At 36.9% G+C, this 144,179-nt stretch overlaps 2 protein-coding genes across 6 annotated transcripts; one reads left to right on the forward strand and one right to left on the reverse strand.

The window, feature by feature from the left end:
- Window positions 1-25,847: 25,847 nt before the first annotated feature.
- On the forward strand, window positions 25,848-30,049 carry Dnajc19 (DnaJ heat shock protein family (Hsp40) member C19). Its single transcript, XM_027942106.3, has 6 exons — window positions 25,848-26,005; window positions 26,977-27,028; window positions 27,108-27,181; window positions 28,092-28,171; window positions 28,642-28,712; window positions 29,838-30,049. The coding sequence occupies exons 1-6, from the start codon at window positions 26,003-26,005 to the stop codon at window positions 29,906-29,908; spliced, it is 351 nt and encodes a 116-aa protein (XP_027797907.1). The 5' UTR covers window positions 25,848-26,002; the 3' UTR covers window positions 29,909-30,049.
- Window positions 30,050-37,769: 7,720 nt separating this feature from the next.
- Window positions 37,770-105,972, reverse strand: Fxr1 (FMR1 autosomal homolog 1). Of its 5 annotated transcripts, XM_027942105.2 has the most exons (18): window positions 105,883-105,972; window positions 81,831-81,883; window positions 79,938-80,031; window positions 66,794-66,865; window positions 66,076-66,224; window positions 65,761-65,854; window positions 65,198-65,314; window positions 63,530-63,700; window positions 60,881-60,959; window positions 57,028-57,137; window positions 52,545-52,631; window positions 51,425-51,482; window positions 51,275-51,337; window positions 46,235-46,438; window positions 43,919-44,119; window positions 43,148-43,228; window positions 39,609-39,700; window positions 37,770-38,819 (listed from the first exon to the last, which is right to left on the reverse strand). In XM_027942105.2, the coding sequence occupies exons 1-18, from the start codon at window positions 105,931-105,933 to the stop codon at window positions 38,649-38,651; spliced, it is 1,947 nt and encodes a 648-aa protein (XP_027797906.2). In that variant the 5' UTR covers window positions 105,934-105,972; the 3' UTR covers window positions 37,770-38,648. The 5 variants fall into 5 exon arrangements, with proteins under 5 accessions (XP_027797906.2, XP_027797903.1, XP_071471545.1 ...); XM_027942102.2 differs by lacking the exon at window positions 43,148-43,228; XM_071615444.1 differs by having other exon boundaries at window positions 51,275-51,482.
- Between the last annotated feature and the right edge of the window lie 38,207 nt (window positions 105,973-144,179).

Here is a 144,179-nt window from a genome sequence, read left to right on the forward strand (position 1 = left end):
CTTCATCAATACCAGTGGTGACATAAGCAGTTGGTCTCCTGGTAGGGGGGGTGAGGCACAGTCACCCGAGTCTCCTCAATTTGTCGTCGAGCCAGAGGGAAGGAGCCGGGCCGCCGCCAGCGCCCGGAGCAGGCCCAGCGGCTCGCCAGCGTGGTGACCGTGACCCCAATTGGAGAGGGGGCGGAGCGGAGCCGCCAGCCGCAACCGCAAGGTGGGCAGACCCGCGACCCAGTGGTACATGGGCGTGGTAGGAGGGGCAGGGCAGAGCCGCAGTTCGCGCTTGCAAGGTAAACAGACCTGTGTCAGCCTGGCGGGTCAGGCCCAGTGGCCTGCCAGTGTGGTACACACGTCACCCCAACTGGAGTAGGGGCAGAGCAGATCCTTCTCCCACGCCCGGATCAGGCCCTGCCGGTGTGGTGGTCACGTGACCCCAATTGGAGTGGGGGCGGAGCGGAACTGCCACCCGTGCCCGCAGGGTGAGCAGATCAGTGATCAACCTGCAGATCAGGCCCAGGGGTCCGCAGGCGTGGTAGGAGGGGCAGGGCAGATCCGCCGCCCGCGCCTCCAAGGTAGGCAGACCTACAACAGACCGGCGGATCAGGCCCAGGAGCCTGCCGGCGTGGTACAAACACCACCCTAATTGGAGTAGTGGCAGAGCAGAGTCGCTGCCCGTGCCAGGAACAGGCCCAGCGTCCTGCAGGCGGGGTAGCCATGACACCCTAATTGGAGTAGGGGCAGAGCAGAGCCTCCACCCGTGCCCGAAAGGTGGGCAGATCTGCGACCGACCAGCAGGACAGGCCCAGTGGCCTGCCGGTACGACAGACACGTCACTCCATTTGCAGTAGGGGCAGAGTAGAGCCGCCTCCCGCGCCTGCAGGGTAGGCAAACCTGCAACCGACCGGCGGATCAGGCCCGGTGGCCTGCCGGCGTGGTACACTCGTCACCCCAATTGGAGTAGGGGCAGAACAGAGCCGCCGCCAGCTCCCAGAACAGGCCCAGTGACCTGCCGGCGTGGTAGCCACGACACCCCAATTGGAATAAGGAGAGAGCACAGCCGCCGCCCGCACCTGCAGGAAAGATACGCAAGCAGTATGAAAAGACAAGGAAAGAAAGGACCACAAGCAATGCAGGTCAACGCAACTTTAGAAGAGGTAACAGCTGCAGCAGATGGAATGTCAGATAAAGAATTCAGGATTTACATGCTTCAGATGATCTGGAGTATCAAGGAAGACATTAAACAGCAAAATCAGACAATGAAAGATCACTTCGACAACGAATTACGCAAACAAATCCAGGAAGCAAAGGATCAACTATACAGGGAGATAGAGGTTATAAAAAACAAACAAACAGAAATCCTAGAAATGCAGGAAGCAATAAACCAACTTAAAAACTCAATGGAGAATACTACCAGCAGAGTAGAACACTTAGAAGATAGAACATCACACAATGAAGACAAAGTATTTCAACTGGAAAAGAACATAGACAGCTCAGCAAGACTGTTAAGAAACCATGAGCAGAACATCCAAGAAATATGGGATAACATTAAGAGACCAAACTTAAGAGTCATTGGGATACAGGAAGGTACAGAGCTCCAAACCAAAGGAATGAGAAGTCTATTCAATGAAATAATACAAGAAAACTTCCCAGACTTGAAGAATGAGACAGAACCCCAAATCCTAGAAGCCTATAGGACGCCGAATGTGCAAAATCATAAGAGATCCACACCTAGACACATCATAATGAAGATGCCCAACATACAGAATAAGGAGAGAATTTTAAAAGCTACAAGAGAAAGGAAGCAGATTACATTTAGGGGTAAGCCAATCAGGATAACAGCTGATCTGTCAACACAGACTCTGAAAGCTAGAAGATCCTGGAATAACATATTTCAAACACTGAAAGAAAATGGGTTCCAACCAAGAATTGTGTATCCAGCGAAATTAAGCTTCAGGATGGAGGATGAAATTAAAACCTTCCACGATAAACAAAAGTTAAAAGAATTTGCAGCTAGAAAACCATCTCTTCAAAACATCCTCGCCAAAGCATTACAGGAAGAGGAAATGGAAAATAACAATGAAAACCAACAGTGGGAGGTAGGACAGTAAAGGGGGGGGGGAATAATCAAAGAGGAAAACAAACCATGTTTAGTAACAGAAATAAACAAATATGGCTGGAAGAACAACCCATATCTCAATAATAACCCTAAATGTTAATGGCTTAAACTCACCAATTAAGAGACACAGGCTAGTAGAATGGATCACAAAACAAGACCCAACAATATGCTGCCTGCAGGAGACGCATTTGATAGGAAAAGACATATATAGGCTGAAGGTGAAAGGTTGGGAAAAATCATATCACTCATATGGACTTCGGAAACAAGCAGGAGTGTCCATACTCATATCAAATAAAATAGATTTCAAGCCAAAGTTAATCAAAAGAGATAAAGAGGGACACTACATACTGCTTAAGGGAACCATACAACAACAAGACATAACAATCATAAATATTTATGCCCCAAACAATGGTGCAGCTATGTTCGTCAAACAAACTCTTCTCAAGTTCAAGAGTCTAATAGATCACCATACCATAATCATGGGAGACTTCAACACACCTCTCTCGCCACTGGACAGATCTTCCAAACAAAAGTTGAATAAGGAAACTATAGAACTCAATAACACTATTAATAACCTAGACCTAATTGACATATATAGAATATACCACCCAACATCAAGCAGTTACACTTTTTTCTCAGCAGCACATGGATCCTTCTCAAAAATAGATCATATATTATGTCACAGGGCAACTCTTAGACAATATAAAGGAGTAGAGATAATACCATGCATCTTATCTGATCATAATGGAATGAAACTGAAAATCAACGATAAAAGAAGGAAGGAAAAAGCATACATCACTTGGAGAATGAACAATAGGTTACTGAATGATCAATGGGTTATAGAAGACATCAAGAAGGAAATTAAAAAATTCTTAGAGATAAATGAAAACACAGACACAACATATCGGAATCTATGGGACACATTGAAAGCAGTTCTAAGAGGAAAATTCATTGCTTGGAGTTCATTCCTTAAAAAAAGAAAAAACCAACAAATAAATGATCTCATACTTCATCTCAAAATCCTTGAAAAAGAAGAGCAAAACAACAGCAAAAGAAGTAGAAGGCAAGAAATAATTAAAATCAGAGCTGAAATTAATGAAATCGAAACAAAAGAAACAATTGAAAAAATTGACAAAACTAAAAGTTGGTTCTTTGAAAAAATAAACAAAATCGACAGACCCTTAGCGATGCTAGCGAAGAGAAGAAGAGAGAGAACTCAAATTACTAGCATACGGGATGAAAAAGGCAATATCACAACAGACACTTCAGAAATACAGAAGATAATCAAAAACTATTTTGAATCCTTATACTCCAACAAATTAGAAGATAGTGAAGGCATAGATAAATTTCTTAAGTCATATGATCTGCCCAGATTGAGTCAGGAGGATATAGAAAACCTAAACAGACCAATATCAATTGAGGAAATAGAAGAAACCATAAAAAGACTTCCAACTAAGAAAAGCCCAGGTCCAGATGGGTATACAGCAGAATTTTACAAAACCTTTAAAGAAGAACTAATACCAATACTTTTCAAGCTACTTCAGGAAATAGAAAAGGAGGGAGAACTTCCAAATTCATTCTATGAGGCCAACATCACCCTGATACCTAAACCAGACAAAGACACTTCAAAGAAAGAAAACTACAGACCAATATCTCTAATGAACCTAGATGCAAAAATCCTCAATAAAATTCTGGCGAATCGGATACAAAAACATATCAAAAAAATTGTACACCATGATCAAGTAGGATTCATCCCAGGGATGCAAGGCTGGTTCAATATACGGAAATCAATAAATGTTATTCACCACATCAATAGACTTAAAAATAAGAACCATATGATCATCTCGATAGATGCGGAAAAAGCATTTGACAAAGTACAGCATCCCTTTATGTTCAAAACTCTAGAAAAACTAGGGATAACAGGAACATACCTCAATATTGTAAAAGCAATCTATGCTAAGCCTCAGGCTAGCATCATTCTGAACGGAGAAAAACTGAAGGCATTCCCTCTAAAATCTGGAACTAGACAGGGATGCCCTCTCTCTCCACTTCTGTTCAACATAGTTCTCGAAACACTGGCCAGAGCAATTAGACAGACGAAAGAAATTAAAGGCATAAAAATAGGAAAAGAAGAACTTAAATTATCACTATTTGCAGATGATATGATTCTATACCTAGCAGACCCAAAAGGCTCTACAAAGAAACTATTAGAGCTAATAAATGAATTCAGCAAAGTGGCAGGATATAAAATCAACACACATAAATCAAAGGCATTCCTGTATATCAGCGACAAATCCTCTGAAATGGAAATGAGGACAACCACTCCATTCAAAATATCTTCAAAAAAAATAAAATACTTGGGAATCAACCTAACAAAAGAGGTGAAAGACTTATACAATGAAAACTACAGAACCCTAAAGAGAGAAATAGAAGAAGATCTTAGAAGATGGAAAAATATACCCTGTTCATGGATAGGCAGAACTAACATCATCAAAATGGCGATATTACCAAAAGTTCTCTATAGGTTTAATGCAATGCCAATCAAAATCCCAATGGCATTTCTTGTAGAAATAGAGAAAGCAATCATGAAATTCATATGGAAAAATAAAAGACCCAGAATAGCAAAAACAATGCTAAGCAGGAAGTGTGAATCAGGCGGTATAGCGATACCAGACTTCAAACTATACTACAGAGCAATAGTAACAAAAACAGCATGGTACTGGTACCAAAACAGGCGGGTGGACCAATGGTACAGAATAGAGGACACAGAAACCAATCCACAAAACTACAACTATCTTATATTTGATAAAGGGTCTAAAAGCATGCAATGGAGGAAGGATAGCATCTTCAACAAATGGTGCTGGGAAAACTGGAAATCCATATGCAACAAAATGAAACTGAATCCCTTTCTCTCGCCATGCACAAAAGTGAATTCAAAATGGATCAAGGAGCTTGATATCAAATCAGAGACACGGCGTCTGATAGAAGAAAAAGTTGGCTACGATCTACATACTGTGGGGTCGGGCTCCAAATTCCTCAATAGGACACCCATAGCACAAAAGTTAATAACTAGAATCAACAAATGGGACTTACTCAAACTAAAAAGTTTTTTCTCAGCAAAAGAAACAATAAGAGAGGTAAATAGGGAGCCTACACCCTGGGAACAAATCTTTACTCCTCACACTTCAGATAGAGCCCTAATATCCAGAGTATACAAAGAACTCAAAAAATTAGACAATAAGAAAACAAACAACCCAATCAACAAATGGGCCAAGGACCTGAACAGACACTTCTCAGAGGAGGACATACAGTCAATCAACAAGTACATGAAAAAATGCTCAACATCTCTAGCTGTCAGAGAAATGCAAATCAAAACCACCCTAAGATACCATCTCACTCCAGTTAGATTGGCAGCCATTAGGAAGTCAAACAACAACAAGTGCTGGCGAGGATGTGGGGAAAAGGGTACACTTGTACATTGCTGGTGGGACTGCAGATTGGTGCAGCCAATTTGGAAAGCAGTATGGAGATTTCTTGGAAAGCTGGGAATGGAGCCACCATTTGACCCAGCTATTCCCCTTCTTGGTCTATTCCCTAAAGACCTAAAAAGAGCATGCTACAGGGACACTGCTACATCGATGTTCATAGCAGCACAGTTCACAATAGCAAGACTGTGGAACCAACCTAGATGCCCTTCAATAGACGAATGGATAAAAAAAATGTGGCATTTATACACAATGGAGTATTACTCTGCATTAAAAAATGACAAAATCATAGAATTTACAGGGAAATGGATGGCATTAGAGCAGATTATTCTAAGTGAAGCTAGCCAATCCCTAAAAAACAAATGCCAAATGTCTTCTTTGATATAAGGAGAGTAACTAAGAACAGAGTAGGGTCGAAGAGCATGAGAAGAAGATTAACATTAAACAGGGATGAGAGGTGGGAGGGAAAGGGAGAGAGAAGGGAAATTGCATGGTAATGGAAGGAGACCCTCAGGGTTATACTGTGGAGGAGGTAGAGAGAGAGGAGGGGAGGGGAGGGGAGAGGTGGGGAGGGGGGAGGGTGGAGGATGGGAAAGGCAGCGGAGCACAACAGACACTAGTATGGCAATTTGTAAATCAATGGATGTGTAACTGATGTGATTCTGCAATCTGTGTATGGGGTGAAGGTGGGAGTTCATAACCCACTTGAATCAAAGTGTGGAATATGATATGTCAAGAAATTTGTAATGTTTTGAACAACCCACAATAAAAATTAAAAAAAAAAAAAAAAAAAAACTTAGTATCTCTGTTTCTGAGGGTATCAATCTTAATTCTAGGCTGATGACTGCCAAATTTGAATTTTATGTACTAAATTCTTTTTTTTTTTCTGTACTAAGTTCTACCACACACTCTGGATCATAATTCTAGTTGCCTATTGAGTTGCCATTGCGGTCTCAGTCTTATAGCACCAAATTACTGAAATGGAATTTGATTCCCACAAAGTCTTCTGTATCAGATCCTTTTGTGGCCTTCTTAAGGTCTCAGTTGGTGTTGAGAATCAGAACAATACTGCTAATGCCCTCAACTCAAGCAAAACCTTTTGCTTCTGCCTGGAGTTCCTCTCTGCATAGGGCTCAGACACACTCCAAAACAACAAGTTCCCCTCCCATTCCTGGTCATTACTCTCCTATCTGTCAAAGTAGACTACAAGCCAAAAATAATCAAAAATGACAAAGAAGTTTACTTCATAGTGGAAAAGGGAACAATCCAACAAGAATATATGATAGCTGGGCTGGGGTTGTGGCTCAGTGGTAGAACACTTGCCTCACATGTATGAGGCACTGGGTTTGATTTTCAGCACCATATATAAATAAATGAATAAAATAAAGGTCCATCAACAACTAAACAAAAATTTTTCTTAAAAAAAGAACATTTGATGGTTGATATTTGGGGTATATGCTTTATGCCTCAAATGTTGATATACTTAAGTACATAAAACAGACACAACTCAAAGACTCAGACTGGGGCACAATAACATTAGGTGATTTCAACACAACTCTTTCACCAATAGATAGGTCATCAAGACATAAACTTGGTAAAGACTCTTCAGACCTAAAAAAGGTGGCAAATCAAAAGGACTTAACAAACATCAATAAAATATTTCATCCAACAAGAGCTAAATTCACTTTCTTCTCAATTTCAAGCAGTCCCTAAAGTATTACCATGTAGTTTTCAATCCAAACATGTCCCAGTCACTTAGACAAACTACACAAACCTTCACGTCACCCTTGGAGAATCATAGGTATAGGGACTCACTACTGTAATAGAAGAATTACACATTCCTCAGGTGTAATTTTTATGTATTTTGATGGTGCGGCAGGGAAATCACAACCACTCTTTCCCCAAATGTTTTTGGACCTTATTACATAAACTGAGTTAATGTGCATGTATTCATTTTCTAGTGCTGTGTAATAATATTTATATCTCATAATTCATTTAGGTCAGAGGTCCAAGCAAGGTGTGGCTGGATTCTCTGCTCAGAATCTCTCAAGGCTCAAATCAAGGTATGATGTCATCCGAGACTTGGGGCCTCTTCCAACCTCATTCAAGTTGGCAGAATTCAGTGCCTTGCAATTGTAGAAATGAAGACTCCATTTTCTTACAGGCTGTGAGCTCCTTGAGCTCATCCTCATGTCCTAGCCACATGAACCTCTCACAACTTACACGATACTTCTTCAAAGCAAGCAGAAGACTATCAAACTAGTCTGCTACAACACTGTTTTACACAAAGTAATGTAACCATAGGAGTGAACATCTTAACACATTTACCATATAATGTAATCTAAGCAAAGGTGACCATCCACCATTTCTAAAGTTCCAGCTCACCATCAAGGTGATGGAATCATATAAAGGGTATATACCATTACATGGGAATATTTGGAGTCCTCCTAGAATTTGACCTACCAGAGTACACATTTGAGGGAGAAACAAACAAAAAAAAGGAATGGAAGGACACTTGAATGGACAGAGTAACTGGAATAAAGGAATAAAATAGCTTGAGGAGTGGTTCCTGAAACCTCAGGAAGAAAAAGAGCTGGACAAACAGCACTGAAAGATAACTGAAGAGGTTTATTTCTGGCAATTAATTTTGTATGAGGCAGACATTAAGAGAGATGCAATAGGTCAGTGGGTGTAGCTCAGTGGTAAAGCACTATGCAAAGCCACCTATGTTCAATCCCCAGCACCACAAAAAAAGAAGAAGAAAGAAAGGTAAGATGCAATAAGGGAAGAAGACTGTAAGGAAATTCTGAATAGTAAGAACTTACTAGCTGGGTGTGGTGGCCCATGCCTGAAATCCCAGTGATTTGGGAGGCTGAGGCAGGATGATCACAAGTTCCAGGCCAGCTTCTACAACTTAACAACATTCTCTCTCAAAATAAAAATAAAAAATGGCTGGGATGTATGTAGCTCAGTGATAGACTGCCCCTGGTTTCAATCTCCAGTACCACACTCACACACATGCAAACATACTCCCTCTTGGAGACTGCCACAAAATATCTTAATTTCTTTCAAATAATTGTATGTGTAGTTTGCTTTTGATTCTTGCTTATATTTATTTTTGCTTCACTTTTGTTAATTTCAATGCAATTCTGTGCCCAGAATAAAACTCAAATTATCATTATTACTTTGCTTACATTGGGAAGATCATAGACCTGGGATTCAAATAAACCTTAAGTCCAATCTTTACTACTTCACCTACTAGCTAAGTTATTCTTTTAAACTACCACCAATTGTTAAGCTCTATATGCCTATTTTACATAATGTTGCTAAATTTATCGTTTGATCAAAATATTGCCTCTAGTAGACTAGTTTGACTTCAGTAATCCAGGTTAAGTGACAGTTATGATCACCAGTTTATCCAGATTGACAACAAAATAACTAAATGCAGTTAATTGCTTTATAAATTCCTTAAGTGACTGTACAATAAAAGATAACATCTATAATTGTCTTAAGTATATAATAAATGTCAGCTTCTTTTATTACAACTTTTTATTATTTCTTGCACCCTGATAAACCAAGTGGCAAATACTATTATTAAGTCAACGACCTGAGAAAACAGGAAAGTGAAGTTGAGACATTGCTGAGAGCCACAGCCGAGTCTGTATGGCCCCTGGCATTTTGCCAACAGTATTGATTGACAGGCGAGGCATTACTATCCGCCTCTGCCGCAACTTTTGAGTTCTCGCACTATTTTGGAGTTCTCGTGGGGATTTCCGGGGATTCCCCGAGAGTTCCCATTGGTTGAGGAAGTGCAGGAGGAGGGATTTCCGGGAGAGATATTTCCGGCTGGGGGTTCCTGGACAAGCCTCGTGGCGTTCGGGAGGATTCCCCGGGAGCTGTGTGAAGTGTTTTCCTGCAGTTTAAAAATAAAGTTTGTTCCTGCTTCAGTGGCTAGTGATTTGTGCCCAGCCAGACTGCGGCATTTGGTGGCCCGTACGGGGAACGTCTGAAGCTTCGGGGTAAGTGAAATTGCTTGCCCCTAAGGGAAGGCGAGAGAATGGGTGACCATTTTAAAAAACAATGTGTTCTTGTTTTGATTTGTTTTGTGTTTGTTTCAAGCTGCCTATCCCTAGAATTTTCTCAGGCAGATTGGGAAAAATGGTTGGCTCAAGGTTTGAAGTTGTTCACCCCTGAGGAAGAGATAGAAATAGACCACAAATGCACATGTCAAGAAAATAGGAAAATTGATACAACGATTTTTTGTTCCGTTTTTGTTTCATTCTGTTTTCGGTTTTGTTTTGTGTTATCTTATTGGGTTGCGTTATCTTTATAACAGATTAGAAATTAGTAAAAAACAAACTGAAAGAGTGTTAAGTAAATTGTTAGAGGTTCAGACCATGGAGAAAGACATTTTAGATCAAGCAAAAGAGAAGGTCTCTCAAGCTAGTCAGACAGAGGAAGAAAATTTAAAGGAAGAAAGCTTAGAGGAGAAACAGCTATTAGGGAAAAAGCTACAACAGGAGGCTGCTACTAACACCGTTCTATCACCAGAGGGCGTAATTCAACCAACAGCTCCCCCTATGGAGATAGCTGAGTGGCCCTCAAACCCCGTAGTTGATAGATGGGATCCTGAGACAGGACCTCAAAGATTAGCATGCCCTGTACTTGAGCAGGCAGGAGGGCAGCGAATTCACCGTGCTTTAGATTTCAAAACAGTGAAGCAGTTAAAGGAAGCTGTAACAACCTATGGTCCTCAAGCACCGTTCACTGTAAGCATGGTCGAATCCATTACCAACTTGGACATGACGCCAGCAGATTGGGCTAGTATGTGTAAATCTGTGCTAAATGGAGGACAATATTTGTTATGGAAGGTTGCCAATGAGGAATTTTGCAGGGAGACAGCTAGACGAAATGCAGCAGCCGGTTACCCTCAAAGAAATCTAGATATGTTGTTAGGAAAAGGACCTTATGAGGGTCAACGGCAACAAATTGAATATGATCCTGGCGTATACGCACAAATTGCTGTAGATGCGGTTAGGGCATGGAAAACTTTACAGGGGCATGGAGGTTTACAAGGTCAATTATCTAAGGTAATACAAGGAACTAATGAACCTTACGCTGAATTTGTAGATAGGCTTATTCAAGCAGCTTCCAGAATTTTTGGGGATACAGAACAGGCAATGCCATTTATAAAACAACTGGCTTATGACCAAGCAAATCGTTGTTGCAGAGAGGTCATTAGACCATGGAGACATGAAGATTTAAACACATATATTAAATTATGTAGAGACATTAATGAACAAGGGCAAGTCTTAGCAGCAGCACAACAGGCTTTAGATTCCAGGCCAAAAACATGCTATAATTGTGATCAAACAGGACATTTTTAAAAGGAGTTGCCCCATAGGAGGAGGGTTTAACAAAGCTAGATATCAAACGAATAGAATACCAGGTATTTGCCCACAATGCCGTAGAGGGAAACATTGGGCTAATGAATGCCGTTCTCAAACCACCATAGAGGGTATTTCGTTATCAAAAAACAGACAAGGACCAAGTGTTTACCCACGATATCGTGGAGAAAGGCATCGGGCTCCATTGCCAAAAAACGGACAGGGGGGCCCAATGCTCCGGGGCCCACGACCACAAATGTACGGGGCACTGGAGGAACCCAGAAACACCATGGAGGAACCCAGCAACACCATCAGGGTAGTGCCCAGGACACATTATCCATCAGATCTCTCATCAGACGAACCAGAGGGAGCGCAGGGTTGGACATCTGCACCTCCGCCAGAGCACTACTAACTCCAGAGATGGGAGTTCAAATCATTCCCACAGGAGTAAAAGGACCTCTTCCCCAAGGAACAGTAGGCTTATTGTTAGGATGCAGTTCTTCTACGCTAAAAGGACTTATGATAAGTCCTGGGGTAATTGATCCCGATTATGAAGGTGAAATAAAAATTATAGCTAGTTCTCCAAAGGGTATATCAGTAATTTCACCAGGAGATAGAATAGCACAGTTATTAATAATACCCAGCCTGCATGATAAATTTTCCAGTAGTACTATAGAAAGAGGTTCCAGGGGATTAGGCTCCACAGGTGTAGATTGGGCTATGCTGTCTTTAAATTTAGATTCTCGCCCCATGCTAAAACTAAATATTCAAGGACATGAATTTAATGGGCTACTGGATACAGGTGCAGACCTTAGCATCATATCTCATCAAGAATGGCCAAAACATTGGCCGTTACAACAAGCCACTCAAACGCTTTGAGGCCTAGGAGTGGCAACTAATCCCCATAGAAGTGCAATGGTATTGGATTGGAAGGATCCTGAAGGATGTGAAGGAACTATACAGCCATATGTATTGGATCATCTTCCTATAAATTTATGGGGACGAGATGTCCTAGATCAATTAGGTTTGACATTAACAAATAACATCAATCCAAATGCGCCCACTATTAGGGCTAGACAAGGTTTCAGGAAAGAAAAAAGATTAGGAGAACAAGGCATAGCAGCACCAATTCAAATAGATCAGGGAATAAATAGACATGGACTGGGTTTTCAGAAGGGGTCACTGAGGCAATAAAAATTACTTGGAAATCAGATAGACCAGTATGGGTTCCTCAGTGGCCCCTGACTAAAGAAAAGATACAAGCAGCCCATGACCTGGTCAAACAACAATTAGCGGAGGGACATATACAACCTTCTGTATCTCCTTACAATATTCCCATTTTTGTCATTAAAAAGAAATCTGGTAAATGGAGATTATTGCAAGATTTAAGAGCCATTAATAATGAGATGGTTATTATGGGACCTGCTCAATCGGGGATTCCTCAATTGTCTGCTTTGCCAAAAACCTGGTACGTTTTAGCTATAGATATTAAAGATTGTTTTTTTTCAATTCCAATTCATCCTGAGGATAGTCCACATTTTGCATTTACTATCCCTGCACTGAATCATGAAGGTCCTGATCAGAGATATGAATGGAAAGTACTCCCTCAAGGGATGGCTAACAGCCCAACTATGTGTCAAATTTATGTTAACAAAGCAATCCAGCCACTTAGAAATCAAAATCCTAAACTACAAATATTTCACTATATGGATGATGTATTGTTAGCACACAAAGATAAAAACACATTGCTAGAATGTTATGCCACACTTACAAATTTATTAAAAAATTATAATCTAGAGATAGCAATAGATAAAGTACAATTAAATTTTCCAATTAATTATTTAGGAGTTCTATTATCCTCAACCATGGTCCGTCCACCAAAAATTCAAATACGAGTAGATCAACTCAAATCACTTAACGACTTTCAAAAGTTATTAGGAGACATAAATTGGATAAGGCCTTATCTAGGCATACCAACAGGAGAGTTGGGACCTTTATTTGATATCCTAAAAGGTCCATCAGATCCAAATTCACCCCGCATGTTAACGCCTGAAGCAAGAAAGGCATTAAAAATTATTGAAACATATATGGAAAATATGCATTTGGATAGAATTGATATAACTTTGCCTTTATTATTTATTGTAATACCAACAAAAAATATTCCTACAGGAGTATTTTGGCAAGAAGGTCCATTATTGTGGATACATTTATCTTATTCTCCTAACACTATTCTTACTAGGTATCCTGAGGCTGTAGGACAATTAATACTCAAAGGAATAAAAGCAGCAAAGGGAGTGTTTGGAATTTCTCCCAATAAAATTATTACTCCATATACTATGGATCAAATTGATGAGTTAGCTAATGAGTTAAATACTTGGGCAATAATCATGTGTAAATCTAATGTTTCATTTGATAATCACTTACCATCTAATCCTTTGTTATCTTTTTGGTCTTCGCATCCTGTAGTTTTTCCAAAAATGACAAGAAAAACCCCTATCATGAATGCTCCAAATATATTCACTGATGGGTCAAATAATGGTACAGCAGCAGTAGTTACCCCTGATCAAACTTTTACATTTTTAGTACCCAAACAATCAGCTCAAAAGGTAGAGCTTAATGCAGTTTTACAAGCTTTTGTGATGTTTAAAGATTCTGTATTTAATTTATTCTCTGTCAGTATGTAGTTATTCTCTGTCAGTATGTAGTCAGTATGTGGTTAATGCTATAGTATCCCTTGAAGATGCTGGCAGGATTTCCCCTTCCTCTACTGTTTTCTCTTTGTTTTCTGCTATACAAAGTCTAATCTGGGACAGAAAAGATCCATTCTTTATAGGACATATCAGAGCACATACAGGATTGCCTGGAGCCCTTAGTTTGGGCAACGATTTAGAAGATAAAACTACACATGACAGACATATTTTCTCTACACTAGAAGCAGCTACACATTTTCATAAAAGGTTCCATGTCAATGCTAATACTTTACAAAAGCGTTTTAAAATAACTAAGGAACAAGCTAGACAAATAATAAAACAATGTCAAAATTGTGTGACCTTTTTACCACAAGTTAATCTTGGAGTCAATCCTAGAGGACTGATACCTAACCATATTTGGCAGATGGACGTCACACACTTGCCACAATTTGGAAAATTAAAATATTTGCATGTTACAGTTGATACTTCTTCCGGATTTTTGATGGGCTCCCTTCATTCCGGAGAAAAAACTAAAGATGTTATAGCTCATTGCTTACAAAATTTTGCCACTGTGGGCGTTCCAAAACAGTTAAAAACAGATAATGGTCCTGGTTATACTTCTACCTCTTTTAAACAATTTTGCTCATCATTTGGCATTACTCATATAACAGGAATTCCATACAATCCACAGAGACAAGGCATAGTTGAAAGAGCTCATCAAACTATTAAAATGTACTTACTAAAGCAAAAAGAGGGAATTGGAAAGGGGTATATGTCACCCAAAGATAAACTTAAAATAACCCTTTTTACTCTAAACTTTTTAAATTTGGATTCCTCAGGGCTTAGTGCTGCGGAAAGGCATATGTGTCCGAAAAATGTACATAAGCCTAAGGTACTTTGGAAGGATATTCTAACAGGACAATGGAAAGGTCCTGACCCAGTGATTGTCTGGAGTCGGGGTTCTGTTTGTGTTTTTCCACAGGGAGAACAGCAGCCGATTTGGATTCCAGAGAGATTAACTAAAACAATTTCTACAGGCCAAAAGGAAGATAATTTGACTCAAATCCATAACAGCTGATATCCAGAACTCCAGTTTGGCTATTCTTACATCTGCGACAGTGATTAACCAGGATGCTTTTTTCAATATTTATTTTATTATTTGCCTTTTCCCACATCATAAAGTTCTATTTTATTTTTGAGCTCATACAGACCTAGGTTAATGTTTTTCTGATCAGTTTTATTTTTTGACTGTGGAGTTTTTAAGCATTGCAATGGAGATTTCACCTAGGTAAAGCTACAAGGCCTTTACTATTGTCTTATGTGTTGTATGTTATGTGTGCACACTTCTGTTTTGTGTTGTATGTCTGTATGTGCGTATGTCCATATATCATATATGAGGAGCGCTCATGAATAAATGGATCCAAATTTTTTTATTCACGTGATTTTAATGGTTTAATTTAGATTGGGTAAACAGCTGTTGAAAATTGTTTTAATATGTGAACAAATAAGGAGGTTAACAGATCTGTTTGTTTACTTTCACCTTTCCTTCTCATTATATTTAATAATTCTGTTCAGGATAATGTAAATTGTTCAAAAAATTGTTTTCTTAGTGCCTGTTGGAATGTTACATAATTTTTTTTCTTAGCATCATTGCCAGAATTCCTATCTTCATCCCAGTGCCGGTGAAGACAAAGATAAAACCAAACTACAGCTTCTTCGATAGTTATCACAACAAACTGTAAAAACTGATGCATCAATGAATAATAACTCAACAAGTAATGCTCAATTAAGGAGTCGATTTACTTTGGGAGGAAATGGACATATTGACAGATTCCTCTGCTTTGAATTGCTTGCAGACCTTGCCTGGACTATGTATCACTTGTATGCATTGTGAACTATCTGTTGGTACAGCGAATTGTGGTAGTGCTGGAGTATTTTTGCTGATGGTGTCACCGGTGGTACAATTTTTCAAAGGAGCCCTCAATTGGCTTAGTGTCATGGCATTTTGCATCCTCCTCCCTTCTACTAGTGATGGTCTAAAATTGGGGGCCAACAGAGGTGAGGCAAAGAACCTCACCCCCCCACTGGTGCAAAGGCCTATCCACAAGTATGGCTGTATGCTGGACTGGTAGTCAATGACAGGTAAGATCCAATTGCAATGGTACCAACCTAAGACAGGAGGCTGACGCCTTGAGGTCAGCTCATCCGATGACGGGTAAGGACCATATGAAGTATTGGACAACCTTAAACAGGCACGGTCCCTAAGCCACATTGCTTGTTGTTTAATTAAACAAAAAGGGGGAGATGCTGAGAGCCACGGCCGAGTCTGTATGGCTCCTGGCATTTTGCCAACAGTATTGATTGACAGGCGAGGCATTACTATCCGCCTCTGCCGCAACTTTTGAGTTCTCGCACTATTTTGGAGTTCTCGTTGGGATTTCCGGGGATTCCCCGAGAGTTCCCATTGGTTGAGGAAGTGCAGGAGGAGGGATTTCCGGGAGAGATATTTCCAGCTGGGGGTTCCTGGACAAGCCTTGTGGTGTTCGGGAGGATTCCCCGGGAGCTGTGTGAAGTGTTTTCCTGCAGTTTAAAAATAAAGTTTGTTCCTGCTTCAGTGGCTCGTGATTTGTGCCCAGCCAGACTGCGGCAAGACATATTAGGAGGAGAGCTCCTAATAACATGATGTTTCCCAGCCTACACTGCAAAGTTATACAGGGGCTGAGATTTTAGTCTGTTTCCATCGATGTTTTCTCAGAGCCTAGAATGGTGCCTTGCACATAATAACTGCTCAATGAATGCAATGTTTAACAAATAAAAACAATATTCTCTAATTACCCACTGCAGTTATAGGGTACATGACCTTACTAAAGGGTCCATGGACAGGATGGAGGTGGAAGACACACCTCTTTATAAGGAAGGGCTTAGAAGGGTTGAAAATATCTTGATGGAAAATATTATCAATAAGTTACTTATTTTCAAATATTCTTCAAGTACTTTCTGTTTAGATGCTCTAATACATGTAATAAATAAAAAGAAGTATTTGAGACATGATTTCTTCACTCAAGGACCTCTAGTCAAATGCAGAAAAAACTTATATATTAATAGCTTCTATCCATCATACAAAAATTAGTAGAGTAGCATCAAAAAATTGTACAGAAGATCAGAGAAAGAAAAGAACACTCTAGACTATGAGTTACAAACTTTGACCCATGAGCCTAATTTATCCCATAGTTTGTTGTTGTTTTGTGGGAGAGTATAACCAGGGATTGAACTCAGGGCACTTTACCACTGAGCTATCTCCTCAACCCTTTTTATTTTTTTATTTTGAGATGGGGTTCACTTACATCGCTTAGGACCTCACTAAGTTACTTTGACTGGTCTTGAACTTATAATTTTCCTGCCTCAGCCTCCCAATAGCTGGGATTACAGAAGTACACCACATCTGGCTCTGTAATCTATTTTTGAATGACCACGAGCAAGGATGGTTTTTAAATTTTAATGAAAGCAAGTAATATAAAAACTACATGTGGCCCCAAAAGCCTAAAATATTTACTATCTGTTCCTTTATATTAAAAAGTCATGAACAGGGCTGAGGATGTGGCGCAAGTGGTAGCGTGCTCGCCTAGCATGCATGAGGCACTGGGTTGATTCTCAGCACCACATAAAAATAAAATAAAGATATGTGTCCACCTAAAATTAAAAAATAAATATTAAAAACAAGTCATGAACACCTGTTCAAGACTTTAATGAACAAAGAAAACATGGTAGAAGGTACATCTGATTCGAACATTTAACTGAAGGACAAAGATGGGATGGGGGAATGGCACTTAAGAGAATGACTTGACTAAAAGCCCATGGAGCAGTGGACTTTAGAGTACATTTGGAGAATAGTGGTGACAAATTCCGTTTGAAAGGACTATAAGATTTACCAAGGGAAGAAGTGGAAGGGAAGCCTGGAAGAGCTGAGTGGTTCTGAGCTAAGGAAGTGAACTATGTAATTACTGAGGACATTACAGTTCCAAAAAAAATATGTCTGATTTTTTGCATTGGCCTTTCTTCTAATAATGACAGTGAAGATAAATTTCCACAGTAGAGCAATACAGTAATGTAATTTTTATGACAATTAGCTAGGGATGAATCCCATACTTCATTGTGACCACCAAGTAACTTCTAACAGCAATGTATATTCTCTTAACTTCCCCCTAAATCAAACAAAACTCATAAGCTGGTGCTTAAAGACATCTTGCTTTATTATTGCTCATCTCCTAAATCATCTAGCTCTCTGAAAATGTGATTTAAAGTAGAACTTCACACAGACCTTCCATTGTAGCTTTGTTTCACATGGCACTATGTTATTAATGCATGACACTATATTATTAATTATATTCACCAACAAATCTCAGACCCAGTAGTTCACCCTCATTTAGTGGCAATCATAGCAATCAAATAATTGTACTTGTCTGTCTAGTCCAGGCACAAGATGCACTTACACAGATTATTCTGTTGGTCAGTTCCATTTGCTGGAAGCTCAGCAGGGAGGGCTCAATTTATTAAATGTATAAAGCTTTGCATGCAATTGGAACCTTCTCTCAGGGAGGGGGAAAAGGCCTGAAAAAGACAACAGGAAAATTCAAGCTAAGATGGAATAAAATGGAGGGTCAGGTGGGAAATCTCCATTTGTGAAAAGGCATGTAAGCTACTTCAATTTCCCATTTCCTCTGAAATTTCAGGTATCTCAATTGTCTTCCCTTACAGCCTGAGGAAAGAACAGAGCCTTCATCCAGAAATTTGTCACCTGAACACTATCATTCTGGACAAATACACTGTCAGCCTGGTCTCTGACTCACCACTCATATGCTCCAGGCTAAGCAAGGACAACAGTTATTGCAATTAGAAATGAAAGCAGTAAGTCAGACTAAAACAGATGCAGTGAGAAAAAATGAAATAAAGAAAGGAGAGAGAAAAATCACAGGAGAAATCATCATAAATTATTTTATAATAGCCACAGAGCAGGGTGGCATTACCTGACTTGGGTGCATATGGGGCAATGGGAAAAAAGTGGTTAGACTGTAGGCTTTTCATTCTGGCTTCGCAGCATTCTCTCCTCTTCCCAATGCCAACGTTATTATCTGACTCCTATCTGGATCTGTCTTCAATCTCTTTGAATTCTAAGTCTCTTCTTCTTTCTTCCTTTTTACTCCAATTAAACTCTTCCTTTTGCTACTTACAACATCAAAATAATCTCTTAACACAATAGAAGAATCTGTTGATCATAGCTCAAAATGATTATTTACCAAGAATACTCATTTTGAGCAGGGAGTAATAGGATGAATTCCCAATAATATGCAGTTAGGAGATGACAAAATAATTGGAGCAAAGGAGGGAAAGAAGAGACAAAGAAGGGTGGAAGGAAGAAAACAGGAAGACAAGGGAAGAGAGAATTTATTAAGTACCACTGAGTTTTAGGCAAAGAGCCTTTACATACAGCATTATGTGAATAGCTGCCTACAAAAGATTCACTGGGCTTAATGATTGCTAGTTAGGAACTTGAATGCCATTAATAATGATCTTAGATAATCCCTAAAAATAGTGGTAAGAAAAGGTATATTTTATGACCCAACATTATACATATCTGAAAAAATGAAAAACGGCAAGCTATTAATGACCCTAAGGACTTTAGAAGTCAGTCAAACATTCTATGGCTCATTTTCCTCATTTCTAAAATAAAGCTCTTGAGAAAAATGGCCTCTACATTTTATTCTTAAGTTATGTAACTTGATGAATTTTGTCAATTTTTCCCCTACAATCTATTCCTATGACCAATAAACATGCTATTATTTCTTACATCTTAAAAAAAAAAAAACCTCAGTGGGACATGGTGGTACATTCCTGTAATCCCAGCAACTGGAAGGCTGAGGCAGGATTACAAATTAGAGGAGAGCCTCAATAACTTAGCAAGAACCTGTCTTTAAAAAAAAAAATGAAAAGGGATGGGGTTGTGGCTCAAGTGGTAGAGCACTTGCCTAGCATGTGTGAGGCACTGTGTTTGATTCTCAGCAATACATATAAATAAATGAATAAAATAAAATTCCATCACTAACCAAAAATATATATGTAAATAATTTTTTTAAAAAAATTGAAAGGACTGGGGATGTAGTTCAGTGGCACCTTGCAAAATGTGTCAAATGCAAAAAAGCCAACTCTCTTCTACTACCCTCCTCCTCCTCTCGGTACTGTCCATTTCTCTAGTTTCCTTTTCAGCAAAGATTCTTTGAATTCTTATAATCTGTATTCCACTATCTCTTATCATGGCTTCCTAAAACTACTACAATAAGACTTTTGTTCCCATCATATCAGAGAACTTCTCATAAACATCACATTGATCTCCAGTAGTCAATTTTTGGTCTTTTTTATTTGATTATTGGCAGCACTGGCATAGTTAATCAATCTTTCCTCCATTTAATACTTTCTTCACTTGGCTTCCAGGAAACCATACTCACCTGGTTTCTGCCCACCCCTTTTCAATCTAATTTTCTGGGGTTTCCTTATGTTCTCAAATTCCATACATGGACATAACCCAAAACGTTTATTCCTCTTCTCTCTCCACTCATGCAATACATGTTTCAGCAGTTCCATGGCCTTGGTGACTATATAGAGGCTGATGATTTCCAGATCTTTTTTAACAAAGTTGTATATCCAACTTCCTACTTGACAAAACTCTTTGGATATCTAGTTGTCATTTCAAACTTATCATGATAAACTATTATCATGCAAAATGCAAAAAAGCCCATTCCCTGATTACTCTTTCTGAAGTTTTTCTAACACTTTTAAGTGACAACTTTATACTTCTAGCTACTGACACTAATAGCTTTGTAGAAACTGCAGATTCCTTTGTTTTCTCTCAAACAGTATATTGCATCCATCAGCAAACTATCAACTATATCTTCAAAATAAAAGAAGGAATCCAGACACTTCATTACCTTCATTGCTACCATCATCTCCCACTTCAATTATTGCAATAGCCTCTTATAAAACTCACTATCCTTGCTTCAAACAAATGGTGCACTGTCTGTTTGAGCTTCGATAACAAAATGCCACAGACTGTGTAGCTTGTAAACAACAGATATGTATTTACAAAAGTTGTGGAGATTAAGAAGTTCAAGATCAAGGTGCTGGGAGATTCAGTGTCTGGTGACAGCCTGTTTCTGCATAGATAGCCATCTTCTCAATCTCAGTACAAATTAAAGTAGATTCCATGTTTGGTAAGGGTCAGTTTTCTTACTCATATATGACATCTTCTCATTGGGTCTTCACGTGGTGGAAGGAGTGAGGGTCTCTCTGTGGACCTCTTTTTTAAGGACATAAATGCTATTCATGATGGGTTTGCTCTCATGATCTAAACACCTCCCCATGACACCATTTCCTAATACCATCACTGTAGTAATTAGGTTTCAATGAATGAATTTTGGAGAAACAAACATTCAGACCATAGCTAAACGGAGAATTGAATAAAGGGACTGTTTTCAAAGGCCTGGACTGTTTTCACTGGCAAACAATGATGAAATGTCCTGTGCCTAATAACACAAGCCAGAGGAACCTGAAGGAGCAAGGGCTTGGAGTAATTACCAGAACCTACACACAGAAGGAGCTGTAGTCTTCAATGGACAAATTCACTCAGCCTAAGGCAACTGCTAGGAAGGGAGATGGAGAAATAAAGATCATGAACTCACTTTCTTCCTATGTTCTGAACTTCTAATCATAGACCTAACTGAACCCCAAGCCAGAAGACAAAAATGATCATTGATTCAGTCCATTGAAGTCATTTCCTAAGTATTTGTGCTCTTCTAGGGCACAGAGCAGGATAGAAACAGAGGAGATAAAAAGGGAAAAACAAAATATGTCAGTAAAATATCCTCATGTGAAAAACATAAATGAATGTTATTTCCACATGATGAAATGAAATTGTGTAAGGTGATGTCTGGCATATAGGTTTTTTTTACATTTTTTTTAGAGAGAGAGAGAGAATTTTAATATTTATTTTTTAGTTCTCAGCAGACACAACATCTTTGTTTGTATGTGGTGCTAAGGATCGAACCCAGGCCGCACGCATGCCAGGCGAGCGCGCTACTGCTTGAGCCACATCCCCAACCCTGGCATATAGTTTTTAAGGAGGGAAAATATTTGCCTGGCATTACGTTTCCCATTTGTGGATATTTGTACAGTAGTGCCTTCCAAATTTCAAGTCAAATTTCAAGTTGGCTATGAACTTAACAGGTTTCCTAGTATTTTGTTTTTATAAAATACAGAAGACCAAAAATATATCTTGGAGAAAAGCTAGCCTTTTAACAAATGGTGCTGGGAAAACTGGATAGCTATATGTAGAAAAATGAAATTAGACCCCTATCTTTCACCCTGCATAAAAGTCAAATCAAAAATGGATCAGATGTAGGAAATTAGATCAGAAATCTTACAACTGCTAAAAGAAAACACAAGGTAAACAACTCCATCATATAGGTGCTGTCACAGACTTCCTTAATAAGACAACCAAAGTATAAGAAATAAAACCAACAATCAATAAATGGGATGCCATTAATTAAAAATCTTCTGCACAGCTAAGGAAATGATTAAGAGAGAGCCAAGAGAATGGGAGAAACTCTTGGTCAGCTACTCCGCCAACAAGGGATTAAATGCAGAATATACAAAGAACTCAAAAAACATCTCTAGCAATCAATCAAGAAAATATGAATCAAAACTACACTAACATTTCATCTTACTTCAGTCATAGTGGCAATGATCAAGAATAAATACTGGCAAGGTATGGAGAGAAAGGAATACTTTACATTGTTGGTGGGACAACCACTCTGGAAAGCAATTTGGAGATTCCTCAAAAAACTAGGGATGGAACCACCATGTGATTCAGGTATCCCTGGGTATATTCCCCAAAGATCTAAAATCTTCATGCTACAGGGACATGCTACATCAATGTTTTTAGCAGCACAATTCACAATAGCTAAATTATGGAAGCAACTCAATTGTCCATCAATAGATAAATGGATTATAATACATATACCCATAACACACACAGAATGGAGTTCTACTCAGCCATAAAAAAAAAAAACAATGAAATTATGGCATTTGCCAGTAAATGGATGGAAATGGAGAATATCATGATAACTGAAATTAGCTAAATTCAGAAACTCAAAGCTCCAATTTTTCTCTCATATGCGGAAGCTAGAGTAAAATGAAGGAAAGGGTAAGAAAAGGAAAAGATAAAGATCCAATCAAATACAAATTATTAGTTGAATGAAAGGAAATCTAGTAGAACAGAAAAAGGAGAAGGGGGCAGGAGGGGAAAGGACAGAAAGTGAAACTGGTTTCTATGCATGTATGAGTTTGTCAGGATGACCCCAACTACTATGTATAAACATAAAGCTCTAATAAAAAAAATAAGAGAAGACCAGCACGTATCTCGTGAAATTAGGGTATTGTCTCATAAGACACAAATTTCAATTATGGGAATTTATCTGTGTGTGCGTACACATGTACATCCTCACACCAGTATGTATTTGTTCTCGGGGTCATAATGTAAAATGTACTTCTTACATAATCAAAACATGTTTGAAAGCCATAATCCAAGAAGAAAACTCTCAGCTAATCCCTCTCATTCCTCAAGAAGTTACTTGCCTAACAAATCAGAAAAATTGAGTACACATGCTCAAGTTCTTTCCTCTTCTTTTTCTTTTTTGAGGGGTGGGGGGGGAGGTTACTGGATATTGAACCCAGGGACTCTCAACCATTGAGTCACATCCCCATCCCTTTTACTTTTTATTTTGAGACAGAGTTCTAAGGCAAGTTTCTAAATTACTTATTGTAAATTGCTAGGGTTGGCCTTGAACTTGTTATTTTCCTGCATCCTCCTCCCAATCCCCTGAGATTACAGTTTTCATCTCTTTTTCCTGCTATCCCTCTTTCTTTATTTCTTTTTTCCCTCTTCTTCTCTGTAGTAAACAATGGCCTTCAAAGATATCAGGTCCTAATACCTGAAATATGTGAACATTTTCTTTGATGCTATGATTAAGAGTCCTTAGAAGGAGAGATGATTCTGGATTATACGTACCTCAACATGTATCCTTTAAGAGAGCAGTAGAAAGAGATTTTACACACCAAGCAGAATGAGATGAAGACAGATTAGAGTGAAATTTCAAAAGTTAGCCTACCACATGGAAATGACTCATAAACAAATCAAGAAATGCTGGCAGTCACTAGTTAGAAATAGCAAGGTATGATTTTTCATCAGTTAAGGGATATATTTGAAGATTGTTTTTAAAGCCTATTTCTATGATTTTAGCAGGTAGGAAAGATATTTACCAATTTGGATCCTTAAGTGAGGTGTCATGAGAATTAGGAAAGCCTTGCATACCAATTTATACTGTGGCTTGTCTCATAATAATAAGATACCAGGCTAAGTGATGACTATGTGCAAGGCACATCATGTACATAATCTCCAACCTCACAAAAAAATGGCAAAGTAATCATCACTGCCCTTGCTTTACACATGAAAAACTCAGTCAGAAATAACTTGTGCAATTCAAAGAAGTAAGGACAGAATCAGGATCCGATCACCTCAACGATGTGTGGTGCTGTATTATCTATCTCATTTTTAGACGCTAGCGTGTGGAAAGCTGTTTCTCACACAAACCACATGCCATAGTTTGTACACTTGAAAATATGCATAATACAAATTTCCAGATAGCATTCTAGTTTGTTTCAGCCAATTTGGTACCAAAGTCTTAAGCCTCCATTGATTAATTCTTTTGCAACTGTTGGGTTAAAAATTACATTAAAAAATCCCAGTGAGTCAGGAAAATGAGGTAGGAGGATAGCAAGTTCAAAGCCAGCCTTAGCAAAGACAAGGTTCTAAACAACTCAGTGAGACCCTGTCTCTAAATAAAATACAAAATAGGGCTGAAGATGTGGACCAATGATTGAGTGCCCATGAGTTCAATCCCCAGCACCCTCCCCAAAAAAATTACATAAAAGAGCAGGGAAAAAGATGTACACTTCAAACTAGTGTCTCAGTGCTAGATATCACCTGAAATCATGTATTGACAATAAATGAGAAAATCTTAGGGTCAGAAGAGTTCTTAGAGATCCAAATGCAAACTGTTTCTATAGATGAAGAAAAGAAAGCCAACTTACTTGCATATTTGCCTAATAAATCAACCAACTTATCAAAACAGAATTGCACTATGAATATTTTTAACACTCTGTTAAGTTCTTTTTAAAATTTTTTTTAGTTGTAGATGGACACAATATCTTTATTTATTTATTTTTCTGCGGTGCTGGGATTAAACCCAGGCCTTAGGCGTGCATGCAGGGTTGTAACCACTGAGTTACAACCCAGCTTTAGTACTCTATAAGTTCTAAGTGGTAAGCAACTACAAATTTATATTAGTCATCCAAATATTGCATTGTAAACTTCCATTATTGCCTTTATTATTTTTCTCCTTTTAATTAGGGATATACGAAACTGATGCCCTAAAAGGACAAAAATCAACCCTACATTCTACTTGGGGGACAGGGAGAGGAATTTTAAATAAAACTTTTCAGGTGTAGGAATTTGAGATCCTGCACCAGCTATTAACTGTCTATGAAGTAGTAATCACATTCCACAAATAAAAGTCCATTCACAGAAAGTGCTGTCAAGTCGCATCTTAAGTTCTTTTAAATAAAAGAACTCCACCCAGCAACACTTGAAACAGTAAAATTAGTTTGGTGTTCTGGGACATGTGGTTTGCTACACAAGGTTGTTACATATTTATTTAGATTCGTGGTGGAATCTATCACAGCATGTTTAGGTGTAGTCACAACCTTTGACAGGTTTTTGGTTTTTAACGCAATGTAATAGGTAGGAAAAGAAACTCTTTTTGAGTAAGGTTTCCCACTATTTATTCACTCTTCCAGAACCCATGCCCTCCTGACAAGAATTTCCAAATCCCAACAGTCTTGGAGCAAAGGACAAACGACACCCTTAAGTCCCACCCTTAGCCCAGGTTATTTGTCCACCCTTCCACTAACCCGAAGTCTCGGTTTCCGCCCGCCCACTGCTTGAGGGACGTTACATCCTGCTTCGCGTTTACTTTTACGACAGTTTTCCGACCTAGTTGGCGGCCGCTACTGCCGTATTTCACAGGGCTTCTGGACTTGAGAACTTGAGGTTGCTTCGGTGATTGCGTCGCTTTAGGGTAAAGGCATATGGTGGTGACCTTGTCTTCTGGACTGGGATGAACCGCGCTCCTGGTGAAAGCAGGGAAGCCGAGCTAAGCCATGGTAGGTTCAACCTTTGGTCTCCCGGTTAATCTCCTGCCCAGGCCTGAGCCTCAGCTCCTGGCCTCGGAGGAGTGGAGCAAAGTTGTGCTCCCTAGTGCGTCTGTTGGCGGGAGGTTTAGGTCCCCGGAGTGTCACAGCCTCCAGGACACAAAATCGTTGGCGCACCCCTCGTGGATTTTGTGTTCTTATACTGTCTTTGGGTAGGGGACGCCAGCCTTGGTCCATGGTCCCTGAGCTCTGGGCACGAAGGCGTTTCTTGAATTCTCAAGTCAGATACTACCGTCAATTTGGAGATTAGTAGAAATGCATTTAATATTATCGAATACATCCTCCCGCTATTTGCTTCTCTTTGCTCTGCCCTTCCTTTCTGGGTCCTACTGACAAAAATTCATTTTCCCTGCTTCCCGAAAATATTTGGGCTTGTCTATTCTTACGAGGCGGGACAGTGTCAAAGGCACTCTGAAAATCTCTTTGCCTATTTAAACCAACATTTTTTTTTTAGCATTGAAAACTCCCTTTATAAATAGTTTTACTTTTTCTATCATACTTTTTTTTTAACCTTTATTTTTATATGGTGCTGAGGATCGAACACAGGGCCTTGCACAAACTGAGCCACCACCCCAGCCCCTCTATCAGTCTTATTTCACTGTCATGATTGAACTTTAAACTTCATTGAAATAAGCTTTCAAAGGAAGGGAATCATTCTTTTCACTGTTGTAAATAATACTGTTGTAGAGGTAAATAATAGATCAACTTACCCTCTGATATTTACAGTGAAAATGATACCTTTGTAATGCATCTATTAATAAGTTATAGTATTATAGGACTATTGGATAGAATATATTCACCTTAAAAGATTGCTTCTCCCATTGAAATGAAACTTGTACCGAGTTAGGATGGGGAAATGGGTATGATAAGGGTAGGAATTGAAAAAGTAAATGCTTACATTACATTTTCTTCCCCCTTACCAGGCCAGCACAGTGGTAGCAGTTGGACTGACCATTGCTGCTGCAGGATTTGCAGGTTTGTTTTTGGTTTGGGGATGAAAGTGAAGTAGGGAGACTGGGGATTTACTTACTTATCCTGTTACTTTTGGTTTTAGGCCGTTACGTTTTACAAGCCATGAAGCACATGGAGCCTCAAGTAAAACAAGTTTTTCAAAGTCTACCAAAATCTGTAAGACTTACTAAACATTTGTTTGTGATTTTGCTAACTTTGCTACCTGTGTTTGAAGTGTAGAACCATAGTTTGAAGGGAGAATTTCCAAACACCCACGAAGTCAGAATATGACTTTGGACCCCTTCTCTTGCTTCCTATAAAGGGTGTAGTAGTTGCAAACTTTGTAATTGTGCTACACTAAGAAATCAAATGTTGTCTGTTGGGGCATGTGTAATTCTATTATTATGAAAGTTAATTACCACTTTGCTTTTTTACATCATCACATTTTTGCCTTCATCTCTGCATCACAAGCACAGAGGGACTGAAAGTGATCCATTCTTAAGTGTGTGACCTTGGCTCTAACATGGCATATCTATCTATTTAATCTATTAGGACTCCTTTATCTCAAAAGATCTCCAACCAGCTGTGTGTGGTGGCACACAGCTCTAATCCCAGATACTTGGGACACTAATGGAGGAACATTGCAAGTTGAAGCCCAGCCTGGGCAGCTTAATAAGATCCTATCTAAAATGAAATTTTTAAAAGGAGGACTGGTAATTGTACCTTATAACATCCCTGGGTTCAAACTCCAGTATGCCCCCCCCCCTCCTCCATCCAAATCCTATTGATCAAAATTTTTATCTAGAATATGGCTTTCTGGGAATGGTCCTCCCTTTACTTCTCAAACAACTAGCATTAATACTGTGCCTTTAACATATTCCCAAGATACTTTGTGTCGGATGGAAAAATAAAGTTTTAATAGTCACTTAAATGTTTTTTGCTACTAATTACTCTGAAATAACTGGAAATTATTCTCTGAAATGTCGAGTTTTCATCTAACTCTGTGGACAGACTCTTTAGACTTTTTGCTTTTTTAAGAAACAGTTTATTAAATAATCTTTCCTTATGAATGCATTTCCTCTTTCAGGCCTTCAGTGGTGGCTATTACAGAGGTGGGTTTGAAACCAAAATGACAAAACGGGAAGCAGCATTAATACTAGGTGTAAGGTAAACATTCCTCACGTTTGCTTTTTTTACAACTCTAGAGAATTTTATCCCTGGAGAATTGATTTGTGTCAGTAGAACCTTGCTGCTTAATCCATGTGTTTTTAATGTCTGGACGCTCCTGCCAAATGAGAAAAGCACCCTGGGAAAGCAGCACATTTTCATTTACTGAAAGAAACCTTACAGATTTGCATAATATTGCTCTCTGTAACTTAAGATGTTTTAGTGGTGAAAACCTGTCTTCATTTCCTTTCCTCAATAAAAGGGTTGTTGTAAAAAGTGTGTGTGTGTGTGTGTGTGTGTGTGTGAAATGCATTTGTGAAAGTGCAGTTTTTGTGTTGAGGATCCAAAGCAACTTTTCATTTCATACTGTTTTGTTGATTTACTATAGTTTCATTTAGTTAGCCCTCATATACATTTTTTTATATCATCCAAAAGTAGACTGAAATGATACCCTTTCCTCTTTTAATCAGCCCTACAGCCAATAAAACAAAAATAAGAGATGCTCATCGACGAATTATGCTTTTAAATCACCCAGATAAAGGTAAGTAATCACTTCATGTGTTGGAGTGACCCAACCTCCCCTCTCTCCCTGATTGGGGGTTGAACCTAGGGTAATTTTACCACTAAATTGAAAACCCACCCATTTTTATTTTGGGACATGGTCTAAGTTGCTCCAACTGGCGTAGAGCTTACAAATCCCTCAAATTCCCAAATAGCTAGGATTACAGGCATGTACCACAAAGGGCTGACAAATTTTATAATTAATTCTTGGCTGTTGAAATGCCTGAATTTGCTCATGAACAATGTTTTGATATCTATAACTGTGATGAAATGAGACTGCTACTAATGATGGTCACAGATCCGACTAGGTTTGGGGGCGTGGGGTGGCCTACATTCACAATGTTAATTTCAGTTAATGAAACTGATTCACACACACCTCCCCTTTGGACACTTTGAACTGCAGGTTGCTAGGTAGAAATCTAAGGTATGTATTACTGGTTCTGTTGAAATCAAATAATTCCTCTGAATGACAGAGTACAAAAATCCAGTGCATAATCCTTTCACTTATGAGTTTTGAGGATTCTGGATCTGAGGTATAACCCATAAACATCTTTTTCTACAAAGTTTCCTATTAACAGTGTTTGGTGATCTTCAATCCATACAGCCCGAACAGAATAGCAGTACAGCAGCTATAGAGATCTTGAAAGGTCAGTTGTTAGAAAAACCATAAAGGACAGAAGGAAGGATGTGAAGTACACTGGGGTCCTTCCAACACAGAACTTTTGAGAATAAAAGTAGGTTTATAGGATTTCAAAAGCAAACACACAGCCAGGCATGGTATTACACACTTGTAATCCCAGTGGCTCATGAGGCTCCTGAGGCAGGACTGCAAGTTATGAGCCAAAAAAGGGCTGGGGATGTGGCTAGTGGTAAAGTGTCCCTGGGTTCAATCCCTGGTACCAAAATAAAAGCACATGTGGCATTGCTAAAAACCCAACCAGTTTTTAAGCATATTTCTGTGGAAATCTCTCAGGAGAATTATTTCATTGACCACTGGTCATCTATATTATATATTTGATGATCAAGTTGCAGTCACAGTATAACTTTACTGAATAGAAGGTTAAAGCCCATTTTATAACTATTCCTTTTTTCTTTCTTCCTGTAGGAGGATCTCCTTACATAGCAGCCAAAATCAATGAAGCTAAAGATTTATTAGAAGGTCAAGCTAAAAAATGAAGTAAATGTATGATGGATTTTATGCTCATTAATTTATGTATATGAGTACTGATTTTTTTTAATAATAAAACTCCTCAGAGCTCCAATTTTTAAAAAATGATTAACCACAAGCTAAAATAAAAGCCTTGGTATAATTTCAAATTTGAGGATTTTTAAAATCAGACAATAGTGTTTACAGATTAATATTCAATAATTACAGAAAGATACATGTGATGTTAGGAGAAACATTATTCATTATTATTCATTACTCATTTATTATTTGCACGTATGGTGCCCATATGTGCTCTTAAGGCACAGTTCTTGCTCTAAAGCAGCCAGTCTAATAGGGGACTAAAATATTATGGAGTTGCACACAAACTGTTGAAGCAGGTAATTCTTACTACCTTTGAGGAAAAACTACTCAAGATACTACTGGCCTACTTGAATTCTTAAGTAAATTTAGCCACAGCTCTGACCTAAGAAATGTCCTAGGTATGTAAAACTATGAAAATATGAAAGATTTCTCAGTACAGGTCTGTTTTTAATCAGAATTATTTATATAGTATACAGCTAGTTTCTTAAAGACATACTGACCATTGATCAATTATCCCTTTTCTTTTTTACATAATGCAGATTTTTTGTAGTTATAATCAAGTTTAAACATCATTAGTGAAACTGAAATTTATTCAATGTCAAAATATTGTATGTCTTGGACTATTTAGAATTTATACACTAATTTCAATGACATTTCAAGGCAGACAATTTAACAGTCTGACAAAATATGAAAGGGTCTTAAACAACCTGTATAAAACATCTATAGTAAACTAGCCAGTGATCCTCAATTTCTATCTAAACTTACCTAAGTCATTGTAAAGTTCTTTAATGTAGAAGAAAAAGGTTTTGAGGGTGACAGTAGGGACAGTAACCAAATTTAGTGCTGAAATAGCTCTTTGGTTTACTTTCCTCCCTGTATCCTTATCTGATGAAATCTGTAGGTTATAAGGAGGCACTGGCTTCTAAGGCTTTGTGTAATATCAAAGGGTGGGGGCGGGGATAAAGATACATTTAGTCCTATTGTATTCACAGCACTTGCATTCTTTTAAGTCATTGTGAACATTGAATTACTCAACTCTAAACCACTTGTTATTAGGGGAAATACAGGCTCCTTTTAAAGTCTCTGGTCATATTACACAAACCGATCAATACTTAAACTTGTTTTATTTATGTTTCTATTTTAAGACACCCTATTTTATATTTTTGCTTTATTAATATTGAACTCACTCAACAGCACTATATAACTCACACTTGGCATATGATAGCCTTTTTTTGCTTTTAGGAAAACTAGATAATGCTTCACTGCTATGGTTGTGAGCCATCTTAAACAGAGAAATCACCAAAAACAATAACAAAAAAAAAAAAAAAACACAAAGTATGAGAGCTGAAACAAGTATGCACAAGACTGCCTTGTTTCGATGCATGATGTGATTCAGTTTTTTGCCACTATGCAAATGTTCAAAAATGACAAAGTCACAGGTATTGATTTAGAAGTTAAAAATTTCAGTGAATATGTGAATTCACAAATAAGGAATCCACTAATAAAGAAGACTGGCTGTGTTATGGCTTACTAACCTTTTATTTCAGTTCTTTGGACTAATAAACTTTCCATGAAGAAGAGCTTAAAGAGGAGACAGTATCAGTCCATTTTCCACAAATAGTGTGATAATATGCCCACAGGCAATCAAGCATTAACTATAAAAAAAGACAGACTTAATAGATACAAATACTTTCAAGTGTTTAATACAAATAGCATACCTGTTTTACCACAGGTATTAAGAAACTACGTTAATACTAAGGAACAGACCTCAATTTTCTTTCACACATTTATTTTCTCTAGGCTTACCATTTTCAAGTAGAAGAACCCATACTTAATTAAAAGCTATAAGCAAAAAATGTTTTAAATAACATATGTGAGGGCTGTAGACCATAGTGGGTAAGTTGATTCAAATGTGACTGAAACAAAGTTTTTCTAATTGGTATTTTCATATAAAATACTAGAATCTTTAAAATCTGCTAGCATTGTGCTAAAGCATTGTCACTGTATGGTTTTTAGATAAATGCCAAAGGCAAAGTTCCACGCACTTATACTCAGTACCATGGTACCATTCACAATTCCGATAACCCAAACATATTTACCTTGGTTATACCAATATGAGTCTAGTACTTGTCCTTAAAAACCTATTTTGAGACCTTTTTCCTTGCCAATTGATGTTTATAGATTTTGAGAGGAAGGGACTGGCGTATAGCTCACTGGCAGGAAGGCCCTTGTTTCACTCTGAAACCACCTATCCTTGTCTTCCCAAAAAAGTATGATAAGACACCCTTAAAGAAAACAAGATGCAGAATTCAAATCAGATATTTGTAATCATTGCTATGTCTTTCAGCAAGTTCTCTACTGAGGGCTCATACTTTCTCATCTGTAAAATGAAGGATAAATGGCCAACTTGAAAACGGTTGAGGATTCCTCATTTTATGGCTAGGGAAACAAAAACCCAAGAGATAATTTTTTTGAGATTACACAGCTAGTGCAAGTAGAATTAACCTCTGGGTGTCTGATCCAATTCACTATATTCATTTATAACTTGGTACTCTAGTTACTCTTAATAAATATTTTGGGGAAATTACTATCCACAACCTTAACAGACCTGACATATGGAAGGATTGTGTGTCCTTTACACTTTCACTTTTTTCAGGGTTGACATCATTAGGAGGTAAGTACTAAGCTTTTCTTTTCTTTTTTGGTAATGAAAGTGGGCTATGAATGGCCTTAGAACCTCTTTTCTCCCTGTTTAACAAAATTATCTTGCCTGTAAGTATTTTGCAACTGATAGGACTTATGGAAGTAAAGTCATGCAGACCACTATTCCAGAGGACACATCATTTCACAAATATTTGAGAACACTTTTATGAAAAACAGGTCGCATATAAGCACCATACCTGTACATTCATCAGCTGATCATATTTTTTAAGTGGTTTTCTGTCATTCTTAATTTCTTATTAAAAGAGGAGGATATAGAAAACTAGAAGCAGGGCTGGGGATGTGGCCCAAGCGGTAGCGCGCTCGCCTGGCATGCGTGCGGCCCGGGTTCGATCCTCAGCACCACATACAAAGATGTTGTGTCCGCCGATAACTAAAAAATAAATATTAAAATTCTCTCTCTCTCTCTCTCTGTCTTAAAAAAAAGAAAGAAAACTAGAAGCAAAATCACTGACAATTACAAAAAATTTAGTAGCTACCCTAACATAAGGCAAAAGCATAAATATGTTAACTGCCATACTGAAGTGCTATACTGTGTTCAGCACTGAAATGTATGCTCTACCCTAAAAACCTTACATTAGAAATATTTAAAAATAAAATGCACTGCAGCACCATGCTTCTTTCATTCATGGTTAAGCATTATAGGATAGAACACTTCTACTTCAACTCTGAGAGCTGACTTACCAAAAGCATTCTGCAAAAGCCTATGGAAGGCTTTTTGTATGTATATAAAACATAGCATGCATCAAGCACAAACAAGCCTCCCAACATATTATTTCTGTGGAGAAGTCAGAGGTGGGCTCAAAAAAGTGAACTATAGGAAGAAATCTGAGGTATAAGTTTAAAAAAAAAAAACTATTTAAAATGCTAGATTGTGTAAACTATGAACTGAGTAACCTTGAGTACCAAGAAACATAAATGAGCTAAGCTCTGCTTTTAGTTGTTGCAGTTATGCACAGTGCTGTTTTTATGCTCAGGGCCTACTGTTGCCTTAGAAACAGAATATAAGTAGTGCTTCTATCCTGTTAACCTATTATATCTGAGCACAATAAGGTAACAGTCCAGTATTATGGTATAACCTGGTACATGTTAACACTTTTTTATCCCCTAGAAAATAGCAAGTCATTTGAAAGATAAAGCTCATATGATTTGCAGTATAAGCCCCAGGCAACAAGTATAAATTGGTTTAGAAAAACTACTGAAAATATTTTTATGAAAATGGTCCCTAATCTAAAAAAGTAGTAGCTGCATTTTATAATTCATTAAGTGTAAAAATTTTTAAAAAAGGTAAAGTACAGAAAATATTTTACCCGAGGTTAACAAAAAAAAAAAAAACCACTGAAATAGAAATTCAAGCTATTTAGTGCATTTAATAGTGGGGCATTTAAGAGCTAGGAAGATAGAAAACGTATTTTGGCCATCTTTAGGTAGCAGTCTTACCTAATTGGAAATGCCTGGGAATGGATACATGTAAAACACATCATTTTAATTCAGCATACTCTTTATGAGAATACAAGACATATGGTTAATGTTACACTCTGTGACACATGATTAGACTAAACTTAATATTGAAATGGCCCTGGAAACACCAACTAGTCAGTCTAGCCCTCCTTGGAGGCAGAGAAAAAAATTAGGCAAGACTAAAATAGTAGTTCCCAACTGTGTACTATTAACTTATAACATCTATTTGAATCTGAGGAGGAAAAAAGACAAATGGAATATGATAAATTATAAAACTGCATTAGTTATTCCCAGTGGACTTTTCAAGCCCCTATTTTAGGAACAGCAGAAGAACCTGACTCTTTTTAAAAAACAAATGTTTTCCTACAGATTATATGTACCTCCATCATCCAGTAATCAGAAGTTTTCTGGATGCCTGGGCTCTACTGAATTTCATACTTAAAATATGCAATTAGGTTGAACCACAGGAAATTATTCATAGATTTTAAATTCTAACTATTACGTGGCAATTTTCTCTTGTTCAATACATGGACCAGCAGAGGGCAGTTTCAAGTTAACACCACTTGCCAAAAATCTGACTACAGCATATCACACTCACTGCTTTATTACAGCAGTACCTAAAATACAACCCAAAATATTACCATAGGTTAATAATGGGTTCTGAGGAAACTACAGTCCATTCAAACACACAACCTAATAAGGAACTAAAATTCTTAAAGAAGTAGTACATTCACTATTATCAATATTTAAAAAAAAAAAAACATTTTAAGAATAAAGAGTGAGACTTACTAACAAAACAAATATCCTATCCATTTCTAAGTTTCAAGAAGACTTAATAGAAAAGACATAGAAAATTCAAGTAATTTTCCAGCCAGGAAGCAGTGGTACACACTGGCAGGAGGGCTGTAAGTTCAAAATCAGCCTCAGCAATTTAGCACCTATCTTAAAATCTAAAAACAAAAATAGGGGGCTGGGGGAGGCTTGAGTTGTGCCTCAGTGCCTAAATTTAATCCCTGAGTTTAATCCCTGGTACCAAAACAAAGTAATCTTCATTTACTGTAATTTCCAATAACATTAACCATCTGATTGGCACTGGGCTTGATGCAATGTATCCAGTTTTCCATTTATTTATCCTTAGTATAATTATAAACGTAGTTCAGAGAATTACCTCCAAAAAGGCCTGAATATGCCTGCATGTGACAAAAATGGCACAATTTCCAAAACCAAGTGTAAATTTTAATTAATCTAGCAACTTGATAGACACTCTTCTGTTCTAAAACCATGGTCAAATAAGAAACAAAAATCATCTGTCAACATCTGCTTAATTAAGTGTTGGAACCTGCCTAGAAAGACTATTATCTATGAAGATCCAGAATACAAAAATTAAAAACATCAGCTGCTTTTGACTTAACCACAGCTTATGTTTCATTATTCTTCAGTTCTTTTGCTTACCTAAGCTTCACCTGTACTATTTTTTAAAATACATTTCTTTAAGCAGGGCACAGTGGTGCACACCTGAAATCAAGAGATTTGGGAGGCTAAGGCTGGATGAGCAGAAATTTGAGGCCAGCCTCAAATTTAGCACTCTGAAACTGAGTGAGGTACAAAGCAACTTGGTGATATCCTGTCTCAAAAGTGAGAAGGGGCTAGGGATGTAACATCCCTGGGGGTTCAATCCTCAGTACCAAAAGAAAAACATTCATCTAAGCAACCACCCTCAGCTTTCACCAAAAGCAGTAGTTAAGGTGTAAATTTCACATTAAAATACATGCAAATGTAAGATCACATATCCTTGTACTTAAGACAAATGATATCTAGTCAGAGGCAACACCTCCCAGAACAGTTTTTCTTTTTTTAAGGCTTTAAAAACATACCTAAAAGAAGAATCCTTAGCCTACCCAAGGTTATTAGAATGATCACACCATCCCTGCGCCTAATCTTCAGCTCCAGCATAATAGTTCAGGTTCTAAATGACTTCACATATATGCTGAAAACACTGAGATGCACAAGATCTTCCATTTCTACTTTGTTTTCCTTTTGTATTTAGTGTATATGACAAGTACTCCCCATTATATCTAACTAGGATAGCAGCCAAGAATAGACGCCTCTCAAAGTTTAAAAGGCAACCTGAATCCAACTACTTCTAGGGAGAGGACTTTTCAGGGGAGAGGACTTTTCACTAATACATCTGAATCTGAGTGTTTTTTGTTTAAAACAATCTAAGGTATGCACACCCCAAATTTGCTTCAGTACATTTTTTAAGAACAAATCACTGAGTGTAGTCATTTGTAAACTAAATGAAATCTCAAGTTATTTCTTAAAAGTATGATTAACTAAATACTGCTACTCTCATAAAGGGATTCAACTATACTCACTTTTTAAGGTAGTTTCTTCCTTTCCAATGGAACAATCTTTATGAAAAAAAGACTTTAGCGAATCTGACTGTTCTGCATGGAAGAAAATGAAAAAACATTTTTTCTTCATACCACATTTACCAATTTGGGGATTAATTAGAATTCTTCACAAACTGGGGACATAGCTCAGAGGCCCTGGATTCAATCCCCAGCACCATAAAATTTTTGAAAATAAAACTAATTGTGGAGGGCCCTTTATAGTTAATTGATAACCCACTTATGGAAAAGAACAAAAGGCCAACAATTTGTTTTTAACTTTAACAGATTATGTATACTTAAAAGGTTTGAGTAGTTTTTAAAAATCAGAATATGAATAGAAAAACTGAAGGAATTTCACTACTCATACATTACTTAAAAATTATCACTTATCAGGAACCACTAAGTTTTCAGGGGAAAAAAACTAATAACCAGCACATTTTAACCTCAGTGAGAATGTATTTGAGGGTCAGGGTTACACACACATGGGCAGGGCAAACTGTACATTTTTAACTATACCCTGAATTATCCTTTAGGTCATATAAATCAAAATCACATTTTTATGCACATAACAAACTATGCACATAAAAATCATTTTAGCTGCCAAATGACAAAACTGAGTGACTATCCCTTCTCATTCAGTGGTCCCTGTGACATCATAGAGAAAAACCCTCCCACAAATGCACATTTCACTTGACCCCACAACTAGTTATATAAATTATTACTCTATATTAAATTTCACATAAGTCTGTTCATGAAATTGAGCCTTCTAGCTAAAATACTCGTTTTCAATGAATCATTCAAAATTATATCCTTGTAATTCAAAAGGCAAACTGCTGACCTATTCCTTATTTAAAAATTGCTTACCATAATTTTTAAAAATAATTTTCAATAGAATTAAAGGCAAAAGTAAAAATCTGGCTTCTACCACCCAACTCTTGATATTCCTTTGATCAGAATTTGATACAAAGATTTCCCCCTAATATCAAATGTATTGTTAACTACCTAAACCATTTAACAGACTAAACTTTGAATGTTAAGATTTCTGAAGATTCATAACAAAATGATTAAATAGCCAACTGACATTTTAATTCTATGTATGAGCAAGGGTAGATGCTTTTTAAAAGCAATCAAAGAATACTATTCTAGGCCTATAAGTAGTTCCAACTACTTTACAACAATTGGCATAAAAAGTAGAAAGTTAAAAATCAGCAAATGGAAGATCAAAGTTTATTTACTACCTGCATACAAAAACATATTGCACATCAAACAACCAAAATCAAAAAAAAAAAAAAAAAAAATTTTAAAAAAGGAAAAGGGGAAAGATACTCTACTGAAGACTAACATGTAGTTTATACAGAACAAACCTTCTGGAAATTGATCTTTTCAGTAGTTCAGGTTATGTCTGATGGACATGACTAATTCAGCTTAGTGTTTTAACTAAAGCTATGTTTGATTTTTAAATACTGTACACTTTAATAAATAAATCAAACAAAGCCTCAATGTAGGAACAGTCACTGCCAATTTCACCCAGTGTCCCTGCAGATGAGCGTTAACAAATGTCTTCCAGTGGTCTGCAGATTTTCTTCAACATAAAGCATTTTAAAAAACACATTAAAACAGACCAGTTTCCAGACTAAACTAATGAAGAAATTACAATTCAGTGCAAAATATTTTAGACTGCATTTCATTCTAGGTTTCCTCAGGTGAAGAAGTGGTTGCATATTATTAAAAATGTAACAAAAGCAGCTAATGCTTTCATAAAGAATATTACGTTAGGGCACCCACCCCACCCACCTCCCCCATCTCTGCCATATTTTGAAAACAAAATAACATTTCCTATAGCCAGCAACTTTTTTTAATGTTACATATACTATTCTCAAGGCACATCTGATGATATATTTTATAACACAGTAGGTGTCAAAGTATGTTTAACATATGATTTCTTCAGGATCCCTCCCCTTTCTGAATTCCAAATGGAGGAACTGAAAGTGCGATGTAAAGACTGGCGATCCATATTCTATCTTTGGCAAGCTTGTACAAGCACTATTGTAAATGTAATGTAAAAGAACTGTAAACTAGGAACTTCTTCAGTTTATGAAACACCATTCAGGACTGCTGATTCTTGAGTGTTCTCTTCTTTTAAGGTATTAATCTTTTCTTCTCCTGGAGTACGCTGCAGCTTAGTAATTTCATCGCCAGAAGCACTAGTTGGGCCATTTATTGCCTTTTCTGAAGGACCATGCTCTTCAATCACATCTTTTGCCTGCCAAAGGGAGACAACTTTTTCAACTTCTTCATAAATGAAATCTATAGCTGAGGAGGAAGAAAATATCTACATATACATTAATTAGCTGATGAAATAAAAACTTAAATTTTGTATGCCATAGTAGATCAAAGAATTAAAAAAGTTCTTAAAATTTAAAACAAATACCAGTATATTCCACTCTCTGGGTCTGTCAACTCAGAATCTCTAGTACCTATGAGTGCCCAAACCACAACAGTATGCATACTACTTAATGAAAATTATACCTAATTTTATTTTAAATCACTGGAAAATTCACCATGTAAATGAATAGAAACAAACAAAAAAAAAATCCTAAGAAAATCATCACTCACCTTTTTGTGAAAGTCAAATCAAATTTCTGACAGCACTTAAAAGAATTCAAACTTTAAAAGTTTATATCAATTACTGAAAAGAGTGATACAACTTTTTGCTCATCAAATGAAGCAAATCGCTATACCCACATTTTGGGCAGACTGAAATTTATAAATGCTAAAAAGTTCTAGCTGAAAAACAGTTTCAGCTCAAGCATACGTATCTTTAGTTACCTGGGGCCAAGAAAAAAATTCAAAAGAGTTCTTTACCTAAAAGAATATTTATCTAATTGGGGGAACAAGTGATCATACAATAAAAAGAATAAATAAATAATAAAGCTAGACCATAGAAAGGGGGAAAAAAAAAACAAAGAGAAAAAAACCCAAAAAAACAAACCAACAAAATAAATAAATAAATAAATATTTTTTTAAACCCTACAGGTTAAAGTCTCCTTACCATTTCTTTCTTGTTTTTAGCCAAAGATTCCCTTGGGAGGTTTCTTTGTCTGCTCTGAGACTCAGCTCTAGAAATATAATCTGCAACTGTGACTGTTAAAGATGAGAAAAAAATTACAGGTGTTGAAAAAATACTTCTAAAATTTATTTATGGATAAAGAGTAATTCACTATTAAAATAAACTAATGGTGGTTAACCCAATTTCAAAATGTTAAGCTGGGTACCACCTTAAACTAAAAACGAAGCTTGAAAAATGTGCCTATGATTTTAGTGCTGACAAAAGAATTTCAAGCTGGAAATTGAGGAAATCTGAAGTCCTCTTTCCCGAGAATCCAACTCTTTCCTTCTGGATTTAATCTAAGGCTGTGGGGCATCTTTGGTATATAAACCCACAACCAAGAATTAGTAAATTCTCATGCAGTGTGGTGTTCTACGCTCAAACGGGTGTTTGCAGTTATTAGTAGGAAAAAAATGGGTAAATTTGGTGTAAATCCTGGGGTTGTATACTTAACTTTACAAATTTCAAAAGATTTACTCTGTGTAACTATGGTATCCAAGTGTGATATTTTGTGATCCCATCTTAATGTTTCAAAACAGAAACTATTCTGATTTAACAATCTGATTTCCTGGTTTAAAAAAAAGTACAAGCAAGCTAAAGATGACAAACCACCACTCTCAAGACGTGAACATTGCTCAGGATTAATAAAGGAGCCAAAGTGAAATCAGTCACCACCTCCCCCTCCCCGCTTTGTCAGTCTTGCTAGGGAGCAATTGAAATGTGTGTGTGTGGCGAAGAAGCAGAATTAGTGGATTAGTAAAGAACTAACCCAATAAAATACCCTAATACTGACTGGCATGCAATAAATGACTTCTGTTCTATAGATTTGGTGAACTAGCCTCATTTTGTATCTCAATTTTTTCTCAACAAGAACTTCAAACTGAGAAATCACTGATTTGAAGAAATGTCAAAAAGAAAAAAAAAGAAAAGAAATAAAAAAAAAAAAAACAGGGCTCTTTGAAATAATTATTTTCTATCACAAAATGTTTCAGGAAATCCCAGATATATTAAAGTGTGTATTTCAAATTATGAGAGCAAGTTAAGTATGTAAAGAATGAAAATAAGTGAATTTTTAAATTGCTTAGAGTCCCTAAATATGTAGAGTACTAATACATCAATTATATGGCGCTAACTAAATCATTTTGAGAGAAGCTGGATAGCAATTATGATATCTTTTTCTTAATTATGAATTATTCACTGTACTAAGATTAAAATCCAAGAACTTTATAGGAAATAAAATCATTTAAAAAGCATGAAAAAAACAACTTAGATCCAAGCATATATCATTTATTAGAAAACCACTAGAAGTGAAGTCTAAAACTCTCTCTTTCCTTCCAAATTACAAGAAACCCACTATGCATATTTTAAATATTTCAAAATAGTTTTACACTTAAATTCATTGCTGATGAATTTATAAACATATTTTGTAATAATTTACAATTTTGGTGACAGGGATTTTTTTATTAGTCTATATTTCATTACTTCTATATATATGGTAACAAAATGATTTTCAGACTTATTCTAGCCATAGTCTGGGGAGCAGCACAATGAACATTTTCTGTTCCAACAGTTCTGGCTTTAGTAAAACCTAGAAAACTCATCATGAAAACTTAACTTAAGATTCTACTAAACACAAAGGAATACTGTTAAATACTGTTAAATTTATATACATCTTGAAATAATTCATTAAGTCCTCTCATCCACTACATATACAGATAAAACAATATACTTTAAAAAGTTATGAAGAGGCACTTAAGCTGAAGTGCTCCCTCCCTTATCCCCCTAAATCAAAGTAAGCCAAAAGAAACCTTATTTTTTTCTAAGGAAAACCTGTTCGTAGCCAATCCTTCTAACAGAAGGGTCCTTAAGTATTCAATACATACTAATATCTTTTCACAATTTATGTAGTATCATTTGGATTCGAGTTTCCTTTAAGGGAGTCCAGAAACTGATGGACAATCATAGGACTGTCATATTCTAACTACAGTAAAAAAAAAAAAAAAAAATGTTCAGTGCTTACTTTATACCAGGTGTAATAAGAAATTTTGAGCAACCGAGAATAAATTCAGTGAAGATGTTTTTAAAAGAATGTCAATTAACTTTAAATGGAAGCTGCCTCCCCTTAAAACTGCTGCCAGGAACAAAGAAAACAATTGGTGCTTGTTTCACCCACTCTGTGTCCCTATCTTTTCTGAAGGAAGAAGCAAACAAGAGAATGTAAGGCATTTCAAAAGAAACACAGTAATCCCAAAGAACAGAGTAAAATAGGAACAGGTGCGGAATGCAAGACAAATAAATGTCCAAAACATTGAAAATTTATATTCATACCATTCAGAAAATTCTAATTTTCAACAAATTCTACTACTTTAATCTTCTAGACCAGTCACCTCATTAGTAAATTATGCTGTAATTCATTCTATATTAACAACATAATATGGTTAAATTTTCATAGTTATAAAATAGGGATAGGAAATGCTGTTGTAACCTTTAAAAAGTCTTATTTCTAAGACTATGTATTTCACTAAGTGAGGAAAGGCAAGTGTACAAAGAAATAAACATTTTCTGTACAGTTTTGTCTTTACTGATAGTGTTTAATCCCTTTTAAAATTCCATCTATCTTTAAAACATGAACTTTCCAGAATGGGAACTAACAATCTTAAGCGGTTTTCCAAAGAGTTTCTACAACCACTAACTTAAAATGTTAGAATTTACATTATTTGGAAAAACACATGAAAGAATTTGTTTTTGGAAAGAATGCAAAAACTGGTTTGAAAGGGGTTTATTTGTGATGCACACAATTTCTTCATGGTGAATACACATGTGATTCTCTATATAGGAGAAATGGAATTATGTTTGAAACAATTTGTGGCTACTAAAAATTATGACTACAGAAAATAAATCAACACTGTAAAACTAAGTAAATACTATTAATTTCACTAGTTAGTAGGTGTAAAGGAAAAGGCAGCACACTACAATAAAACCAAAAATATAACATGCATTCCTCAATGAGGAATAGGACACAGGTATTTTTCTCTTTTGTATTTTTTTTTTAACTGTGGGTATTAAATTTCCCACAAAAATGAGGTTCTGAATCCAGTATAGTAAGCAGGCACCATGCAAAATCTGCCCAGTTTTGCCTATCAATCTTAATTACAACCTACAAAATAGTGCCTGGGATGGTAAGACCCATCTCAAGTATGAAGAACACATCAAGTTAACAAACTAATGGTTTTCTCAACATTATTTCTGTGTAAAAAGATTAAGATACAACATTAGTTCAATTAGACTGGTTACTAAACATTTACATTGAGAGGTAAAAATGTACTTTCTTAAAGACTAGTAGTCTCATTAGTTGAATACAATTTATGCAGTGCAAATTTTCTATATGCACACGTGTACACATGTAAATATGTTTAGAATGCAGACACAGGACATTTTTTTTCATGCTTATGACCTGACGTCAACAGGTCCACTCATGTTACCTGGCTGTCTATCTTCTGCCTGACCCCTGAAACGACGCCTGCGGCTACGATTGCGTCGCTGGGGTTTTTTTTCACTATCATCTGCAATTGCAAAATTTACCATGAACTATTCTGACAAAAAAAAAAAGCAAACAAAAAAAGTATTTCTTTCCTTATTTAAAGAAGGGGAAGAGAAAATTTTAATTAAACATCAAAGATAGAACAATATTGACAGGATAAACATTATACAGTTCAAAGCAACCCAAGGAGACTGAAGACGGGATTATCCCCTGGAAATTAAAAAAAAAGTTTTGACACCTAATAAAATTAACCCTTGAACTTAAATTACCATCATTTAAAGTTCTCCACTGCAACAGGGGGTTTAGTATTTACCAATATTAATCACATTTTAGCCCTTCAAAAATTAATTATGATTCTTGATATATAAACCTTTACTAGTGCCATTTATAATAATTTTAAGAAGACAAGCTGAAAGTTTGACTTTGATTTTGGTTTGGAAACCGTAGGAGCAGTTGGAATACTTGTATTGACTTAATGGCATTAAAGGGCACTTTAATAATAAAGCTCCCAGTTTCAAATACCTATAATAAATCTGAGAACTAGATACACAAAACAGACTAAAAGCTATATAGCTTGTTTGAAACTCTAGAAAAAGTCATTTAAGAATTGCATATTTTTCAAAAAAATTTGTTAACAATTATTTTACAATTTTATATGTATGTATATATACATATTTATATATTTATATCTTTTCCCTAAATGCTTACATACCTAGCCCATTTTCATTAACTGAAGCTGTATCAGATTCAGTCATTCCATCCATCAGAACAGCATCTTCATCAGTCCTTCGTCTACGAGACCGCCTACGACGGTTAGTACTGTGATGAGATTCGCTGGCATCAGTGTCTGCAGTTTGATCTGATTCTGTATTATCAAGTAAGCTGTATGGATTGCTGTCTGGATCTTTGAGCACTATATTCATGTCAGAGGCAAGAAATATTTGTTTAAGAGGGCTGCAGTTATGAATGTTTTGATCTACAACAACTAAAGGTAAATAAACTTCAATATCCCCCAATAAAAAACATACTGTCTTCAAATAAAATGTTTTCAGTATCACTGTTTTACCTGGAAGATAACAAGGATGATTAAATAAGAAAAGATTTAAATGAAGATGAAAATTATAAAGCAGAAGTAAGCAGACAGCTTCCTAATATTTCCTTTGACTTTTTAAAAATTGCACATGTATATACAGAAACAAGATTCAACCAACCCGAGATCAAAAATAAGTGGAAAACACTTTTGTCTATACACCAGTATATAATGTATAGACTCTTTTTCCATCACTATTCCCTAAATACAGCAAAATAACTATTCAAATATCATTTACATTGTATCAGATATTACAGATTACCTAAAGATCACTTAATTATGTGGGAAGATGTGCTTTGGTTATATGCACTTTCCCATGTTGTATTATACAATGGGCCTGATCATCCAGATTTTTATTTGTAGGAGAGATCCAAAAAATCTATCCCTCACAGTACTTAGAGATGACTATATTGAGATATAGTGTTATTCTGCCAATTCTGACATTGACATTCCAAGGTAATCCTACCCCTTGAGAAATAAAAATGAAATAAAATACAAATTCAGCTAATATACATTACTTCTGAGAGCTCTTATACCATTTATGGACTTCCTTTGATGTCATGCTAATGCATATATATAAATAACATTCAGCACCTGTACTTCATGATGTAACAAGAATCTATTAATTACAAACTAATCAAAACAAGTCCACACAAAACATCAAATTAAGGTTGAAATTCTAACAAGTTATGGAAACAAATGTTGACTTATATTCTAACTCTAGGAATGAAACAAGAAGGTGGTGTGAGAGTGGAAAAGTTAAAACTTTGAAGATATAATTCAAAAGAAAATTACCCATCTTACCTATGAGCATTTACTGCCTCCAACAAGCAAATTATAGAAGAAATTCACCTAAGTCATGATTTTTCCTAAGCTTCCTTTCATAACAGCTAAGGAGCATCCTTGCAAAAGACACTAAAGCTTATCTACTAACTATAAACACTAGGTAAAGTGCATTTATTTTACAATTTGGCTTACAATAATTTTAAAGCACCTGGTAACAGTGCACAATGTATTAAAATATAAAAACTATCTTCCTGAAAGCCTATAAAACTAAAGTTAGGGTTCAATGAAGATTACAGTGGAATCAGAAAGAACCTGGAACAGCTGCCATAATTTTGTTACTAATTTGTTCTAGTTTTTATAATTTGTAAGCATACTTAACATATACTGAATGTATATACACATTTCTTCCATAATAAAATACTACATAAGCTTAATAGATACAACATTTAAAAAATATTTACTTAAATGGCTATACAAATATACTAATTATCCTTGAAATAACCTAGTCCACATATCCCTGGCAAATCTTTTCTCCAACCCAATCTGCTCATAAAGAACATTATTGGCAACACCTCTACTCCATAAAACTTTTAAAAGCATTAAATTTTTTTTGAGTAAAAAGTTGTTTTATACACCTCAATCTTTAGTCATCTATGCACTCCTCGTCACAACTGTTTCTCAAAATAGAACTGATGTCACAATTTTGCTGTTTCCAAAACAGTACATATTATAGCAGAGAATGCTTTTCAGTTAGTTTTCAATATTAAAATATACAGAAGTATTTATAATTCTGTCCATCAGAATTTTCTGGATCTGGCAAACAATTAAATAACTCAAAACACCTACAGAAAACAAGAAAAACATTCCAATTACACTCTCTGCCACCCAGCTAGCAATAAACATCTAACCCCAAAAAAGGAAAGTCAGTCCAACTGAAAAGTTATGACCTGAGTACTTTAAGTAAACCTTCACTGAAAAATACTCTACAGGACCTTTCTGCTATATGGTCTACTATTTTCCATAAGACAGTGAGTAGAAACAAATTTCCAAGAATGTGTGGCCCTGGGAAATAAATTGGCTTTTGTAGGATTATATAGTTTACAAAGAATGGATGCGGACAAAGTATATCTGACATAGTATATAAAAGACTACCAGAACTGATGGAGGATTTGCCACCACGTGGTCCACCACGACCTCGACCCCCTGAAACACTTCTGCCTCTTCCTCCTGGGCGTCTCCTGCTGTCACGCTGATGTCTGCTCTCCCGATCATCCTCTCCTGCCAATGACCAATCGCTCAGCTCATCTTTACGCTCGGATTCTGTTTCAGAGGGGTTAGACAGCTCAGAATTTGTACCTTGGGAAAGAAAAGTACACAAACCATTTGAGAATTCTTTATTTGAAGGGAGAAAAAAGATTCAATTTTTTTCAAAACTGTTCCCTACAAAGTATCATTTAAATAAGCACAGTAATTGTCTGATTCAAAGAAAGCCAACTGCATGTGATGTTTATTAATGACATTTATACTTTACTAATAGCATAATATGGACTAGTCAAGACAAATTATAAAACGAATTGTTTTGATGTATAGAAACAGCTAATAGAACAATTTAGAAAAAACACATTATTAAAATATACTTAAGGACTGGGGTTGTGGCTCAGTGGTAGAACACTTGCCTAGCATGTATGAGACACTGGGTTCAATCCTCAGCACCATGTAAATAAATTAAGATACTATGTCCATTTACAACAAAATATTTTTAAATATATATACATATATATATGAACAGTGTTAAAGTTTCTGCCCATTGAGGTTTTACTAACCTAAATTGCTGGAAATATATTTTTCAGTGACTGTACATAAGTAATACCATGTTTTAGTACCATCTCAAATTAGAATGAGGTATCTTTTTTTAAAAAAAATCACTAAACAAATTTTAAAGTTTATGAAAAGATAGCTCTCAACAACCAATGTAACCAAAGACACGAACAGTGAGATGGAAATTCATGATTTTAAAAGTTTACCAACAGTTTATTTAATGGTGACCTTCAAACTGCAAAAATTTCTACACTATCATTATCATCATACTGAAATTAAATAATCAGATATATAGACTCTACTGCTACAATACTCATTCACAATTTTCTCTGTGGGTGTGCGCGCACAATTTGTTGGGAATTGAACAAGGGATGCTTTATCACTGAGCTATATCATCAATCCTTTTTATTAATTTTTATGGTCTTGTGAAGTTGCTTAGGGCCTAAGTTGATGAAGCTACCCAACTTGCCAGGCTCCTACCTGGACCTCCTGAGTTGCTGGGATTACAGGCATGCAACACCATGCCCACCCATTTCCATTCTTTTGTAGTTCTGACATGCCATATTCTTCTTCGCATATATCCAAATCTGTCTCCTTCAGAGACTAGGTCAATTTCGAGCTTCAGACCAATTTAACTGAAAACACTCTCTTCCTTACTCTTATTTCCATAGAAAGACTGTGTATTAATCATGCATTGTGTCAAGAGTAGTTCTCTACTTTCCTTTGCCTTCACCCCAAAATTACTTTAAAGCTAGTCTACATAAAAGGTAGAACTCCATCTTTTATTTCTAAATGGCCCAAAAAGCTTAAGTAAATTTTTTCATGCCTCTGAAGTTCATTTGCTCAACTCGCAAGTAAGATTTCACAAAGTACCTTAATGCTGCTTGAAATTTCTAGTCATTTGATAATAAAAGCAAAACACGAGAGCACTTTAGACACAAAAAGTAACAAGGGACAGTGAATGAAAAATAAAGTTTAATAATAAGTCTACCACTTTCTTTCTGCTTTAAAGATAACTCAGCAATGCTTCCCTTTTCTCTTCATGTACTATTAAAATATGGGTATAACTGGTCAATTATAGAAGACTGGGTTAAAAGTTATTAGCTGAAATTACACTTTAGGAAAAAAAATACATCAAGTTTCTATTATTTGCTCTCAAGTCTTTCTCTGTAATGAGAATCTCATGAAAGAAAATGAATCTCCCTTAACACTTATAGAAAATAGGTGGAGAACCAGATGGAAGGAAAAAAAACATTTAAGGATGTCATCAATGTTGGAAATGAAGTCAAGTTACCATTTCAGGAATAGTGAAAAAAGCCTAAAGTATATAAACCTCAAATTTATTTATAAATCTATATATTGTCTGAAAATATTACCTAAATTTGAAGGGAAAAAATAACATTCTTATTTATGAAGCCCAGGGTCACAAGCAAGGAGTTTTTTTCCTTAAATTTAACCTAAAATCTAAGTATTAATTTCAGTAGGTACAAACTGAGGTCAAAAAGGCTAAATGGCTAGTGCTCAGCTTTATTCATATTTAAACACTCAAAAGCTATGATTGGACTTTGCAAATGTGACAAAGTAAGGACCACAAGAGAGAAGGCTGTCTAGGATTGGGGAAAAAGCTTTAAAAATAAAGAACCTTTCTAGCTTGAAAGAAAAATGGTAGCTTTAGAATTCTCCATAATTATTATGATGTGTGAGTGTGGGGGCTGCAATGATGAGGAAATGAACTAAGGGGTACCTTACCCCTGCACTACATCCCCAGATCTTTTTATTTATTATTTTGAGAAAAGATATAACAAGTTGCTTACGTTTTCGCTAAGTTGCTGAGACTGTGTCAAACTTGCGATTATAAGGCTGGCTGGCTTTGAACTTGAGATTTTACTGGTTAATGTTTTTTTTACATGCAGGAAGAATGGCCAAAAATTAAGAAATAGGGGTGGTCTCTAGAAGTTGGAAATGTTAAAGGAACAGATTCCTTCCTAGAGCCTCCAAAAAGGAATATAACCCAGCTGTCACTTAAAAATTTTAATGTTAGCCCAGGAGAACTAGGTCAGATTTCTGAAAGTGTATTTTAAGATAATAAACTTGTATTGTTAAAACCACTAAGTATACAATAAATTACTGCAGTAGCAACAGGAAATAAATAACACTGTTAGAATCACTACAATCATTCCAACCTCTCTGTTTTATAAAATTATAAATCATGATTTTTTTAAAAAAAGGTTTTTGACACCGCTCCAATTTCTAGTGATTTCAACAAATAAACACAACTTCTTGCCTCTAACCACATTTGAAGTCAGACTTCCCCCTTCTAAAACTCCTTTAACAAACAACAAAAAAAACACCTTATCAAAGTGCTCCACATCCATCACTTCATGGTTTTAAGTGCTAAACTAAAAACACTATATTTCATCAAATCCAAGATGTCATCTATTAAAAGATATATTTTGTGCCACTAAAACAGAAAGTGATCAATTTCGATGTCATTCAAGGTAAGGCACCTAATAACTTCAGTGATGCCACACTAACAATTTTTCTTATAGACTCAACAAATATTATGAATTAAAAATCCTTTTGAAATGAAATATTCAAGAATATCTGGCTTTTACTCCTCAAGCTAACTCAATTTCAATAGCTATTTCAAGAAATACAATGTTACGAGTTTTGTAAAGATTCAGAAGACTGCCATCTGCTGAAGAATTTGCATAGCTTTCTCCAATTCATAAATAATCTACTTTCCAAAAGAACATTTTACTGAGGGAATGCTCATCAATAAACCTCTCACAGAGACTAATAAATTTCTTCAATGAAGTCATCATACTCATGATCCAAAAAGCTAAAATGATATATATCCATGTTGGTAATTTATATTTCAAAAATCAATCAGAATATATGCAATTCTATGTAATTATTTATATTATTTTTCATATTAAGCATGCTTTCAGGTAAACAGTAATCATTTCCAATGCCCAGTTGTTTGCATGTTAAAACAATTCCACACTTTACTGAAATTTTGTTTTTAAGTTTTCAATGAGGCTTTACCAAAATAAAATACATCAGGAAAACAAAGCACAGACATATAAGGATATGATGCTAAAGGGAACAAATAAAACTTTTAACTTTCCGATTCTACACAAATGAAACAGTGTAAGTTCAATATGACCCTAGCATCATTATATTCTTTAAACATGAAATTTAAATTTGCAATGTGCACAATGAAAATTTGTACTTATTGATATTTTCCATAAATTCCTGGTATTTTGAAAAACGTTTATAAAATATTTCTCACAACAAGAAGAGCACAGAGAATGGAGAAGAGAGAAAAGAAAGAAAACTGGGTTGGGGAGGAGGAGAGAGGAGAATCAGGTAACTGCTAAGATCCAAGTCCAAATGAAGAAAAATGGAACAACACCAAAGCTGAAGAAGAATAAATGAAAATTTAGGATTAGAGAATTGTTAACTATTACCACTCCACTGGCCCCTTTCTGCTTAGATTAGGCCCCATCCTCAAAATGAAATACATTTTATAAAAATATTAATTATGCTCATTTAAACAAAGACTTCATTTTAATAAAATGTTATAAAACTATTTCCACATGCAAAATATTTATATTCAAATCTGCCAATAAAATCAATGGAGGGAGGGGGGAGGAAGGTGGGGAGAAAGACAGAAAGACACACAGACCGACCGTGTGCACACACAAACACATGCATATTTGTCCGTCTCTGGGGGTGGGGGATATAGTGGGATTGACCAGGGTCTCAAACATGCTAGGCAAGTATTCTACCACTAAGCCACACCCAAGTTTAGTTTTTTGTTTGGTGGAGGCAACTGCCCTGGTTGGCCTCGAAATTGAGATCCTCTGGCCTCAGACTCTAGAGTTATTGAGATTGCAGGTGTTCATCACCACACCTGACACTGAATTATATTCTAAAAGCTATTAGAGATTTATTATATGCCATCTTGGTCTAGTAATTAGAATATTTTCATTTTTACTTGGAGGATTGGTTGGCAAAAGAGGATTCCTAGCACTAAGTTTTTGGTGGGAAATTAAACTGTACTAGGGAAATATTAGGAAACAGTTTGATATGTATTCATCTAAGTATTTAAAAATCAGGAAAAATAAAATAAAAATCAGGATTATAAACTACCACCTTAAAAATATGCTTAATTTAATTACATAACTGCTTGGAACTACATACCTTTTGCTACCATTAATATAAAGTATACTGTAACTATTAAGACATATACCTCAGAACTACATTTCATCCTCAAAAACCAAGTTAAGAGTGATGAACTAATTATAAACAAAATGTGTTGGAGCACCTAAATTAGATAGAAATACAAAAATAAAAAATGCTTTTTACCATAACCGGAGGTGTAATTAGGGCCCCGACGACCTCTGCCTCTTCCACTATAAGACCTAGAACCTTGTACAGAAGAGACGGTACTTTCATCAGTGGCATATCCTTTCTCTTTTTCAGGCCCTCTGGTGGAAGAAGGTCTGAAACCCATACCAATCTGTCGAAGCTGTTCATCAATCTGTAGGCGTTCCATTCTTAGCTGCTCTACTTCCTATAATCAAAACAAAGGGACAAGTCTTCTTTATATATATATAGTTTTGTCTTCTTAAAGCCTAGAGCTAGAACTGTGTCCTCTACCAAAGAATCTGTGACCTTAACCAATTATTTGATAAATCAGTATTATGTTCATAGTAAACACAATTAACAAGGTCATCTGCTAATTTCCTTCAAACATTTACTGACTGTCTATACTAAGACCAACCACACTGCTATTCTAAAGGAAGATATGAAACTCTTTCCCCTCCGGTGGGAAGATGGATATTGACAGTGTTAAACTTGCTTATATAATAAATAGCTATTAGACAATATTACCAGATATTGTGCTTGTGTACTTAAAATATTACTAAATGAATGGAATTATTATTTACAAAGTTACTTTCCTATCAAAGTAGTAACACATGAGTCAGGACCTAGGGTGGACTAGCAAGACTTGATCATTCAGAAACTGAAGTTACTGCAGGATGTAAAAGCAAAATATCTAGCAAGATAAAGTTCTTGCAGAAGAGCGCACAGGCGCCCACACGCTGTCTCTTTCTCTCTAATGATGTCTATGAGGATAGTATAGCTGATTTCAAAGTTACCAAGGAAGCCTAACTTCATTTCTGATTCTATACTCTATTTGCATATATAAAATTAAAAACAAAATGATCCAATATAAAGCATGCAGATGCATAAAGTGACAAGTTCTTATAAACATTAGAAGTGACCATTTCTTAAAAAAATAAGCAAAGACTGTAATGTTTTGAACAACCAATAAAATAAATAAATAAATAAATAAGCAAGCAAGCAAAGAAATTTAAAAGCTCAGAAGAGGGAAAGCAATGCACATAAAGCCATTTTATTATGGAGAAGGTATTTTTATTCTTAAATTCTCATGTAACAAAAACTGAGCAACACTAATGGTGAATTAAAAACATCTAAAGACTTGAAACAGTATAAAGAAATAGAAAACGTTTAATGTGCAGATGTTATATTTGTTTACAGTAAAGACACATTTGCATACTAAATGCAGCAAAGATATATATAAAAATATAATATGAGCAAATATACAAACCTTGAGATAAGCAATATGATATTCTAAAAGGACTTGTACATTTCCAATGCTTTCTTTAGTGCCAACAAATACAAATGGAACCATACCCTGTTAAAAAAAATAAAAAGGAAAAAAAATATCCTCAGTATGTAATATTTAAAGAAAATCTGAATTTTTCAAAGAAAAACAATTTCTTCAACTTTTCAAAAATACACAGCAATTTACATCCATCTACTAAATGTCAACATTTGTGGGTACCATGGCAAAAAAAAATCATAATTTGAAATATTCAAGATTTTCAACACCTTGTTATTTTGTTATAATTCAGCATGTATGTGCTAAGAATTTAAGAAATTACGTTTTAAAAAATCATGTCAGGTTCTGAGTTCTAATTTAATCTGATTTTCTAACTATCCCTTTTATATTAAGCTAAATATCTGACATCAATCTGACCATGAACTTTCACACCAGACAGAGAATGAATGTAAGCATAAAATGTTTATAAAGTAGCTGGATGGGGTGGCATATTCATGTAATCCCAGCTACTTGGAAACTGAAAAAACAGGATACCAAATTCATGGCCAGTCTGAGCAAATTTATGAGACCATTTCAAAATAAAACATAAAAAGGACTGAGGGTAGCTGGGCTCAGTGGTCCCAGCCTGTAATCCCAGCAGCTCGGGAGGCGGGAGGCAGAGGCAAGAGAATCTCAAATACAAACCCAGCTTCAGTAAATAAGCAACTCAGCAAGATCACATCTCTAAAAAAGGACTGAAGATGTAACTCAAGGGTAGAAGTCCTTGGGTTCAATCTCAATCTCTCTCCCTATTTCTTTCTCTTTCTCTTTTTGGTGGCTGGGTTAATGGGGGACTGAACTTAGTTACAGACACTCAACCACTGAGTCCCACTCTCAGCCCTATTTTGTGTTTTATTTAAAGACAGGGTCTCACTGAGTTGCTTAGTGCCTCACTTTTGCTGAGGCTGGCTTTGAACTCAAGATCCTCCTATGTCCACCTCCAGAGAAGCTGGGATTATAAATGTGCAACATAGGCCCCTGGGTTTAATCTCCAATACAAAAAACAAATAAAACACACTGGTTGAAAATTGTAAAAGTGTTATAATGATTACTCATATGACTTTTAAAATCCACTGATAGTCAGAATTAGAGGAAAACAAGCACTATAGTAGATAAAACTATTGGGACGTTAAGGAAAGGGGATCCAAAATTCAAAGGCAAACTTTCTCTGTGGGATCCGAAGCAATTTAGCAAGACCCTATATCAAAAAATAAACAAACAGAAATAAACAGATATAAAAGTGATAAGGATGTGGCTAAGTAGTTAAACACTCCTGGAATAAATACCAGATTAAAAAAAGAAAGAAAGAAAGAAAAAGGAGACAGACAAAACTAAGTAGAGTTTTGTATTTGTTCATTAATGCAAAACTGATCTCAGGGCTATTTTACCAGTGAGCTACATTCTCAGTCTTTTTTTTTTTTTTTTTAAACTTTTATTTCTTGACAATATCTCACTAAACTGTATAGGATGCTGTTTGGGTGGGTAGGATAACAATAAGGTGGGGTTTTTTTGTTGTTGTTGTTGTTTTTAATTGCTGCTGGGATTGAACTCAGAGAATACTCCCATCCAAAAGATGCTCCACCACCAAGGCACTGGGAATATTATAGGGATATGCCTCTGTCCCTATCATTGAAAGATATTTGTGGGGGTGATGCTGAACCTTACATGATGTACAGTATGAAAATGAGTTTAAAAATTTGACCAACTTGTCCCTAATAGCATGTGCTCAGATAAGCTCTTCAGGTATCAGCATATTACAGGAAGGGATTCCTGACATTAAGAATGTATAACTTAGGGCTGGGGTGGTAGCTCAGTTCTTGCTTTGCATGCATGAGGCACTGAGTTAGATCCTCAGCACCACATAAAAATAAATAAAGATATTGTGTCCATGTACAATTAAATTATTTAGGAAAAAAAAGAATATATTACCTACAGAGTGTAAATACTTACACAATGTATAAACAAAAAAATTACTATTAAAAACAGGTTCTTTTATCAACCACTGAATTAATTCCTTTCTATTTTGCACTTTCCAGGATGTCAAAATTGGAATAAAAAATCTTTTTCACTTTAAATAAATAAATAAATAGCAGCTGGGCATGATGGTGGTGCATGCCTATAATCCCCGTGGCTCAATGAGGCAGGAGGATCGTTGAGTTTAAAGTGAGCCTCAGCAACCTGGAAGGCTCTAAGCAATTCAGCAAGACCCTGTGCTTCTAAATAATACAAAAAAGGGCTGAGGATGTGGCTCAGTGGTTGATGGCCACTGGGTTCAATACCTGATACCAAAAAACACAACAAGAAAGAGTCTGACAGACACACATGCCTGTAATTCTAGTAGCTCAGGAGGCTAAGACAGGAGAATTCAAAGTTCACAGCCAGTCTCTGCAACAGTGAGGCGCTACGCAACTCCATGAGACCCTGTCCCTAAATAAAATACAAAAAGGGACTGGGAATTTGGCTTATTGGCAGATTAGACTCAGTGTCCCTGAGTCTAATCCCTGGTAAGAGGGGAAAAAAAAGATACTTAATCCCAGATATTAAACTGAACCCAAGGACTAACCCAGGCTTTTGTTTATGAGGCTGAATTTCAGAACAGAAAGATTTTTAAAAAATAACAGAGAAGAGAAATAAATTTGGGGATTAAAAACTTTCTTCTTAAAAAAAAAAAATGCACTTAACTGGGCATGGTAATCCCAAATCCTGGTAATCCCTCAGCAATTTAGACAAAAAATCCTGGTGAGACTGTCTCAAAAATTAAAGCGGGGGAGAGCTAGGTATATAGCTTATTTCTAAAGCACCCCTGAGTTCAATCCCCATTACCAAAAAGAAATAAAAAATATATTAAATGCCCAATTATACCAATAAGCATTATTACTATGGTATATAAGCAGGGGACAAGTAGGGCTTCACAGTAAACTAGTTATAAACTGAGTCTCCAGTTTAAAAATGTTAACTTATAAAATGGTTATCCCTGATAACAACATTCAAATTTCATTTTAAAAATAACAATGTTGTATATCATATATTTCCTCCTCCTCCTAAAAATATCAGAAGGCTAGAGTGCTAGACAGATAGGTAACTCATTGGCAGCATGCTTGCCTGGCATGCATAAATTCTCTGAAATTCCCACAATTTTTTTAAAAAGCCATATTGTTAACTAGGTATGTAGTTCAGTGATAAAGGACTTGCCTAACACCTAGAAAGCCCAGGGTTCAATTCCCAGGACTGCAAAAATTTTTAAAGAATATATAAAAACATCAGAAGTTACAAATCATGCATTCCAACACCATAACCAGGCTGGATCTTAGCACCATAAGCTTCTAATACAAAAAGGCATTTCCTCATCCATACCTATTTTATACATCCCAACTGTTTAATCATGTACAATGATTAACTGTAATCCCAGCAACACGGGAGAATGAGGCAGGAATATCCCAAGTTCAAGGCCAGCAACTTAGTGAGACCCTGTCTCAAAGATAAAAAAATAAAAAGGACTGGGGATGTAGCTCAATGGTAAAGGTCCCCTGGATTCAATCCCCAGTACTAATTGGACAGATTCTATCCGACAGTTAACAACCACCCCAAATAGTACTCTATTGTGTAAAACTAAGAAGCTATAAGCGTATTCTTTCTGGGAAATAATTTTGGAGAAAATCCTTAGTTTATATTCAGGGATACCAAGGCTTAAGTCAAGTGTATAAGTTTGGCCATTGAATCTACAAATATGAAGTAATGTACAAAAGAGTCAACAACAATTGTGGGAAAAAAATCACCATGTGAGAAGACAGATGGAAAAAGAAATTTCAGAAAGATGGTATCAGAATTAATAACAACATAAAAGCATGAAAAATTCAATTAAAAATGATGAACACTTTCAGGTTCTACAAAAAGAACAAGGAGAATGTGACCAAAAATTCCTTTACAACACACTGTTTTGTTGAGAATCAAATTCTATAACTTTGCACCCTAAGAATAAAAAAGAGGGCTGAGGATGTGGCTTAGTGGTAGACTGCTTGCCTCCCTTATGTAAAGACTCCAGGTTCAATCCCTAGCACCAACAAAAAAAACGAACAAAACAATAAAAAACATAAAACTTAATATGATCCAACTAAAATGTTTGTATTAATAAATGGCTTAAAAAAAAAAGTATTGGGCTGGGGTTGTGGCTCAGGGATAAAGCACTTGCCTAGCATGTGTGAGGCACTAGGTTCGATTCTCAGCACCACATATAAATTAATGAAATAAAGGTCCATCAAAAACTAAAAAAAATTTTTAAAAAAATAGTATTGACAAACCCAAGGCTCATATAATCAGTGATGTAACTAGAGTTAAGTAGCTCAACAGATGTAACTTGTTTCCATAATGATTTTCAAAATATAACATGCTAAGTCATCCAAGAAAAGAACATGAATACAACTGTACTTACATCTTCTCTAGGTAGTTTATTTTCATTATCTCCTTCAATTCTCACCCGAACCACACCAGATTTGTCCACTATTTCTTGAATAACTTTGCCATTTTTTCCAATTACCTTTCCTTTAGTAAGACAAAACAAATACAAGTTAAAAAACATTTGATATCCATTTAACATCAGCCCAAGTAACATCTAACTTGCTATCAAATTTTCACCAACAAGATCCATCTTTCTACCTTCAACTAACTCACCTACAAACTACCAACAAATTTTATCCTCGCTCTGAAATTTCTTTCTCTTCAGTATGCCAATGCATTTTAACTGAGATTGACAATGCTGGTCATGCGTAAGCAATTTTCAGACTTTTTAAAATAATATGATTTTTCACTCTCAAAAATATCAATCAACTCTAACCCATTTCAAAACTTACATAAAAGCAAAGAGAAAACTATTTTAATTTGGCATTAAGCATATTAGTTTGTTCAAAACTATCAAATTATGAAATTTTGCCTTTATTTTTAAGGTTGTTTGTCCACAACATAGCTGCCTCGAATATCGCTTTAAAATGAACATTCTCTTCCATAAAATATTCACATTTAACAAGTACTACATTTTAAATCGAGTACTTCATAGTTTTTATATAAAAATACATAACATGTATACAATATTCCTCCTACCTTGCTAGGTATGAAATATAGTAAAATGACATAAAATTCAAATTATTTACCTTTTCCATAGTTGACTTATCATTATCAGTCTGTCAACCAGCAATTATTGAACATACAATAATGACATGAGAAACACAAAGGGGGATGTGAAGACTCCTTCCCCAAGAACTTACTATCTAGTTATAAAGATTAACACAAAAAAATAATAATAATAATAAAGCAACACCAGGTAGTACTACCTAGTAAAAAGTAAATATTTTGGTAACCTTCACTATATGGAACAGATGTATATCCCATATAAAGTTAAGAGCAACCCCATATTTTTTAATCAAGTGCACATCCCCATTTATATTTTTTAACAATTTATTTTCACAAAAAATCTTAGCTGCATTTTGGTAGAAAGAAGTTAAAATGTTAAGTTTTCCCATTGCATCCTTGAAAGAACAATTTCCACTGAAGAACAAATGAGGAACAATGAAAACAAACTGGTCAACACAGGAAAAGCTTAACTATAATGGATTTTCTCGCTCTTTTCCCTACTCTTAACTTTCTTCCCTGTAACCCTAAAATTAAAAGCAGCAGCAACAGAATAAAAAAAAAGTGAGAGAGAGAGAGAGAGGGAATAGGATAGGGAATTCACATGATGTAAGTCTTCAGAGAAGCCCTAGCAGCAGCACATAAAAGCAACCTTCATGTTAACACAGTGAGGCTCAAGCAGCAACTTCATCCTTGACCCTGCTAAAAATAAGCAAATTATCTATTCGAAAAACAAAAACCAGGTTAAAAGAACATTATCCCTCCCCCCAGAATCACAATCTTTGTTCTTCCTTCTTATGAATTATACCAGTGGTGAGTAAACATCCATCATTCTTCTGGGGTCCTTGGCAGGGACCTACCTGCAAGTTTTATATAGTCCCACCAGAGACTGACAATATTTTAAATGATCATTTCCATAATATAATTCCAGAGCAAATTGACAAACTGAAGCAGACCTATAGTATAAATTTAGCATTGAATATAAATGTTCAAAGGGATAGAGTAAAGTGATTAAAGGAAGGCTTCTAAGAAGTAAAGGGCTTTCGGTCCAATATGGACACAGTATTTTGTTTTGATTTAGGAACTGGGGGTAGGGGGAGTCAAATTCTAGAATTCTGAGAACCTAAATGGGTAAAGGAATCCTCTCTGGAACTTATCCACCAAGTGGTCCTCAATCTCGTTTATCAATCAGTCCTCTTTTTCTATTTACTTGGACAAAGAATGCACTATTTTTTTTTTTTCAAAGAATGCACTGTTTTTTCAAGACTGTTTCACCCATGAAATACTTGAGGGAACGATAGTAGTATTATTATACATGACAACCAACAGAAATGTTTATACTATTCTTCAGTGTTTCACCAACGGAAACAAATGCAAATCCCCATTTGCACTTCCTGTGAAGGAAGTTGTAATTAATATGTATGTCCTTAAGAGAACACAATCCATACATAACTGGAGCTAACCAAGACAGGATAGGGGAAGAAAACAGAGACATAATAAACTAACGTAACTTTATTGATATATGAATAAAGAAAAGAATTAGAGCATCACAAATATATCCCATTTCCTTATTTTTGAAATACTAGGAATTTATATTCATAATTACCAATACCACAAACTTTATTGGACCAAGACTATCTCAGAATTGAACTGGGGGGAAAAAAACTGATTCCCTTTCCCAACCCCTACCATTAATTTGTTTTTACAAATGAGAAAACCTTACTATAGTTAAATCATCATGTCTTACAAAGAAGCTATCATAATGTTAACACCCAAAAATACCAATAATTTCATGATTTAGTGTGATTTAAATGACTAAAAAAGTACGTAAGTTTTTCAAAAGCAGTTTGCCAGGGTGATTTCATTCAACAATTATCATTTGATAACATTTTGTATCAATATTTATTAAAATTATACAAAGTTCTTCAAGCTTTTATTCAATTTTAGTATCTCATCTCTGCAGCTTTTCAGTCTTTATTAACCACTGATACTCCAAGAATTGCTTAAGCAGAGCTTATCAAGTGGCATTATGACATACCTATTTCAAATGTTTGACATTAAGCAGAATTAAGAATCTTCTTACATAACTAATTGTTGAAACAAAAAACAAATTCTATGTTATAAACTATTTTTCTGCAGTATATTGGTTCTTGAGTAAGTATAATGGACAAAAATAACATTTAAGAATGAAAGTGTTTTAAAATTCTTACTATTTTTGATTGTACTACAGAAATTAACAAAACAACTAGAGCTAAGAAATTCCTAATGACTGAATGGAGTCATGTAAACAGAGCACAAAAGGCTAAAACTAATTAGTTATGCTCAAAAGTATAGAGACAATGAAGAAATAAAACATTTCCTTACCACTAAATTATTCCACATTATGTTGGTGCTTCATTTTACATTATTTAGGAAAATCCCTAAGTACTTAACACATAACCAAATCCATCCCATTTGCCATAAAATGGCACTTAAAAAGACATAGCGAAGACAAATGACATATTATTAATCACAGCCATTAACTAACTTCCCCCTGAACTACACTGCTAATTTATCCATAACTTTAAACCCAAATATTTTGTCACTTTAACTTATAAACCATGGGTAAAATGATTTTCATTAAAGGTGATAAGTCCTTAATAGTGAAACCTCCCTTCATATTATCATCACCTTCTTTCTCTCCTGTCCATGACTCAACATATGCCTTTAACATAACTTATTATTAAATTCAGGACCTACTGTGAGTAAGTTTATTACTCTATTCTTATTCCACAGTTACTTTTCTCTTCTGTACTAAACAAAAAAATCAGTCGCAACCAATTCTCAAAAAGTAATGTAACCATTCTGGTGCACATATGAATGATAAAAACACATGAAATCAAGAATAGGAAAGAGCCCCAAGGATGAACAGAAAAACTATTAATGACAAACTGTTAACAAAAATTGTGGGAACTATTATCAGGTCACACTGTAGAGAAAAAAGACATTTTTACTTTTTAACATTTGACAATGACAAGAAACAATCAATAATTAAATAAATTTTGCTATCTAGTTATTCCACATTGCTATAAGTAGAATAATGTAATCAGACTACAAGAATGATTTCAATTAATTCACTATAAGTAATATTTAACTTTTTAACATTTATTAGAAGTACCTACCAACAAGATTCCTAGGAACCTGAATAAAATCCTCCACAAATTCCAAGAAACCTCTAGCCTTTTTAACAGCATCAGCACTCTAAATGTGGGAAAAATAAAGTTTTGTTAGGGTCTTGAAGCAGCACATAATCCTAAACAAAAATAAGACAAAAAGAAAATTCTGAATTATGCTGTACTAAGAGATTCTGGTGAGGCCAGTGAAGTGTGTAAGTAATTTACACAAAGTACTTAAAAAAAAAAAAACCCGATATACTACTAAAACCTAAAAAGGCAAGGCATTTCTAAGGTCCCATTTTACATGCTGACAATATTAACAATACTTCTATTGTGCAGCTACTAAGCAGCCAAATTTTAACCCAATCCTAAACATACTCACATGATGCATTTCTCCAGGTGTGTGTTTAAAATAATAATGTTTTAATTTTTCTAAGACTCTCTATTTTTTGTTTAGGCTCAACATTAGAAATAATCTTAATGCAGGTATGATGCACACCTGTAATCCTTGTGACTGGGAACGCTGGAGGCAGCAGAATGACAAGGTCAAGGCCAGACTAGTCAACTTATTCAGACCCTGCGCCTCAATATTTAAAGAGATGTAACTCAGTGGCACAGAGCACTACTGGGTTCAATCCCTAGTACCAGGAACAGGGAGGGTATGTGATTTTAAAAGTTTTTGGAGAGACACATTTTTAGAAGTACCTAATAATAAGATTACAAAACCCTCTAAGTTTTTAATGGTGTAATTTTAATAAACTGGAAGGGAAGATGTCTTTAAGAGATTTCACACATTGCAATAAAAGTTACTTCCTCCTTGTCTGGGAATACTAGGAATTGAATCCAGGAGCTTTACCACTGGACTACATGCAAAGCCTCTTCATTTTTTTGAGATACGATCTCATTAAGTTGTTTATAACCTTGCTAAGTTACTAAAACTGGCCTCAAACTTGTAATCCTGCCTCACCCTCCTAAATCCCTAGAATTACAGGTATGCACCTCTATTTTTTGTAGTTACTTCCTCTTTTAATATTTGTTTTTTAATGACCACAGCTCAAATGTATTGTGTGCTCACTCCACCATCAACTATATGCAGTGAGACATAGTGGTGCACATCTACAATCCCATTTACAAGAGACCCTGACACAAAATTAAAAATAAAACTGACTCAAAATGTGGCTTAGGGGTTAAGCCACTTGGATTCAATCCCTGATACCAAACACAATAATAAAATAAAATAAACCATATGAAGCCAGGCATAGTGGGACACACTGGGTAATCCAGGTGACTCAGGAAACTGAGGCAGGATTCCAAGTTCAAGACCAGCCTCAGCAGTTTACCCAAACCCTATTTCAAAATAAAAAGGGCTAGGACGTAGTTCTGTGGTTAAGTGCCACTGGGTTCAATTCCTAGTACCAAAACAAAATTAAACATTAAAAAAAAAAAAAACCCCACACACTTAATTCTTTAAAAAAACAGGAATGTAGCACAGTGGTAGAGTGCTTAACTAGCACTGAAGGTCCTGGGCTCAATTCCCAGCAGCACCAAAATAAATTACAAAGGTAAATAGCATTATATATCATCATCATCATCATCATTTTATAGAGAGACACTTATTCGAGGAACTTAAGTGACTTGTCTTAAGCCCATTCTAAATGGTAAAGACAGGATTCGAACCCACAGAGTATGGCTCTAAAGCCTATCTTCTTAATGACTATGTCACACTATTCATTTTCAAAGATTTCAAAAATAAAAACGAAGCATCTTGACAGAATTATACAAAATGAGCTGAAATGAAAGGCTTGAAATTTCATCAATTAATAAAATCCATTTACTCAAATTTTAAAGATAATCTCACTGTGAGATACTGGTTTTGATTCTATTAGGTACATATTTTTAAATATCTACTAATTTCTATCCTTTTAAATGTCACAGTTAACAAGTGACAAATTACTATCCAAATTCAAGTTATATAATGATATTTGTATCATATGCTATTTACTATTACCAGTGCCTGACATACAGAAAGCGCTGAAAACAGTATTTGAATGTCTGAGCTAGGGAAACAACTCAATGGTAATGTGCTTGCCTAAGACACACAAGGCCCTGGGCTTGATTCCAAGCACCTCCACAAAAGAAATTTTTTTATTTTTTGATAAATTATTTGTAATGAGCATAAAAAAGAAACTGAAAAGCAGTTAAGGAAAACCTGAAAATGCTACTCATTTATTATCCAATAAATCTTATAAAATCAACTTCTATTTTTTAAAAAATATTTTTAGTTGTAGATAAACAGAATAACTTCCTTTAATGTGGTGCTGGGGATCAAACCCTATGCCTCACAATTCTTGGCAAGCCCCCTCAATTCACCTTCTTAAATAATGATTACTATAGTAATTGCTTCTAAATGCATAAATTTAACCTTAAAAAGTGCTTTGACAAATGAAAAGTACAGATAAAATATAATTAAACAGGGCTAAAGTTGTGGCTCAGTGGTAGAGCACTTGCCCGGCATATGTGAGACACTGGGTTTGATTCTCAGCACCACATACAAATAAATAAATAATAAAAGGCCCATCAACAACTTATTTATATAAACAATAGGTTTGTTAATATGCTGTAAAGTAAAAGCTCAGGCAGGAAGAGATAACTTACTTCTCCATAGATTCTAAATGTTCCAGTATCTTCATCTAGTTCAATGGCGGTAACTCCAGGAACCTTCCTAGCTTGTTGTATATTACTACCATGTGTACCTATTGCCAGTCCCATTAAATCTTCTCTCACAACAAATTCTTCATGAAATGCTGCTGCAAGTTGTTTCGTGCACTAGTAAAAACAAAAAAATTAGAATTTCTTACAAGAAATCAAACACAAAACAGTTTTTATACACTCAGGCTCACAGCATTATTCAAAATAGTCAGGAGGTGGAGAACAACCAATAAATGGATAAACAAAATGTACATAAAATACAGTACCTTTTAACCTTAAAAGAAATGAAATTCCGACATACACAAGGATGAACTTTAAGAACATTACTTTGATAAGTGAAATAAGTCAAGTTCAAGGACAGCCTGAGCAAATTAGCCAAGCCGTTAAGTAACTTAGTGAGATCTGTATTTAAAAAAAAAAAAAAAAACCACTAAACAAAAAATAAATAGACTGAAAGGAAGGAGGGAAGAAGATGGTTTGGTTGGTTGTAAGAGCCTAGAGAGAAAATTTAGGCCAAATTTCAATTGCTTAAAAGAAACTCATTTGGTGTCACAAAAAATGGAAGCAAAAACATGTTTTGACTAGACTATTTGTACACTATTTATTTATTTATAGTACCAGAAACTCAAGCCAGGTGCACTTTACCACTGAGCTACATCCCCAACACCTTCTATTATTCAATTTGAGTCAGGGTCCCACTAAGTTGTTGAGATTAGCCTCCAACTTTATTACTGGGTTCAATCACGAGTGTGTGTGTGTGGGGGGGGGGGGGTTGTAATGTTTGTACAAGTGTTCAGAGGTGGGAAGGGTGAGGGAAAGGGGAAGAGCAAGAATAGTAGTGAAAAAAATGAGAAAAGAAAGAATCTTGAGATAGTGCAGACACAACAGGCTTAATATTAATAAATTACATGCCTATGGGGAAGGAGGATACTGCGTGTAATGTAATTTCCTTCACCTAATCCTCATATCCTACATGAGTTATGAAACTGATCTAAGTTACTCAACAAGTGTGTCATGACTGACAGGGAAAGGGTAGTTTAAAAGAAAAAAAAAAGTAGTAGGGGTAAAGACAGAGAACTAGCAATACAGTAATTCAGCAACCCTAGTTTAGTCTCTAAGCTCTTTTGACAACTAGTATCTCAGCCACAACAAAATAATCAAGAGGCATTTAGCAAAAGAAAGTTTGATAAAATAGAAGAGTCCTTCTTCTATGACCTCCAGATATTAGGCATAAAACAGGCCACAGAAGGTGAAAAGCATACTTATAAAAATAAAGGTACACAAAAATAAACATACTTCTACTTTATAAACAATAGTGAAAAATTTATTTTCTTTTTTATTAATTTTTTTATTTATGTGATAGCAGAATGCATTACAATTATTACACAAATAAAGCACAATTTTTCCTATCTCAGGTTGTATACAAAGTATATTCACACCAATTCATGTCTTTATACATATGCTTTGGATAATAATATCCATCACATTCCGCCATCATTACTAACCCCACAAGCCCCCCTCCCTTCCCATCCTATCCCCTCTGCCTATCTAGAGTTCCTCCATTCCTCCCATGCTCCCCCTCCCTCCCCCACTATGAATCAGAAACTCACTTACTTCTAAATGCTTAGTGGCCTCTTCATTTCTGGACATTAGCATCAACTTTGTACGAATACTTCGCAGATGCATGTCACTTAAAATATTTACTCTCTTCACAGTTGCTTCACTGGCGGACTATAAACAAATTAATCACTCAAAAGTTTAATTGTTTTTCAAGATAACACAAACACAAATCTACACATACTATCTTCTTTAATTTCATCTATTACACTTTTGACACTCCTTCCTCCCCTAAGTTAGGTAACACCCCCCTTTTCTTAAATAATCTTACTTTCCTTTCTAAATTATCTGCTATCAGAGTAAGTTTGGGTAGGAGGGAAATCCAGAATATAACACATTAAAAATTTTACAATTTTAAAAATGTCATATTATCAATTTTTTGTTTCCCTGACACCAGAAAAGATCAAAAGGAATTAACACTTTACAGCTGCCAAAATTCTTACACTGTTTTAATAAATTCACTATACATGTTTACCTTAAGCTTTTATTTTCAAAATATCTAATTAATAAGATCTATGCAAGTCATTAATTAGCTACCTTAAAATATGTTATTATCTTACCAGTATCATTAGCTGCGTGGTTTCTGGATGGTAAAAAATTCTGCATGCTCCTACTGCTTTTTTAAAATCTTTATGTGCATTTTCATTAGCACACCTAGAGAGAAATTAATTCAGATATTATGATTTCAATAACAGATTAAATTTAGGGAAGGGTTATAATGCAAACTTAATATTTCATTTTGACATCTCCCATTAAAATCTTGTTTATTAAAAAGGCTTCCCATCAGAAGGTTTTGACTGAGAAAAAAAAATACTGTTCTGCAGAAAAAAAAAAAAAAACCCCTCACAAAGCAGTCCAATAGTAAAATTACTCACGCCTCTCTCAAATCCTCAGGAACATCAACTGTGCACTTGAAGAACGTATTTTTTTTGACAGTTTTATTCTGATTGACAGGCCGAAGACGTTCAAATGTCACTATTTCATTGTAAGTGGCATCACAAGCAGCATATTCAATGACATAAAACTAAAAGACATCAAAATACTTTAAAAATCCCTTCTGAACAAAAATAATGAACTCTAAATGAAATTATAATTACCTTGCTCAGCTTAACCAATAAACTCTTCTCCTTCTAGCATAAATACTAAACCCATTTTAGTTGTATCAATCTAATTTGCCTTAACTAGATTATAAATTTTTACAAATAAGAACTTTGGTGTTCTTTACAGGCTTGAGGTGTGCCTCTGGAAAGCAGCTTTGGTGTTTGCCAACATAGAACACAAACAAAAAATTAACTGTCTAATGAATTTTTGAAATGTCAGATCAACTATTTTTAAGGTAGGCTTTTAGGCATAAAACTGAATGCTGGAGGGCTGGGGTTGTGACTCAGTGGTAGAGCAATTGCCTAGCACGTGTGAGGCCCTGGGTTTGATCCTCAGCACCACATAAAAATAAATAAAATAAAGGTACTGTATGCACCTACAACCAAAAAAATTAATATTAAAAAAATTGAATGCTAGAATAAAATTTATAGAAATCAAGAGCTGAGATTTTTTCTTGAAAACAATCAAGAAACAAGTGTCAACATCACTTACTTCTCCTTTCATCATCCGAACTTTAGCCAACCACCATCCACATGGTTCTTGGTCATTTGCTCTTGAATATACCTGAGAAGTATAGTGGGGGAAATGTGTTTATCCATTCATCCCAAAAGATTTCAACATTATAAAATGGCTTGTTATATATTGCAAATACTAAAACAAAGAAAATGTCATCGAAATTGGTATACTAAATGAACTTTAAAAAAGTATTAAGTACACTTAAATTTTGCTTCAAAAATAAGCCTGAATACTTTTTTGGGTAATCTGGTTTCTTGGACTTACTAAATATAAACATTACTTTAAAGAAATGCTTCTTACAAGGTAGAAAGAAAATTACAGGTCCTACAGTCTGTGTCACCATTATTCATCAAAATGAAAAGCTGTTTTCAAAAATGATAAACCCCATTTTAAATATATTTACACATGACATTTAGATCCTTTGAACCCAAGCCAAACATTAAAATGATTGAGCTGAAATACAAAAAATTACTCTTTTAGTCCATTTAGCCAACTATACAGATATTATATTCTTTATAAATGTTAAATGTTAACATCAGCAGTTTTGGTATTGTGGGGTTTTTTAGGTTATTTTTGGTTGTGTGTGCGTGTGTGTGTGTGTGTGTGCGCACGAGCGCACACGCCGCATCTTCGTGTGCACAGACATTTTCTGTTTATTGTTTTGGTTTTTTAACAGTAATAGGATTGAAAGCAGTCCCACCCAGCAACATTGCCTGTTATTCTTATAAACAACATACAATAGAAAATATCTCTTCTGCCAATCAGTAGCTTATCATTCTCCTTATGATACAGAACCCTGCATGATGTATTTTCAATATACACAAGTGGTTGGCTGGAAAGAAACAACAAAGCAGTGTGCCACAAATATCTTGATTACAGGACCTAGGACTGCCTATGCAGAAGTCGTTAGGGGAAGTCTACAAATGGTATCAATACCCAAACATGCAAATAAACCTTATGGAAAGCCTGAAATCCTATCAACATCATTTTAAAAATAGTTTAAGTAGTGGGAATAATGGCACAGTAAATGAATTAAGACAAAACCTAATCATGATCAGTTGGGTGTGGTGGCGCACAACATGTAATCCACATAACTCAGGAAGCCAAAGCAGGAGGATTGCAAATTTGAGGTTTGTAGTTCAATGATAAAGTGGCCCTGGATTATAGCCTCAGTTAAAAAAAGACACCTTGAAGTAGTGGGAATACTAGAATAGAAAATGAATAAAACAAAATCTAATAACAATCAGTTGGGAACTGGTGGCTCTAGTCTGTAATTCCAGTAATTGAGAAGGCTCAGGAAGGAGGATCAAGATCAAGGCTAGCCTCAGTAACTTAGAAGGATTCTGTCTCAAAATATAGTGGCTGAGGAGTAGGCCACCCCAGGTTCAATTCCTAGTAAAGACACACTATTAAAGATCAACTTTTATAGTATCACATGATGGGAGAGGGTGGCGAGGCAACTATGGGGTGAAAAAAACAGGAAGACCAATGTTACAATCAGGATCTGTAAACTCAATTTTAGCACATTAATTTATCTTGAGAAGATCTAATTAATGTATATTTCATCACTTTTACTGTTTCTTAGAGATCTTCCACAAATTTTAACTGAATAAAACTCATTCCACCTTCTAATTTGATGTTATATACTGGACCCTTTTACAATAAATCTAAGTAGAGCCAGGTATGGTGATGCACAACTGTAAACCCAGCAGATCAGAAGACTGAGTCAGGAGGATCACAAGTTCAAAGATAGGGCCTTGCTAAGTTGCTGAGGCTACCTCAAAAAAAAAAAAAAAATAGTTTGGGGATGTGACTCAGTGGTTAAGCACTCCTGGGTTCAATCACTGGTGCCCCTCCCCCCAAAATGAATAAATCTAACAATCTTAGTTTCCCTCTATCTTGAAATATTTTATTTTTTCATCATCATTGATTAGTCTCAGCTTTTATTATTTATTGGTGCTTGGGCCTGCTAAGCTAGTACACTACCAAGTTGGACCCCAGTTTTTTTTAAAGATTTCTTAAGAATGATGGCAACACCTAAAAGGATATCACACGGAAATTATTACCGCCATCTATCAGTTTTCCTTATTGCATAGCCTCAAGTATCCCATCTCTTTTAAGAAAGCACCAAACACTGCTGCTTTCTATTATTTGTGAACAGTAGAGAATTTGGAATTTATTATTTTCTATCCATAGTTAAAAAGAAAATTTACACAGGAAGACCCTTCACAATTACTATAGGAACCAGAAGGCAAAAAAACAGCAGCACTCTAGATTCTATTGATGAATGTGAAATTATAAAGCATAATGTCGCAGACTATGAAGTCTTCACATGACAGCATCCTAGATAAATGTCCTCAAACAGCTTATTTCTAGGAACAAAAAAAGAAAGGTAATATTCTCATTCATTTAAACACTCAACTGGAACTTAATCACATGAAATATTTATCTGATAAGGAGTTGGAACATGCTCTTTTCCAGAATACAGGATAGTATTCTTGTGCACCAAAAATTACTTAAGTAGAAAAATGCCAAAGGCAGTCTTTAAGTTGACTAGAATGACAGATGCTGAATATAAAATTTTTAAAGGCTTAGTCAATCCAATTGGATAAATACAAAAATATGCCATAATTATAAGCACACAAAAAAATGGTCGTAATCTTTGATAAAATTGGAACCCACACTGTTTCAAACTATTTTTCAAGTATTGCATTCTGATAATCCGAATGTAAAATGAACTAGAAAATGAGAAGTAACAACAATAGATCTTTATTATAGTACTTTCCCTTGTACTACTGAGGCTTAAACTCAGGAGCACTCTACCACTGAGCCACATACTCCCACCCTTTTGAAATCTGAGAGGGTCTCACAGGTCCCAAGTTGATGAGGATGGCCTTGACCTTGAGACACTACTGCCTCAGCCTTCCTATAGTCACTAGAATTACAGGCATATAGACAGTGCCCAACCACAACAGATCTTTTCAGAAAAATATTTGAAATGTGATATCAATATTTACAAGACGTACTGAGTTTTAGAATCACAAATAACAGCTGATGAGTAATTAGCTATACTGAGAGAATTTTATCCATTTTAGGTTTACGTATCATCAAAACAAGGAATATGGAATCAAAAACAGAATTACATTTTATATTTTATTAATATGAACTTCACTACACTTCAGTGGTTGGGCACCTCAAGCTAGATTTGCTAAAATGATAATATTAAATTACTTAAACCTCTTTTATTCTATTTCCATTCAAAGCTTACCTTATAGAAACTTAATTCATATGTAGCGTGTTTACGGAAGAAAAACTATTTTCAAGTGGCTGGTGGCTTTAATTCTCACTAAATATTAAAATGATGTATTCACCAAGCTAGGGGTGCAGCTCCATGGACATGCCCTTGCCTAATGGGCATGAAATCCCTGGAATCAATCCCAGCACCACCCTAAAATTTAAAAGGGGGAAGGGGACCTGGATTCAGTTTTCTACCTAATTTATGCATGTCTGTAAGCATCATTAATAACTTTAGTTCTAAAAGAGAGAGGCAACAAAATCTAAGTCCCTGAACCTAAGTAACACCACTATTGATTTGGCTCCAATTTAGTAGTATGGAGTCAAATCACTGGAGATATAAATCAAGTGTAATTGAGTGCTCCTGAATTCATTCCTCAGTACTCCTCCCCCAAAAAGAAAAATCTCTTTAATAACCAAATATTATAATTGTAGCCTACTGTACTATGTCACTAATATTGATTACTGAATGGATTTGTGAACAGGAATAGAAATTCCCATTCTCATATTTCACTTAACTCAAACTAACCCTTGAAAGCAATTCCTATCATTTCTAACATCCTAAAGTCTCTTCAAACCGAAAGTGTTTAAAATGGAACAGAAATAAAGGAGTGACTGTAAGAAACCTAAAACCAAATAGAACTCAGTAAAGACTACCATGTTTCATTATTGAAAGACAGAAATGGGAAGGATGAAATCTCAAAACACTAGTTTTAGGATCTTTTCACTAAATGAGCCCTAGTTCTTCCAACTTTGTTATAAAATAATCTCTAAATTCAAGCATGCAACCATTATTGATTTTGGTAAGCCTATCTGAATCCCTAAAGTTAATTTTTCATTCAAGTTTGACTATGCCTTTTGAAATACCAAATAAAGATAGAACACCATAATTTTTAACATTTTTCCATACCCTAACTTTATATACACTTTACTCTAAAACAGACTTCCTAAGAAATTTTACAAATAATAATAAACTATAAAACTGAATGCTTCATCACAAAGACCCATTTTCCAACATATGAAACATGAGTACTGTTCCTACGTATCTGCCATTTTAAATCATTACAATCCACAAAGAACTAGAAAATGCACATAAGAAAAGCAAGCTTAGGCCAGGCAAGGTGGTACATGCCTGTAATCCAGCAACTCGCCTGTAATCCCAGCGACTCAGGAGGCTGAGGCAGGAGGATCACAAGTTCAAGGCCAGCCTGGGCAACTTAGCGAGACCCTGTCTCAAAATAAAATAAAAAGGGCTGGGGATATAGCTCCGTGATAGAGCACTTACCTACAATATTATAAGCCCTGGCTTCAAACCCCAGTAGCAGGGGAAAAGAAAAAAAAAGAAAAGCAAGCTTAATAATATTCAGAATATACTATTATCAATTTATCTACCTACATGACAGTAACTCATTGACATTACGGCTGATACGTTTTTAAAAAATAAGTTTCATAACAACTTTCTTGACAATATTATGCCCCCAGAAACTGGCAGTATGTCAAAACAGAAAAATAATCAAGAATATATATGCTCTTCCTCCATGTGTGAGCATCTGCCAAGCAGTAAGGCTAACAATGGCCTTGGTATTATGAAAAGACTAAATTAAAACAGCTAAAAACTTCATGTTGGCTATGAAAATCAAACTCCCTATCTTTTGATGGTATACCATACATGCACATTTTATTTTTATATAAATAAAACATTAAAAAGTTATGATACAGCTATGTCCTATTTTAAGATTTTTTTAATTGAAACAAAGTCTTACCAAGTTGCTTAGGGTTCTAAGTTGCTGAAGCTGGCTTTGAACTTGCAATATCCTGCCTCAGCCTCCCCAGCCACAAGGATTACAAACATACACCACCACACCCATATTAAATGATTTTCATTCCTGTTTTTTTCTAATTTCTCAAGATTATCTTAATGTCTCAAGATACTTTTTAATGAAAATATGTCTAGACCTTAATGCCTCACAATCTACCACAGCTGAAAGTAGAAAGGCATGTCATACATAATAACAAGCCCATTATTATAGTAAATCAGAAAACCTTAAAATTTAAAACCAAATTATTTTTACTTTAAAATATGCTAAACCAAAAATAGAAAACCTTATAAAATGATATACAGCTTGAGATGTAAGTTTTAGTATGTAACGTTATCTGTTGTGTGTTATTTGCTGAACAAGGCAAGTATCTACAATAAAAAGCAAAACATGTCACATGTGAAGTCATGTGAAGAGGAGGGATTTGACCATCCTTCCAATAACCATATATATATATATATATATATATATATATATATATATGAATCAAAAGAACTCTTTATTTTCCCAGTACTTCAATTTTATAAACTGCACATATTTTCTCAACTATCATTGGTCAACAAAAATCAATCACTAAGTCAGGCACAGTGGTGCACTACTATATTCCCAGGAACTTGGGAGGCTGAGGCATGAGGATCACAAGTTCAAAGTCAGCTTCAGCAACTTAGTTGAGACCGTGTCTAAAACTAAAAAATAAAAGGGCTGGGGAGGTGGCCCAGGGGTTAAGCACCCCTGGGTTCAATCCCTGGTACGAAAAAAAAATTTAAAAACAATCACTGAACCAATAGTTAAAAATTTAATAAGACATTAAATGTTTATAATAAAGATTTTTTTTAAAAAACATGCCCCCATTTTGAAGTCAAATAAAAAGCTATTAATTAGATTTTAAAAGAAACATTTGCATTTTAGACCTTTAGGAAATCAATTTTTAATTGGTACATCATAATTTAAGACATAAGTCATTCATTGTTACATGTTCCTAGCAGTACACAATAGAAAAATACAGTTTGGTCAATCTGGCTCCAGGAAAATCAACTTTCTACTATGAAACAGAGTGAACCTTATTTATGTCACTAGCAGACCATGACACTGATTTAACATGCTCTAACTTCATATAAGTTTCATAAAAGGCCACAGAGAGACAAAACCTAGTATTCAAGCAGCCAACTTATTTTTTAAGTACTTTGGAGTAAATCATATGAAATGATCAATATTCAGGAACAGACAACTCAAGCAACTCCTGGAGAACTCAAAAGAAAGCTCTCCAGCAAGGCTCAATGTCACACACCCCTATAATCCCAATGAAGCTGACGCAGGAGGACACAAGTTCCAGGCAAGCTTCAGCTGGGATATAGCTCAGTCATTAAGTGCCCCTGAGTTTAATCTCCAATACTTTAAAAAAGCGGGGGTGGGAGGTGGTGGCTGGCTCTGTAGCTAAGCACCCCTGAGAGTTCCATCTCCCATACCAAAAAAAAAAAAGTAAAATTAAAAAGGGCTGGGAATATAACTTAGTGGGGTAAAGAGTCCCTGGGTTCAATCCCCACCACCAAAAGGAAAGAAAACAAAGAGGGGAGGCAGGGAAAAGAAAGAGTTCTCCTGGATCATTTTTGTCCTAGAATTTATTACTAACAGCCAAATCAAAGGCATTTATCCCTTCGTGGAGAAGACAGATTTCTAGAGCTGCAAAAGAACAAGCTGTGAGCTCATCATGAAACTGGCCAAACAACGTAGCAAATATTAGAAAATAATATTTGAAACTTAAATTGGGTTTCAACTTCCATACCTTCAATGTATATGACATTAGCTAATATAGTCAATACTTGATATCTGAGGATTCAAGCTACCAAAAGTTGCAGAAGTATTCAGAAAAATAAAAGTCATTCTTTATCATCCACTAAACACAGTATAACAAATATTTACACTTCTGCCATACTAGAAGTGATTTAAAATATACAAAATGCAACAACTTTTGATATTTTGATTGAGACTTGAAGCATGCCCAGATTAGGGGGTTCACAGGAAATACTACAACCAGTGACATATTCAGAATTTAGAAGAGAATACAGACTATTATGTTAGCCAGAAATAATCTGCTTAAAAAGCAGGTTAGTGGAGCCAGGCAAGGTGGCACAGGCCTGTAATCCCAGCTACTTGGGAGGCTGAGACAGGAGAATCACAAATTAAAAGCCAGCCTAAGCAACTAAGAAAGGCCCTAAGCAACTAAGCAAGACCCTTTCTCAAAATGAAAAATAAAAAGGGCTGAGGGTGTGACTCAGTGGTTAAGCACCTCTGGGTTCAATCCTTCTACAAAAAAAAAAAGAACCACCACATTGGTGGAGCTTCCAGGTTAGTACACACTGATGTACTGATATACACTCAGAGAAAAGCATGAAAACTCTGCTTGCTGGGTGCCTCCCCACCACCCAGCCTTATGTATCTCTTCTACATATCAGCTTACCTCTGCTATTGAACAAAATTCCAGAAGGATTGAAAAAACTACTGTGTATATAGCAAAAATATTTCATAACCAAGACTCTCAAATAGAAATTTGTGTTACCTACATAAATCTATTCTTGTCTTCTAGTGCTTTCAATGTTATCGTGGACTGATAAGGGAAGTGGACAAAAAAAAAAGAAAAAGTGTTAAACTGGTATAATAGTAGTAAAATTCTAAGATATATACAAGAGAAAGGGAGCTGGGCTCAGTGGTGCGTGCCTATACCACAGCAACTTGGGAGGTTCAGCAAGAAGATCACAAGTTCAAGAACCTGGCAACTTACCAAGCATTTTCTCAAAACAAAAATAAACCAGTCACAGTGGCAAACACTTGTAATCCAAGCAACCCAGGAGGCTGAGACAGGAGGACTGGACTACAAGTTCGAGGCCAGCCTCAGTAATGTAGTGAGGCCCTAAGCAACATTGTGAGACCCTGACTCACAATAAAAAATAGAGAGCTGTGAATGTAGCAAAAGTATCCCTTGGTTTAAGTCAAGGTACCAAAAGTAAACAAACAAACAAAAAGGGCCGGAAATGTAGGTCAGTGGTAGGCTCCCACTCCACCCCCATTCAATCCTCAGTACCACAGAGGGAAAATTTTCAAAAAGATTTCCTATATAGAAAACTACATGGGGGGCTGGGGACGTGGCTCAAGCGGTAGCACGCTCGCCTGGCATGCGTGTGGCCAGAGTTCAATCCTCAGCACCACATACAAAGATGCTGTGTCCGCCGAAAACTAAAAAATAAATATTAAAAAAGTTCTCTCTCTCTCTCTCTCTTAAAAAAAAGAAAAGAAAACTACATGGTGAGCACACACTTTTAATCCCAGGGGCTCAGGAGGCTAGGAGAGGAGAATCAGGAGTTCAAGACCAGCCTCAGCAATGGCGAGGTGCTCTAGGGCCAGAGATGTGGCTCAGTGGTCAAGTACCACCCCCCACCCCAGTTTACTCCCTAGCACCATTAAAAAAAAAAAAAAAAACCCACAGGAGCATTCTTGCCCCTCTCCCAGTGCCAGGAGCCAGGAATCCAAGTCCTTTTCTTTCCCTTTTAATAAAATTCCTGCTCTCTTCCTTTAAATTAAAAAATAACAACAAAAACTTCATGGACAAATGCAGTGGGATACACCGTAAATCGTACCTTCTTCAGATGCTCACAGGGGGATTGCCTGACTAAAGGAGGATGGGGCCAGCCTGAGTAACAACACAGCAGGACCCAATTCCTCAACCTTGAAAAATAAAGAGCTGAGGCTCATGCCCTGCAAGCACGTGGCCCTGGTTTGATTCCCAACACCAAAAAAAATGAGAAGACTATCGACCAAAAACTTCAATATGCATGGCTTTTGATCCAGCGACTGAACTTGTAAGGACAAATACTAAAATTCCATAATATTATTAACTATTTTGTTGGTACTGAAATAAAAAAATAGTAGTTCCAGTGTCTAACTGTCTAATTTTTTCACAACTGAAAAAATTATACACTCTGCACATGCAAAGGAAAAACTGAGAATGCAATAAAAGCTAAAAAATGAGATTTAAACTCAGGTGACAAGCACACCTACACAAATTGGATAGATTCAATTTCTGCTTTATATAATTGTCATTTCATGTTTTATATATTAAACTTTACTACTCTGAATTTAAAGGGAGGGGTAGTAAGTTTTCAAAAAGCTACCTTGTTCAAAAAAGAAAGCACTAACAACCAGAATTTCTAAATGGCCCAGGACATTAAATAGATTCCTAACAAATGGTGGAAAAAAAACAAGCAAACATGGATGATAACTAACATGTGGCTTAAATTTTGTTTTCCTTATATTTTCCTAAGTGAAGAAAAAAATCTTAAATTTTTGGTCATGATTCACAAAAGTAGCAAATTTTACCAGAGCCAAATTATTTTTTAAATTTTAAAAAATAAAAAACCAAAGTAAAAAGAAAGAATCTAGGATCCTTCATTTCTAAATCATTCAGTCTCCAATACCTCTGTTTTTTGCTCACAGTTTGGGGAGGAAGGTCACATAAGATAATAGGAACAAGAACAGGCTTCCATGGATTTGAACTAGGGAGAGGTACTGATATCCTCAGTACCTCATTAAGACTGACTTTATTATTTAAGACCTTCCCTACTAATAAGTGTCTGGACAACAACCAAAAAGTATAAAAAACACTATCTCAAAACTTACCTCCACACATTTCTAATTCTAGAAACTTCCAAAATAACTAAGACATTCCTCACTTGATCTCTCATTTATTATTCTGTAATTCCAGGAAAAAAATTTCATAAAAATGTTTGAAGAATAAAGAATTCAAGGCTCTTCCATGCTCACAGAAAGATACAATAGAGAAAATTTTTTCATTACAGTCAAACTCCAAATGAACAGGGTATAATAATCTGCTACACCACTGCCATAATCCTTAGTGCCCATCAAGTACCTACCTCAGGTTCCTTCATTTGCAGCAGTTACTTCACCACTATTTCCTTGTGTCTCTCCACAGCACGGTGACATTTCCCTCAAGAACATTAATACATCCAGACTACATTTACAGGTCTACTTACAAAACAAAGTTCTTAGTACCCTGACACAATTAAAACATAAATACTTTTGAATTAGCAAAAGCTAAAAAAACACACATTGAACTTAGAATAATTAAAATCAAGGCTGAATTTTAAAATGGCCAGGAATTTAGGTTTTAGGTTGTCAGGGGTTTAATCACTATAATTTTGGTTTCCTGGTATAATAACTAGATTTATGAGAGGCTCAAAGGAAATTTATCACTAAAAAAAAAAAAAAAAAAAAAAGAAGAAGAATGATAATGGCAGATAAAAGTACTTAGAGCCAGGCTCACTGGCATACCCTGAAATAAAAACCAGGGAGGGACTCCAGAGGATCACAAACTGGAGGCCAGCCTCAGCAACTTAGCAAGAGTTGGGCTGGGGATATAGCTCAGCTGGTAGAATGCTTGCCTAAGCATGCACTAGGCCCTTGGTTCAATCCCTAGTACTACCACCTCCAAAAAAAAAAAAAACACCTTAGCAAGACTCTCTCAAAATTTGAAAAATGGCTAGGGATATAACTTAGTGGTAAAGTATCCCTGGGTTCAATCCCCAATATCTGGGTTAAAAAAAAAAAAAAACAGTGCTTAGAATTATGCAGCTGAGAAAGTATTGTGTTTATAGAGCCACTGAGATAGGCCAAGCATGGCGGCACACACTACAATCCTAGCAAGTGGGTGATATAGGAGGATGGAAGTTCAAAGCCAGCCTCTACAACTTAGCAAAACCCTGTCTCAAAAAATACAAAGGGCTTTGGGATGTAGCTCAGTGTTTAAGCACCCCTTAGTTCAATCCCTAGTATACCCCACACCCACCACACACACACACACACACACACACACACAAATTGAGATAGGGCGGGGAATGCAGCTCACTAGTAGAGTGCTTGCCTACTAGCATGCACAAAGGCCCTGGGTTTAGCTCTCATTACCAGAAACATTTAATTAGTTAAAAGAATTCTTACCCTACCAGCTCACCTAACAAACATTTCATAAGTTAAAAGAATTCTTTCCCTACCAGTTCACCTTCTCAATTCTACATCAACTAAGCACAGAGGAAACTTCAGAATGACTTCAATACTATCAAGCTAACTTCTTGGGGAAAAAACCTAGCAAATTTAAGTATCTATGAGGAATATCACAAATTAAATCAAAAAACTGAATCTTCAATATCCATTACACTCATCATTGCACTTTTTTGTCCCTTGGGGGACAAGAGAGCGAAGGGTAGTACTGAGGATTATAAACAAAGCATTATACCACAGAGCTATATTCCCAGCCTTTTTTATTTTGAGACAGGGTCTCCCTAAGTTGCCCAGTCTGGCCTCAAATTTGTGATCCTTCTGCCTCAGGCTTCCTAGTAACTGAGATTACAGGCATGGGACACCATGTCCAGAGTTTGCACTTATTTGATAGTTGTTTTCAACTTTCTTTATTAGGTTACAGCAGATATGGCATACTTATCAAGATCACTGAACACTGAGCCAGGTGCCAAAGTACATGCATATAACCAATAAAGCTGGAAGCTGAGGAGGGAGGATCACAAGTTCAAGGCCAAGACCCCCATTTTCAAAAACTTTAAAAGGAATGAAATGTTGCTCAATGGTTAAGTACTGCTGGGATCAATCGCCAGCACCCAAAAAACAAACAAACAAACAAACCCAACGAGTGAGCATCAGAGAGAAAGCTATTCAAAATCTATTAAGTGCTGTGAGATATAGCAGGTCTGGTGGGCCATTTTCAAAATATAGTATTCAGCCTTAACTGGATCCAAATGTAGCCATTTTAATTACAGCCCTTCCCTTTGACTGCCTCAATTTTAAAATTAGCCAACTGCATAGACTATATCTGAGTCCTCCAATCAAGGCGAAAGGCATCACTATGTTAGGTATATTAACCAGGGAACATCCCACCAGGTAAGCTTGCTAGCCAGGTTCTGTAGTAAGCCTTTCTGTTAAGAAGTAAAAGTTTGCCTTGCTCACCCACTTTCAAGCATGTGACTGATTTCTTACAGTACCTCATTATTTCTAACAATGTTAAAAAAAAAAAAAAAAGGAAGAAAGGAGCAAAGGGGACAATATAAGCCCACACCTGTAATCATAAATTCAAGGTCTGCCTCAGCAACTTAACAAAACCCTGTCTCAAAATAAAAATGGCTAAGGATGTGGCTCAATAGTTAAGTGTACCTGTGTTCAATTCCTAATACAAAAAAAAAATGTACAAAAGAAACCTATTTGGGAGGGGAAGAAAATGTAAAACATGGACAGTATTTTTTCTATTAGATGTGATTTTCTTTTTCTGAACTTTCAAAATTTTTTCCAGACATTGAAAATACTCCACAAGGCAGTTCAAATAATTACATTTCAGATTACATAAAAACTATATTAACAATCATAATTAATAAAGGATAACTATGAAAATTTTAAGATACTGAAGCAACAATCAAAAGAAGCAAAACAGCCAGGCATGGTGGTGCATGCCTATAATACCAACAAGTCAGGAGTCTGGGGCAAGAGCCCCATTAACGTAGCAAGGTTCCAAGTAATTTAGTAAGAATCTGTCCCCAAAAAAATAAAATAAAATGGGTTGTGGATGTGGCTCAGAGGTTAAGCACCCCGGGTTCAATCCCTGGTACCAAAAAAAGAAAAAAGGCAGAAAAACAAAAACTATAATAACACCATATAGTTCTATGCCAGACTGTATTAAAATCAATTCAAATGCACTATAATCCTTAATGTTCAAATTATTTTCATTTTAGTGATAAAAGAAACCTGATCAAGCTCACACAGCTAAAAACACCAGAGCCAAGATACGAATCCAATTCTAACTCCAAGTCTCAAGTATCACTACATTTCCAAGAGAAAGGAATTAGATTTGTTCTCTATCAGCTAAAAACATTTTCCTAAGAAAATATTTTTTTAAAAACAAAAAGTTGGCACCACAAGAAAAGAAATTTAAATACACATACCTCTACTTCATCTCCTTCACTAATTTCTTTTTTTATATCAGGTGGTGGTGGTAATCTAACTTCATTAAATGGAACCTGGCGTTCTGGTTGCCAACTGAAGGATGAGAAAAGGAATGAATTTTAAAATACATATTCTAACAGCATCTAATATGGAAGCTATATAGTCTATGTTTAACGCCATATATTTTCAGGTTAGCTTTTCATTTAATTTTCCCTAAAGAGGAAAAAAACATATTAATACTATTAATTTCCTAAATAATTTCATTGAAGTAGAACAGATTTTACATGACTTGATGAAATTTATAAATAATCAACATTGATAATAGTGTATGACTTTCCAAATTACTCATTGTTAAGAATGGTTTACGGCTTTATTCTGCAAATAAGAGACTAAGTTTAGAGTAACCACTAAGGTTTGAAATAATACCAAAAAATGGTGGGATTAATTTATTTCAAACACAACTATGTGACTTGTCAAAAATTATAAAGTTTCACAGTAGATTTACAAAATAAAAACTACATGCACATGCTCACAAGTACAAAAAAAAAAAACAGCAATTTAGGTGGGACATATAGCTCAGGAATAAAGTGTGTGCCTATCATGCACACAACCCTGGGCTTGATCCACAGCATTCAAAAAAACAAACTTTTTTAAAGGCAATTTTTTGAATAGTTGAATTACAAAACATTTCATATTGTCCTTTTCAATTTATCTTTTCTGGGCTGGGGATGTGGCTCAAGCGGCAGCGCGCTCGCCTGGCATGCGTGCAGCCTGGGTTCGATCCTCGGCACCACATACAAATAAAGATGTTGTGTCCGCCGAAAACTAAAAAATTATTAAAAAAAAAAAATTTATCTTTTCTACAATGGATATATACATTATAATTAGGACCTAGGAAAAACTTGGTCTTTCTTTATAATAAATACGAATAGCTATTGCCTACTTGATAGGTTCTGTTGTATTTTAAGATGAACTGATAAAGCTATAAACATTTTTCCCTACTCTTAAATTCTCACAGGTTATATGCCTGGAACGTATACCAGCATATAAAAATGTTCTAAGGCCTTTATCTGCCAAAGCTGGGTAAAGCAACAGTTGCCAAATACAAAACTGGAGTGTACTTCCTTTCCACCATTATTGTCAAAATGGTAGATGCTCAGAGAGAGACATCATCTCAATACTGCTTTCTATATGAAGCAGTTGGCAGACAAACATCTTTTATTATTATTATATTGTGTGCATAGTGCTGGGGAATTGAACCCAGGACCTCCTGTAACAAGCACTCTACCACTGTGCAAAATCCCCCAGCTCCAAGCAAAGACCTTTTCAGGAAATAACAGAAGCAGCTTAAAAGTGGAATTTGAACAGTTCTTTCACTGTCAATTAAATTGTGCTCTTTTATAAGCCTTCTCAACCAAGCCTAGCTTACTGTCTTGCTCACTTTAGACTGCCTAGCCCTTATAATATTTGTAGAATTAGTTCATATTGATTAAAACCAAGCAGTTAAAGTGATCTGATATTTTATTTTCTCTAATATTAGTCATTTGGAAAGCCTTTTACAGTATCATTTCAAAATTCTGGGATTACAATTTAAGCATATTACAATATCACTTTATTTTTCTACAAAAACAACTTACTGAATCAAATCAAATCATGTTTTGCAAAGACAAAGGACTTGGGGGGAAAAAAAGAAAAAAAAAAAAAAAACTAGGAGCAGAAAAAGGAGTGAAAGGTTACCAAAATTGGGCTTATTTGAACTCATAAGGTGATCAAGCACCCAATGCACTTCCACTTAAAAACAAAATCATTTGGCTTACTGGCAGTAGGAACATGCAAACACAGATTAGTACTTCCACTCTATAAAATTAATCTTTGTTGAAAAAATAACTTACTTATTTTCAAAAACAACTGTTAGGGAATCTTCATGAACATCTTTGATAAATCCCTGCAGAGATACAAAACATTAAAATCTCATCATTATTGTTAAACATTACATAATCCTATAAAGCTACAATTAGATATGAAGACAATGTGAAATACTTAAAAAGAACATAGGGTTTTGAATTTAGGCAGGTATGGGTTTCAGTTTCATCTCCTTTTGTGAAATGTATGATGTTTAAGTACTTAAATTCTCTGAACCACACTTTTAATATAGTACCACCTATCTTGAATTCAGCAAAAAATAAATGTTCATCCTTGGATTATATGTTCTGGCTCAGTAAGTCAGAATTTTAGTGCTGCGACTAGAGTACAGTGTTTTGAACTGTGTCTAAGCGTCAAGGTCTGTAATCTGGTGCCAGAATTTACCTCAGTTCTAACACTTGCATATTCTTGAGCACAGTTTAATAGTTAATTAGGTATCTTACCTCATAAAACTATAAATTAAATAAATATCCAGCACAAGTGACAGAGTAAGAACTCAATTAAATTATGTCACAAATATTAAATTGTAGCCATCTAAAGTATAAAGGCATTCTGAATAGTAGCTTTAACAGTATCTTTCTATCTACTTCTCTTTTCCCTTTCCTTTTTTTTATTTTTTTTTAATTTTTATTGTTGGTTGTTCAAAACATTACATAGTTCTTGATATATCATATTTCACACTTTGATTCAAGTGGGTTATGAACTCCCATTTTTACTCTTTTCCCTTTCCTTTAAAAAAAAAAAAAAAAAAAACTGTTAAAGCCCAGCATGATAGCTTACACCTGTAATCACAGCGACGAGGGAAGCTACAGCAAGGACTTCAAGTTCAAGGCCAGCCAGCAACTTAGTGAGACCCTGTCTCAAAAGGACTGGGGACACAGCTCAATGGTCAAGAGTCCCTGGATTTAATCTCCAGAACCAAAAGAAAAAAATAATGAAAAACAATTTAAATATTTAACTAATATTTAAATATCTATTATATTTCAGACACTATTCTGAGCAAATTAAATTACAAAACAATGCCAGGCATGATGACACGTCTGTAATCCTAGAATTTCTGGAGGCTGAGGCATGAGGACCCCAAGTACAAATACAGCCTCAGCAATTCAGTGAGGCCTTAAGCAACTTACCAAGATCAGATTTAAAAAAAAAAAAAAAAAGAAGAAGAAGAAAGAAAGAAAGAAAGAAAAGAAAAGAAACTGGGAATTTGGCTCAGTGGTAAAGTGCCCCTGGGTTCAAAAAGCACAAAAAGATTAGTCTGGGGCTGGGGATATGGCTCAAGTGGTAATGTGCTCGCCTGGCATGCGCGGGGCAGGGCGGTGGGTTCGATCCTCAGCACCACATAAGATAAAATAAAAAGATGTTGTGTCTGCCAAAAACTGAAAAATAAATATTGAAAAATTCTCTCTCTTCTCTCTCTAAAAAAAAAAAAAAAATGGTCTTTTCTAGTACAAAAAGAAAAAAATATACAAATATATTTACACATACAAATATGTATGTATATATGTATATATGTACATGAAACAATCTGTCAATGATTAAAAACCCAAAAGCAGATCAATCCCAGAAAATCTTTGAAACTGAAGGAAGTCTAAGAGAACATAAGTAACAGCTGCGATTATCACTATTTTAATAACTTAATATGACCAAGGGCAGAAATGTAGGTAATCCTCTAGTTCTGTCCTGTCATATTTGCTACTCAACTGAATTATCTTTGTAATTTGTCACTTTTCTCCTCTACAGTCCCAAATTCCTTTTATCTCATCTGCTTTGTGCTACAGCATATTTCCATGCAAATATCTTCAGGAGTCCTAAAACTCAGAGGATTACCTCCAGTTTCAAGAGTGCTAATAACCACCAGGTGGTGGCACAGGCCTGGAATCCCAGCTACATGGGAGGCTGAGACAGGATGGCCATGAGTTCAAAGCCAGCCTCAGCAATTCAGCAAGGCCCTTAAGCAACTCAGTGAGATCATGGCTCCAGTTCTGATTTTCAGACAGTTTTTTTGCTAAATTGCTCAGGCTAGCCTCAATTGTACACTTCTCCTGCCTCATCCTCCCATGTAACTGGGATTCTCAATTTTTAAGAAATATTTTAGGAACTGAAATTTTCCAAGTTCATAAATATTAATTAGTAAATCATCTCTTACCATCAGATTCTAGTCATATTTTCAACTCTCACTAACACTTCCAATCCTTCAAAAAGAAACTTGAGTTTGGACAGTGAAACTTTCTAGTTTCTGTATAATAGAATACAAATCAGAATTCCATCCAAACCAACAGAAAATTCTGCTAATCATAATAAAAATTTTTTTTATCAATCTAAAAATCCATGCTTAGCCCATCGTGGTGGGGCAGGCCTACAATCTCTAAGGATGAGGTAGGAAGATTTCAAGTTCAAAGTCAGCCTCAGCAAGTTAGGGAGACCCCTTTCTCAAAAAAAAAAATGAAAAAGGCTAAGGACTTGGCTCAGTGGTTAAGCACCTCTGGGTTCAAACCCTGGTGTGTGTGTGTAGGTGTATAGGTGTGTAGGTGTGTTTGTGTATGGGGACACGGGGGGGGGGGGGGACAGAGGGAAGGGGGGAGGGAGGGGGGAGGGAGGGACAGAGGGAAGGAAGACCATGCTTAATCACTCCCCCACAAATATTTTACACCCCTGAATGTGTCAATTTCGCACATTTATACAAACTATAAACAAACCTTTAGAAATCCATCCTTATTGGTAATTTCTTTCCACAATAAGAAACAATAGATTAAGGTAAACAGACCATTCTCAAAATAAAAATGTAAACAACCAATAAATAAATGAAAAATGCTCAACATCTTTAGCCATCAGGGAAATGCAAATCAAAACTACACTGAGGCCAGGCAGGATGGTGCACACCTGTAATCCCGGCATCTTGGGAAGCTGAGGATCAGGTAGGAAGATCACAAATTCACAGCCAGCCTCAGCAGCTTAGTGAGATCCTGTCTCAAAAAATAAAAAAGGGCTGGAGATGTAACTCAGTGGTAAAATCCTCCTGGGATAAATCTCCTATACCCTCAAAAAAATAAAGCTACGCTGAGATTCCATCTCAGTTCAGTCAGAATGACTATTATCAGGAATTTTTTAAATACTGGTAAAAATAGCAATGCTAGTAAGGATGCACAGACAAGAGCAGGAGGATCTTAACATATACACTGTCGATGGGAATATAAATTACTACACATCCACTATGAAAAAGCATGAAGATTCCTTTAAAAAAGAAAAACGAAAATGACCTACTGTATTATCCAACTATACCACTCCTACGTGTGTATGTATGTATATGTGTGTGTATGTATGTATGTATGTATGTATGTATATATATCTCCAAAGGTATCAAAGCCAGCATACAAAAAAGGCCTACATACCATATTTACAGAGCCCTATTCACAATAGCCAAGTTATGGAATCAGTTTAAATGCTACAGACGAATTGGTTTATATACAATATAGTATTATCCAACCATAATGATGAATGAAACAATGTCGTTTGCAAGAAAACAGATGAAAGTGGAAATCATCATGTAAAGTGAAATAGGCCAGACACAAAGCAGTATTGCAAGTTTGCTCTCATGTGAAATCTAGAAAAAAAATGCTTTGAGTAAATAATGACATAAAAGTAGAAGGGGGAGAGAAAGGGGACCAAGGGAAAGAAGGGGTAATGGTTAGGGAAGGAAGCAGGGGAATTGTCAAAGGAGGGGTAAGCCGTAGGGAGAGTGGAAATACCATAATGAAACTCATTAATTAGTATAATTAATATGTACTAATTATAACTTAAAATTGCTTGGAATATGTCCCCTCACCCAAATAAAAGACCTAATACCTAGTATTTAAGTATCTTAAGACATTTGTACTAGTAGGCAACAACTTTGGAGGCTGAAGCAGGAGGATTCAAAGTTCAAGACCAGCCTCAGCAACTCAAGGAGATCGGTCTTAAAAAATAAAAAGGGGCTGGGAATGTAGCTCAATGATACAGCACCCATGGGCTCAATCCCCTGTACTGAAAGGGAAAAAAAACATTTATAATATAATGAAAAATTCCTTATGTTCTACTTGTCAAATCCTATTTCATAGGCATAAGGTATTTACTATGTCCCCACTGCCCACAGAGCTGGGGGATTGAATCCTAAGGTCCCCTACAATCTAGGCAATTGCTCTATGACTGTGCTACACACACAGTCCCAGACCTAAGTACTTCTAATGACCAGATCTCTAACACTTAGTGCATTTAACATAATACAGGCACTATCTATTTTTTAGGTTTTTAGGTGGACACAATATCTTTATTTTACATTTATGTGGTACTGAGGATAGAACCCAGTGCCTTGTGCATGCTAAGGGAGCACTCCACCATTAAGCCAAAACCCCAGCCCCCACACACACACAAGTACTATTTTTAAAGGTGCTTTGGTGTTCTCGAAGCCACCAGAACAATGCTAGGTTGTCATCTGTACAATACACCCAAAAAAGTCAGGGTTGGGTCTTTAGCAAAAATCACTGTCAAAATGCACCGTTAACAATAGCCACATTTGTCTGCACATGGCACAGAAAGGCTTTAGGCCTTTCATCTGGCCCAGAACTCGAAAGACCCTCCTTATCATCAATTTCACTTTCTACAATTTTACTTACCCAACTGTCAATTATAATCCAAAACTCTTAAATGGAAAATTCCAGAAATAAGCAATAAATTTTGAATTCACTTTCTTGAAAAGGTATCTATATAAAAAAAATAATAATACTAACCAGTTTCAGGTATCCAATGGGGAACTCTGATCATACATCATGATAATAAGACTACTGTGTTTCTCAAAACTTTTCAAGTTTTTTTCTTCTTCCCATACATATACAAACGGGAAAGGTTCCAAAGCATCATTATGAAATGTTCACTTTAGTTACTTTATTTAGCCCAATATCTGGTTAGAATGGATACTCTTAACTATAACTTAATTAATAAGACAATATAACACATCTGAAGAGTGATCAAAATCTTAAAAATTTTATCTCCATGTCTGATTGAACAAACAAACAAAAGCAAACAGGACTTCACACAAAGGAATACCATGAATTGAAATGTACACTGAGGAGGGCAGTTGGACAAAGTAGCAGGAATCTCTGAGCAGTGGACTGAACTCTAAGTGAAGCTTTTCAAATGCAATCTACCCTAAAATAAAATTAAAGGAAAACATTCCTTAATGATACAGTGAGGCAGAAAATTAATCAAAAATCAATACACTTACAGATGTAAAAAAAAAAAAAAGTTTTAAACAGTAAGCTGAAAAAATAAAAGAAAAAAGGTATTCTATTCACACTAAAAATTTACTCACTATAAAACTAAATCTTACTAAGGCCCTCAATAAAAACTGAAATGGGATATCATCATGTTAAGGGAAGTACAGGACCTATGTGCAGAAATCTTTGAAACACTTGTGATTATAAATGAAAATTTAGAAAAACAAAGCACCATCTTCTTATATAAGTTTTGATAATGTAAGTTTCCATATGCACCTAAAATTAACCTATAATTTCTATGGAATCCCACTAAAATGTTAAGGGAGCATATGTACTGTTAGGGGAGTGTATGTATTCTAGAGAAAAATAAAGTAAAATCTACCTTGTTATTTTAAAGGCACTGAAATTGGAAACGAAAGGCAGGTACATATCAAGCACTAATGCTTACTTTAATACTACAATAATTACCAGGTTTTGTGACACTCACCTGTAATCCCAGCTATTCAGGAGGCTGAGGCACAAGCATTGCAAGCAAATTCAAAGCCAGCCTCAGCAACTAACTTGGTGAGGCCCTAAGCAATTTAGCAAGACCCTGTCTCAAAATTTAAAAAGGACTGGCTGGCGATGTGGTTGAGAGTAGGAAGATGAGAGCCTTACAGTGGCATGCACCTGTAATCCCAGCTACTCAGAAGACTGAGAGAAGAGTATCATAAATTCAAGGCTAGCTTTAGCAATTTCATGAGACCTTTTTCAAAATAAAATAAAATAATAAGGGCTAAGAATATAGGTTGGTGGTAGAGTGCCCCTGGGTTCAATCTCCAGTCCAGGCCGGGAAGGGGAAAAAAAGTGCTGAAAGACTGCACTGGCCCAAGCTCAGTGGTGCACAACTGTAATCCCAGCAACTGGGGAAGCTAAAGGCAGGAGGATCTGGAGATCAGCTTCAGCAACTTAGGAGACGTTCATCAACTTAGCAAGACTGTCTCAAAAACTAACAAGGACTGAGATGGAGCTCAGTGGTAAAAGCACTCCATGGAATAAACTGCCAATATCCCCCATTAAAAAAAAAAAAAATTTGAAAGATTGGTATTTTAAATGTAGCCAAAATCAGAAAAAAATAAATTATGGACCTGGCTGAAAGTTACCTAATGACACTATATTATGATAGACAAATTTTTACTTATGAACCTTCCAAGCCCCTTATTTTCAAGAAAAGGAAAATTATAACAATAGGTATCTACACAACCCCTATATTTCATACCCCAGTTTATAAATACCAGTTCAAAAATCTCATCTTTCTGCAGCTCTTTCCATCATTATGAACCAGATGACAAGATTTAAATCCAGCAGTGGAGGTAGTAGTGACACATACTTCTGATTCCAGCTTGGGGAGACTAAGGAAAGTGGATTCCAAATTCAAGGCTAGCGTGGGCAACCTAGGGAGATCCAATCTCAATATAATATTAAAAAGGGATGCACAGTTGCTCATCTCTGGGTTCAATCCCTGGTATTCGCAGAAAAAGGAAAAAAAAAAAAAAGATTTACTCTGGAAGCAATATTCATCAGGAGAAAATTGGTACCTTTTATAGTTCCAGAACAAAACGTCAAAATCTAGTTCCCAACTGGAAAATCAGTTATGTCCAAGACATGGGCTTTAGTTTAAAAGAAAATTATTGCTTAAAAAACACAACAACATCAGAGGCCTTGAGTAATGGCTTAAGAAATCTTAAGTAGAGATCCATAAATCCTTTGGAGACCATTCTACTAAACCCATTACAAACATCATCTGCACCCAGAAAAATTCCTTTGAATATTAACCACCACTGCAAAAGAAAAAGGGGAAAAAAAATAAAAACCACCAATGCATTCCTATTACACAATTTACAACACTAAACTCCTTATAAAAGGAAAACAAACTTAAAAACCTGAATACTCCGCAAACGACCATAAACTGTAATCAAGAACTCAAGAGCTTGAATCCACACAGTTAAACTTAGAATGAGAAGCGTGAAGTCCAGAACCAAAAATCCAAGATTTGTAGTCCAAAGTGTCAAATGCTATATTTCATTTTTTCTCCCCAAAACAGACCTGGGAGTCAAAATCAGGCCCCCATGCACTCTAGCACCCAGTGTGCTTAAATTTCAAAATTGTCAGAAACACAGATTGCAAAACAAACTACAAACAGCAAAAGAAAAGCTAGGAGAAACACTAGCATCTTTCTAAATGGAGGTCAGAACCATTCCTCAGCGTAGTCATTAACTTTTTGATAATTCCACTCACAAAAGTAAAACCGAGAGGAGTGGAGTAGCACATTCCTGAAATTCCCAGCATCTCGGGAGGCTCAGACAGGAGGATCCCAAGTACAAAGCCAACCTCTGCAATTTGGCAAGGCTCTAAGTAACTTCCTGAGATCCATCCTGTCTCTATATAAATAAAATAACCTACTACCAAAAAAGAGAGTAAATAAAACTATTAAAAATTTTCATGGAAAAAAATAAAAATAAAAAAAATAAATAAAAAGCTTATTTTGCTATTAAAAAAAAAATTTCATGGTTTAAAAAGAATTTATTTCATGATTTAAAAACAATTTTTTTCATAGTAAAAAAAGAGATGTCAAGGATCTAAGCCTCCAGTTCACACTTATTCTCCTGAACAAGCAAAGAAACTATCAGATTCACAATACTGCTTCCTTCACACTTGACAAAGAATTCTTACGGTATAATTCAAGTAATACTAGTTTTAATAGTTGTATCAAAATTTTTCTCTTTTGTTTTTTGCCATGGATTACTGGAATTAAAGAAACATTTTTCTCTAAGACTTGACACCACAGTCAAAAATAATTTCACACTTTTTATTCTTTCTCCAAAGTGTTAAAAATGTTGCTTAGTATTGCCTGAAATCCCAACAACTCAATAGGCTGAGGCAAGAGGATCCAAAATCTGAGGCCAACCCCTCTTTAGCAAGACCCTGTTTCAAAAATATATATAAACAAACAAATAAATAAATGGCTGGGGTGCAGCTCAGTAGAAAAGCACATATTCACCTGGGCGAGATCTTGGATTCAATTCATATTAACATCCCATCACAAACAACCAAAAATAAGTAGCAGTTGACAGTTTAGTTCCTGAAGCAAACTTGTGATAAAGCACTGTATTTCTGAAAATAAACTCTTATTAAATTCTGCTCTACTAGAGACACTGGGCTCAGTTTGTTAGATGCTATAGATATAGAGCCTTTCTTCTATTCGTTCTCCCCCAACACATAAGTTGAAGATTACTGTTGAGAATAAATCTCATTAAAAAGATATAGCCTAGGAAAAAGGAAGTTACTGGCATGTTTAACACAAAATTTACCACCTCAGGTTTCTGTTTTTTAACAACTGTCAACAACAATTATCACTTGCTATCCCCTGATTAATTATCATTTTACTTACTGGTTCATTCTCTGGCCCAGTCTACCTTCCCAGCTCAAATTCTAATGATTAAAATCTCAGAAATCAGGATGCTTCTTACAGTTGAGGGCAATTTTAGAATAGCTGATAGCCACATGGCAGTCAGGATATGCTCAAACTTTGTTTGCATGTAATTTTTCTGTAATACTTGATTAAAACCCCTTGACTTCAGTCAATAAACCAATGAAGAATCATTTTAGGAAGGACTGGCATTTCTTATCAAGAAGGTGGGTCTGTTAACACCTTCTGATACCTTACAGTGTAGATGACAATTCTTGGAAAAAAAACAAACCCTGGAGATACACGAGTTTTGTTTTGTTTGGGGGGAGGGGGTTTACAAGGTAGTAAAATCCAGGGGATGCTTAACCACTGAGCAATACCCCAACCCTTTTTGAGAGAGGATCAATAAGTTACTTGGGGTCTAAACTAAATTGCTGATCCTGTCTCAGCTTCCGGTGTCACTGGGATTTTGGCAGGCGCCACTGTGCCCAATGAGGAGAGAGCACTTTTAAAGTATGCTTTGCAGCATCAATCCACTCCATGGCACTCAGAAAGATATGGTGAGAACAAACATCTTAATGTGAAGATGTTTTGACCATTTTTTCCCTTTGGTTGAGGGGATATACCAGGAAATGAACCCAGGGACATGACCACTGGCCACATCTCTAGTCCTATTTTGTATTTTATTTAGAGACAGGGTTCTCACTGTTGCTCAGCACTTTGCATTGCTGAGGCTGGCCTTGAACTCCCAATCCTCCTGCCTCAGCCTCCAGAGCTACTGGGATTACAATCGTGTTCCACCGTGCCCAGCTTGACCAATTTTATTTTCCTTCCATTTCCCATTTTATGCATGCAAGTGTTTAAAGGAGACCTCTAAAGTATACATAGTAATACTAAGAGAGGCCTGGGTTCAGTGGTGCATGCCTGTAATCCAGCAACTTGGGAGGCTGAGACAGAAGGATCTTAAACTTTGTCTCAAAATAAAAAGGGCTATGATGTGGCTCAGTGGTAAAGCACCCCTGGGTTCAATAGCTATACCCACCAAAAAAAATTAAAATTAGCAACAGTGCCTCTTACAACTGATGACATTTTAGGTACAAAGAAGCTGCACAGATCTATCATTAATTTTCCAAATATTTATGCAGAAACAATTTATTACCTGGATTCTAACTCAACTTCCAACAATTTAAACATCTCTAGCTTTGGTTTACTGACACCTCACATCAATGTGTCCACCATCAGAACATCCTTTTCCCAGTTTTATACCCTTACACGTATGGTCCCAGCCTCAGCATTTTACCAAAGTCCTAAGCAACTTAATGAGACCCTGTCTCTAAATAAAATATAAAAAGGGTTGGGGATGTGTGTTCAGTGATTAAGTGCCCCTGGGTTCAATCCCCAGTACCCCAATTAAAAAAAAAATCTGAATACAGCAAAAGTCTATATTATTTTTGCAATCTATTATTTATATTTATTTTGAACACATGGGTGCTCTATCACTGAGCTAGATCCCCAGCTCCCCTTTTTTTTAATTTATTTTACTCTGAGACAATGTCTAAATTACTAAGGTTGGCCTTGAACTTGTGATCCTTCTGCCCAAACCTCCTGAGTCACTACAATTACAGGCTTGTGCCACCATGTCCAGCTGCAATCTTTTATAACCAGGGTTCTAATACAGCACAATATAATAAGGCATCCACTATTGTGTAATGAGTTAATTTCTCTCATGCATGGTACTACCTCTGTGCCAAGGTTGAGAGAACTTAGAAAATATTGTTCTGGTGTTTTATAATTCAGTCTGAGAAAACTCAAGACTGAAAAAGTCTTACTGTCTCCAAGATCTGGGTAATCATTATTACCCAGGCAACTTCAGTTGAAGCTGCTTAAGCTGTGGTACTCTCATGTACTCAAAGGTATGCCAAGAATACTTAATACTACTCCCTTTCCTTAAAATATCTTGAGAGATTATCTCCCTTAACTCTTTTATGTTAAGTAATTGAAATAATTCATAAAAAAGTAAATATTTTATGTTCCTGGACTGTTTGCACAGTTAAATACAAAAAATAAAAATAGTCCTTATAAGAGCAAGGGAAAAACACTTCACCAAATGATGACATCAAAATATAGCCGTTTCACTGCTAAGATTTAAGTCTCATATCCATTACTTAATATGTGGTAGATAAAACAAGACTCAAAGCAATAAAGTAAATAAGACTCCTAACTAGCTTTATTTGTCAAAAGGCAAATCACAATGTTCCCTCTTTAAGGTCTCTATGATAGTCTTCTCAGAGCATCCCCAGAACTCTCTGGAGCAATTCTCAGCAGGGTTTATCAATACAGAATGAAATCAGCACCCCTGCATGCCAGATGTCATCCTCTCATCCTGATCCTAGAAATTAGGGAAGAGATGGGTAAGGAAGGAAGTACCTAATTCAATTCTTAAACGTGCATCACCCCACCCCCAAAAGAAACTTTTCATAGGTGAATTACTATTTAATACTTGGTGCTAGCACAACAGCCCATCTATCTATATGAATACTCAAAAACAGTTTTTGTTCTTTGCAGTGCTAAGGACTGAACCCAGGGACCAGGAATGTTTTATCATTGAGCTACACTCCCACTCCCCTCCCTTTCTTTCAGAACTGGGAACTGAATCCAGGGCCTTGTGCATGCCAGGCAAGTGTTCTACCAGCTATATATCCCCAAATCTTTTTATTTTTTGAGACAGGGTCTTACAAAGTTGCCCAGGCTGGCTTTGAACTTGTAATTCTTCTGCCTCAGCCTCCAGAGTCACTAAGATAACACACAAGTACCACACTGTACCTAGCAAAAATATTTCTTGATGTAGTAAATATTTCAATGTAAAAATAATTAAAACACTACAAAATAACCTAAGAAATTCTATGTATAACTAAGAAATTCTATGTATAACCAGTGCACAAGCTGTTTTAACTAGGATTGCTTTAAAGGGAGAAAAACATAAAATAAAAACTTTTCTATGTCCAGGAATTCCATCAAGAAGACAGGAAAGGGGACACCTGAATTAAGTCACAGGTTAAGTCAAAGGCTTAATGTCCAATATACAAAAAGATCTCAAAAAATGACAAAAGGGTACCTCAACAGAAAAATAGGCAAAAGTAGTTTGTCAACATTTACTAGTAGTGGTTTTTTAAGTTCTCCACCAAGCTCTCCTATTCTTTGAAATCTAATGGAAACAGATATGCAGAGTGACCAAAAAAAGACAATGAAATTACTATAAACTTGGGAATGGTTGAATTTGATATTCTTATGAAAATTATGTAACAACTACAAATAAATCACAGTACACATAAAAAATATGCAAATGACTCCATTTTTATGGAACATGCTGAAAAGTTTTATTAGGGAGCTGTACTAGGGGTTAAACCCAGGGGCGCTTAACAACTGAGCGATAACATCGCCAGCCCTTTTTATTTTTTAATTTGAGAAAAGGTCTCCCCAAGTAGCTTAGGGCCTCATTAAGTTGCTGAAACTGGTTTTGAACTTGCTATCCTACTGCTTCAGATTCCTGAGCCACTGGGATCATATGTGTGCCACCACGCCTGGCATACATTTGTATCTGAACATATTAGAGTCTATGAACATGGAGAGAAATCTGAAATAATGTGTACTGGGCTACAAAACAAAGAGTACCTGAAACTGAAGGGAGAGAGAGTGGGGTGGGTGGGGTGAGGGGAAAATCGAGCTTATGTATCATACCTATCATGTCTATAAAAAAATCAATGTATTTGTGAATACATAAACATTTTTTTTTTTTTTAGAAAGAGTTGAGAGTGTTAGCAGAGCTTGGTGGCATGTGCCTGTAATCCCAGAGGCTCAGGAGGCTGAAGTGGGAGGACAGCAAGTTCAAACCTTTGTGAGACACTAAAGGTGAGGAAGTTAACAGTCCCCATAGTCCCCTTGAAAAGGATGAGAGGTAGGCCCTTGAGCCTGACAACATGCATACAGTTAAAAAAGAGTGGAGATGTATCTTTAACACTTTTTGTCAACCAGCACTTGTTCCATATAGCACATATGTATACACATACATCACGACACTCTGGATTACAAGTTTTATACCTCTAATGATCTCATATCTACAATTTTATTAAGAAACCTTTTACATGTTCACAAGAATTTTTTTTTTTTTTTTTGGTACCAGAGATTGAACGTAGGAATGCTTAACCACCAAGCCACATCCCCAGCCCTTTTTTTTATATTTTATTAAAGACAGGGTCTCACTGAGTTGCTGAGACTGGGTTTGATCTCTGGATCCTCCTGCCACAGCCTCCCGAGTTGCTGGGATTACAGTTGTGCACCACCATGCCCATTACTAAAAGATCTTCACTGCAATTCAAAACCAACAAAAAGCACCATTTATTACAGACTATTACTGCAATGAAAAAATTTCTTAGGGCTGGAGATATAGTTCAGTTGGTAGAATGCTTGCCTCACATGCACAAGGCTCTGGGTTCAATCCCCAGCAACACACACACACACACACACACACACACACACAAAAAAAACTTCTCATTCAGGCAAAGGCATGCTTCCAGTTCCAGCTGATCGAGAGGCTGAGGCAGGAGAATCAATCATTTGAGCCCAGTGTTCAAGACAAGCCTGGGCAATATGGCAGTCCCATGGGGGGAGGGGGCCTTGCCAAGGTAGCACATACCTGTTAATCCTACAACTCAGGAGGTTGAGGCAGGAGGATCATAAAAAGTTCAAAGCCACCCTTGGCAACTTAACGAGGCCCTGCCTCAAAATACAAAATAAAAAGGGTTGGGGACGTAGTGCAGGTGTTAAGAGCCCATGGGTTCAATCCCCAATACTAAAATTTTTAAAAATTAAAAAAATGAAGGCCCCTGAGTTCAATGCCAGGTAACCCCCCCCCCCATTCAACTATAAAGAACATTTTTTTGGCTGACATTTTTAATTTTTTTTTCGTACCATGAATTGAGCCCAGGGGTGCTTTACCACTGAGTCACATCCCCAGCCCATTTATAAATATTGAGACAGAGTCTGTTGCTTAGGGCCTCATTAAATTGCTAAGGTTGACTGTGAACTTGCAATTCTCCTGCTTCAGGCTCCCAAACCCCTGGGATTACAGGTGTGGGTCACCACACCCACCAGAAACATATTTTTAAACAATTATATAACTAAACCTACAAAACAAAAATTACTTCAAATCAATAGACACTTATTCTGATGAATACATGTTCTACAAAAAGTCTGCAAATTTACTAACTATACTAAAAATTACAAAAATTATTGCATCCTTATGGACTAAGTTCTTTTTTTTTTTAGAGAGAGAGAGAATTTTTTTAATATTTATTTTTTAGTTTTCGGCGGACACAACATCCTTGTTTGTATGTGGTGCTGAGGATCGAACCCGGGCCGCACGCATGCCCAGGCGAGCATGCTACCACTTGAGCCACATCCCCAGCCCCATGGACTAAGTTCTAATATAGAAAAAATTATTGCAAACAAGCCTTCAGCATTCATTAACACTGAGTTTTTAACTATTCTGAATAGAAGAACAGAGGGCAATAAGAATGTGAAGATTGCATAATACATAATATCTACTACTTCTTCATACTAGTAATGTTCTTGACTTAATAACATAAACTTATAAGATTTATCAGTTCTTTTTTGTTTTGGTACTGAAGACTGAACCTAAGGCCAGTTGTACCACTGAGTTACATCCCAGACCTTTTTATTTTTTTAAGACAGAGTCTAAATTACTGAACATCTTGCTAAATTACTGAGTTGGCCTCAAACTTGGGATCCTCCCGTCTCAGCCTCCCGCATCACTGGGATTACAGACATGTACACCACCATATTTACTCTAACATTTCTTCTTTAAAATGGAGTAACTTTGTTTCCAAATGGCCACCCATAGCTATTACAACATTACAGTTGCAAAGAGTTGAGGTTCCATTTACTTAGTCTCCAAGTGTATATACAGTTCTGTAACAAACATCTCAAAGTGACCAGGATCAGTACCCCTAAAAAAGCTATTTAAGTTCAGTTTGAGCCAAAATTGTTAAGGATATAGTTTTGTACATACATAAGGTTACTAAGATCACACAATTAGTGTCCAGAGCTAAGATTAATTCATTTGTTCATTCAAATATATAAATGAAAACAAGTTATTACAAAACTTAAATCTTTAAAATAATGTAAAATACTATAAAAAAGTTAAAAAGGGAAAAACAATTTATTTATGATTAATCAGCCAGATTAAGAAAGGGGGTGGATGGAAACTTGAGTAATATGCCCCATGATCCTTAAAATTATCTCCCCATCCCCACCCCCTCCCAGGAACTGAGGATTGAATCAAGGGGTGCTTTATCACTAAGTTCTTTTTTTTTTGAGACAGGATCTCACTAAGTTGCTGAAGCTGGACATGAACCTACAATACTCCTTCCTCAGTCTTCCTGAGTAGCTGGGATTACAGTCATGCACCACCATGCCCAGCCTGATCCTTAAAATATATTGAACAAGTACACGTATTCTTTTTGCCAACAATAACTACTTACTTCATCAGGGAGACTTCTTTATTCATCCTCCCAAAATAGATGAGTGAAAAATGCCGAGACTAGATAATGAGATAAGCTAAAACAATTGATACCAGTTATCTTGTTTTAAACAATGAGAAATGGGGACAGAAATCTGCTATTAAATAATCTTGAGATTTAATTTTACTATGTCTTTAAGCTTCTTTAAGGACAAATATGATGAGACTGCTATAGATGCACATGTTATACATGAACCTATGCATATTACATAGGTAGGTATACATCTAATGTTCAGATTAACAAAGCAATGTCTGGCTCATATTAATTTTGCTTTGTTCCAGCTACTCTTTTCAAAATTTGGTCCCAGAGAAGCCATCAGTATCATCTTCCTATTTATTAGCCAACCTTAAAGGAAAAACTCTTCTCAATTCTTTTGTTATTCAAAAATACTAAGTGGCAAAATTATTAAGAGATGACACCTCACTGGGCTGGGTATGTGACTCAGTGGTACAGCGTTTGCCTGGCATGGATAAGGCCCTGGGTTCAATTCCCAGCACAAGGGGGGGGGGGGGTGGGGGGGTGGAGACAGACATGACACATCATTAAAAAAAATTACTTGAGGCCAAGTGCCATGGCACATACCTACAAACCAAGGGACTCCGAAGGCTGAAGCAGGACAATTACAGAGGTGCTAAGCAAGTAAAACCTTGTCTCAAAAAAGGGCTGAGAATGTAGCTCAATGGTTAAATCCTCATTACCCTCCTCCCAGCCAAAATTACTTGAAAGTAGGGGTGAAACTAAGTGGTAGAGCATTTATATAACATAAAGAAGATCCTGGGTTCAATTTCAGAATTGAGCAAAACCAACTGAACAAAAGTTTTGTTAGCTTGTTAGCCTAATTTGCTACATTTGGTGGGTAGAGTGATTGGGATTGAACCCAGGGGTGTTTCACCACTGAGCTACATCCCCATCCTTTATTTAGTTTTACTTTTTGAGACAACTAAGTTGCCCAGGCTGGCCTTGAATTTTCAGTTCTTCTGCCTCACTCAGCCTCCTAACTGGTTGAGATTACAGGCATGCTACACCACCCTGTCCAGCTAATTTGCTATATTCTTACCACTGTGATAGAGAACTCAAATTATAAAATCAAGTCAATTGTCTGCCCTTGTCTTCTTAAAATATTATGTTTACTACCTAAGATTTCCTTTAAAGAACTTCAGAAGTGAAAACCTTAACCAGGCACAATGGCACACACCTGTAATTCCAGTGGCTCAGAAGGCTGAGGCAGGAGGATGGCAAATTCAAGGCCAGCCTCAGCAACTTAGCAAGGCCCTAAGCAACTCAATAAGACGCTGTCTCTAGAGAAAATACAAAAAAAGGAGACGGCAAAGTGGCCCACTGGTTAAGTGCCCCTGGGTTCAAAAAAGTCGGGTACAAAAGAAAAAGGTGAAAGCCCTAAAGTTAAATGCCATTTCAGTTACAGTGTAATTTTGGATAGGTTACTTCCTCACTTTTGAGGAGGTAAAATAAAAATGTGTAAAATAGGATCAAGTCGTACACCTCATGGAGTTCTGAATATGCAGGAAATGCACGTGAAATGTATATACAATATCTGGTGTAAGTAACATGTCCTCTCAAACTATTTATAAAAGGCACACAAATACATGACACAGAAAATACACAGGTGCATTAAATACAAATATGAAAAAAACTGTTTTCTGGTCTTATAGAGAGACCTTGATGATATATCTCATCACAGATATGGATAAGTTTTCTTTTAACTTTTTGTTTTCAAACTGTTCCATAATTATGTATAGAACTTATATAAACAGCTTTACAAGAAACTCAAACATTTAACTTTTAAAAATTGTGGTCAACACCAGCTAAGTGGTGAAGATACCAGGCTTCTATCCCCCTATCCCAACGAAGAACAACATGCTGCTGCAATCATGAATAAAAATAAAAATGGCCGTGACCATTTAATTTCACTTAGGAAAATCTTAGTTCCTTAACACTTATAAAGACCATTATTTTATATTTGTACAACTAAAAATCACTCATATATCTGACATTTCTTATTTAACAGAGAACCCTTACATTAAGATAGCCCCTATTGCCACACCTGCCTGTAATCCCAGTGGTTCGGGTGGTGAAGGCAGGAGGATCTAGAGTTCAAACCCAACCTCAGCACTTTATTGAGGCGCTAAGCATCTCAGTGAGACTGTCTCTAATAAAATACAAACTAGAGCTAAGAATGTGACTCAATGATCAAGTGCCCCTGAGTTCAATCCCCAGTACCCCCCCAAAAAAAAGACGGCCCCTATCTTTTCTTCAATTACTAACATCCCCAAAGCAATCAATCAACAAGATTTTTGTGCCCCCCCCCTTTTTTGGGGGGTAGGGGTACTGGGGCTTTAACCCAGGAATGCTTTACCACTGAGCTACATTCCCAGTCCTTTTTCTTATTTTGAGAGAAGGTCTTGCTAATTTGCTTAGCACACTCCCCCCCCCCCCACTAAGTTGCTGAAGCTGGCCTTAAATTTTTAATCCTCATGCCCAAGTCACTAGGATTTCAAGCATACACCATCATGCCAGGCAAAAATATTTTGTTCTACCTGAAAAGTCAGTATATACTCAAAACACAACTCCTCTACTATACTTCTAGCCTTCATCAGTAGTGATAATATACCTCACTACCTTCATTAGTAGTGATAATATACCTCCAGCATAATTCAGCTATTACTCTCAAATTGCATTCAATATTGATATAACTAAAAGAATAAGGAAATTAACTATGCACATAATACTTTGAGATTTGTTTTGTAGTTAAGTCAATTATATAGTTAAAGCAGAAATCCCAGAGCTCTGAAGTAATTAATTCTATCTTCTACAGAGAGGTGCAGAAATTTAATTTATCTTGGAGATTACACATTTTCTTGGAATACCATGTTAACTTTACATGATTCAGAAACTAAGTGACTTTTGTTGGTACTGAGGTTTGCACCCAAAGACACTTTACCACTAAGCCACACATCATGAGATCATTTGTGTGTTTTATTTAGAGACAGTCTCACTGAATTGCTTAGGGCCTCACTAAATTGCTGAAGCTGGCTTTGAACTTGCAATTTTCCAGTCTCAGCCTCCCAAGTCACAGAGCCCGGTGTGACTTTAATATTTATTTAAAATTATATGCAGGAATGGGGATGTACCTCAGAAATAGACCATGTGCTTGGCATGTGCAAAGTCCTGGGTTCAATCATCAGCACCCCCAAAAAAGTGAATTATATTCAGTCTAAGACTATACCATGCAATGTTATTACAAAGTTTAGTATCACAGGACATAGTAGCATGTACTTGTAGCACTTGTAGTCCCAGCTACCCAGGAGGCATAAGGACTGCTGGAGCCTAAGAATTCCAGAACAGCCTGGACAACATGGTGAGACCCCATTATCTATCTGTATATCTCTCCCCCCTCTATGTGTGTGTATACACACACACACACACACACACACACACACCCCTTCCTCCCTCTACCTCACACACAGAGTTTAACATCATATGCATCAGCTAAAGAGCATGTTAAGGGCTAGGGTTATAACTCATCAATGGAGCACTTGCCTGGCACATATAAGGCACTGGGTTCAATCCTCAGCACCACATAAAAATAAATAAATAAAATAAAGGTATTGTAAATACACATATATATTTTTTAAAAACTGTTAAGATGAAATGAACACAAGGTTTTCTTTTATTGGTAATGAAATGTTCTAAAATGAGACTGTGGCAATGGTTGTACAACTGTAAATACACTTAATCAGCATTTGATTATACAAGTGAATTTTATAGAACATACATTTTCACAATGTCTCATAACCTTTTCCCTAAGATCAAGTATAGCATATACATTCTACCTCAATAAAGCTTTCAAAAAAGATGTTTGAAATGTTCAATAATAAACCCTAACATGCTGCTCTCAGCTAGGAAAGTTACAAAAGTAGTTATGTTCTATAAAATTATCTCTCACCACTGTTTTCCATTCCTATAGATTTATAGGGCTAGCTGGGAGTGGTAGCACAAAGTTGTTGAGAACCACAGCAGAATGGCCGCTGGCATTTTGCCAGAAGTAATGCTTGAGAAGCGAGCCATTAAGATGATGATAATTAAGTTAAGCTGTGTATAATTGCTGTGACTGGATGATCATGGATTGAGACAGGCTGTATATTCAATTGTATATAGACCCCTGCTGTCCACCTGGGCGTCAGCTACTTTGGAGTTCTTGCAGGGATTCCTGGGGAGTCGCGTTGCTTGGTTAAGTTCCGGTGGAGGAGTTCTGGTTGGTGTGTGGGGTTCCTGAAAGGGCCGTGTGGGTGGTGTTGGGGGGAGTTCCGAAATAAAGTTTGTTCCTGCTTGAGTGGCTCATGGTTTGTACCTAGCCAGACTGCGGCACAAAGTAATCCCAGTAACTGTGAAAACTGAGCCAGGAGCACAAGTTCAAGGTCAACCTCAACAACTTAATGAATTCTTAAGTAATTTAGCAAGACCCTGTCCCAAAAATAAAAAGGACTGGGGATGCTGAGGATATAGCTCAGTTGGTAGAGTGCTTGCCTCACATGACAAGGCCCTGGGTTCAATATGCAGCACCACCAAAAAAAAAAAAAAGGGACTAGAGATGTAGCTCAGTGGTCAAGTGCTTCCAGTTTCAATCCCCAGTACAAAAGTAAATTTATAGGGCTGCAAACAAATATTTCTAGAACTATAGATCCTCTGATAAGTAAAAATGCAACATACAGGACAATGATAGCATGCTACCATTTGTATAAATATTGTGGGGAGGGAAAGCCCATCATATTTTGTGTAAAATCTTCAAGGTCCATCTCATCACTGGTTCTAATTATTTTGTGAAATATTTGGGGAGTGGGGTAATGCTTGAGATTGAACCCAGGACCCTGTATGCTAGGCAAGTGTTCTACCACTAAGCTGTAATCTCAGACCCAAGCTCAATTCATGTAATCAGAATCCTGCAGTGCACTGACACAAGGCATTACACACTGACTACATACCTCAAGGCATGATGACCTGTTCTTTGAAACTCTTCAATTACAATTTATACTTACAGTCAAGCATATATGTTATATCCATGTATGTGGGGGCAAGGGGAGGGTAAGGAGGTAGGAAATTCAGTATCCACCACACACTAATAAATACTATAGAAAGAAGGTTGTTGTACTGTATATAAATAAACTTCAGCTGGGCATGGTGGTGCATGCCTGTAATCCCAGCAATTTGGGAAGGTGAGGCAGGAAGGACATCACAAGGCCAGTCTCAGAAACTTAAGATACTCATTAGGTTAGTGAAACCCTGTGTCAAAATTAAAATTAAAAGACTGGGGACATAGCTCAGTGGTAAAGTGAACCTAGGTTCAAACCCCAGCATTCTCTCAAAAAATAAATTAACCTTGATTTAAAACTTCAAAACTTTGGGAGGCCGAGAAAGAAAAATCACAGTTGGAAGCTAGCCTCAATAACTTAGGCAGGCTTTAAGCAGCTTAGAGAGAACCTGTCTCAAAAATTGAAGGGCTTTGTGCCTGACATGGTAATGAGGCCCAAAAACTTATTGAGACCCTGTCTCAAAGGACAGGGAGCACAGATGCAGTGGCACATGCCTGTAATCCCAGCTACCTGGGAGGCTGAGGCAGGAGGATCACAAATTCAAAGTCATCCTCAGCAACTTAGTGAGGCCCCTCCAGCAACTCAGCCCGACCCTCCCTGTCTCAAAAGTAAAACAAAAAGGGCTGAGGATAGGCTCAGTGGTTAAGCAACACCCCCCCCCCCCACACACACACACACAGTTTCAATTCCTGGTAGGAAAAAAAAAAAAAAAAAGTCTGGGGATGTAGCTCAACAGAGTTCACCTGGACTTAATCCCCAGCACCAAAAAATAAAAATTAAAAAAAAAAAAAAAAAAAGAGCTGGGCGCAGTGGCACATGCCAGTAATCCCAGCAGCTGGGGAGGCTGAGGCAGGAGGATTGCAGGTTCAAAGCCAGCCTCAGCAAAAGCAAGGTACTTAAGCATCTCAATGAGGCCCTGTCTCTAAATACAAAATAGGGCTGGGCTTGTGGCTCAGTGCCCCTGAGTTCAATCCCCAGTATCCAAATAAATAAGTTCTGGGGGTGTAATTCAGTGGTAAAAATACCCCTGGATTCAAGCCCCAGTACAAAAAAAAAAGTTCAAGACCAGCCTGGGCAATTTATCCAGACCCTGTCTCATAAATTTAAAAAAAAAAAAAAAGGGGGGGGGGGTTGGAGATGGAGCTCAATGTAGAGTGCCTGTCTAACTTTGTGAGGCCTTGGGATACTTCCCCAGCACCACAAAAAAATGTAGTTAAAAAAATATAACTTCAAGTGGCTAAAATTAATAAAATGCTGTGTATTAAGGCAATTTTTTCCAAGTGAGCAGTTCACTGCCATTGAAAATATTGGGGGCCAGTGAACTACTTCATATCCCTGTTCTACACAAAGAGAGACTAGGAGATTTGCTCAGGGTACAGAGCTAGTTAACAGTAAGCTGAAGGGCAGATGCAGAATTCTCATCTGTTTACTTCAAATCCAGGGTTCTCTCCACTCCATCATTCTCATTCTTTCAGATTTTTTTTTTATTTTAATTCTTTAAATTTTTTTTTTAGTTGTAGATGGACACAGTACCATTATTTATTTTTATGTGGTGCAGAGGATCAAACCCAGTGCCTCAGACATGCTAGGCAAGCACTCTACCACTGAACCACAACCCTGTCCCTCTTTTTGAATTTCTTAAAGACTCCAGTTTCCATACAAGAGGATTATGACAGAATAAAACTCCACAGGTCTCAGTGAAAACTTACAGTACACACATGTGGCTAAATGTGTCCTTCCCAAGCTTGCCAAACCATTACCTCCTCAGTTGGTGAGATAAAATGGGTAAGGAATTAAATCTGAATAGATCTAAGCTGTAGATTTTTAGAGTTTGAGGGAGGTCAATAACAAATCCTTCCAAATTCAAATATGGAATTTGATTGTGACTTGAAGAAAAAAAAAACATAAATATGACTATAAACAATATACTTATCACTCATAAAAGGGGGGGGGAATAAATTGTACGGATTATCCACTGCTGCTAAAAAGTGTTCTCCTACATGATGCAAAATAATCTGCTAATCACTTTGCTTTTCAATATGCAAAGAAAAATGCATACCTGTTACACAAAAACAGTATAAATAGAACTGCAACTTTACAAGGGGTGGGGGATGATGATGCACAATAATAATGCACCTTAACTAGAACAGTATGCTAGAACAGTATGGTTAAGTCCATTCCTTGAGCCCCAGCTGTCTTTCAGAGAAGGAAATGCTAATGTAACTAGTTACACATCAATAGGTCATAATAAAGACACCTTTTCAACAGGCAGTTTTTACTTTATGTTGACCATCGAAGGACATTTAAAACTAGAAAGTTTTGAAGAGTCCTTAAGATGCAAACTGAAATTCCCCACTTCGTGACAGTTAAGTCAAGTCCACAGAGCTAATCAGCAAAGAAAGATTAAGAAGAAACGCTGAAAATAATAAATCACCGCCACCATATAAAATCTCGTGGGATAAAAGATACACTGAAATGAAAATCTGTAGAGAAATTATTCTGCATACGTATAATACTCGTGCGTTAGAAGAAGGCCCTTCATAAAAATAGCCAAGACTCTCAAACATTTGAGATGCTGGCTTAGTGAGATTGACTGACAGACAACAGCTGGGCAGATTTTGTATTGATCTTGTAACATTCTGGCATGCTTTGGAAGAAAGGGAGAATCGAAGGAAGGAACCGTTATTAAGGCAAAAATAAACTGGATTTCATTTTCAGCTGCGTGACCCCTCTTCACACTGGAAGCCCCCTAACAAATTACTCCAGATTCCCTCTTCCGTATCCCAGCCTGGATTCTAGGGTCACACACCTCCTTTCTCTCAAAGGAAACAAAAAGAACCTCGTGAAAACAAAACAAAACAAATAACCACCTTAGAGAAACTGGTATAAAAAAAACTAGTCGCCTCTCCACTTGTCTCCCTAATTCATTTCACGTTTTAAATCTTCACAACTCTCCTCTTTTCTTCCGTAATAGAAGGGGCCAGAGTAAGGCGCCGCCCAATTACCCAGGCCGCAAAAAATAGCTCAACCCGCCACATTCAAGGTTTTCTACTTTTCTCTCTGGGATACCAGCCCCCAAGCCGCTACCCCGCTTCCCCTTCAGACTCTTAAAGGCTTCAGAGCCCCAAACCCTAACAATACAAAGGTGAATTCCTGAGATTCCGCGAAGCACCCCCGAGGGGGTGGGCAGAGCGCTCCCGCTCCGCCGGGTCGAGGGGAGGGGGAGCGGGTGTAAGCACACAATCCCACCGCCTCCTCTCACGGCTTCCCCACCTCCAGGGGCTCGGGCCTGTTCCCAGGGAGCTCCCAGCCACCCCGCAGCCCAGGGCTTCTCCTTGCCGGCCCGCCAAGGGCCTCACCGGCATCCAAGAAGGAGGCTCATGAACAGAAAAAAGCAAGAGGTGTCCGACGTGTTGTTTCCAAACATAACGGAGCCTGGGCCCCCGAGACCGTTAAACCGCGGGTGGAGGGGGGAGAAGCGAGGAACCCTGCGGCCTCTGGCGTTGGCCTGGCCGCCCTTTCGACCCCAAATTTCACTCTGTGGGATCACCAATCCTCCCTCAAACTCGCTCCAGCCCCCAGAAGACCCTACAAAGCGTCAAAAGGGTCAATACCTTGTAGAAAGCCCCGTTAGAGCCGCGAACCTCCACCGTCAGCTCCGCCATGTTGGAACCGCAAAGGCCGCTGGGAAGAGATTCTAGAAACTTTCCAACCAGAGGGGAGGAGGGGGGAGGAGCGTGAAGGAGGCGGGGGGAGGGGCGGGGAAAACAGGGAGGAGATTGGGATCCCCCGCCCCGCACCCCTGGGGTCTCAATGTACCGCCCCGACTCTCCCAGCGGGATCCCTCCGCTCCTTACATCACTCGCGGTGGGCTCCGCCCGCCACCGCCTACGCCCAGTTCGCCTCCCGACACAATCGCCCGACCTTTGCTGACCCGCCCCCGAGTCCCCGCCCCCGAGTCCCCGCCCCCGAGTCCCCGCCCCCTGAGCCCGCTGCCTGCTCGGCTCAGTGGGTCGGCTCCCCGGCTTGTGCACTCGCAGACGAGGGATCGGCCTCCTCCCCTTAAACTTCAAGGGCTAGCAGCTTCAGAGTGACTTGCTCACCTTCAGAAGAGTAACTTTGGTGACCCCAATTGTCCGCTGAGGCATAAACGTGCATTCTATTGTGCTCCAAATTTTTGCACCCTGTTTTTTCCTCCTAGCTTTTTGTTTTGGGTTTTTTTTTGGTCTCCCGCCTCTCCGGTCCCTCCCCTCCCCCGACTCCGCCCCTTACTAGGGATTGAACCCAAGGGCGCTCCACCACTGAGCTACTACGCCAACCCTTTTTATTTTTCGTTTTGAGACAGGGTTTCCCTAAATAACCCAAGCAAATCTCCGGGTCCACCCCAGCGCTCTGAACCCCCACCTTTTTAATAAGGACTTTATTATATGCAAATTCCACAGTTCCACACCCCATCACAGTTCAGCCAACTTTCTTCCCCACCTGTTACCACTTTAACTTAAGTATATTCAGGGCAATTTAGCGGTGTTCACAACCTGGAGCAGAGTTTGGGTCAATACTCATTACTGGAAGTACTCAGAGAACCTCACAAAACGGGAGGCCACTTTTCGCCTTACTAACACATGCAGTTTCACAAGTAAGATAAAAGTGGAACCATCTTGTCTGATTCTACCAGAACCTACCCCCACTCTGAAAGCATCCTGACACAGATCCTTTGAATGTTGTTTTAGCAATTTACTACCACAACTTTTTCCCAAAGGAATGCCTAACGAAATAATACTAGTAGGGCTCTATTATATGTGTGATGATACAGTAGTATTATCATTTTCACAGAAAAACTTTTAAATGATGCTTTGCTAGTACTGGGTATTCCCAATGGAATGCCCACTAGCCTAGCTTTTGGAGTCCCCTCAAAAATGTTGGCATTTGAGCTGGGCGGTGGCACACACCCCTGTAATCCCACGGATTCCAGCAGTTGAGGCAAGAGGATGGCAAGTTCGAAGCCAGCCTCAGCAATTTTGCAAGACCCTGCCTCAAAAAACAAAAAGGAAAACAAAGAAACAAAGCTAAAGGACTGGTGATGTAATATTGGTAAAGCGCCTCTGGATTCACTCCCTAGTTCCAATATTTTTTTTTTAAGTACACATTTGATTAGCACTTAAAACATCTGCAAAGGTTCACAAAGGAAATGGGGACTCAAAAGGTACTCAGTGTTGTTATAAATGTTCTTTTAAAAATGTCCTTTTAAACACTTGCTGGTTTGCTCTTCTCCTGTTTTTGATTCTTTGTTTTGTAGTTTGTTTTGTTTTGGGGGGTACGGGGATTGAACTCAGGGGTACTCAACCACTGAGCCACATTCCCAACCCTATTTTGTATTTTATTCAGAGACAGGGTCTCACTGAGTTGTTTAGCGCCTCGCTTTTTGCGGAGGCTGGCTTTGAACTACTGATCCTCCTGTCTCAGCCGCTGGAATTATAGGCGTGCCTCCACCGCTACCAGCTGTATTTGTGTTTGGTTGGTGGGTGGGTACTGGGAGTTGAACCCGTAGTTGCTTTATCACTAAACTACATCCCCTGCCCTATTTATTTTTTATTTGTCAGGATCTGCTAAATTGCAGATATATATGGAGAGAGAGAGAGAAAAAAAAATAGAAATACACTAGGGATTGAACCCAGGAGTGTTTAACCATTCAGCCACATCCCCAACCCTTATGTTTTGAGACAGGGTCTGCTGGGAGCCATTAGCCAAGTAGGTATGACAATTTCCTTGCCAGCGTACCCCATGTTGCTGACATGTTGCAGCGACATTGAATGTAGGTGATCTTGCTCAAGGACCAAGGCAGATTAGGGTGTTCCCGGTTTTAAGATAATCCTGTTTAGGGCGTTCCCAGTTTAGGTTCCAGGTTTAAGGTTTAAGATTATTCCTGCTGGGAATAGGGCGTATCCTGCTGCCTGAGTTCCCCTTGAGTTCTCACGGGATTCAGACAGTATATTTTGGAGATAGAAGCCCAGTGGAGGTGGAGTTGGGCAGAGAACGTGGATTTGGGCAGAGAACGTGGACTTCCCCAGAACGTGATTGTAGACGGCTGGTGTGAGTTCGGGAATAAAGAGTTGCTGTTTGAATCTACAAGCTGTGTGGTGGCTCGTGATTGTGTGCCCAGCCAGACTGCGGCATTTGTGCCCAGCCAGACTGCGGCATTTGGTGGCCCCTACGGGGAACTTCTGAAGTTTAGAGGTAAGTGAAATTGCTCGCCCCTGAGGAAGAGCGAAAGAATGGGTGACCAATTCAAAAAACAATGTGTTATTGTTTTGATTTATCTTGTTTTTGTTTCAAGCTGCCTATCCCTAGAAATTTCTCAGGCAAACTGGAAAAAATGGTTGACTAAAGGTTTGAAGTTTGTCGGCCCTGAGGAAGAGAAAATTGATACAATGATTTTTTATTCCGTTTTTGTTTCATTCAGTTTCGGCTTTGTTTTGTGCTATCTTATTGGGTTGCGTTATCTTTATAGTAGATTAGAAATTAGTAAAAAACAAACCGAAAAGATGTTAAGTAAATTGTTAGAGGTTCAGACCATGGAGAAAGACATTTTAGATCAAGCAAAAGAGAAGGTCTCTCGAGCTAGTCAGACAGAGGAAGAAAATTTAAAGGAAAAGGGGTTGTTAGGAAAAAGGCCACAACAGGAGGCTGTTACTAACTCCGTTTTATCACAAGAGGGCGTAATTCAACCAACAGCCCCACCGATGGAGACAGCTGAGTGGCCCTCAAACCCCGTAGTTGATAAATGGGATCCTGAGACAGGACCTCAAAGATTAGCATGCCCTGTACTTGAACAGGCTGGAGGGCAGCGAATTCACCGTGCATTAGATTTTAAAACAGTGAAGCAGTTAAAGGAGGCTGTAACAACCTATGGCCCCCAAGCTCCCTTCACGGTAAGCATGGTCGAGTCCATTACTAACTTGGACATGACGCCAGCAGATTGGGCTAGCATGTGTAAATCTGTACTAAATGGAGGACAATATTTGTTATGGAAGGTTGCCAATGAGGAATTTTGCACGGAGACAGCTAGGCGAAATGCAGCAGCCGGTTACCCTCAAAGAAATCTAGATATGTTGTTAGGAAAAGGACCTTATGAGGGTCAACGGCAACAAATTGAATATGATCCTGCTATATATGCACAAATTGCTGCAGACGCAGTTAGGGCATGGAAGACTTTACAAGGACATGGAGATTTACAAGGTCAGCTATCTAAGGTAATACAGAGAGCTAATGAACCTTACGCTGACTTTGTAGATAGGCTAATTCAAACGGCTGCCAAAATTTTTGGGGATACAGAACAAGCAATGCCATTAATAAAACAACTGGCTTATGACCAAGCAAATCGCTGCTGCAGAGAGGTTATTAGACCATGGAGACATGAAGATTTAAACACATATATTAAATTATGTAGAGATATTAATGAACAAGGGCAAGTCTTGGCAGCTGCAGTACAACAGGCTTTAGATGCCAGGCCAAAAACATGCTATGATTGTGAACAAACAGGACATTTTAAAAGGAATTGCCCCATAGGAGGAGGGTTTAACAAAAGTAGGTATCAAAGGAATAGAATACCGGGTATTTGCCCACGATGCCGTAGAGGGAGACATTGGGCTAATGAATGCCGTTCTCAAACCACCATAGAAGGTACTCCCTTATCAAAAAACGGACAAAGACCAGGTATTTATCCAAGATATCGTGGAGAAAGGCATCAGGCTCTATTGCCAAAAAACGGACAGGGGGGCCCAATGCTCCGGGGCCCACAACCACAAATATACGGGGCAGTGGAGGATCCCAGCAACACCATCAGGGTAGTGCCCAGGACACATTGTCCATTAAATCCCTCATCAGACAAACCCGAGGGAGCGCAGGGTTGGACATCTGCGCCTCTGCCAGAGCAGTATTAACTCCAGAGATGGGAGTTCAAATCATTCCCACAGGAGTAAAAGGACCTCTTCCCCAAGGAACAGTAGGCTTATTATTGGGACGTAGTTCATCTACATTAAAAGGACTTATGATAAGTCCTGGGGTAATTGATCCCGATTATGAAGGTGAAATAAAAATTATAGCTAGTTCTCCAAGAGGTATATCAGTAATTTCACCTGGAGATAGAATAGCACAGTTGTTAATAATACCCAGCCTACATAATAAATTTCCTAGTCATAGTGTAGAAAGAGGTTCCAGGGGATTAGGCTCCACAGGTGTAGATTGGGCTATGTTGTCTTTAAATTTAGATTCTCGCCCAATGCTAAAACTAAATATTCAAGGTCATGAGTTTAATGGGCTACTGGACACAGGAGCTGACCTTAGCATCATATCTCATCAAGAATGGCCAAAACATTGGCCATTACAACAAGCCACTCAAACGCTTCGAGGCCTAGGAGTGGCGACTAATCCCCATAGAAGTTCTATGATATTAGATTGGAAGGATCCTGAAGGATGTGAAGGAACTATACAGCCATATGTATTGGATCATCTTCCTATAAATTTATGGGGACGAGATGTCCTAGATCAATTAGGTTTGACGTTAACAAATAACATCAATCCTAATGCGCCCACTACTAGGGCTAGACAAGGCTTTAGGAAAGAAAAAAGATTAGGAAAACAAGGGCAAGGTATAGCAGCACCAGTACAAATAGATCAAGGAACAGACAGACATGGGTTGGATTTTCAGAAAGGGCCACTGAGACAATCAAAATTACTTGGAAATCAGAAAGACCAGTGTGGGTTCCTCAGTGGCCCCTGACTAAAGAAAAGACACAAGTAGCCCATGATCTGGTCAAACAACAATTAGCGGAAGGACATATACAACCTTCCATATCTCCCCATAATACTCCCATTTTTGTCATCAAAAAGAAATCTGGTAAATGGAGATTATTGCAAGATTTAAGAGCCATTAATAATGAGATGGTTATTATGGGACCTGCTCAATCAGGGATTCCTCAATTGTCTGCTTTGCCAAAAACCTGGCATGTTTTAGCTATAGATATTAAAGATTGTTTTTTTTCAATTCCAATTCATCCCGAGGATAGTCCACGTTTTGCATTTACTATCCCTGCATTAAATCATGAAGGTCCTGATCAGAGATATGAATGGAAAGTACTCCCTCAAGGGATGGCTAACAGTCCAACTATGTGCCAAATATATGTTAACAAAGCAATCCAGCCACTTAGAAATCAAAATCCTGAACTACAAATATTTCACTATATGGATGATGTATTATTGGCACATAAAGATAAAAACATATTGCTGGAATGTTATGCCACACTTACAAACTTATTAAAAAATTATAATCTAGAGATAGCAATAGATAAAGTACAATTAAATTTTCCAATTAATTATTTAGGAGTTCTATTATCCTCAACCATGGTCCGTCCACCAAAAATTCAAATACGAGTAGATCAACTCAAATCACTTAACGACTTTCAAAAGTTATTGGGAGACATAAATTGGATAAGGCCTTATCTAGGTATACCAACAGGAGAGTTGGGACCTTTATTTGATATTCTAAAAGGTCCATCAGATCCAAATTCACCCCGCATGTTAACTCCTAAAGCAAGAAAGGCATTAAAAATTATTGAAACATATATGGAAAATATGCATTTGGATAGAATTGATATAAGTTTGCCTTTATTATTTATTGTACTACCAACAAAAAATATTCCTACAGGAGTATTTTGGCAAGACGGTCCATTATTGTGGATACATTTATCTTATTCTCCTAACACTATTCTTACTAGGTATCCTGAGGCTGTAGGACAATTAATACTCAAAGGAATAAAAGCAGCGAAGGGAGTGTTTGGAATTTCTCCCAATAAAATTATTACTCCATATACTATGGATCAAATTGATGAGTTAGCTAATGAGTTAAATACTTGGGCAATAATCATGTGTAAATCTAATGTTACATTTGATAATCATTTACCATCTAATCCTTTGTTGTCTTTTTGGTCTAAGCATCCTGTAGTTTTTCCTAAAATGACAAGAAAAACACCTATCATGAATGCTCCAAATATATTCACTGATGGGTCTAATAATGGTACAGCAGCAGTAGTTACCCCAGATCGAACTTTTACATTTTTAGTACCGAAACAATCAGCTCAAAAGGTAGAGCTTAATGCAGTTTTACAAGCTTTTTTGATGTTTAAAGATTCTGTATTTAATTTATTTTCTGATAGTCAGTATGTAGTTAATGCTATAGTATCTCTTGAAGATGCTGGTAGGATTTCCCCTTCTTCTACTGTTTTCTCTTTGTTTTCCACTATACAAAGTCTAATCTGGGACAGAAAAGATCCATTCTTCATAGGACATATTAGGGCACATACAGGATTGCCTGGAGCCCTTAGTTTAGGCAATGATTTAGCAGATAAAACTACACATGACATACATATTTTCTCTACATTTGAAGAAGCTACAAATTTTCATAAAAGGTTTCATGTTAATGCTAATACTTTACAAAAGCGTTTTAAAATAACTAAGGAACAAGCCAGACATATAATAAAACAATGTCAAAATTGTGTGACATTTTTACCACAAGTTAATCTTGGAGTCAATCCTAGAGGACTGATACCTAACCATATTTGGCAGATGGACGTCACACACTTGCCAGAATTTGGAAAATTAAAATATTTACACGTTACAGTTGATACTTCTTCTGGATTTTTGATGGGCTCCCTTCATGCCGGAGAAAAAACTAAAGATGTTATAGCTCATTGCTTACAAAATTTTGCCACTGTGGGCGTTCCTAAACAGTTAAAAACCGATAATGGTCCTGGCTATACCTCTACCTCTTTTAAACAATTTTGCTCATCATTTGGTATTACTCATATAACAGGAATCCCATACAATCCACAGGGACAAGGCATAGTTGAAAGAGCTCATCAAACTATTAAAACATACTTATTAAAGCAAAAAGAGGGAATTGGAAAGGGGTATATATCCCCCAAAGATAAACTTAAAATAACGCTTTTTACTCTAAACTTTTTAAATTTGGATTCATCAGGACTTAGTGCTGCGGAAAGACATATGTATCCAAAAAATGTACATAAGCCTAAAGTACTTTGGAAAGATATTCTAACAGGACAATGGAAAGGTCCTGACCCAGTGATTGTCTGGAGTCGGGGGTCTGTTTGTGTTTTTCCACAGGGAGAACAGCAGCCCATTTGGATTCCAGAAAGATTAACTAAAACAGTCTCTACAGATTGAAAAGAAGATGATTTGACTCAAATCCATAACAGCTGATATCCAGAACTCCAGCTTGGCCATTCTTACATCTGCGACAGTGATTAACCAGGATGCTTTTTTCAATAGCTATTTTATTATTGCATTTTTCCACATCATAAGGTTCTATTTTTATTTTTTGAGCTCATACAAACCTAGGTTAATGTTTTTCTGATCAGTTTTATTTTTTGACTGTGGAGTTTTTAAACATTGCAATGGAGATTTCACCCAGGATAATGTCTTTAGCATCATTGCCAGAATTCCCATCTCCATCCCAGTGCCGGTGAAGAACTCAACAAGTAATGCTCAAAGAGTCAACTTACTTTGGGAGGAAACGGATTTGGGGAGGAAATGGACATATTGATAGATTCCTCTGCTTTGAACTGCTTGCAGAACTTGCCTGGACTATGTAACTATCGTTTGGTGCAGCGACTTGTGGTAATGCTGGCATATCTTTGCTGATGGTGTCACTAGTGATGCAATTTTTATTTCCTTGCCAGCGCACCCCATGTTAATTGTGGTAGTGCTGACATATCTTTGCTGATGGTGTCACCAGTGATGCAATTTTTTCCCAAGGAGCCGTCAATTGGCTTGGTGTCGTGGCATTTCTGTATCCTCCTCCCTTCTGCTAGTGATGGTCTAAAATTTGGGGGCCAATGGCTTATGCTGGACCGGTAGTCAGTGACGGGTATGATTCAATTGCAGTGGTATCAACCTAAGACAGGAGGCTGACGCCTAAAGGTCAGTTTTCCGATGACGGGTAAGAACCATATGTTGAATTGGACAACCTACCAGGCACGGTCCTTAAGCCACATTGCTTGTTGTTTAATTAATCAGAAGGGGGGAGATGCTGGGAGCCATTAGCCAAGTAGGTATGACAATTTCCTTGCCAGCGTACCCCATGTTGCTGACATGTTGCAGTGACATTGAATGTAGGTGACCTTGCTCAAGGACCAAGGCAGATTAGGGTGTTCCCGGTTTTAAGATAATCCTGTTTAGGGCGTTCCCAGTTTAGGTTCCAGGTTTAAGGTTTAAGATTATTCCTGCTGGGAATAGGGCGTATCCTGCTGCCTGAGTTCCCCTTGAGTTCTCACGGGATTCAGACAGTATATTTTGGAGATAGAAGCCCAGTGGAGGTGGAGTTGGGCAGAGAACGTGGATTTGGGCAGAGAACGTGGACTTCCCCAGAACGTGATTGTAGACGGCTGGTGTGAGTTCGGGAATAAAGAGTTGCTGTTTGAATCTACAAGCTGTGTGGTGGCTCGTGATTGTGTGCCCAGCCAGACTGCGGCATTTGTGCCCAGCCAGACTGCGGCAAGGGTCTTGCTAAATTGCTTAAGGCCTCACTAAGTAGCTGAGGCTGGCTTAGAATTTGCAATCCTCCTGGCTCAGCCTCCCAAATTGCTGGGATTGCAGGTATGTGCCACTGCACCTGGCTCACAATCAATTTTAGAACATTTTCACTACTCAAAAAAAAAAAAAAAAGAGTGGGGGGATGAAAGTGTACTCACTCCCCATTTCACCCTAACCCCCCAGGAAGCCATTAATCTGTTTTTTTTTTTTTAAATCTCTACAGATTACCTATCTAGCTATTTCACATAAATAGAAATGTGTAATATATGGTCTTTTATGCCTACCTCTTTTCACTTAGCATGTTTTCAAGGTTCATCCTGTAGAAGCACATATTGCTACTCATTCCTTTTTGTCAAATACAGTATACCATTGAATGGGCACCCATCATTTTATTGTGATTTGTGGAGAGGAGGTAGACTGATACTGGGGATAGGAGCCCAAGAGAAGCCCAAGTGCTAACCATGAACTCTGGTGAGCTACAGCCTCAGCTCCTTACATCATTTTATTTACTCATTCGTCAGTTTACAGGCATTTGGGTCAATTCCATTTTTTGGCTATTAGGAATAAAAAGATTCCTGTACACATTTTTTGTATATGCCTTTTATTTTTTTGGTACTGGTTAAACCCAGGAGTGCTTAACTACTGAACCATATCCCAAGCCCTATTTTTTTTTTGAAACCAGATCCTGCTAAGTTGCTTAGGGCCACACTAAATTTCAGAAGCTGACTTTGAACTTGTAATCCTCCTGCCTCAACCTCCTGAGCCACTGGGATTACACATGTGTACCACCACACTGAGGGAAGATCTTTTTTTAAAATCATCTTATGAAGATATTCACTATTAAAAGTATTAAAAGGAAAAGAAGTAAAAAAAAAAAACTAGAATGCATAATCACATTTAAAATTGTGTGTGTCTATAGAAAGATAAATAGTCTGGAAGTTAATATTCCTAATATTAATGATGGATATTTCCATAAAGTGAATTCATGGTTGACAAAAAAATATAATTTCAAATTCTTTGTACTTTCTAAATTTTTTGTAATGAACATATCACTTAATCATTGGAAATTAAGATGTCATTTTTTTAAAACTATACCATGGAATAATCAACAGCCAGTAGAGATTAATTTATAGAAGGAATATCTCAGAGAGAGAGATGGAAAATGTATTATAAAGACTTTTACAGGACTGACTGTATAGCTTAGTGGTAGACTACTTGACTAATGTGTGAGGTCTTTGGTTGATTTCCAGCCTGGCTCAGGAAAAAAAAAGAGAGACAGAGACTTTACCAAGATGTTAACTATGGTTCTCTTAGGACAGCAGGATTATGAATTATTTTTCTTTGAGCTTTTCTATGTTTTCCAAGTTTTCTGTATTAAAAAGCAGTATTTCAAAAAGAAAAAGTAGCTATGTCTCTCTCTGCAGATACTCCACATTCTCCCTTGATTGCATATTCTTTGCTTTACCCCAAAGGTGTCTCCTTTTGAGATTGCCCCCATTCTTCCTTTTTTTAAAAAAAAAAAAAAAACAACTCAGAAAAAAGTTCTTGGTTTATTTTACTTTTTTTTTAATATATAACCACAATTATTATTTTTTTTAGAGAGAGAGTGAGAGAGAATTTTAATATTTATTTTTAGTTTTCGGCGGACACAACATCTTTGTTTGTATGTGGTGCTGAGGATCGAACCTGGGCTGCACGCATGCCAGGCAAGCGAGCTACCGCTTGAGCCACATCCCCAGCCCCCCCCATTCTTCCTTGAATGTGTATCTACTTTCCTAAATAAACTTCTGCTATGCCTTTGGAAAAAAAAAAAAGAGTTAATAAAAAATAAAAACCAGTATTGTTAATTTTTAAATTATAAATTAAATAGAAAAATATGTTTTAACAATAAAAGTAAGCACGCAGTGAAAACTTTGTTAAATAGAAATTACAGAAGACATAGTTTTGGACTAAGCTGCTGCAACAGGCCAGACTAAAAATCAAAATGGAGCCACCCATATTACGGTCATACACCCAAACAGACCAATGTCACAGTTACCAAAAGCTTGGTCCTTGTCCTTGATGCTAATCCAATAATGAGGACATAGTTTTAAGAAAAAAGAAGGCTTCCTGCTTTGCTATCAATGGAGAAACTCAGGGGACTCCAGTCCCAGAGGCTGTGACTCAAAGGTTACATTCCAAGTGTTCTCTCTTGGAGTTGTAATTCACTTGCTAATTTGGGAGATAGTCATTTCTGAGATATTCTGGTACCATCCTCAAAGTCTAGATTACTGCATTGCTATGGTGGTTGGAGGACAGATAAATCTGCCTTGGATAGGGAAGAAAGGTAATCCTATTTCCCCTGAAATTAGGGAGGGGGAGAGATTAGGGAGGAGCAGGGAGAGAGGAAGAGAAAGAAACATGACCTTTTTAAAAGTAAGTTTTAACTTGAATCAAATGTATGAAATATGATATGTCAAGAGCATTGTAATGCTTTGAACAACCAATAAAAAAGCACCATAAAATATAAAATAAAAAAAATAAAAGTAAGTTTTAGTGGCAGAGTAGCAAGAGCTATATTCAATGCATAAATAAAGTAACCTCTGTTACATCAAGATGTGGAAGTTTCTGCTGCTTAAATCCTTTCACTTACATCAGTAATAATGTCAATTAAGAACTTAAAACTAGCTTTTGTAATTCTAGCTTTGTGTTTGTTTTTGTTTTTGGTGTATTGATCTGTAAAACATTATTTTGAATATTTTCAAAGTAGTATACTTGAAAAATAATTTTAACTTGTCTAAATTGAGACCAGAGTTTTCCTTCAAGAAACCAAGAATTGAGAATTCTAAAATAACTTTAAAATTTTCAAAAAGGCAGTTCCTAGAATAAATTGTGCCTGATTTTCTAAATAGTTAATGAATGAATGATTCCAGAGACATAATTTGAAATATTTCAAGCCAGGTGCAGTGGCACATGTCTGTAATCCCAGCAACTCAGGAGGCTGAGGAAGGAGGATCACAAGTTGGAGTCCAGCCTCAGCAATTTAGCAAGACCCTATCTTAAAATAAAAAATAAAAAGGCTTGGAGATGTAACTCAGTAGTAGAGGGCTCCTAGGTTCAATCCCAAGTATTGAAAAAAAGACTCAGATTCTGAGTAGGCATCTTTGATATTTTTAATCATAGCACATTATTAGCTATGGAATATAAGAATTAGTATCAAGGCCTGGCACAGTGGCACATATCTGTAATCCCAACAACTCGGAAGGCTGAGACAAGAGGATCATAAGTTCAAAGCCAGCCTCAGTGACCTAAAGAGGACTTAGGTAGTTTAGCAAGACCTTGTTTCAAAATTAAAAAATAAAAAAATAAAATGCTGGGGATGCAGCTCCATGGGTAAGCTCCCCTGGTACCAAAAAAAAAGAAAAAGAAAAAGAAATTAATATTGAGGTTGGGGACTTAGCTCAGCAAAGGCCTTGAGTTCCATATCCAATACTGCAAAATAATAATAATAATAATAATAATAATACTGTAACAGGTATTCACTTGATACTTTGACTACATATGGCTTTGAAACATACACATTTTTTTCTTTTCCCCTAAACTCCTCCCTGATCTTCTTTTTCCTAACCCTCTCCTCCCTGACCTTCTTTGCCCTGATATTCTGAGATCTTGCTTTTCCCTAAACTTCTCCTCCCTTAATTTCTTTTTTCCCTGAATTTCTCCTTCCTAGTCTTTCCTCCCTAATCTCATTTTCTCTGAATCACCTCTGTAAAAGCCCCCCTGTTCCTGTGAATAGGCAGAATCACAACCTTTGGGACAGAAGTCCCCTGTGTTTCTCCTTTTCTAGCAAAGCAATAAAACTTTTTTTATTTTATTTTTTTAAGATCTTGCCTTCATTATTGGATTGGTGTCCAGGACAAGAACCAAGCTTTTGGTTACAATATTAAGGAAAATTACTTTTTAATTTTGGGTGTGTTTTCAGACTTTTGTGTGTGTGTGTGTGTGTGTGTGTGTACAGTGGGGTGTTTTACCACTGAGCTATATCCCCAACCCTTTTTTAGTTTTTTATACTGAGACAGGGTCTCACTAAATCACTGAAGCTGACCTCAAAACTTCAATCCTCCAGCCTCAGCCTCCTGAGTTGCTGGGATTATAAGGGTACCACCACACCCAGCTAAAGTAACCTAACTCTTTGTGCTGTTGTGTTAGCTCAGTGATAGAGTGCTTGCCTAGTATGTGTGAGGCACTGGGTTTGATTCTCAGAATGTAACAAGACTTCACTTGTTACTCTGACTATATGCCTTGTGGCTTTGAAACTTAAGTGTTTCTTTTCCCTGAACTTCTCCCTGATCTTCTTTTCTCTAACCTTCTCCATCCTGATCTTCTTTTCTTTGATCTTCTCCTTCCTGATCTCTCCTCCCTAATCCCATTTCTCTGAATCACCTCTACAGATAGAATTACAGCCTTTGGGACAGGAGTCCCCTGTGTTTCTCCTTTGCTAGCAAAGCAATAAACCTTTTTCCTTTTTCTCAAAACCATGTCCTCATTATTAGATTGGCATCAGGGACAAGGACCAAGCTTTCAGTCACAAAAAGATAATCTAGAGACAAAATAGAACACATATGAAAGAAAAAAGGCTATGTTTTGTACCAATGATCTAAATAATCCCATAGAAAAATGGACAAAGCACATAAACAGCTGAGATCAAACTTAATAATGGGGCTGGAAGTGTAGCTCAGTGGTAAAGCACTCATCTAAAATGAGCAAGGCCCTCGGTCTATAAACAAAGCACTTAAAAACCGCATACTACAGGGACACAGCCATATCAATTCCCGGTACCACAAAAAATAAACAAATAAGTAATAAATAAGTAAAAGGATCAAGCTGTGAGTGGTGGTGTTACAGGGCTAGGGACTGCCACAAAACCAAGCCAGCTCAGCGGCCCCCCTTCAAACATTGATTCTCCTGAGCAGAGCGAACAATTTCACACAAGTCACTCAGAATAATAACAAGCATGAGTTTATTAGAAAGGATAGGAAATGGGGAGAAGGGGACACTTTCAAAGGTGAGATTGGGTCCTCTCAGAGAAAGGGACAATGTGCCTCTTCTGCTCTCCAATTTCATTAGGGTGTCCCAAGGACATTTCCAGAGAGTACAGCAGGATGACAATAGAGTTTCAAGTCCCCATTGTTCATGACAAGGCTAGATCACTTTCACTTTGACCCAAGCTGACCAATTCTAAGTGGAAGCTGTTCTTAATTGATTTTATGGTTGAGGGGAATTGTCATTATCTTCCTGAGTTCTGAGATCTGATCTGTCTGTGTAAATGTCACTAAAGTCCTGCTTCAGAGTAGCTTGTGTTCTGCTTATCTGTATTTTGGGACAGCATTTACCCTGCAGATAACAAGTTGTTTGCTAAGGAAGGTATTGTATCCTATGGACTTAAGCCAGGCAGGCTTTACTTTTTAGAAAAGAAAACAGGTGAGCCAGGTGTTGTGGCACACACCTGTAATCCCAGCAATTTGAGAGGCTGAGGCAGAGGGATTGCAAGTTCAAGGCAGCCTCACCAGTTTAGTGAGATCCTAAGCAATTTAGCAAGAGAATCTGTCTCAAATAAAAAGGGCTCAGTATAGGGCTCATTTATCAGGTACCCATGGGTTCAATCCCTGGTATTAAAAAAAGGAAGAGCTTCTATAGAGCACAAGGCAATTTAATGGCATCTTGCAGATTAAAATTACTGCAAGAATGAAAAAGGAAAACTTAGTTCAGTTGAAACTTTTCACATAGAACATTGAAATATTTTTATTTCATTATATTGTATACATTTTTTTTGGGGGGGGGGGATACAGGGATTGAACTCAGAGGCACTCAACCACTGAGCCACATCCCCAGCCCTTTTGTATTTTATTTAGAGACAGGGTCTCACTGAGTTGCTTAGTGCCTCGCTTTTGCTGAAGCTGGCTTTGAACTTGTAATCCTCCTGTCTCAGTCTCACAAGTCACTGGGATTACAGGTGTATACCACCACATCATCCTTAATTGTTGTTATTATTGTTGTTGTTGTTAATTGAAACCAGTAGTAGTAGTACTCTACCATAAAGCCACAACTCAAGTCTTTTTTATTTTATTTGGAGACAGGGTCCCACCAAGTTTTGAGGCTGGCTTCAAACTTGTGATCATCCTACTTAGGGCTTCTTAGTAGCTGGAATTATAGGTGTGGGCCACCACACCGGATTTATATACTTAATTGTTTACAACATTTTTACTCATAATATTTTTCAGCAACCCATATTCTCTTGGAAGTTGTTTGTTTGTTTTTGCATTGCTTGGGATGGAACCCAGGGCCTTGCATATGCTAGGCAAGTATGCTACAACCCAGCTCCCTTTAAAAAAAAAAATTAACTGTATTTAGTATTTCATAAATATTTATTGTGCAATTAAGAATTAAGTTTGGGGGCTGGGGTTGTGGTTCAATGGTAGAGCACTTGCCTAGCATGTGTAAGGCTCAGCACCACATAAAAGGTTCGATCCTCAGCACCACATAAATGTAAAATAAAGATATTGTGTCCATCTAAAATTAAAAATAAATTTTAAATAAATAAATAAACAATGGTATTGTGTTCATCTACAACTAAAAAAAAAAAAAAGAGGAATTAAGCTTGTGGAGCAGTGTGAAGAAGAGGCAAGAATGACCCCTACACCAACCAAAGCCACGGACTGCTGTGTCCCGGCATCTAGCGCCTGCCTCCCCCAGCCATGTCCAAGAGAAAGACTGAAGTGGATGCTACAGGAGATAAAGCCAAGGTGAAGGACCCAAGGTTGTCTGCTAAACCTACTCCTCCAAAGCCAGAGCCCAAGCCTAAAAAGGTCCCTGCCAATAAGGGAGAGAAGGTACTCAAAGAAAAAAAGGGGAAAGCTGGCACTGGCAAGGATGAGAATAACCCTGCAGAAAATGGAGTTGCCAAAACAGACCAGGCACAGAAAGCTGGAGGTGCTGTAGATGTAAAAAGGAGTGGGTCTTTTTGATAACTGTGTCTTTCTGGTGACTGTACAGTTTGAAGTACTATTTTTTATCAAGTTTTATAAAAATGCAGAATTCCATTTTGCTTTTTGTTTGTTTGTTTGTTTAAGCTTCATTGTTAGCACACATAATACTTTGTTCTTATTTGGGCGTGTGGGGAGCATATGTCACTAGTAGAATGTCTCCAAAGCTGGATTGCTGACGGGGAAAACACCTTTCCCTGCTACTTTTGAGAGACTTCCTCCTTCTGGGAGGAGGGATTCCCTGATGTAGTCACACACAGCAACCTTGGCACAAATGCCTTGTGATATGGAAAACTCAAATTCATCTTTATGTCCTTCTCTCCCCCTCTGCCATCCGCATAGAGTTAACTCCCCTAAACTCAGACCTGTAAGGACCTGACCCTCCAAAATTGGTTTTACCAGTGTGTCAGGCAATCTGAACTTTCCATGATATCACTGAGATGGTTAGTGTCCCTCAGAAGAGCAGCAGTTCCTTTACATTGTGGATCTTCAGATTAATAATTCTGCCATTTTCAGAAAGTCAAGGTCACTCATGAAAAGTTGTTAAACAACATGTAAATGTGAAATGTCAACCCTCACTCTAAACTTTCATTACTCAGAGCTTACTCAGTGGCTTTCTGATTTTGGTAGCCCACCCAAGAAGGAATTTTGAAAGTTGTTATATACTGTTAACGATTGTCTGCCCATGTCTTGTCTGAAATGCCATGATTGTTTATGAAAAATACCTTTAAGAAAGCTGGATACAGTTTGGCTTGAAAACAAACAAACAAACAAACCGGAATTAAGCTTGTTGCTAGGTATAGTGGCACACATCTGTAATCCTAGTGGCTTGAGAGGCTGAGGCAGGAAAATCTCCAGTTCAAAGCCAGCCTCAGCAACTTAGTGAGGCCCTATGCAACTCCATGAGAGCCTGTCTCTAAATCAAATATAAATAAGGCATGGAGATGTGACTCAGTGGTTAAGCAATCCTGGGTTCAATGCCTGGTACCAAAAAGAAAAAAAAAAAAAAGAATTAAGCTTGTCTATTTTAACGTTGCTGTTACATCTGAAATAAACTTACATGATGTTCTGGTAGAATAAATGTATATTTAGTGAATGGATGGATAGATTTTTTGATCCACTTGGGAAGACTACAATAAGTCACTCTAAAAAATTTGAAATTGATGTATTTCTAAAAGGCAGCTGGAATATAAGGCTAAAAAGCAAGGATTGTAGAATCAAACTCTCTGGCTCTTCCACTTACTAGCTCTAAACTTGAGCAAATTATTTAAACTCTCAGTGCCCTGGTTTTCACAGCTGTGAAACTGGGATGAAAATAAATACTTTTTACAAATAAGCAGATGTAAAGATTAAATAAAACTACTTATAAGGTGCTTATAGTAATGTGTCACATATTAGGTATTCAACAAATGTTAAATATGGCGATGATGATTGTGAGAATCAAGCTCATCTATCCAAACCCAAAGAATGGACTGAGAGACAAAAGGTACAGAGAAAGTAAGGCTTTTAATGATGGTCTTGCAAGATCAAGTGTCTGGATGAGCCGGCACACATAGTGCACAGGGATCCTCCCTTGATTCCTCATTGGCTGACTACATGGGCTGTACTATCTTCCCAAACATCACCTAGGTTTTACTGTCTCCTCTTGGGTTATTTAAAGAAATGCACCTTTAGTTGTCCCTACCTCACCTATTCTCCTGCATCAGGAAGACCTTCTTGGGGTAAGTGCATTTTTGAACATGTATAGTTTATCTTTTTAGACAGGCCGGCCCCTTCCCTTTTACCTTCTGTTTTTCAAGGGTCTATGTATTTGTTACACTCCAATGTTAACTGCTTATACCTTCCTACTTTGCTCTCCAATCCAGTTGCTTTTCTTATATCCCAAGTAATTTTACATTTCAAGCTAAATACTGTATTCTGAAAACGGACCACTGAAATTTCTTTTCTTTTTTTTTTTTAATATTTTGTTTATTTAGTTGTAGATGGATACAATACCTTTATTTTATGTTTATGTGGTACTGAGGATTGAACCCAGGGCCCTGCACGTGGTAAGTGAGCACTCTCCCACTAAGCCACAACCTGAGCCCCTGGATCACTGGAATTTCTATTTCTCACAAAGTCAGAAAATGAACAAGCCATCACATGTTTAGAAATGGGGAGATAGGGAGACTCTGTGATTATGGTTGAGTTTAACAAGAATTTTGTGTGTCTGTGGTACTGGGGATTGAACCAGGGGCCCTTGTTCACGCTAGGTAAGTGCTCTACCATTGAGTTATATCCCCACCCTTAACAAAATAATTCTTTTTTGTTGTTGTTGTTTAAAAAAGAGAATTCTTATCTGTAAAGAAAAATAAAGATTGAAAAATCACAATAGAAAAAGCAGAAACCGGTTAAAAGTCTATTTGTACTTAGAAGAAATGAGGAGAAACCGAAGAAATAGTGTGGGTATGGCTCAGTGGTGGAGCACTCGCTTAGCATGAACCATGCCAGGGTTCAATCTCTATCACCATACAAGAAAAAAATATATACTGAAGAACAACGATGAGAGCTAGATGATAAGATGGAGATATTTAAAATATGGAAGAAATGAGGCCAAGTAGCTAGAGATGTGATAAGAAAGGGGAGAAGCTGGGTATTGTGGCACATACCTATAACCTCAAATCAAGGCCAGCCTGGGGAACATAGAGAGACTCTGTCTCAAAAATATAAATAAATAAATAAGTTGATCGGGCATGGGGCACATGGCCTATAATTCCAGTGTATGCCTATAATCCCAGCAACTAGGAAAGCTGAAATAGGAGGATTGCAAGCTCAAAACCAGTCTTAGCAATTTAGTGAGGCTCCAAAGTGACTTAGTGAGACCCTGACCCCAAATAATAAATGAATAAGTAAATAAAATAAAAAATAATTAAAAAGGGTTGGAGTATAGTTCATTGGTAGAGTGCCCCTGGGTTCCACTTCTATTAACACACATACACATGTGATATCAAGCCAAAGAAACCCTATTTTGTTTAGTAACTCCATTTTGTAAAACAACCATGCCAAGTAGAAGGGTCCTGACCAGGGCAAGATGTTCTTTTCCTTTTGCTATAGAAACCTTTAAGAACTCAGAACTTTCTAATGGGGCATTGTTTCTGTAACTAGGGTAACAGGGCTCTGTTTCTGTAACTGGGGTGACTGGGCTAACTGTGATTGGTTAGGCTTCCCTCCACTTGACTGCACTCTCTCACTTCTGTAACTTGGCTTGCTTGCATTGGCTAGACCCCCAAACTCCCTTTTGCAGTTTTCAGGCTTATAAGGAGCGCCCTTGCTATTGTTTGGGGCTGATCAGGGGAACGGCTTTATGTTCTGGTTAGTCGCCACCTGTGTGCTTCAATAAAGGCTTGATTTGATTATATGTGAGTGGTCTGAAAGTCAGTTTATGAAACCCGGACGATGCTTTAACTATAACACACATACATACATATGCACACACATACACACACACAGAGTGCAAAAATTACCTGATTGTGTGGTCCTGGAATAGTAATATGAAGTTGAGAAATGTCTTGTCCATTCACCTGAACATTTCTCTACTTCTCTTCATCACCACTGGGGCTACCAGAACCTGGATTCCCAGTTCTATGTTCAATGCATCCCAGTCCTGGATTCTCTGCAGAGCAGACCAGGTAGATTCTCATTCTTCTGAAAAAAGTTACTTCTTTCTTTTTCAGTGTTAATTTTTGTACCTTATTAAAGAATCAATTAGTTTACAAGAAATTTTTAGAAAAATTCAAGGTCTCATTCCTCTAAATTACCATTTTTCCTTTCCTAGAGAAGAAAGGAAATTTTTTACATTTTCAGCTTATTATTTTTGCTATCTTCCAAATATCTAAATAATGTGGGCATTATCTATTGACACCCCAATGTAGAAGAAGGGGCCTTCGGTTTCTTCCCTTACTGCTGCTATTTACATATGCATCCTTCTCTTCCTACACTTCACTCACATTGGATTTAGGCTAGATTAGTATTTTAGTATATTCATTAATTCAGATTTAAACCATAAGATAAATGAGGATTACTTCTCTAGAATGAATCTGTATTTTTCCTACAGTTTTCACTTGACTTTTTTAAGTTGGTTAATGTCCTACCTACTTAGCAGTAATACAAACCTAAGTTATTAATTGTCTAAAGGGTCACTAAAGAAATTCATCCATAGCTGGATATGGTGGCACATGTCTGTTATCCCAGCATCCCAGTGTCACAAGTTCAAAGCCAACTTCTGCAACTTAGTGAGGCCATAAGCAAATTAGTGAGACCTGCCTCAATATAAAAAAAAATAAAATAAAAAGGGCTGGGATGTGGCTTAAGCCAATCCCCAGTGCCAAGAAAGAAAGAAAGAAAGGAAGGAAGGAAGGAAGGAAGGAAGGAAGGAAGGAAGGAAGGAAGGAAGGAAGGAAGGAAGGAAGAAAGAAAATTAATTCACAGCAAGCATTCTATCAGGAGTTTATATTGAAGAAAAAATCTATCCCAGAGATTATTGTTGTTATTTATTATTATTATTACTGGGATTGAGCCCAGGGGTGCTTTACTACTGAACTACATTCCTAAACCCTTTCACTTTAATTGCTCAGGGGCTCTCCAAATTGCCAAGGCTGACCTTAAACTTGTGATCCTCCTGTCTTAGCCTCCCAAGTCACTGGAATTATGTGTGTGAGCCACCATGCCTGACTCTCCCAGAGACTTTTTACCTTCTCAAAACTGGTCTCATTACACCCATTTCAACTATCATTCTGATATCTCCCTTAACCAACATCCCAGGAACTTACTGACTTCATTTGTCCTCTGTTAGAAACATTTGTTTATCCCCCTATGCACTTTCTGTTGTTGTTGTTGTTGTTACTATTTTTCTGGTACTGAGGATTGAATGAAGTGTTGCTTTACCACTGAGCTACATATCCAGCTCTTTTTACTGTTTTTTTTTGAGGCACGGTCTATCTAAGTTGCTGAGGGTCTCACTAAATTTCTGAGGCTGACCTCAAACTTGTGATTCTTCTGCCTCAGACTCCCGAAATGCTGAGATTACAGGCCTGCACTACCACACCCAGCCAGTGTCCTGGAATTTCCTGATGATGTCCTTTGGTGTGTATCTGATGTATCTATTTTTTCGGCATTAAATGGTACCTATCAATCTAGTACCACATGTCCTGCTTCTTTTTTTTTTAACATTTATTTTATTTTTAGTGCATTATAGTTATGCATAATAGTGGAGTTAATTTTAAATATTCATAAATGCATATAACAGGGCTGAATTTGTGGCTCAGTGGTAGAACATGTGCCTAGCACATGCAAGGCACTGGGTTCGCTCCCCAGCACCACATAAAAATAAATAAACAAGATAAGGGTATGGTGTCCATCTACAACTAAAAATATTTTTAAAAATAAATAAAAAATTAAAATAAATGTGTATAACCTAGGTTCTTTCATTTCAATCCCCAGTACTTTCTTTTTCCATCCACCCTTCCTTTCCTGATCTTCTTCTTCCACTCTATTGGTTTTCCTTTTATTTATTTATATATTTATTTTTAATTGGTACATTATAGTAATATATAAAATTGGAATGTAATGTGTAGTACTTATGCTTGCACATGGCATGATTTGGTCAACTTCATTCCCCAGTTCTTCTGCTTTCCCTTTCCTTTCCCTTCCCTTTGACCCTTGCTTACATTCTACTGATCTCCCTTTTATTTTCATGAGATTCCCCATTTTTTATTTCATTTTTCTCTCTCTAGCTTCCACATATGAATGAAAACATACATGTTTTGTCCCTAGACTTTCTGAGTCTGGCTTATTTCATGAAGTATGATGTTCTCCAGTACCATCCATTTACCAACAAATGACATTTTGTTCTTCTTTATGGTTGAGTAGAACTCCATAGTGTATATATATATATATATATATATATATATATATATATATATATACCATATTTTCTTTAACCATTTATCTGTTGGTAGGCACCTAGACTGGTTTCATAACTTGGCTGTTATGAATTGTGCTGCTCTAAGCACTTGTATGTATATGTCATTATAGTATACTGATTTTAATTATTTTAGATTAATACCAAGGAGTGGGATAGCTGGGTAAGATGGTCATTCCAATCAGTCTTTTAAGAAATCTCCATATGCGTTCCAAAGTGGTTGTATTAATTTGCAGTCCCATCAATGATGTATAAGCATATCTTTTCCCCACATCCTCACCAGCAATTATTATTTTTTTATTTTAAAATTTTTTAATTTGTTTTAATTAGTTATACCTGACAGTAGAACGCATTGGTGCACTTTGATATATCATACATAGATGGGATATAATTTCTCATTTTTCTGAGTGTGCAGAATCATATTGGTCATGTACTCACATATATACATACAGTAATAATGTCTGTTTCATTCTACTATCTTTCCTGTACCCACATCCCCTCCCTTCTCCTCCCATCACTTCCCTCTACCTAATCTAAGGTAACACTATTCTTTCCTAGTGCCCCCCGCCTTATTGTGAATTAGCATCTGCATATTAGAGAAAACATTTGGTCTTTGGTTTTGTGGAATTGGCTTATTTTGCTTAGCATTATATTCTCTAACTGTGACCATTTACTGGCAAATGCCATCATTTTGCTCTTCTTTAAAGCTGAGCAATATTCCATTGCATATATATATATATATATATATATATATATATATATATATATATATATATACCATATTTTCTTTATCCATTCATCATTCATCTATTGAAGTGCACCTAGGTTGGTTCCATAGCTTAGCTATTGTGAATTGATATGCTATAAACATTGATGTGGCTGCATCACTATAGTATGCTGATTTTTAAGTCCTTTTGGTATAAACTAAGGAGTGGGATAGCTGGGTCAAATGCTGGTTCCATTCCCAATTTTCTGAGGACATCTCCATACTGATTTCCATAGTGGTTGCACCAATTTGCAGTCCCACCAGTAATGTATGAGTGTACATTTTTCACCACATCCTTGCCAACATTTATTGTTTCCTGTATTCTTGATGATTGCCATTCTGGTAGGAGACAAAATCTTAGAGTAGGTTTGATTTGCATTTTTCTAATTGCTAGAGATGTTGAACACTTTTTCATATATTTGTTGATCAATGTGTTTCTTCTTCTTTGAAGTGTCTGTTTAGTTCCTTAGCCTATTTATTGATTGGGCTATTTATTTATTTATTTTTGGTGTTAAGTTTAAGTTTGTTAAGTTAAGTTTGTTAAGTTCTTTATATATCCTAGAGATTAATGCTTTATTGGAAGTGCATGTGGTAAAGATTTTCTTCCAATCTGTAGGTTCTCTCTTGTTATTGTTTCCTTTGCTGAGAAGAAGCTTTTTAATTTGAACTCATCCCATTTATTGATTCTTGATTTTACTTCTTGTGCTTTAGGAGTCTTGTTAAGGAAGTCAGATCCTAGGCCGACATGGTGCATATTTTGGCCCAATTTTTCTTCTATTAGGCGCAGGGTCTCTGTGCTAGTGCCTAAGTCTTTGATCCACATTGAGTTGATTTTTGTACAGGGTAAGAGATAGAGGTTTAATTTCATTTTGCTTAGTTTTGTCAATTTTCCAGTTTTGCCAGCACCATTTGTTGAATATGCTTTCTTGTCTCCAGTGAATGTTTTTGGCACCCTTGCCTAGTATAAGATAACCGTATTTATATGAGTTTGTCTCTGTGTCCTCTATTCTGTACCTTTGGTCTGCAAGTCTATTTTGGTGCCAATACCATGCCATTTTTGTTACTACAGCTCTGTAGTACAGTTTAAGGTCTGGTATTGTGATGCCTCCTGCTTCACTTTTCTTGCTAAGGATTGCTTTAGCCAAAGCAATTAAAAGACCAATATTCTTGGTCTTTTATTTTTCCAAATAAATTTCATGAATGCCTTTTCTATTTCTATGAAGTCAGTCTTCATTGGGATTTTAATAGAAATTGCATTAAATCTATATAATGCTTTTGGTGATATGGCCATTTTGACAGTATTAACTCTGCCTATCCAGGAGCATGGGAGATCTTTCCATATTCTAAGGTTTTCTTCAATTTTTCTTTAGTGTTCTGTAGTTTTTATTATGGAGGTTTTCACCTCTTTTGTTAGATTAATTCCCAGGTATTTTTTTTTTTTTTTTTGAGGCTATTGTGAATGGAGTAGTTTTCCTAATTTCTCGTTCAGTGGATTTATCGCTGATGTATAGGAATGCGTTTGATTTGTGGGTGTTGATTTTATGTCCTGCTACTTTACTGAATTCATTTATTAGATCTGTTCAGTAGTGAGAGAGATGTGTTAAAGTCACCCGGTATTATTGTGTTGTGGTCAGTTTGACTCTTGAAATTGAGAAGGGTTTGTTTGATGTACATAGATGCTCCATTGTTTGGGGCATAATATTTATAATTGTTATGTCCTGCTTATATATACTTCCCTTAAGAAGTATGAAATGTCCATCTTTGTTTCTTCAATTAATTTTGGTTTGAAATCTACTTTATCTGAAACAAGAATGGAAACCCCTGCTTGTTTACGCAATCCTTATGAGTGATAAGTTTTTTTCCCATCCTTTCACTTTTAACCTGTGGATGTCTTTGCCCATGAGGGGAGTCTCTTGAAGATAGCATATTGTTGGGTCTTGCTTTTTAATCCAATCTGCCAATCTATATCTTTTGATTGCTGAGTTGAGGCCATGAACATTCAAGGTTATTATTGAGATATGATTCATATTCCCTGTTATTTTGATTTATTTCTGGTTTTTGATTTGTCTAAGTTTCTCCTTTGGGTTGAATGTTCCTTTAGTGTAGATCCTCCCTTTGCTGGTTTTTACTTTTTTTTTTTTTTCACTTCATTTTCATGAAATATTTTGTTGAGAATGCTCTGTAGTGTAGGCTTTCTTCTAGTTGTGAGTGCTTTCGATTTTTATTTATCATGGAATGTTTTAATTTCATCCTCAAATCTGAAACTTAATTTTGCTGGATATAAAATTCTTGGCTGGCATCCATTTTCTTTCAGAGATTGAAATATATTATTCCAGGACCTCCTAACCTTGAGGGTCTGGGCTGAGAAATCAGTTGAGATCCGAATTGGTTTCCCCCTGTATATAATTTGATTTTTTTTTCTCTCACAGTCTTTAAGATTTTATCTTTATTCTATGTATTAGTCATTCTCATTATAATGTGTCTTGGTGGGGGTCTGCTGTAATTTTGTACCTTTGGGGTCCTGTAAACCTCATATATTTGGTATTCCATTCCATTCTTTAGGTTTGGGAAATTTTCTGCTATTATACATTGAAAAGATTGTGCATTTTTTGGTTTGTATCTCTGCTCCTTCATCTATTCTGATAACTCTTAAATTTGGTCTTTTCATGATTCCATAATTCATGGTTTCTTATCATCTTCTCTGCATGTTCAACTCTACTTTTATGATTATATATTTTGTCTTCATTGTCTGAGGTTCTGTCTTCCAAGTGGTCTAGTCTGTTGGTGATGCTTTCTATTGAATTTATTCAATTTGGTTTACTGATTACTTCACTTTGAGGATTTCTGCTTTTTTTCATCATCTCTAACTTTTTATTGAAGTGGTCTTTCACTTCCTGTATTTTTTTCTTTGATTTCACACCTTATACTATCCTTTATTTTATATATCAATTTAACTATATACAATCTGAACTCCTTTTTGAATATTTCTTCTACTGTGTTATCAGTGGCTTCTGTTGTTGAAGCATCTTGGTTTGTTGGGGTGCTTTATTCCCTTGTTTTTTCATGTTGTTAGTGTGTTTTCCCATCTAAAAATATGGATCTAAGGCAGGATAAATTCTACCTGTAGACTTATAGTGTCCCTGAAGTTTTCCAGCACTTCACCTTTACCGGTGAGAACAATATCAATAGCACTCTATGTACACAATATATATCTTTAAACCTAATAGCTCCCATTAAGGTGTCTACTGCTTTCTCACTTTAAACCAAAATGATAAGTTTAATAACTATCTATAGTACAAACAGAATATTTGTTAAAACAGTTTACAATTTCGAATGGTAGATGAGAGAACAGAGGTAGTGTAGTATGAAATATTGACTAGGGAGGAAGAGAGAAGCTAGAAGTAAAAATTCACAGGAAGAGTGGAAGAGGAGCCGACAGAGATTGGCTGTTGGTTGGAGAAAAGTTGTAAAGAAAATCCAAGAAACTAGACAAGAGAGAGGAAAAATACGAACAAAAAGAGAAAAAATTAAAGACATAGGAATACAACAAAAATGCAAAACACCATTCATACATCATCAACCTCCACATACTGATGCATAAAAAGCATCCTGTTCCAAATATGGTACAGAGTTCAGTGAATCAAAAAATAAAATAAAACAAATCTTGCTGGAAAGTTGAATTGTCTCTGTCAGTGTTCAACAGTTTCTCAGCCCTGTCTCTGATGTCTCTCACCAAACCCAGATCAGCTTGGATCACCAAACCCAGATCAGCTCTCGCAAACCCAGTCTCTATCCCACCCATCTGGGCTTCAGATACCTCAGGATTGGCCACGCTGCAGTCCCAAGATCTCAATTCTGCTCCTACTTTCAGAGAGACCACCAGCGATACACTCATGCAAAAGAGCAATCCCGAGATGCAGCAGCTAGACAAGGGCCACCAGCACTCTCAGCAGGAAGACCCCAGGCTCCTCCAAACCTGAAGGCACCCTCACACTGGACCTGCAGGTCCCAGCTGGAGTTCCCAGACAGAGGCTCTTGTGATGGTAAACCTGCTGGCACCCAGGCTCCAGGCCCTGGCTGGTGTCTCAAAATGGGTGCAGCCATGTGCAACCAAACCTGGAGTCACCCCCAAGCAGTCCTCTAGGCTGTGATAGCAGCGGTAGTGGTGGTAGTTGTTAGCAGCAGGCAGTGGGTCAGCAGTTGCAATTGCAGCTGTCAGGGCAGCGTCACCAGGCCATCTCTGGGAGTCAGGAGCAGCAGAGTCAGCTTAAGTTGCATCCAGGGCAGCGGTTTCTTCTGTGGCAGAAGCACCCAGAAAGAAGACCTCCAAAGATCTCAGGCTGGCAGCAGCGGAATCAGAGGCAGAAGCAATGGCGGTAGTGGTGTAGGAGGTGGTTGATTGACTCCACCTGTCTTTCTTTTCTGGGAAATGTTCTTGAACTATTTCACTGATGATTTCTCCTCCTACTAATTTGTTACCTTTTTATAATCCACTATCTGAATATTTTGTCTATTAGACCAATATTCTAATTTTCTTTTATTTGGTAAGTGTACATTTTTAAATATATTTGCTCTATTTTTTAAAGATTTCCCTAACTTTATCTTTCAACTTCTCTATTTAGTCTTTCCATTTATAGCATATTGCATATTACAGATTTCTAGAAACTTTCTGATTTCTAAAATACGGAAATATACAATATATGCCCGTTAGCCAATAAATTTCATAGAATTTTACATATATATGTGAAAATGTATATATTCTGTTATATTTAACAATATTATTGAGTGGTGATCTCTTGTAAATCTGTACTCCTTGCATTATTTTTCTGTCGTCTAAGTTAATCCACATTACTGTCTAAACTGATGTTTTGTGTTTTCATTCATGACCTTGCTCACTGACTTTATTTAATTAATTAATTAATATCAAGGATTGAACCCAGGGAGGCTTAACCACTGAGCCACATCCCCAGCTCTTTTTGTTTTGAGACAGAGTCTCACTAAGTTGCTGAGGGCCTTGCTAAATTGCTGAGGCTGGCCTTGAATTTGCTATCCTCCTGTCTCAGTCTCCCTAGCCTCTGGGATTATAGGCATACATCACCATGCCTGGTTTCACTGACTTCTCTTAAAAAGGCTCTTTCAAACTGTTGGGGGAGCAAGATTGTGACATATGAACTCTGTTTAGTTAGTGTTCTCCTTATGAATATAGCAGTAGCAGTATATAGTCTTTTCTGTGTACATCTAAGTTTAGGTTTGCTACTCATTTATGGAAACTGAACAATAAAGCCAGGCATGGTGATGCACGCCTGTAATCTTAAAAGGCTTAGGCAGGAGGATTGTAAATTCCAGGCCAGTTGTAGCAATTGAACAAGAACCTGTTTCAAAAATAAAATAAAAAGGGCTGGGGATATAATTCAGTGGTTCAATCCTCAATACTGCAAATAAATAAATAAATAAAAAATAAATAAATAAAATTCAACTAAAAAATAAACTTTTAGAGATGGGTGAGACACTCACTAGCACTCAATAAAGAAAATCAAGGGCTGGGGTTGTTGGCTCAAAAGTAGAGCGCTCGCCTAGAACATTCGAGGCCCTGGGTTCCATCCTCAGCACCACATAAAAATAAATAAGTAAAATAAAGGTATTGTGTCCAACTACAACTAAATATATATATATATATATATATATATATATATATATATATATATATATATATCCAAGAGAATAATTAACATTAAAAAATAGCTGTTACTTCTTGGGATTTTTTATCTGGGAAGAGCATAAAAAAGGGCTTCTCAGATATTAGTAAGGCTTTATTTTATTTCAGTACTGACTGGGGATTGAACTCTGAGTACTCTGCCATAAGCCACATATCCAGCCCTTTTTATTTTTAAGTTGCTGTGGGCCTCACTAAATAGCCAAGGCTGGCCTTGAACTTGTGACTCCCCTGCCTTAGCTTCTCAAATTGCTGGGATTACAGGTATGTGCCCAGGCACTCAGCCTCAGCCCTTTCTATTTTTTATTTTGATTCAGGGCCTCACTAAATTGCCCAGGCTGACTTCAAACTTGTAATTCTCTTGTCATCACCAGTTGATACTACTGAGGTTTTAAATTTTGAGCTAATGGGTTATTAGGTTCATTTTATTACATTTTATTCCTTTTGTTTTCCATACTACCTGATTATAAACCTTTGTAAACATATGATACACTTATAAAAACTAGATGTGCACTTATACAATTAAAAATTTTAAAGTTGATTTGCAAATTAGAAAAAGGCTTCTAATTTTCTAAATAGAATTTCTTATGTTTTTGGACATTTATTGCCTTTACTAATTTTGATTGCTCCATTTTGAAACGTAACTACATATGATAAAAATTTCGTAGTACTTGCTGAATATATTTGGAATAAGAAGTAAAAGTCAGGGCTGGGGTTGTGGCTCAGTGGTAGAGGGCTCGACTAGCACATGCTAAGGCGTTGGGTTCAATCCTCAGCACCACAAAAAAATAAAATAAAAGGTTTTATGTTCAACTACAACTAAAAAATAAATATTAAAAAGAGAAGTAAAAGTGCTTTAAAAAACAGGTGAAATTTAACAGTGTTTCCCCCCAATTCCCAACATAAAAAAAGTCAAAACCAAAAAGATAAACAATAAATAACTTTCTTTTTTGATTTTTGGTACTGGGGATTGAACCCATGGGCACTTCACCACTGAGCTACATCCTTAACCCTTTTTTTTATTTTGAGACAGAGTCTCACTATGTTGTTGAGACTGGCCTTGAAATTACCATCCTCCTGTCTCAGCTTCCCTAGTTACTGGGATTACAGGTATAAACCACTATATCTGGCAGAAAATAAATAACTTTCAAAATTTTTACTGTCCAATGCTTTCAAGAGTTAATAAAGCAGGAGAGGGAATTGGTTTTATAAAACACATTTGTAAACAGGCCAAGTCATTTCATTATGATATGAAATGTGCATCAAAGCATAGCAGTACCACAGTTCTGGTGGATTATCATAAGAGGAACTGGCAAGAGCCCATGGAATCTGCATGTGAATTTGATTAAAATGTTTTGCTTTAAATATATACTTTGTGATGTGTGAGAGGAGACTACTTTTATATAAAGAACATTAGATCGGGTAGATGCATTTGGTCAATAATGGAAAGAAGACATTTGTTCCAACTGAGAATACGTATTTTTCTTTCTTTTTTTCCTTTTTTTTTTTTTAGATTTCACGTAACATATGACCTGGTTTACCTGTTTTGTTTCTTCTCCTTCTTCTTCTTCTCCTTCTTTTTAGTGGTGCTAGGGATTGAACCTAGGGCCTAATGCATGTGAGGAAGCACTCTACCAACTGAGCTACATCCCTAGCCCCTTCATTTTTTTTTTTTTTTTGGTGAGTTTTTCATTCTATTCTGTGTAAATCAGCAAATGAATTTTTAAAATTGCAGTAATCATAATGACACATTGCTATCCAGAAACAACAAGAGCAGGGAAAGGGAGAGAAATATCAAATTTAGTCCACTGAATAAAATTTGACTCTTATGCACAAATAAGCTTCTTTGCCAATCATCATCATTATTATACCAGAGATTGACTCCGGGGGTGTTTAACCACAGAGCCACATCCCCAACCCTTTTCAATATTTATTTTGAGTCAGGGTTTTGCTAAGTTGCTTAGGGCCTCACTAAGTTGTCAAGGCTGACTTTGAACTTGCAATCCTCCTGTCTCAACCTCCTAAGATGCTGGGATTACAGGTGTGTACCTGAGTACCCCGCTCTGCCAAACATTATTAAATACATCATTTGACATAAGAAATGTTACCAAAATTCATATTTGTATACAGACTAAGATTGAAAAGCTTTTCAACTCTTGTTTTTAGATTTTTTTGAAAATTTTAGTTGTGATATTTCTAAATTTAAGAATAATTCTTATTAAGCCAGTTTTTCATTCACTCATCAATTAATGCATTTCTGTAATTCATGCAACATATTAAGTATTTAATAAGTGCAAAGTATATAAGGAGCAAAAAGACATGGATAGATAGAATATTTGTTTATTTATTTATTTAAATTTTTTGTACTAGGGATTGAACTCAGGAGCACTCGACCACTGGGTCACATCTTTTTTGTATTTTATGTAGAGACAGGGTCTCATTGAGTTGCTTAGTGCCTCACTATTGCTGAGGCTGGCTTTGAACTCGAAATCATCCTGCCTCAGCCTCCCAAGTTGCTGGGATTACAGGCTAGTGCCACCTTGCCTGGCTTGTTTATTTTTTGTGGTACTGGGGATCAAACCCATGAAAGTTCTATCTGTGAGGCATATCCTCAGCTCTTCTTTTAAATTCTATTTACTTATTTATTGGTACCAGCGATTAAACCCAGGGAAGCTTAACCATTGAGCCACATTCACAGACCTTTTTATCTTTTATTTTGAGACAGGGTCTCACTATGTTGCAGAGGCTGGTCTCAAACTTGCCATCCTGCTGCCTCAGTCTCCTCACAAGTTGGGGCAGTACACTCATGCTACTGTGTTTAGCGTCTATTTTTTTTTTTTTTAAGTAATAATCTTCAATACTGAAAATAAAATGTTTTGAAAAGGAGAAAGAACTCTAATTTTGACTCTTTATTCACCACATAAGAATTTATTAGACTTCTGTTGTATGATAGACTGTGCCAAGTACTTGTGGCATATAATGGTGTTAATAATGGCTAGAGTCTCTGTTCTCTAAGCGCTTTCAGTTTATCAGGCAAGAAAGGTGACTGACTAGTTACTTATTGTCATCCATGCTGCTTTGTCCTTATTGAAATATAAATTATTTCTATGATTCAAGAGTATAAACTTGCTTTCAAAGAAAGAAAGAAACAAACAAACAAAGGTAACAAGCAATTACAATAAAGTAAGATAGGGTCCAGATGGAGAAAGAACTGGGATCTGTGACAGAGGAGGGTATCATAAGTTACTGAGCAATGCACCATTCCCAGGAGGGAGTATTTTAAACTGAGATCTTACAATAAAAAATCATACTATGAGAAAAAAAAAAGAAATCACACTACGCATCTATAATAATAATAATAAGACAGGAATTATAATGATAATAATTACATACATTTTATAAACTTGACATTTATCAGGTAATTATATTAATAAACTGATGTATTAACATGATCATCAAGTCTGCATCATTATCTCCACTTTAAAGAAGAACAAACATGTTTAGAGATGAGAAGGCATAACTGGAATTCTAACCCCTTGAGTCAATGTATATGGAGTTTAGACTTATTTCAAAAAAGTATAAATATATAAAGTTTAATCTTCCCTGCATGTATGTTTACTTTTGGTTTTGTAGTACTGAGGATTAAACCCAGGAGAACTCTACCACTGAGCTACATCCCCAACCCTTTTCATCTTACCTTTTTTTTTTTTTTTTTTTGCCGGGGTGGGGGTTGGGGGGACATTACCAGGATTGAACTCAGGGACACTTAATCACTGAGTCACATCCCCAGCCCTTTTTTTGTATTTCATTTAGAGACAGGCTCTTGCTGAGTTGCTTAGGGCCTGTTTAAATTGCTGAGGCTGGCTTTGAACTCATAATCCTCCTGCCTCAGCCTTCTGAGCTGCTGGAATTCAGGCATGCCTCATCATACCTGGCTCATTTTATCTTTTGAGGCAAGGTCTTGCTAAATTTCCCAGGCTAGCCTCAAACCTGTGATCCTTCTGCCTCAGCCTCCCATATTACTGGGATTACAGGCATGAGCCACTGAACAGCCTCACAAGTTAATTTAAAAAGCATGCTTGTCTAGCACTTGTGAGGCACTGGGTTCTATTCTCTAAAAATAAATAAATAAAAATATTGTGCCCATCTACAACTAAAAAAAAATTTAAAAAGAGATAGAAACAAAGTTGTATAATACTTAATTAGTTAGGAAATCTCAACGTATACTGAATAAGGCATTGAAAATATGTAGGCTTGCCGGGCCTAATGGCATTCCCAGTAGCCCCAGAAGCTGAGGCAGAAGGATGGGGAGTTCAATGCCAGCCTTGGTAATGGCAAGGCTTGCTAAGCAACTCAGTGAGACCCTGTTTCTAAATAAAATAAAAAATAAGGCTGGGTGTGTGGCTCAGTAGCCGAATGCCCTGATTTCAATCTCTAGTACCAAAAAACAAACAAAACAAAACAAAACAGAAAACAGGTAGGCTCATTTCATCCATCAAATACATTGTTATTCCAAGACAAAAGGTAAGGGTTTGGGGGTATTGTCCATAAATTTAATATTTCAAAATAATTTCTTGATTCAACTTTAAGAGTTTATCTATAAAGCCACTTGGATAAGGATCCCTGAGGTGAAAACTAATTTAAGAAAAAGAAATTGAAGCCAGACATGGTAGTTCAGGCCTGTAATCTCAGCAACTCTAGAGGTTGAGGCAGGAGGATCATAAGTGATCCTCAGCAACAGCAACTTAGAGAGGGCCTAAGTAACTTAGTGAAATACTATCTCAAAATAAAAATAAAAAGATCTGAGGATGCAGCTCAGTGGCAAAGTGCCCCTGGTTTCAATATCCAGTACCAAAAAGGGTGAGGGGGGTGAAGCTAGGGATATAACTCAATGGTAGAGGGCTCCTGAGTTTAATCACCAGTAATGCTAAATAAATAAATAAATTTAAATAAAAATATATTGGTACTCCACAGTTTTGGCCAAGTTAACTAACATCACGGCCACAGCTTTATACCACAAAAGATTATTGTGAAAAACAAAATATAAAATGTCTTTTGTAAACTTAAAAGTTATTTAAGTTTATCTCCCTATCTAACTTTCTCTTGCTTTCTGAGGGTTGGCACCATATTTTATTTCTCTTTCTGCTCCCAGTACCTAGTAAATAATACAGTAATCAAGGCATATCAGCCCTATTAAATTATTTCCAATTATATAACAATTGTGCATTGTTAAATGGGGAAGGGGGGTGGTTTGCTGTTATTAGCTTGGCTCCATGATCAACTCTACATTTCTCTCTTCTACATTTTAGACTTCATTATGAGATTGATGCAGAGGAAGCTGTTGGTTTTGTACAAAATTTTGGAAAACTGCTAAAGTAAATTACAATTACTTGACACTAATATTCTCAGACATTCTGACCCAAATTTACATATTTCAGAATTAACTGAGATAATGTGGGAAGGCACAGAAGCAGTATTTTGTTTGTGGTACTCAGGCTTCAACCCAGGAGTGCTCTCCGACTGAGCGCCACCCACAGCCCTTCTTTAGTTTTGAGACAGGTCTCTCTAATTAGGTTGCTGAGGCTGATGTTGAATTTGTAATCCTCCTGCCTCATCCTCCCAAATTACAGGCATGTTCTACCATGCCTTGCTAGTTTGGTATCCTCTTGAGGCCAGACTTGTCCAAAGACTTGTTGGACCAGAACTCCTTGTGGGGGTCAAGTACATCGGGAGGGCCTGAGTCCCAGGAGCTACATCGCAGCACTTCTTATTTTATTTTGTGGTGGGCTCTCTCTAAGTTGCTAAGGCTGCCCTGAAATGTGCGATCCTTCTGCTTCAGCCTTCTGAGTAACTGTCATTACAGACATGAGCCACTGTGCTGGCTAAGCAGTGTTTCTTAGGGATGCAGCAGGTTTATGTTACCTTGTGGGAGCTGTGACTTTGAAAGGCTTTTTGTAACCAGACCTCCTGTATGACTTCAACAACAGTTTTCATAAAGTCCACTTCTCTGGCAATTGATTTTGTCTAACCTCATAGCACTCTTCAAATTAAGGAACTTTCATTTGGTTATGTTTTGTCTTTTTTCAACATGAACATATCATGGGAAATCAATAACAATTACGGAGTACTTGACAAATGGTCAATGTTACATTCCTATGCTTCTTCATATTCTGAGTTTTGGCAAAGTAAACCACATTGAAAACCTTAAACCAGCAGGGTGTGGTGGCACACGCTGTAATCCCAGCGGCTTAGGAGGCTGAGCCAGGAGGATTTTGAGTTCAAGTCCAACTTTATCAATTTAGCAAGACCCTGTTTCAAAATAAAAAAAATAAAAAGGCCTGGGGATGTGGCTCAGTGGTGAAGCACTCCTGGGTTCAATCCCCAGTATCAAAACTAAACAAAAACAAGAGAGAGAGAGAGAGAGAGAGAGAGAGAGAGAGAGAGAGAGAGAGTTGTCCCTTCCTTCAAGCACATTATAGTCTAACTGAAAATGTAATGGAAAGGACTAAGAGCATTTTCAAAGCAACAGGTAAGTAAATATGTGTGGCCTTCAAACTTCTAAAAAATATTAACTCACAGAAAAGAAATGCTTTTTACACAGTGACCAAGCATACATATACACAAAAATAACAACAACAAAAAACGTTTCATGAAACAATATACACTTTTTCTTTTCTTTTTCTTTGTCCCTGGAAATGAATCCAGGACAGAGTAATCACTGAGTCACATCCCAGCCCTTTTCTATATTTTATTTAGAGATAGGGTCTCACTAAGTTGCTTAGGAACTTATTAAGGCTGGCTTTGCTGAGGCTGGCCTTGAACTTGTGATCCACCTGCCTCAGTCTCCTGAGCTGCTGGAATTACAGGTGTGCACCACCATACCCAGCTGTACTTTGATTTTTTTTTATTCCATCCTCTTTCACTGTTTTTTGGTCTACTTTTTAAAATTCTGGAATCAGCCAAAGAAACTTAGCTTCTGATCCATCTGGGTCATGACCTGTTGTTTGGAAAGCATAGATCTTATTAGATTACTAATAACATTCTTTTGTTTATCTGTGATAACATGCCTACTATGCTGTCACTTTCTGGGTCCATGAAACTTATAGATAATATAAAAATTAAATATTCACAAGCAATCATTATGTGGGAGTCAGAAATTGATTCATAGAAATAAAGTTAAAAAGGCTATGAGTATCTAGAAAACAATATTCCAAGGCCCAATGAACTAGGCAAATTGTGGAAAAAGAGTGGTAAAGAAAGCATTGTCCCTAGGAGCAGGAAGGATAAAGTGTCATTTAATGAAACAGGAGCAGAGTTGGAAACAGAGAGGGAAAGTGGCTGGTTCAGGATATTTGAGATGTGGAATCTGTGAATAGAAGCCAGGGAGAAAGCAATTTGACCTAAACTTGTGGACTTGGAATGACTCAAAAATACTTGGTAAAATTGCAGAATAAGGAAGATAAAATAATCAAGCTAATATAGAGATTTGGAGGTTGAGTGTGGTGGCATACGTCGATAATCCCAGTGATTTGGGAGGCTGAGGCAGGAGAATCACAAGTTCAAGGTCAGCCTCAGCAATTTATCAAGAATTTGTCTCAAAATAATAATTAAAATATAGCTGAGGGTTAAACACCTGTGGGTTCAATTCCCAGGTTATTTGTGCATTATCATTATACATAATAGTGGGATTTATTTTGCCATATTTGCATATGACATAACATAATTTGGTCAATCCCATTCCCCAGTACTTTCCCTTTCCCCTCTGAATATTCTCTATTTTACAAATAAACAATAGAGCAAAAGGTTCCATTACCTTGCACCTGTTTGAGTCCTTGACTGAGGATCAGAATGTCTGCAGGTTGACACTGTCCACATAGCTTTCTGTTTCTCAAGGTTCTGAAAGCTACAACTTCCCAGCCTTCAAGCCTAGCAGTGGCAATAGAGCTTCAAACCTTACTTTGTGCTCTGCCCGCCTCCACATGGTTTCCTTGTCTTCTGAGAACTTTTCTTGTCTTCTAATAATCCTTTAAAAATTGTTCCTTTCAAAGTAGCTCCTTAAATTACCCAATATGAGTATGTCATCTATTCCCTGCCAATCCTCAATGATAAGATCCTTTGTGATTCTGCTGTTTTTTTAAGCTTCTCCTAAAGAATTTGCAAATAAATCAGAAAATTTTTCTAGAATATCCATGGTGTATTTTTCCCTAATGTACTGAAAAAATCTTTGTTTTCTTGTGTGTGTGTATGTTTCTGTATTGGAAAAGGAACAAAGGAAGGAAAAGGTGGGTAAAAGAAAGATAGATGAAGATAAAAAACTGAAAACAAAGCAGGAGACAAAAGGAAATTAAGATCATAAAGGTGGACAGTGGAGTTCAGCAGTTAAGGACTCCATGTGGTGAACTGAGATCCTCCATGGCCACTGGCTATTGTATGACATTGAAAAAAATCACCTTCTTTTGTCTAAAAACTGTTGTAAATAATACTTCCTATGTCAAAATAGAGTTGTAAGGATTCATGAAAAAAAATTGTATCCATTCTTGACAAATTTAGGTCTTCTGTAATTGCTATTTATTTATTTATTTTCCTTTCTTTTTTTTTTTAAATTTTTTATTGTGGGTTGTTCAAAACATTACAAATTTCTTGACATATCATATTCCACACTTTGATTCAAGTGGGTTATGAACTATTTATTTTCCTTTCTCCCAGCGTTATTGAGATTACTAAAATAATGTAAATTTTGTTTCTGTATTTTCATTGACATTAGGTTAATTTAGAATTTGAATGAATGTGAAAACCTCCTAGATGGACTCACATCTGTAATCCCAGTAACTCAGGAGGCTGAGGCAGGAGAATCACAGATTCTAGGCTAGCCTCAGCAACTTAGCTGGGCCCTGTCTCAAAATAAACATAAAAAGGGCTGGGGATGTTGCTCAGTGGTATAGCACCCCTGGGTTCAATTACTGGTACCAAAAAAAAAAAGAAAGACATTTTTCTTCAGTAATGTTATTTTGGTTTGTTTCTTCATTCATTAGTTGAATAAATAAAGAAAAACCATCCAGGTGTGGTGCTATATACCTGTTATCTAAGAAACTCTGGAGGCTAAAGCAGAGCATCACAAATTCAAGGCCAGCCTCGGCAGTTTAGCAAGGCCTTAAGAAATTTAGTAGGTAGACCCTGTCTCAAAATTAGACAAAAAACAAAGAAAAGGGCCAGGGATGTAGTTCAATGATAAAGCACTCCTGGCTTCAATCTCCAGTGCAAAAAAAAAAAAAAAAAAAAAAAGGAAAAGAAGAAAACAACATATGCAGAGGGTATATGTTTATGATGTTTTGACTCATGCTTTTTCAACTCCTTGATGATGTGAAAGCAGTACACATTAGTAGAAACTATATTTCAAATTTTAAATTTGGCTCTTTTCCCAGCCTAGCAATATAGCAGTATGATACAGTTTTCTGATGCTGAGCAGTAACAATGAGCGCAGCTCCCAGAAAGCCATGAGATAATGAAGGTAAACAACTGATACTCTGTGGTGTGCGATGTTGCTAAGCAAGGGTAGGTCATGTTGCTAAGCGAGGATAGGTCAGTAGGTAAGGTATATTAAATGCATGTTCAACTTACAATTGTGTGTGTGTGTGTGTTGCTGGAGATAAAATCCAGGGACTCACATGTGCTAAGCACATGCTCTACAGCTGAAGTACATCCCTCAGTCAACTTAAATATTTTCAGTTTGTAAGGAGTTCATCAAAATGTAACCGCATCATGAGTCAAGGATCTTTGCATCTGTATACAATATACAAAGATACATATAAGCTTATATGTAAATATATGTATTTCAGAATCCAGCA

This window comes from Marmota flaviventris, chromosome 8 (genome assembly GCF_047511675.1).
Source record: "Marmota flaviventris isolate mMarFla1 chromosome 8, mMarFla1.hap1, whole genome shotgun sequence".
In the NCBI taxonomy this organism is placed as follows: domain Eukaryota; kingdom Metazoa; phylum Chordata; class Mammalia; order Rodentia; family Sciuridae; genus Marmota; species Marmota flaviventris.

Bases quoted from the DNA above. Each gene is read 5' to 3' on its own strand.
- Dnajc19 (XM_027942106.3), top strand. The intron at 27,182-28,091 runs GTAAGACTTACT...TTCCTCTTTCAG, and splicing joins TTCAAAGTCTACCAAAATCT to GCCTTCAGTGGTGGCTATTA. The intron at 28,713-29,837 runs GTAAGTAATCAC...TTCTTCCTGTAG, and splicing joins TTTAAATCACCCAGATAAAG to GAGGATCTCCTTACATAGCA.
- Fxr1 (XM_071615444.1), bottom strand. From the start codon at position 105,933: ATGGCGGAGCTGACGGTGGAGGTTCGCGGCTCTAACGGGGCTTTCTAC. The intron at 43,229-43,918 runs GTATGTAAGCAT...TTGCAATTGCAG, and splicing joins AGTTAATGAAAATGGGCTAG to ATGATAGTGAAAAAAAACCC. The intron at 39,701-43,147 runs GTAACATGAGTG...CATCTTTAACAG, and splicing joins GGCAGAAGATAGACAGCCAG to TCACAGTTGCAGATTATATT.